This window comes from Mytilus edulis, chromosome 2 (genome assembly GCF_963676685.1).
Source record: "Mytilus edulis chromosome 2, xbMytEdul2.2, whole genome shotgun sequence".
In the NCBI taxonomy this organism is placed as follows: domain Eukaryota; kingdom Metazoa; phylum Mollusca; class Bivalvia; order Mytilida; family Mytilidae; genus Mytilus; species Mytilus edulis.
In genome coordinates, this window is record NC_092345.1 from 57,889,239 (window position 1) to 58,033,417 (window position 144,179).

The 144,179-nt window shown below is 31.7% G+C and overlaps 1 protein-coding gene and 3 long non-coding RNA genes across 8 annotated transcripts; 2 read left to right on the plus strand and 2 right to left on the minus strand.

The window, feature by feature from the left end:
* Positions 1-7,440: 7,440 nt before the first annotated feature.
* LOC139512502 (uncharacterized) lies at positions 7,441-12,227 on the minus strand. Its single transcript, XR_011662288.1, has 3 exons — positions 12,032-12,227; positions 8,815-8,902; positions 7,441-7,940 (listed from the first exon to the last, which is right to left on the minus strand). It is a non-coding gene; the product is annotated as an uncharacterized lncRNA (long non-coding RNA).
* A 5,826-nt stretch (positions 12,228-18,053) lies between these two features.
* On the plus strand, positions 18,054-24,174 carry LOC139512501 (uncharacterized). Its single transcript, XR_011662287.1, has 3 exons — positions 18,054-18,171; positions 20,167-20,365; positions 23,915-24,174. It is a non-coding gene; the product is annotated as an uncharacterized lncRNA (long non-coding RNA).
* Positions 24,175-54,029: 29,855 nt separating this feature from the next.
* On the plus strand, positions 54,030-54,772 carry LOC139512503 (uncharacterized). The gene is made up of 2 exons (XR_011662289.1): positions 54,030-54,158; positions 54,639-54,772. It is a non-coding gene; the product is annotated as an uncharacterized lncRNA (long non-coding RNA).
* Positions 54,773-55,876: 1,104 nt separating this feature from the next.
* On the minus strand, positions 55,877-118,808 carry LOC139512512 (protein slit-like). Of its 5 annotated transcripts, none has more exons than XM_071300166.1 (10): positions 118,647-118,756; positions 100,507-100,713; positions 81,289-81,360; positions 80,201-80,272; positions 79,088-79,159; positions 78,458-78,529; positions 71,021-71,181; positions 69,626-69,793; positions 56,672-56,811; positions 55,877-56,244 (listed from the first exon to the last, which is right to left on the minus strand). In XM_071300166.1, exons 2-10 carry the CDS (start codon positions 100,671-100,673, stop codon positions 56,218-56,220), a joined length of 951 nt encoding a protein of 316 aa, XP_071156267.1. In that variant the 5' UTR covers positions 100,674-100,713; positions 118,647-118,756; the 3' UTR covers positions 55,877-56,217. The 5 variants fall into 5 exon arrangements, with proteins under 5 accessions (XP_071156267.1, XP_071156270.1, XP_071156269.1 ...); XM_071300169.1 differs by having other exon boundaries at positions 55,928-56,244; positions 118,710-118,808; XM_071300168.1 differs by lacking the exon at positions 118,647-118,756 and adding an exon at positions 116,898-116,987 and having other exon boundaries at positions 56,092-56,244.
* Positions 118,809-144,179: the final 25,371 nt, after the last annotated feature.

A 144,179-nucleotide genomic window follows, 5' to 3' on the forward strand; every position in this document is an offset into this window, starting at 1 on the left:
AATCTTCATTGTCATCGAAATTAATCATGTGTTGAGAGAACATCGTCTATATAGCGACACGCGAACTTGATAGTAGAACTTTTAGGTAACCGACTACTAGTATGTCTTCTTTACAACGACACCGACTAGTAAAAGAGTTTCAGAAATTAAAAGTAAGTTTACAAAAAATATCGATCTTCAATATGAAAATTCACAACGGAAAGCCACTAACAAAATGGCTGAAAAAAACCAATATAATCAGGCGAAAAGTTTTATATTCCTGACTAGAGACAAGCAGTTTTATATGTTGAAAATGGTTGATTAAAGGTTCGTTTCAAAAACAGTGATATTCGTATATGAATATTAAAGTAGTAGTTTTAAAACAGTATGCCTGTAAAGAATTTCGGTTAGATATTTCTTGATTTTTTTGGTGAAGCATTCACTTTTATTTTTGAATAAAGTATTTAGAACAGGAATGCTTTTTATATTCCATGTAATCTTTTAAGATAATGAGTTTCTAGTTTCCTTGATGAAATTGAAAAACAAATATGGACAACCGGCAAGTGACAACTTAAAACTCACTCTCAATAGAACACTTTTAAAAAGGTTAGACAAAGATTTTTTCTGTATCAATAAAACAAAAAATATAAATTCGATTAATTGACGTAACCGCATTTATATGTATATAAACATTCTTTCGTTATATTTTAATGTTATGACTTACTCGCCAGCAGATTACAAAATAACAAAATAAATAAGATACGGTTTTCTTTAAAATACATGTAAATCAATTATAAGGATATGACGAGATTTTACTCTGATCAGTGATTTTGTTGTGAAAAATCGTTTTTTCTGTGTGATAAAATACCAAACAAAGCCGAGATTTTGTGTTTTATTACAAATCGTGCACAAATATTATACATGCAAATTTTGCACCAGTCTCTCCGCAGGCAAGCGACTATCTTTTCACCAAAAATCGTTATTCGTAAGTGTTTTTGGAAAGGAAACAGTGATATTCAACTGGTTTTACTTTTGCCAAGATGAATAAGCTAGTATGACGTCATATTTCCGCATACTCTCTTAAAAAAATGTAAAAAATCATTTTGGAAAAGACTAAAACTAACTGAATGGCGACTTTCTATGCTACCAAATTTACAGTTTGGCATTTTACTTTCCAATATACGACAACTTTGCTATCAATATTTAACATTATCCCATAGTTTCTGCAAACAGTGATTGGACTCTAAGTACCTAAATATCATATTGTATTAAAAAATACAATGTGCCTTCAGTGATTTGAACACCTACAAATAATCCTAATAGTTCTATAGCAAAATAAAACAAATACTTCATGTCAATATTTTATCTATACTCAGCAAATTAAAAAATCACTTATCACCAAACTTTGGAATGTTTTTTTTTAACATTTATATTACAATGTATAAGTAAATATTACTGACTTGTTAATATTATGTGTTAAGGAAAATAAACTAATATTTTTAAAACACAAGCTGTTTTCATTTAAACTATTTTTACATAATTTATGAATACAGTGTTCAGCTGTAAATTTTTCAAAATTGTGTTGCAGATTAGAATTTTTTTTTATTACAATTACAAAAAGAAGAAAAACTATGCATGGCATCGTTTATAAATCAAAGTATGGCCAATAATTGATAGGGGTCTGAAAGACAAGAAGAGTACACACAAGTCAGACCTAAGCTGTTGAAGTATATATGAAGTGATAGTGTCAGAAGTGTTGCAATTTATGAAGTTTAAGTTCTTAATAAAATAATTATGTGCAAACATGGAATACGTATCTGACATGTAAAAAGTGTTCAAATCATACCCCTTATCATTGTCAAGGTGCTGAATATTCTGAGCATTAATTTAAAAAAAAAGTTATGACAAACATATTTGTTAAAAGGGCAGACGGACAAGAATTTTTAATGTAACCTCGCATGTATAGTTGGCTTATAATAAAAGTGTTTCATTGAATTCGGGCATAGTTAAGCCCAGTAGTCAGCACGTCCGTGTTGACATGAATATCAATTATATGGTCATTTTTATAAATTTCCTGTTTACAAAACTTTGAAACTTTGTAAAAACTAAGGATTTTCTTATCCTAGGAGTAGATTACCTTAGCTGTATCTGGCACAACTTTTTGGAATTTTCGGTCCTCAATGCTCTACAACTTTGTACTAGTTTGGCTATTTATTAATTGTTTTGATCTGAGCGTCACTGATTAGTCTTATGTAGACGAAACGCGCGTCTGGCGTATTAAATTATAATCCTGGTACCTTTGGAAATTGATTTGAGGTTTTACTTCTAATAAACAAAATAAAAAAAAAATCAAAGCATTATTATTGCAAGAAATTGATTTTAATGATATTTAGTGCATGTTCTCATCTTTATTGGGTTGAGCGCAGTATTTGTCTTTTAAATGTACATTTTTGTATCTCTATATATATATTCAACTGTTGGTCATTCTAAATCTTAATACATGCATTGTACATGTTGTAGATACATACACTTATAGCTTACAAAAATATGATGCAACTTCAGGTCTAGAAACTTTTTGATTAATAAACAAATTATTTATAATGGGAGATAATGATAAAATCAATTTCCTAGAAAAAAAAGTACACAAAAAAGATTTGTAATGTAGCAAATTATACAGAAAGAAGACATTTTTTCTATCTTCTCATCGTTAAAGCTGTTGTCACACAGTCACGATTTTTACTGCCGTCCTTGCACTGACTATTCCCGATTAAAGTTAATCGAAAGTCTTGGCTATATTCGGGATGATTAGGTACTGTCGGAACACCATCCTATTACAGTTTTCTGTAACGCATTGTACATGGCTATGCCTGGACTCAGTGGTATGTGTTCTGTAATTGTCGGGACTCGACTTGGTATCATTGCCAAATTTTTAACTGGACTTTTCTATAACGGTTTCAGCTGAATGTTACGGACACACCTTAGGTAGCAATACACAGTTAGGAGTTTAGTTTCGCATTTTGGCCACGGTGGATTCTTCAAATATGAAAGTTATTGTGTAATAAAATTCAATTTTAGACAGTACTAATTTAACCTTCAAAAATGGTTTATAAGATCATCAAGATGATTTTTTAAATGTTTTATTGTCTACTTTCTGTTTGACTCTCCGTACTTTCATAGCTAGACCAGCCATCGGTCCAGAAATTGATGTAATGTTTACAAACACTTCTTTTTCTACACGAAGTTTTTAACGCAATTTTACAAAAAAATGAGACGAAAGACATGATTTTCATTGGATTAACTGAAATATATATATAAACAGCTTTAGAAAAGGTATAACTTCAAGCGATTGAAATTTGAAAAAAAAATGTGACATCTTCTCCCCTCTTTTTGCAAGATTTTAGTGCAAATAAATGCAGATTGTTGCTATGGATACACTCGAAAGAAACTACATGCATATTTTACCATTTTATATACTGGATATAAATTCTATGGAAGATGCTGATTACATACATATGCACATATATGACACAAATAGTAAGCTTCATATTGCAGGAAAGCAATGAAAAGGGGATGGTAAAATTGATGAGGGCAAATTTTGATATTTTTCCCTAACTGTTTATTGCTACCTTATGGTCGGGATGCTTAGCCAACCTCCTCTGATCTGTAGTAATCTCTTGACAACGTAAACGACTTCCTTAAGATAATGCTGGGACATTCTAGATCAATAAGAATAGTTATCAAACTTTTTCAACTATTTTTGTCTTAATGCTGTCAGATCCCAAATGGGAACCAGAATCGGCATTGTGTCAACGCTGCATAAGGCTGATGTCATACATTCACGATTTTAACTGCTGTCCTTGATGGCACCATTCCCAATTAGAATCTGTCAATTATTTGATCAAGATCATGTGAATCGTGACTTTAAATTTATCATGTCTGTAAAAATATTTATTTAATCACGATAATAATTAGATTGTTCAGGAAGCGTCTAAATTCATCTGTTCCCATCCCACCCGCGTTCTCAATCCGATTATAATCCAAGTTGTATCTTTTGCATGGCAGAAATGACCAATCTGTCTCGACAGCGTCCTGATTCTACCGAATGTGACCCGACAGAGATCAGAGATTGACCTAATGCGGCGTTCATGCATTGCCGATTATTGCTCCTGTTTGAGATCAGACAGCGATAAGACACGAAAAGTGAAAAATCGGATTACTATCCTCAATTATCTGGAATGTCCTCTCATTGTCTGAACGCAGTCGTTTAAGTTCGTTACAGAATTCTACGGGTCGGGAATGGTCCTGGTAGTTCGGCAAAGCACCCCGACAAATAGATGCGTCCCGTAACTTTCGGGGAAACTCAGCCGATTTTGCCTAGTCGAATTACAACTGTGACTATGTCGTGACAGATTCTGCTGAATCGTAATCCTAACAGTGTTCTTTGTTTTCTGGACGGTGTCCTGTAGAACGGGAATGATCTGGAGAAATTTTTCACCGCTGTTTTTCTGCCGATTGAGTCCAGATTGCACCCAGATCTTGTCGATTGCGAACCGTCATTGTCGAAACCGTTACAAAATAGTCCCATTATTAATACGAAATTCGTCAATGATACCCACGTCAGAGTCCAGACAATTACAGAAAGTAATACGACTGAGACCAGACAAAGCTGTTTGTAATGCGATAGAGCGGACCATGACAGGATTACGTTCCGACAGTACCTTATTATCCCAAATATGCCGACAATTTTCTAACGGATAACTTCCGTCAGCGTCGGTTTACTGTCTGGTCACTGTCTAAACTCTGTCGGATTATTTTCGGTAGAATCGGAACGCAGTCGTGACAGACTTGGTCGAATTTTACCATGCGAAAGATACAATAGGATTAGAATCGGATTGAGACCGGGATTATCGGGACAAACTTGGAAACGGTTAAATATCGACGCTTCCTGAACAATATCTGATTGTTGTCGTGATAATTTTTTTTTTCACAAATTTTAATTAAAGTTTGAATTTCCATCCACGATTGAAAAGGATCTTGATCAGACTTTTGACAAATTTTAATCGGGACTGGACCTGTCAAGTACGGTAGTAAAAATTGGAAGTGTGTGTAAAGGGTTATTAAAATAATATATCGGACTATCGAAAATTCCCTCTGAAAATCACGATACAATAGTTGAAAGAAGCATAACCCGACACTAAGAATATATATATGATAATAAAATAAAAAAATAAAAAAACATATGAGTGTCCAAAGCTTTTACGACTCCATGTTGTGCATAAAAAGGAAATTTGTTTTCCGTCCTAGGATAGGAAGTAACACTGTTATATTTAAACCCTTCGTGTGAAAAACACAGCTGAATATGTGGCCTGCGCGGAAACGAAAGGATTTCAACCTCAAAACTTCTGATAACTGGTGCCGTCTTTTGGATAGAGTTATTATCAACATTATTATCTTTGTTGGGTACTTAATGGACAAAACAATAATATAAAAGAGCATAGAAACATCTTTACAAGAGTTAACACTTCCTCTCTCATACGCCTCGCTTGTACTAGATATCCAGTGACGATGAAACAGTTTGTTATTGAGTTGATGTGAATATGAATACTTAAAATTTCATGAAGACTCGGGTTAAATGTATCATGTTTATGTAACCCTCATAGACGATACGATATTGTATGACATAATATATTTTATCTATATTTATTAAAAAAAATGCAGTCTAAAAATAATTTTCATTGCATTCTTATTCATGCACAATTATATAAGTAATACATACCAATAAAGAAAAATAAGTTGATAAACAAAACACTAAAAAGTACTTCCATTATTTTGAAAGAAGTTTACTTTCCTTTGCAACTTTTTAAAGCGAGGCCTTCTTTATTGTTGATATTGACGTCAGACATTTGATGAATCTTTGTGCAAAGCCATGGAATGACAAACAACCCTACCAAGCACTGATATGGATGACAATTGATAAATGGATTATTTTTTTTTAGTTACATTGAACGCTTTCTTTAATATCTGTAGATCCTGGACTAATTATACAACGGAACAACAGATGCAATGAATGACTTGAATATTTGTCCAAGAAATTTGATTTATCGTTTTAGATATTTTCATAACTTTTGTTTGCCCAATGCATTGAAAGAAACTTTTGAAATGTTCAAGGCTCTTCATTAAACGCTCGTTGGTTTATATCTGACCATAACTATGAAGATTTATAACTTCCACGGTAAAATTCTCATACTGTTCATAATGTTATCAACATGTAGTGCACTAATGCTAACTCATTGACTTTGTCTTCTGGACATCCTATCTCTGCAGTGTACTCAAAAAATCTTTGGTTATTTGATGTTAAACAATATATTTGATTTGTATATTTCAATATATGACACTTTCTTTAAACGACTGCTTTTTTTTTATACATATCACAAAAAAGAGTCATTCTAATAGGAGAATACCTATTGAAACAAAAGTTAACATTTTTTTTATGACTGTTTATATTTTTGGACACTTGCAACTTTTGAATATTGAATAGAATGCGATATGCAGAATGAGTTGTTAACCATTTAGAGTTTGAAATGTTAATCATTGAACACTGGACACTTTTAATTTGCAAAACACTCATTTGCAAATCCGCCGCCGCCTCAAACAAGAGCTACAATATCATGTATATAACCAAAATGTGCGGAATTACATGGGATTCAATAATTTCATTGGTTTTATACTGTTACTTTCATATTTATTTTGCAATTTGAATTATAAAAACATGGGATTTTCAATATCCCATGGGACAGGGCAAAATCCCATGGGATTTACCATTATCCCATGGGATTTTGGTTAAATCCCATGGGATTTTTTTTGGTCCCATGGGATTATTGTAGTCCCATGGGATATTTGTTGTCCCATGGGACAAAAAAAATCCCATGGGACTATAATTATCCCATGGGATTTTTAATATCCCATGGGACAAAATAAAATCCTATGGAATTAAAATTATAAATATATATATATATATAAATATAAAGTTATGTGTATGTTACAATGAATGCTGTTTGGTAGTAAAATGTTTTAAATGTATACGAGTTTTTTATATATTTTTTATATATACATATATATAATTTTTTTTAAATTTTGTCACAAACATGTTTTTTATTTGTTTATATGACAATAAAGATTATTCTTATTTTGGAATGTATAATAATAATATTTTACAGTCAATTTCTAAATAAATGAAAAAATATTGTTTTGAAATCTTTGTCTTGTTTATTCTATTATGAAAATAGAACTGAAAAAATATTTCATATTCTGACTGAATAGTTCACTCTTTTCATGAGGTAAGATTTTCTTTGTTATAGGTTCATTGCAATACTTGTATAGGCAAACGATTTGAATTATAATATATAACTTTGTGGTGTACATAATAGTATGCTTATATTTGCAAATTTATAATATAAACACTTTTTGTTAAAGTTTTTGCTTTCTTTATTCACAACTTGCTATGTACAATTATTCAGTCCACTATATAAGAGTGAAGTCAATAAATAATTTCATTCACTAGAATATTCCTGCAATTCTTAGACAAAACATTTTTTCAATCTGTTCTTCAAAGATCTTCCTCTGTACATCTTTATTGAATCGAGAGATTCAAATGAGAAGACAAAGCAAGTTTATTTGGACAACAACATTCTAATATCTTGTTCATTCGTTCCATCTTTCAATTGATAATTACATTGTTGTATTTATATGATCAAGTTCTTGTGCATCAATGATCGTGATGATATGACTCCTTTTTGTTTATAGTCATCATGTTGAAATTTCCTCTTTTAAATAAATGTAGGAAAAAACATGTTCCATTTCAAATTAATAAAAAAGTCGCACTATGGAGAAAAATATCAGCTTTAAGTTTTCCGTTCAGTATTGATCTGTGAATGATGACCATGAAAATCCAGATTTCTGACCTACAAATACACAAACTCAAAAATTATCAGTGAAGAGATCAATAAAATGGCTATTTTATTATGTTTATGATTAATATGATAAACTTTCATTTAAATATTCAAGTACTAAATTACAGAAATCGCTTAAATTTTATAATAGTTTAGTTAAAGTACAGCTTATTTAAAATTATAATAAAAAATATAGGCCACCGTTGAGTTAAATAAGATATTACATTTTTAATGCCAAAAAATGGCATTTTTGCACCAAAGGGAGATAATTTGGAGCTTTTTCAATGATATATGCATTTTAAAAGTCATCTGGGGCCAAACCGAATTGATTGTTTTGAATGATTTGGTGTACCATATGATAAAGATATAAATAAATTGAGTTATGAAAAAAAAATATTAAAACATTTTTCTGAAATTGTTATACCCTAGAGCCTCCTTAAATGTCATTTGATCTCTATTGGAGAAATGTCTCATTGGAAATCAGACTGCTAAGTGTTTCTTATTTTTATATCAACCTAGCCATATTATACCTGTCTAATATCAGGAGCTTGTACATAGTTCAGTGGTTGATGTTGGTTCATACCCGTCATTTTTATTTTTCATAATTTTTTGTTTTTATAAATTAGTCTGGTATATTTGACGTTTGAATTGATGCTCTGTTTCAAATTTGGTTAGTGTTGACTTTTATAGATTACTATAACATGTATAGGGTATGGGTTTTCTCATTACTTACAGGTCATCAATGGCCTCTAATAAGTAATGACAATGCTTACATCCACTAAATTGAACTCTGATGGATAGTTTTCTCTTTAATCATACCACATCTTATTTTAATAAATATTTAATTATTATTCAAGGACAAAATTTTTTATAACAGTGGACTTACCATTTAGGCTTTGTTGACCTCTGTAAATCTTATTTTGTTGATAATTTCTTCTGTTTATAGTTTCCCCTTTATCTTTCATGTTCTTGCCCTACACATAAAAGGGTAAACATCATTTAATGACAACAATAACTACTACATGTATTACATAATTAGTAGGCAACTGAAAATTTTGTCTTATTTGTATATAACATCAACTTACTCATCATTCTTGCTGTTCAATATCATGAATATTATCATTATTCTATGAATATGAGGTCACAGTAAAATTAACCTTGGCAGGCAGACATCTTTTTTTATTTGATACCTTGTAGTCATTCCATACAACAAGTAGACCTATGCTTAAAAAATCTAAGGCCAAAATTAAAAATATGTTTGTTTCCCCTCCCCCCACACGGGTCAAAAATAAGCGCCAGGGTCAAAAAATTATTTTCCACAAAAAAATCGAAATTATTTTTTTCCTGAAAATAATTTGTTTCCATTTTTGGAAAGTGCTTGAAAGCAGAAGGATTGATAATCTAAATAAATACACTCAAATTGAGCACAAACAACTGATAAGTGGCCTGGACTGGACAAGTCAAACCATTCATGTGACCATGCTATGACAATCACATCCAGTTAAAAAAAACTAGAGGCTCTCAAGAGCCTGTGTCGCTCACCTGTTAATGTTTTTACTGATGTCGGCCATCTTCGTTGGTAGGCGGGGTCATTAGACATTTTTTTTTAAATAGATACCCTAGTATTATGATTGTGGCCAAGTTTGGTTAAATTTGGCCAAGTAGTTTTAGAAATGATTTTTATACAAGTTACAAAAATGACGAAAAGTTGTTCAATATTGACTATAAAGGGCAATAACTCCTTAAGGGGTCCTCTAACAATTTTGATCATGCTGACTTATTTGTAGATCTTACTTTGCTGAACATTAATGCTGTCTACAGTTTATCTCTATCTATAATAGTATTCAAGATAATAACCAAAAACTGCAAAATTACCTTAAAATCACCAATTTTAGGGCAGCAACCCAACAACAGGTTGTCCAATTCAACTGAAAATTTGTGAGGGGATATATCTTATTCTGATGGACATTTAAATCTTGAAAGATTTGCCCTAAATGTCTTAGTTTCAAAGATATAAAGCAAAACCTGCATTTTACCACTATGTTCTAATTTTAGCCATGTCGGCCATTTTGTTTGGTAGGCTGGGTCAGCGGACACATTTTTTAAACTACAAACCACAATGATAATTGTGGCCAAGTTTGGTTAAATTTGGCAAAGTAGTTTCAGAGAAGAAGATTTTTAAAAAAGTTACAAAAAATTATGAAAAGTTGTTAAAAATTGACTATAAAGGGCAATAACTCCTTAAGGGGTCGACTGACAATTTTGGTCATGTTGACTTATTTGTAGGTCTTACTTTGCTGAACATTATTGCTTTTACAGTTTTAATATCTCTATCTATAATAGTATTCAAGATAATAACCAAAAACTGCAAAATTTCCTTAAAATAACCATTTCACAGGCAGCAACCCATCAACAGGTTGTCCGATTCGTCTGAAAATTTCAGGGCAGATAGATCTTGACCTGATCAACAACTTTACCCCAATTTGCTCTAAATGCTTTGGTTTTTGAGTTATAAGCCAAAAACTGCATTTTACCCCTATGTTCTATTTTTAGCCATGGCGGCCATCTTGGTTGGTTTGACAGGTCACGCCACACATTTTTAAAACTAGATACCCCAAGGATGATTGTGGCCAAGTTTGGTAGAATTTGGCCAAGTAGTTTCAGAGGAGAAGATTTTTGTAAAAGTTTACGGACGACGGACGCAGGACATCAGACGACGAACGCCAAGTGATGAGAAAAGCTCACTTGACCTTTCAGGTCAGGTGAGCTAAAAAAAACCTGCCTTCCTGGTCTGTTTACAAAGGGTAGACCCGGGGGAGGGGAAACAGACATTCTTTTAAATGTGGCCTGATAAAATGACAAAACCAAGAAAACTTATCATTGACCAAAGAACAATAAAATGCGGTCATGGTTTATATATGAATCTGCCATTCAGACATGCACACCTTACAATTGTTTCATATCTACCAAATATAATCTACCTGTAACTTTAAACATATATGATAAACTGACAAAACAATGCAGTGTTTCATTGACCAATGAACCATGCATGAAAATGAGGTCAAGTTCATATAAAATATGACACACAGCTAAGTGCATCTTACAATTATTTCATTCACTAAATAAAGGGGCCTTATTGCTTACAGTATCCGGAAAATAGACCAAACCACAAAAACTAAATATTTTCAAAGTTCCTTATACCCTGCCAATTTGTTATGGTTGTGCCTGTTCCAAGTCAGGATCCGATAATTCAGTGATTGTCATTTGTTTATGTGTAACATATCTGTTTTTCAATTTTTTTGTACATAAATTAAAGCACAATACATTTGTACATGAAACACAAAGCTCATCACTGAGATAGTAGTCTCAGATAGAGGGAGGCGGGGTCAACCAAACTCCCCTATTCAATCTGAATGCAGGACAGAAAGTCACAGTCAAAAAGTCACACACTGTCACAGGACAAAAAGTCACAATTTAGTTTTGAGATTATTTTTCTTTGAACAAGAAAACACTCTTTTTGTATTTTTCTTGAAGTTTTATACATGAACATGATGTAGCAACTTTTAAATTAAAATTTATTAAAAACAAATAAATCAGTGCATTAGGTTTGTGCACATTACCATTACATTTGCACACAAAAATCATTACGTTTGTGTGCAGCTTTTGATTACATTTGCACGCATTTTTTAACATGTAAATATAAAAAAAAAAGATATACATGATATAGTATGATTGCCTTTTACAGCTGACTATGCGGTATGGGCTTTACCTCGGGCTTTGCTCATTGTTGAAGGCTGTTTGGTGACCTATGGTTGTTAATGTCTGTGTCATTTTGGTCTCTTGTGGACAGTTGTCTCATTGGCAATCATACCACATCTTCTTTTTTATATTATGAACAATTTTCTAAAATTAAAAATGAATATATGTAATAAAAAGAAGATATTTCAAAATCTTTTTTCATTTATATTCAATCAATTGTCAACAAATTGTTTGTGACTTTTTGTCCTATCAACTTTGTTACTCTATGCCTGAGTTTGACATGTGTTTGACTTTTTGTCCTGTGACTTTTTGTCGGAATGTCCTGTGACTTTCTGTTCGTTTACCTTCCATCTAAATCAGTGAACTGAATAATTGTTTTTTGCAGAAGTCCGGGGAGTGTTAAAAAATCACATGACTGTGCAAGTTGAGAGTCAACACTTACACAGGGACTACACAATACTTTTTCAGAATGTCAGCAAAAAAGAATCACTGGTGACAGGGGAGTGTAACCGATGAATTGATCCTGAATCAGATAAGATTTTCCCGGTACGTCTAAACACCGCTCAGGAGGACCTCCTGGTGCACACATGCAGGACATACAAAGTGCACTCATGGCAGACCCTATATAGTCGCCGTCGTATCTGCACACATGATGGATGCATATATTCGTTATAGATCGTCATACACTTCTCATTTTAGAGTTAAATTTGCAAGCAACCTCTTAAGATTTTAAAATAATAATGCTACTAAAAATATATTATTTCCCCCAATTTTCGCAATTTTTTCGCCATATAAAATATTTAGGCGACTGTGCTTTTAGTGAATATAAACGATTACGAGGCCTCACGAATAAATATAAATATGAAATATACTGGAACATCGATTAGCATAGATCGAGCAGCAGAGAAAACTTCCACATAAATCTCGAAGTTATTTACGCCGGAGAATAGAACTTGAGTCTCTGTAAAAAGGCAGTCAATCCTAACAGAACTGTATTAACTTAACGATACATGTACATCAAGTTCCAGCACCTCACCAAGCACACCAAGCACCCTTGCCTTGCATACTGAGATGGCAAACTGGTGTGTGTCAGTATTTTAATATAAAACTGCGTAGGTTCATATCGTTTGATTCAACGTTTGTTTGGTTATTTTTTAAGGATCGTTGTAAAATTATATCTAAATCTTTGTTAAAATACGATTTTAAATTGTTCAATTCTTTCTATTTCATAATTTTGTCAAAGTCTACTTTTTAAAGTTTTAAATTTTACAGAAAAAATGAATATTCCATTTTGATTTGAAGAAAATCTTTTTGAACTGTCATGACATGGTGTTGCAAAGCTGATTACAGGTAACTATAACATACAGTAATTTTCCATTTCGACAGTGCGTGTATTCTCGGGTGTGTATAACGTATAGTTTTCTAGAGAACATCCTGTCTACGTGTAATACAGATTGATGACATTATACAACATTTCTTTGGTTAAATGTGATAAGGTATCTGTGTCCATTCCCTATTTCAACACCACTAATTTTTCGAAGAAAAAAAAAAAAAAAAAAAATTTATATGAAATTGAGAAGAAAAGTAGCAAATATAAACTTCAGTAATTGCGCATTGAGTAAACATAATTCCAATATTGCATGAACAAATCCGTGAGAAAACGTATATATACATGTATGAATAAAGATGTGTTTTAAAAGACCTATTGGCATTATTTCACACTAGGACCTAAGATAACTAGAACCAAGGACGTATATTATATTATATATATACGTCCTTGCTAGAACTAAGCAATGGTTGATCCAGAAATTTTCATAAGTGGGGACTCATTGACTGCCTTAGAGTGTTCACGTCCAGTCATGCTTCCGTGATTCCCTATATAATCTACCATTTGTTTCCAAAGATTTAGGAGGGGGGCTGGTACACACATATATATATAAATATACCTCTGCGGCGGAGCCAGCCATTTGAAAAGGAGGGGGTCTCAACCCAGGACAAAAGGGGGAGGGGGTGGTTCCAACCATATGTCCCCATTCAAATGCATTGATCGTTCAAAAAAAGGGGAGGTTCCAACCCCCGAAACCCTCCCCCTGGATCCGCCACTGATACCTAGTATGCATATAATTAAGAACAGCTTTGAATATATGCATATAAAATAATGGTACGTTTAAAAACCGTTCAGGATCTCCTGGTTGCACACAGGACATTAAGTAACTTGGGACATATATATATAATAGTAAGAGTTCAGGGTATACATTCGATAACTAGCATATTTTATAATTTTGTTATTTTTGTTTTGATAAAATCAGAGACATATAATACATGTATTGAGACATATATATATGTGTGTCTCTGAAAAAATCAAACCATCTTTAAAGAAGTTATTTCAGTTTGAATCGACTGTCTTTTGCATTAGAATTCCAAAACGTTAATGTTATTTACAAATGCCAAAACCTGCAAGAAAGAAACATTTATATTCGGTGATTTTTACACTAAACGTTTTCGTAATTTGTTTTAAAAAATATTAAAAAGTACATGTACATCGTTTTTTCAAGATTTGTATAGTAACTGGTTTAATTAAGTCCCCTTGATGAAATTTTAATTGCGAGACGCTAATTAATAAACTATGATCTATCTATCGGCATGCGTCGTTATTTGGGATACGTCACGGATGACCGATGATCATATTCAATACGATATACCAATCGTCATTTGAATTTGGTCAATTGATCTTTAATAATTAGGACTAATTGGTGATGGCAGAGAATAAGTCGCTGGTGATGGTTAAAAACACATAGAAGTAAACTTTGCAAAAAAAAAGGTTTCCTCGGAAAAAATTATGAAAATATATGAATATGCTAAATATTTTTTTTTTCCGAAATAATAATTAAAGACGTTTAGAAATAACAAATTTTCACAGTTGGGAAATTTTCAATTCAAGTTATTTCATTTTGAAAACGTTGAGAAATATAGATCTTATTATATGTTAAATGTGGGCCGCTTGGAGATCAACTTGTGAAACCCTGAATAATTAGGGTTTGTCTACTTTCGTCTTTTTCAATTGCCAAACATTTTATAATCAAGGATTTGTACAAGGCCTTGTTATAATGAATATTATCGCCAATATCACCATAATTAAATAAAGAACAGATACAATATTCGCCTAAAGAGTTTGCCATCTAACAATTCAAAATGAAATGTTGAGTCGAAACTGAGGTACCAAATCTATAAAAAGAATCACTATTTTAGTCGAAATTAAACTGTATATATTCTTTTTTTCAAAACTCCTGAAATAATTTAACATTATCTATAGAGAGCTTACATATGCAAATCTGTTTAGAAGTATGTGAGCGTAAATAAAATTTGTTTATTACCCCCCCCCCCCTTTTTCCTTCTATAAAATTTAATTGTAAACGGTTTTCGTTCTTAATTTGTGTTTGCTCATTAACTGGGGTTCATGCTGTCAAAAAACAAAAATGTCTCCTTGTGTAAAAGTTATTGATAAAAAAAAAATTGAAGCTTCCAGAAGAATAATGGTACGTCTAAACACCGCTTGAAGGACCTCCTGATTGCACTCATGACATACGAAGTGCACTCAGGACCCTTTATAGTCATCGCACACAGGATGGATGCATATATTCTTTATACGCTTCTTATTTTAGAGTTAAATTTGGTAGAATTTGAAATCGAACTTAGATAGATATGTTACATTTGTAATTCTTACAATAATAAGGGCACGTGTCACTGATTACACAACTACTGAGCCATGAATTATCCAATCAACAAAATTAATTGGATTATCTTTATTGTTGTTTTATACATTGTGTTGTTAGTACAGTGTGACCATGCGGGAAGTAATATTGTGACGTCTAGAATGAATATCACGATGTTTTAAGATTTTCGTCTTTTATTAAGATTTCGTTCCATAAATTTTTAAGTTTTATTCTTAATTTTATTATCATGTCCTGGACCAGTAATTAATTCTTTGCACGAGTTTGAAAAGGGAAATAAATGTTCATACTTTAAAAGAATTTATATTAATTAAAGTTTTGTATATGGAATCCGTTCTAAACGGTAAAAGCCGTACTTTTCAAACAATCAAACTCATATACATGTAGTTAGATGTTATTTCTCATTTTTATCGAACTTGTCCAGGAATTTTATTTTTGAGTTATACGAATATTTTAAGAAATCCGTTTTTATTAAGTTTTTTTTTCTCTAATTAAAGTCGTTTTGTCCAGTTTCACAAGCCTGAAACGAATTTCAATGCGAAAATAAATTCTGAAAATGAACTTGTCTCCGTTTTCGTCTCCGTTTTTTAAAAATTATGATATTTTGGGTATAATTATTTCTAAAAAAATATGTAAGTTAGATTGTAGTAGCGAGAAATTATAAAAAAGAAGATGTGGTATGATTGCTAATGAGACAACTATCCACAAAAGACCAAAATGACACAAACATTAACAAAGAAAGACTATTTCGAAGACAGTTTATTGACACGAAATCCGTTCAAACCACGACTAAGTCTTCGTGCACAGATTTCCGTTAAGGTTAAACTGAATATTGTACATAATTGTCTTCTCTTGTATAATGGTTTGTTGAGAATAAAGATATACAAATGTAATAAAATTTGATATTCAGTCAACATTGTGTTTGTTTAAAAACTTGATTTAGATAGAGAGAGAGAAAAGAATCACACTGAAAAACAAAAATCGAACTTGTTACAGAAAAAAAAACTATAAAATAATTTTCTTTATTCGTGAACTGCAAAACACAACAAATTAATTTACCCGTCATCATGAAAAATAAACTGAAAAAGCACATCGAATGAGATATATATTTTATTTTTTCTATATGCAAATTCATGTTAAAGGTAAAACTGAACTAAACGATACAATTCCTAAAAAACAATAAAGATAATCCAATCAATTTTGTTGATTGGATAATTCATGGCTCAGTAGTTGTGTAATCAGTGACACGTGCCCTCATTATTTTATAAGAATTAACATATCTATTTAAGTTCGATTCAGGCGCGGATCCAGAGGGGGAGGGGGTTCCGGGGGCGTTGGAACCCCCCCTTTTTTTGGCCGATCAATGCATTTGAATGGGGACATGTAGTTGAACCCCCCTTTTTTTGCCCTGGGTTAGGCCCCCCCCCTTTTTAAAATGGCTGGATCCGCCCCTGCGATTTCAACTTCTACCAAAATTTAACTCTAAAATAAGAAGCGTATAACGAATATAAACATCCATCATGTGTGCAGATATGATTACGGTAATGGGTCCTGAGTGCACTTTGTATGTCCTGAGTGCACTCAGGAGGTCCTGAGCGGTTGTTTAGACGTACCCGAAGAATAAATCATTTCCTGAACCTAAAATACATTTATCTGTAATTAAAGAAAATTCGCCTAAAACATTCTCTCATATAAAAATTCGCCTAAAACATTCTCTCATATATTTAAACAATTAATTGTAAAATAATTAATTCAACGTCGGACTTTCTGTCTGTTTACTAATACTTTTCTTGTTCAGTTTAGTTTATACCCATAATAGATGAACGGAAATAAGTACTTTTTTTAGGAAAATTTACAACTAGATGAACGGAATTAAGTACTTTTTAGGAAAATTTACAACTCAAATTTTCAAAAACAAAATTCTACACTTTTTACCTGGATGTTTTTCTCTGTCTCGAAGCCGCAACCTTTGACCCCGTATCAAACGTAGCGACCAACACCTCACATGACGTATTCTCGATGTTGAGGTATTGACAATATACAATCACATTTATCAATATACAGCAAGTAAGTAATTTGGTGTTGAATGCCAGTAGATCAGAATTTGTTAATTGAACTTTACCTGTTTAAGGGGCACTAGCTGCCAAATTCATGTTCTTCATCGATTTTAATAAAATTCACATTAAACGTGTATATAGTGTTGAATTGTTTATTAAAATGTTAAATTGCGCACAATCTTGGCTGATATGCATAAAACCATTATATTTCATGACACTGCATGAAAAAGAAATTGACTTATCGTATAATACCAGAACCAGAGACATATATATTGTATCTAATATCTCTGCCAGAACTAAAAAAATAAACTACAGTAAGTCCACATACACATAAGAGGGTATGGATGTGAATTAACAGTATAGAGAAAAAAGGACAAAGAAAAAAAGGAATAAAGAATAGTGAAAGAAAGAGAATAATGGAAAAAAGTGTAAGTTATTAAAAATATAACTAAAAAAAGAAGACAGAAAAAAAGACACCCCTCCGAGACGAGCCTTACATGCACTGTTATTACCCAAGGTTAATTTTACGGCGGCTCATTTTATTTTGGCTTAGAAATATTATAAACATAATTGACAAGTTTCCTTCCCCTGCATTCTCGATCCCACATGTAAATAGCACGGTGATTTTCAAAAAGACATTGATACATCATTACAACACACACTTGCCGTCAGTATTTGAATATATTGATTAAGAAGGTATAGAAGATTAATGCACGCACACTATTATCCACCACTGGCCTAAATAGTTAGTCCGCAAACAACGAGGGTAATAAAAACCCAGCACTTTGAACACAGCCACCGGCATGGTGTGAATCTGAAAGCTTCCCACTATCCATTTCTACCCATAGAAAACTTTCGCCTTTCATTTATCAAAAATGAAATATGTTGATATTAATGGTATATAAGAATTATTGGGGAATTCAAACCATTCCTATTGTAAGTGATAAAACTAAATTTATATCAGGGTGATTGAAATGAGGAAAAAAAAGGGGGGATCAGGAGTTCAGGGCCCCCTGTTTGGGAAAAGAATTGGTTGATTATATATGGAATCACTGAGTCATGGCAGGAGCAGGCCCCTCTTAGGCAGTCGGTGGGCCCCACTTATGAAAAATTCTGGATCCACCACTGTGGTCAGGGTGGTCTTCAGTTGTATTATCTTTTTTAAAAAAAAATTACACCTGTATAGTGTATATTCTTTAGTGTAAATCAAGGGAAAATACTGTGAACTATCTGTGCATTGGGGCTTATTAAAAGGTATTTCGGGGGGAAGAAAGAAGGGAGGGTGAGTCCATGGGAGGTAATCCCCACCCCTTTCAATTTGAGAATATGCTATTATCTTGTAAACGGTCCAGATCCCCATCCCTAAACCATATATATTCTTGAATGGGACGATAAAACAAATCAAATGAAATTAAAAGGAGGTCTTTGGGGGTTTCACCACTCTGTTCAATTTGAGAATGTGCTATTATCTTGTGAACGATCCAGATCCCCACCCCTAAACCATATATATTCTTGTCGGGGACAATAAAATTAATAATGAAATAAAATAAAAGTGAAGTCCCACCCCCTCTAGTTTGAAAACTTGTAAACGGTCAAGATCCCCACCCCTAAACCATATTTATATATTCTTGTATAGAACAATAAAACAAATAAAAGGAAATATAGGGAGAGTCCATGGGGTTCACCCCCACCCCCACATGTTTGAGAAACTTTTAAATGGTTGAGATCCCCTGTCATCCAGTGGTTAGGTGAAAAAATTTCAGGATCCCTGATCCCCACCGTCAAACCATATATATTCTTGTATGAGACAATAAAACAAATCAAATGAATATAGGATCATCCCCTTTGTCTTGGGTTGGGAACCCCCCTTTTTAAAATGGCTGGATCCGCCCCGGCATACCATCTAGCTAGCTATAAAGGCTTTAAAAATATGAAATCAAACAAGGAAATTAACAGTTTAGGCAACTGTTTTGAATTTAAAAAAAAGTCTTTTACATATATAACAATGTTAAATTTTTTGTGCATTTATTTTTGCTTATCGTATTTTCAATAATGGACAAAATTGCATGATTGAATATTGTAATTTAAGAAAAATCAGCATACATGATATAAAATGGGAAGTGGAAACTGGGAATTTGACAAAGAGACAACAACCCAATCAAAGAGCAGACAACGGCCGAAGGTCACCTATGGGTCTTCAATGCAGTGAGAAAAATTCGGCACTGGTCTTCAGCTCATAAATATGTATCAGAAATGAAAACGAGATACAGCTTTCAGTTGTATTAATAAAAACCTCATAATAAGTTCTGAATATCAGAATATACAGTATTGCAAGATTCTCTCAAAATGTACACATAGAGCTGAAAAACTGTCAGTGACTGTAAAATTAATCATGCTAACATTAAAGTCCATGGAGTCCATCTTAATATGCATACTCTCGTACAAAAGAATATAAGTATGCAATAGACATCAAGTTTTCAAAAATAAGAGTATCTATGCCATTAATTTACGACAAGATCTTAATCAAGTAATAATTTCGGTTTTTTTAAATATTTCGGAGGTTAGTATGACCTCCTCTTTGGTGATGATGTTTTCGTTTTAAAGTTGGGAAAATTGTTTGTACATGTACCAACAAAAATAAAAACACAAAGTCAATCTAGAATTATGTTTTTATCATTTTTTTATGTTTAGGTTGTCAGCAAGATGAAAAGGACAAGTATGCAGTTCAAAATTCAAAATGTGGATAAGTTGAGGTTCTAGGTCTTACCTTTGCAGATTTTCATATTTTGCATGAATGAAATCAAAGGTTATATGATGGACAGCAGAGAAAGAAAAAAACAACTTTTCAATTATCCTGCTCCTGGATAAATGTAAAACATCTTGTTTTTCGGTAAGTTTTATGCTCTGTTTTGATAGTGTTAGTGCATTCATCTTTCCAGTCTTTCCTCTAAATTGTAAGTTTTTGGTGAGTGTTCACCATGAATTTCAGTAAGTAACTTGTGGATTTACATGTATATACTCAAAATTTAGTACTAATATTAATGGGATTTTAGCATGACATCCTGCCAAATGCTTGTTAATCATGTTTATGTTCCAGAACAAACAAGTATTTGGACTGTACGCTTGCCCAATTTTAAGAAGTTGGTCAAGTTTATTACAAACAAATGTACAGTACAGATCAACATAACTGAAATCTTAAATAGATTAATACAAAAAGTTTAATTGCAGTTAAAATAAAAACACAGGTTTGGTCGAGCTGGTACCAGACAGTACAAATATACTTAAATGGTCTGACTGTACACATATGGTGGGACTGTAAGTTCTGGACCGTAAAAGTAACATCCGAATACTGATATGGTCTGGAACATTTATACATGTCTTAAAATTAATATCAAACACATTGGTGTTTGATAGAACTATAATGTTTTGGGATATCAAAATCAAAAATATCCCATTTTTACTTTTAATAAAGAAGAAGATTATTGATGTATGTTTAAATGTATATTAAAATGAGACAGCAAGCCAACAACACAAAAAATAAGGATAAAACATACATATTTTTTTTGTATCAATGTTATAATTTCCAATATGTTCAAGGTATTTTTTCATTGAAATAAAACACAAATTGAAATCTGTCTGAACTTCAAAAGCTTAATGCCCGCGTCACACTGTCCCGATTTTTACGCCGATGGCAACACGATTATGGAAATTTTCAAAATCGGGACTGATCGTATCCAGATCGGGCTATTCGTAGTGCCATCTTTAACCATCGTAGAACCATCGGCCACTTTTTCTAGCCTTCGGGGACAACTTCGGGAAGGGTTCTAAATTTTTTAACATGTTAAAAAATTCCCGAAGGTGCGTCCGATGTTGAGGGTTCGTATTCAGTTCGTATCACCATCCTCACCATCGTAATGTCACCGGGAATGCATCTTTGAACATCGTATTGCATTCGTGTTTCCATCGTTTCCATCGGGCAGTTTTGACGTTACGATGTCTACACGAATGAATCACGAAGCTACCCGAAGGTCTTACAATGGCAACACGACTTCGTAAAGACCTCGTAATCCCGTCGTGTTGCCATCGAATAAAAGTACGAAGGCGACAAGATGGAACTACGACGGCAATGAATTCAGCTAAATGTAAGTTAATTTTCGCACTAAAATACATTTAAAGTGCCATGCGCGATATGCACTGGTCAGTCTAATACGACAGTTAAGAAAGACGTTCATAAAACATGGAGCTCATATCATATGATTCTATGAGACCAAGAAAGGCGACAGCGTTGTTTCTATTTATTCAAATGGAACAAGAAGAGCAGCTATTACAGGCTCAGGATTTACTTTTACAAGTAAAATATTATTTTTTGTCAATTTTTCATATCAAGTAACATAATGAAAATCATAAACGCGCCTCGTACACCAACACTACAGGTACACGTATATAGGGAAACCAACTTTTTCTTCATTATTCTGATTTTTTATGTATCGTCTGAGTTGTCGTCACACGAATGTTTACTCCATAACCGTTTTGTTTTCTATATGTCATATTTTGCCGCATTTGTTGCTTTCTCCAACATCCTTCCTTTTGTCTATATTATTATGATATTCTCCTGGAAAGAGCTCTTTTTGAATAAAAGGGATCAACGAACCCATTACCTTACCTTTAAGATAGATCAGTAAATATGGGCATAATTATGGGTGATTATTCAGACTAGTGCACACATTTTACAGTTCAAACAAGGCAATGCCGAGCGTGGCACCCCCTCGTATGTAACATATTGGGGACAAATATGGACACTATATTTGTATATGACACATGCAGAAAATGGTAAATTGAATATGCATATTTGATACATAAACTATTTTTTTAGAAATCAACAAAAACATTCAGTAACTGGAAATACCTTTAATATTGTCTTTAGAACAAGCAGGTAAACAAATGAGCAACCAATTTCCTGTGTATTATGCTATTTCAAGGAGAAAAAAACAAGTCCATCTGCATGACCTTGACCTTTGGCCTTGAACGTAAAAAAGGTCAGATCATTACAAGGAGGAACAATATACCAAATTTGGTTAAAATCTTTTGAAGCATATTGGTTTTAGAGTGTCCACAAGAGTGATATTGCCTTGTATTACAACTGCCACTGTGACCTTGACCTTTGAACTTTAAAGTCAATAGCGCTTAAAACATTATTAACGAGTAGCACCATACCAAGTTTTGAGCATTTTGGTTCTAGAGTGTCCATAACAATTTTATCTACACGCAACTTACATGTAGTAGGCGAGGGGATAATAAACTAAGTTTTATAAGAATTAGACAAAAAGATCGATTTCCCGCCATGCATGGCAGACTTGTACAGAAACGATATGTTGTCGAAATTCTGTTTTACCCTTCAAGCCCACGATCTTCCGTCTTATGATTAAACCAGAAATGAAATGTACAATATAATATATATTCAATATTGATCAAACAATTTAAAACGCGTGATGCCTTCGGCATATAATTTAAATGCATCGTAAGCTGTACACGACGTCTTTTAGACATCGTAATCCATCGTGTAGCCTTCGTAACCCATCGTGTAGCCTTCGTGATCCATCGTGTAGGCTTCGGCTGAGATATGAAGCTTAAATACCCGTCTTCTGTTAACCTTCGTATGTCCATCTTTTGCTATCGTATATAATTTCGGCACCATCGTATAGACTTCGTTATTCATCGTACTTGCTTCGGTCACTTTTTTGTATTTTAACGAGATCGGGACCAACTTCGTACGAACTTACAATTTTCGCATTCGGGTGTCCATCGTATATAAAAATCGGGACAGTGTGACGCGGGCATAAAGAAATATTGTTTCTGTTGTCTGCATTTTGTATAATATATTGCAAATTCTTGTGAATAATAGAATGTTATTACAGTTGTCTAAAGTTTTAACATTGATCATAAATTCATAAATTATTACGTGCATTTATTATTGCGATTCTGTCATTTTAGACTAAAATGCAATTTTAAATTTTACGATTTTGAGAAAAATCCTGTTTAATCCATATAAAATATTTCATAATGCGAGTTTAAATTATTGCGTTTACAACTCCGTTGCATTTTTCGCAATAAAAAAAAACTCGCATTAATTCCGAATTTACAGTATATATATATATTATGTATATAACTTGGGAAAATACCCAAATGTTATAAAGAAGAATAAATTAATTGATTGTTATATGGTATTAGAATAGGAAGATGTGGTATATTGCTAATTTGACAACCCTCCATCAGAGACCAAAGGATGTAGGCCGTTAGCAACTGATGACACTGGACAACCTTTAACAATCAGTAAAATCCATATCGCATAGCTATTTTTATTGAAAATCATATTATTGCTACATGTATGAAAACAATTTTGTATAATCCATTACTTTAGATTTTATTGGTTCTTTTTCAGAAGGATTGAAATTCACCACCTAGAATAAATGGAGAAAACATAGAAACAAGACCAGAATAAATTCAAAGACAAAAGTTGGATCAGTTATTATTTTCATCACTCAGTCAATGATTTGAAGTTCTTTTAAATTCAAAAAAATATTGAAACCACAATAATGTCAAAGTTCTGTGCTGAATGTCCAAAAAGTGGACTATACCATCAAACAATGCTGGATGATAAGAAACTAGTAATGTTTTGTGTTGAGGGATATTGTGAAAAAAATAGATTAACTTAAATAGCTACTAGTATGTTAAGCCTAACAATAGAGTTTTTATTGATTTCAAATGGCAAATAATTGTGTTTCAAGAAAGTATTCTATAATCATGAATAAACATATATTGATACTTACATTATCTGCTTTGTTGTTTAAAAGTTTAGTTTTGAACAGTTAAAGAACAATATGCTAAATTAACATTTCCCAAGAAAAAAAGATATTCAATTAAAAAGATTCATCTTATAATAATTTACTACCAAATAGAAAACATTGTAACATACACATTACTGTTTATTTATATCTATATATTTACAATTAGAATCCCATAGGATTTTAATTTGTCCCATGGGATATTAAAAATCCCATGGGATAATAAAAATCCCATGGGATTTTTTTTGTCCCATGGGACAACAAATATCCCATGGGACTACAATAATCCCATGGGACCAAAAAAAATCCCATGGGATTTAACCAAAATCCCATGGGATAATGGTAAATCCCATGGGATTTTGCCCTGTCCCATGGGATATTGAAAATCCCATGTTTTTATAATTCAAATCGCAAAATAAATATGAAAGTAACTGTAGAAAACCAATGAAATTATTGAATCCCATGTAATTCTGCACATTTTGGTTATATACATGATATTGTAGCTCTTGTTTGAGGCGGCGGCGGATTTGCAAATGAGTGTTTTGCAAATTAAAAGTGTCCAGTGTTATTGGTTTAAACCAACACATAAACAAGATAACAATATGGGTATCTTGTAAAGATTGAAGACTGAATTGCGTATAAAAATCAAGAATTGTTTTTACTCTAGAATTAAAGTAAATATAATGGTCCTTTTTCATTAAATTAAAGTTAGACATGTCGCCAAGTGGACAAGTTAACAGGTCGATATCTTGACTTATCGACAGGTTAGCTGACCTACTAATATGTGGGATATGCGTTAAGGTAAGGTAAGGGTTACACTCACGGAATATTTAAGCGCTAAAATAATGACATGAGATAGGACATGGGTTATTAACTATATCGTTTACTTCAAAATGCATATTATCCGGCAGTAGCCGGCACAACTGCGTGGAGATGGATTATAATTGATATGGTCATATTAATGATAGATACAGTTTTTACCCAACTTTTAATTTTCAAAATACTACCCAAGATTAAGTAACCTTAACCGTTTTTGGCAAAACCTTTCGAAATTTTGAGTCCACAGTGCTTTTCAGCTTTAAACTTTATGTGGCGTTTAAAACTGTTTTGACTAGAGCGTCACGGATGAGTCTAATGTAGACGAAACGCACGTTTGGCGTCCAAATATTTTAATCCAGGTATCTTTGATGAATTCATGTTAAAGCTTTACTCCAAACATTTAAGTCACTCTAAGCAACAAAAAAACAGCAAGGCAACCGCCTTTCGGCTTTAAGAGTTTAAACGTTATGCCCAGCCTTTAACTGCAAAGAATGAGTGAATTTTTAGCCTTCAAATGTAGCATTTTGATTATTTAACTGTGTATTATTTCAATGCAAACCGATAGTTTGACGCATTTTATGCTTAGATTTTTTCATTTGAAGAAATGCGAACTATTTTTTTAAAATTCCCTTGTATTATAGAAAGTCATGTGACTTTATTCAAATAGTTATTCCCCCTATTCAACAAGGAATTGATTTAAGGCAATAGATTATAGCAAAAAAAAAACATACTTGTTTTCATCGATCATTTTCTGATAAATATTTAATCATTTCAGACCATTAAATAAAAAAATGGCAAAAACGGTACAACCAAAATGTTTTCATGGTCAACGTTGCTATCGGAAGTATATAACTATCACTTAAAATGCGAGCTATAAAATAAAAAGATGTGGTATGATTACCAATAACAATGAATAAGACAAATCTCCACCAGAGACTTAATGCTATGAAGGTCAACAACTATTGGTCAACGTACGAACTCAACAATAAGCAAAACCCTTTTATTTTTATTTTTTTATCAAAACACCTTAATATTTGTAGCACTTGCTATTTAGCGGGTGGTGGAGAAATTGTCAGACAGCAGCAAAGCATTGATTGTTCATGTATAGCATATGTATTCATGTAATGCAAATGATCGGTTATACCAATATTGTAAATTAAATGATACACTACGGGGTAATGAAACGCGATCTTCCGTTCGTTTATATATCAGGAAACACACGTGGGTCTGAAAACTTCAATCGATGATTCATTTAGTTTTGTAAACATTTAAAAGTTTCCAGAAAAAAGCCTCGAGCTCTCAACTTTAAATCGTTTTGTTATTTCTCACAATGAGAAATGGGGTTTCAATAATATAAAACAATATTGACGCATATTTGAAACACAGTAGGAAGAAATCAATGCATGTGGGTAGCTGGGGAAACAGTTCGATAAAAGAGTTACATCAAACTACGGCAATTCCAATAGTCCATTTGCCAATTACCGATTTGATTCTGTTATTACACACTTTTTAAACAAATTACTTCCCTTTGTCAATTGTAGGCTACTTCCATACCGGACACAATTGCCCTTTGATCTTGCAAAGCATAATGAATTGAAAGTCATGTGATGTATCGGCTGTTTAACTAATTTTTCATAAAAAATAATTTGTGATGTCAAAAGTATTTAGCTAAACAACAAATTAATGTAATAAGAAGATTTTAAAACCTTACTCACATTACGCACAGCTAAATTTGCTCTTTCTGCTGGCTTTCCATTGTAAATGAAAATGAATGCCCCTCATAAGGGAGACTAAAAAGGGGGCATTTAATTATAGGGTCAATAACGGGAATTGACAAATAGCCTATTTAGAAAGATTCAACGCTGAAAAAATTAAATTATTTCACCAAAAAGTCAGGAGAATATAAAGTACTAGGACCAAATGGATAAACATACAGGGTATATAAAGAGACAACATAGACTTTGGAATAACCTTTAGATTCTAATTGTAGACACAAGATATAAGTTCAGATATCATGCTAAGGGTTATTGAATGAATGGCCGAATGCTAAAATAAGAAAGTTCAAATGAGCTAAGCAGTTTATAACAATATATTTTCCCCTGTGCTGGCACAAAGAATGAAAACATATATTGTTAAGAGTACATAGTTATAACGATAAACGAAGGAGAGATTGCAGGATTTTCTAAACGCCTGGAGTATATTCAAACAATCACCATGATATCTAAAGACAAGGAAACCAAAGGGAAGCTTACAGTAGTATATTTGGAGCTTAGATATGGCAGTATACCACACAAATTGATAAGGAAGACCTTACAAACCTAATGCTTTTCACAGCAAGGTCATTTGGATCCTAGCAATTATTTTACACGTGAAAACTACGTCACAGCATGTTTGGCAGTGACAGGAGAAAGAAATAGCCAACAGTAGTTTACCGAACTGGAATATATGTGTCAAATTGACCACAGATATTTTCCAACTGTCGTACCTATAATATTGCCCGAGTTTGACTTCCTATTACATATGCCAATTAAGCGAACTAAATACACTTGGATATTATATTCATTATCCAAAAAATGAGCATGACAAACTTTGTCCTTAATAATAGAAAGAAATATGGAGGCCGTACGGGAAAAAAAACTTCTCAACATAAATGAATCTACAGTGCGTTAGTAATCAGCTCCTAAACAAATCAGCTAATAACTAATAACTAATGTTATTTCAAACCTTGGACATCAAAAACATATTTACCCCTAGGTTAACTAGAAAAAGGGGGGACGGCGGGCATCACATTATATATTAATTTTTATGTTTTTACACGGTCTTTTGCTGTATGGTTATTTCAAGTACTCATGAATATTTATACAATTCCTCTATGTATCTATCAAAACTCTCAATATAATATGGCACCTGTCACATTATTTTTATCTTGTCAATCAATTTTCTTGACGAAATGGCTCAAATAATGAAACTGGTGTTACTTCTAAAATAACAAAGCATGTCCTGTAGATAGCATTTTTATAATATCTTATAGGCACACATTTGATCGAACTATGAGCCAATGATTGATGACACTATTTCCTGTATCGGATTCATAATCTAATTTAGTCGTATATTTAAGATTTGGAAATGTATAGAAGTACATATAATGTTAAGTTGGATAAACATTTCTACAAATTATAAGCGAGGTAGTCTATTTCATGGATCATATCCATGCATCAGAGAGCCAAATGAATGTGTTTGTAGATAGATGTTTTTGTCTTCTATTAAATTGTTCCTTTTAAAATTGTTATACGATGATGACTGATAGTGGAATTAACTATTTGTTATATATAAATTCTATATATACTTTTGGACTAGTTTCAATCTCGGTCTATTTCTGAAATTAATTCTTACATACTTTTGATTTTTCAACCCTATATGCTAACATTGCCTATGTAAATTTTAAAATTGTTTGTATACACATTGAACGACAAATTTATGTGACGTATAAAATTTTCTGACGTCAGACACACAAATCAATGAATGTGTTTGAAGATAGATGTTTTATGTGTTCTGTTAAATTGTTCCTTTTAAAATTGTTATACGATGATGACTGGTGTACCCATGTTTTGACTATTTTATTTATTGTGTCTGTTTAGTTAACGCATCAATGTAAATATAACGGAATTTGATGAGACTGTCTTCAAAGTGAGAGGTTAGCGCTATAAAACCAGGTTTAATCCACCATTTTCTACATTTGAAAATACCTGTACCAAGTCAGGAATATGACAGTTCTTGTCCATTCGTTTTTGATGCGTTTTGTTATTTGATTTTGCCATGTGATTATGGACTTTCCGAATTGATTTGCCTCTAAGTTCAGTATGTTTGTGATTCTACTTTTTAAACCTAGTTAATACATTCTTATGCTGATTTAAAATTGCATTCATACTATACAATCAGTCTTAATCACTTAAGTTCAGAAAAAGTAAAAAGAAAAACGTTCATAACGAACGATGGTTATTCAAAAAAAGATTACAAAATAGTCAATGTGTCTGTCCTATGTCAGGAACCTGTATTTCAGTGGTTATCGTTTGTTTCTGTGTTTCCGTTTTTGTTTGTCGTTCATTGTTTTGTACGTAACTCAAGCTGTTAGTTTTCTTGTTTTTTTTTTTTGTTATTTCGGCCTTTTACAGCTGACTATGCAGTATTGACAATCAGCCCACTTCTTCTATTATGAATAACATCATCGATTTGAAATTAAAATCGCAAACAGGTTATCGAGTTGGTTCAAGAAATTAAGTTGCTCTCTACCTACATTGTATCGCATTTTATTCAAAAAGAATAATAGGGAACGGGATAGATAGGTTTGGGGAATAAAAAAAAACAGACGACGCAATATTATGCAAATGTATTTCTCTGACACAAGTCTATTGTTTTAACTGTAGAAAGTTTTTTTTTTTAATTAACTGTCGAATGATGCTAACATACACTCTAACTGCTGAAATGTGACGGGGAATCATAATTACAATTTAGCTATGCAAATTTTAAAAAAGATTATTATATAGAAACACCAACGTATGAAGGGTATTATATGCCTTTCAAAAACAATTTGGTGAAATTTACATCAGATGTCACATTGCTGTTGCCTTCCGATGAGATTGTAGCTGAAAAACACTATCTCGTTTGAAAGAAAAAACCCATCGAAAGTCTATAAATATTGTATTATGTAAAAGTTGTTATTGTCATCAAGAAACTGGATCTTTCATCTATTCAAATACAGTAGTTTTGTCTGAATATGAAATGTATGTAATTAAATGATCTATAAAGGCAACAGTAGTATACAGCTGTTAATAATTCATAAATCAATTGAGAAAAAAAACAAATCTGGGTTAAAAACTAAAACTGAGGGAAACACATCAAATATACGAGGAGAACTACTTCATCTATGCGATATGCAAAACTGTTTAAAAAATTCAGAATACTTACGCAACCTGGTAATCTTAATTATTGTTGTTCTTCTTAGACAGATTATTTTCTGCTCTTATTCAGTCCCCATTTTATACTCTTATCCATTACATGAAATGCATTTATGTTGAAAGTGTCGATAACTTTGTGATTTTTTGTTTCAATTTTAGTTTAGTGATTATAATAATTACCAAACATTTCAATCGTAATAAATGGATTAAGTTGTTATTTCTGGAAATCGCATTCGACGAGGTCCTAAATGGGAAAAAAAGCTGAAATTCTGGCGACGATTAATATAATTGGCAATCGGGTTATTTGATATTTCAATCACCACAATGCATTTTGACAAGAAGATCTTAGAAATTTCTATTATTAATTTTTTTTTTACGAAGGAAAATATGAGCTTTTTTACAAACTGTTCAAACTTTGATTTTATTTGCAAAAGTATGTCGTACAAAACACTCAAATCGTACATAACAGTTTATATGTTACTTGATGATCAAAATAAACTATAATAAGATAAAATCAAACAACTATTATACAACGTTTGGTCTTCACAGTTGTAGAAATATGAGTACATGAAACCTCTTTTACTTTCTATTTTGATTTCACGATACATGAATTCATTGCACACATGGATATTTATTATTGGTAATTTAAAGCAAAATATTATTTTTTCTATCTAAAATTAACTCTCTATGAAAACTTGATATTCACTTTCATGATAAACAGTGCAAACTGACATGTAGTTTCTATCTTACACGTAGAAGTAAACTACTTCTTTTTTATAAGTTTTATTTTTGAACTGGTATCAAAGTACGACTTTTTAATGTTATAATTGTATCTAAGGTTTCTGTAATGAAAATTCATTAGAATGCATTCATGTAAATATTTACATCAACAACAACACGTTCGTTAAGTATCAATCTAAAGAGGAGTAGGGAATATCATCTATACAAAATTCCAACAAGTGGAAGATAAAGAGAAACTTCATTAGCCTTTTCAAATCGATGACTAAATTGTGTCGCATCTCTAATAAATTCACTGTATATATTATAAGGGATTTTTTATATAAATAAGTCGCCCTAAATGTTTTTCAGCGTTTTTGTGTGAAATCCTCTCTCTAACTGACCAATTTCTGAAGCAACTTGGGCAATTGCTAGTCCTTCAACTGATGTTGAATATATGTTAAATATTTTAAGGTAAACAAGCATTCAGTAACTGTAATTAGGTGGTTTCAAATTAAAATCGCATACTGGTTATCGAATTGGTTCAGGAAAATAACGCTGCTCTCTACCTACACTGCATTTTATTCAAAAAGAAAAATAGGGAATGAGATAGTTAGGTTTGAGAAATAAAGAAAACAGACGACACAATATCATGCAATTGTATTTCTCTGACGCAAGTATATTGGTCTAACTGTACAAATGTTCTCAAGAATTTACTGTAGGCTGATGCTAACATACACTCTAACTGCTGACATGTGACGGAGAATCATAATTACAATTTAGCTATACAAATTTAAAAAGTTATTATTATATAGAAACGCCAACGTATGAAGGGTATTATATGCCTTTTAAAAACAGTTGGGTGAAATTTTCACCACATGTCACATTGCTTTTGCCTTCCGATGAGATTGTATCTGTAAAACACTATCTCGTTTAAAAGAGAAAAAAAAACATCCAAAGTCTATAAATATTGTAATATGTAAAAGTTGTAATTGTCAATAAGATAACGGACCTTTCATCTATTCAAATACAGTAATGATGTCTGAATTTGAAATGTATTTAATTATATGATATATGCGACATGCAAAACTGTTAAAAAAAATCAGAATATTTACGCAACCTGATTACTTAATTATTGTTTTTGTTCTTAGACAGATTATTTTCTGCTCTTATTTAGTCCTCATTTTATACTCTTATCCATTTCTTGAAGTGCATTTATGTTGGAAGAGTCGATATTGTGATTTTTTTGTTTTTAATTATATTTTAGTGCTTATAATAATCATCAAACATGTCAACCGTAATAAGTAGATATCAGTTGTTTTAGTCTTGAAATCCCATTCGACGAGGTCCTACATGGGGGAAAAAGTTGAAATTCTGGACAATTGTCAATCGTGTCATTAGATATTTCAACAACCACATAGCACTTTGACATGAAGATCTTAAAATTTCTATCATTATCAAAATGTTTGATAACGAAGGAAAACATGATATTTATCAAAAACTGTTCAAACTTGAATTTGTTTTGCAAAAGTATGTCGGAAAAAAAACACTCAAGTCGTACTCAAGAGTTTATGAGCTTTATGTGTTATGTGTAATGCTACCTTATGTACAAAGTAAACTACAATAAGACGAAATCAAGCAACTATACAACGTTTGGTCTTCACAGTGGTAGGAATTTGAGTACATGAAACCTCTTTTACTTTCTATTTTGATTTCACGATACTTGAATTCATTGCACACATGCATAGTTATTATTGGTAATTCAAAGCAAAAAATTACATCAAATGTAATTTTTACTATCTAAAGTTAACTTTCTATGATACTGGTTATCGAATTGGTTCAGGAAAATAACGCTGCTCTCTACCTACACTGCATTTTATTCAAAAAGAAAAATAGGGAATGAGATAGTTAGGTTTGAGAAATAAAGAAAACAGACGACACAATATCATGCAATTGTATTTCTCTGACGCAAGTATATTGGTCTAACTGTACAAATGTTCTCAAGAATTTACTGTAGGCTGATGCTAACATACACTCTAACTGCTGACATGTGACGGAGAATCATAATTACAATTTAGCTATACAAATTTAAAAAGTTATTATTATATAGAAACGCCAACGTATGAAGGGTATTATATGCCTTTTAAAAACAGTTGGGTGAAATTTTCACCACATGTCACATTGCTTTTGCCTTCCGATGAGATTGTATCTGTAAAACACTATCTCGTTTAAAAGAGAAAAAAAAACATCCAAAGTCTATAAATATTGTAATATGTAAAAGTTGTAATTGTCAATAAGATAACGGACCTTTCATCTATTCAAATACAGTAATGATGTCTGAATTTGAAATGTATTTAATTATATGATATATGCGACATGCAAAACTGTTAAAAAAATCAGAATATTTACGCAACCTGATTACTTAATTATTGTTTTTGTTCTTAGACAGATTATTTTCTGCTCTTATTTAGTCCTCATTTTATACTCTTATCCATTTCTTGAAGTGCATTTATGTTGGAAGAGTCGATATTGTGATTTTTTTGTTTTTAATTATATTTTAGTGCTTATAATAATCATCAAACATGTCAACCGTAATAAGTAGATATCAGTTGTTTTAGTCTTGAAATCCCATTCGACGAGGTCCTACATGGGGGAAAAAGTTGAAATTCTGGACAATTGTCAATCGTGTCATTAGATATTTCAACAACCACATAGCACTTTGACATGAAGATCTTAAAATTTCTATCATTATCAAAATGTTTGATAACGAAGGAAAACATGATATTTATCAAAAAATGTTCAAACTTGAATTTGTTTTGCAAAAGTATGTCGGAAAAAAAACACTCAAGTCGTACTCAAGAGTTTATGAGCTTTATGTGTTATGTGTAATGCTACCTTATGTACAAAGTAAACTACAATAAGACGAAATCAAGCAACTATACAACGTTTGGTCTTCACAGTGGTAGGAATTTGAGTACATGAAACCTCTTTTACTTTCTATTTTGATTTCACGATACTTGAATTCATTGCACACATGCATAGTTATTATTGGTAATTCAAAGCAAAAAATTACATCAAATGTAATTTTTACTATCTAAAGTTAACTTTCTATGATACTGGTTATCGAATTGGTTCAGGAAAATAACGCTGCTCTCTACCTACACTGCATTTTATTCAAAAAGAAAAATAGGGAATGAGATAGTTAGGTTTGAGAAATAAAGAAAACAGACGACACAATATCATGCAATTGTATTTCTCTGACGCAAGTATATTGGTCTAACTGTACAAATGTTCTCAAGAATTTACTGTAGGCTGATGCTAACATACACTCTAACTGCTGACATGTGACGGAGAATCATAATTACAATTTAGCTATACAAATTTAAAAAGTTATTATTATATATAAACGCCAACGTATGAAGGGTATTATATGCCTTTTAAAAACAGTTGGGTGAAATTTTCACCACATGTCACATTGCTTTTGCCTTCCGATGAGATTGTATCTGTAAAACACTATCTCGTTTAAAAGAGAAAAAAAAACATCCAAAGTCTATAAATATTGTAATATGTAAAAGTTGTAATTGTCAATAAGATAACGGACCTTTCATCTATTCAAATACAGTAATGATGTCTGAATTTGAAATGTATTTAATTATATGATATATGCGACATGCAAAACTGTTAAAAAAATTCAGAATATTTACGCAACCTGATTACTTAATTATTGTTTTTGTTCTTAGACAGATTATTTTCTGCTCTTATTTAGTCCTCATTTTATACTCTTATCCATTTCTTGAAGTGCATTTATGTTGGAAGAGTCGATATTGTGATTTTTGTGTTTTTAATTATATTTTAGTGCTTATAATAATCATCAAACATGTCAACCGTAATAAGTAGATATCAGTTGTTTTAGTCTTGAAATCCCATTCGACGAGGTCCTACATGGGGGGAAAAAGTTGAAATTCTGGACAATTGTCAATCGTGTCATTAGATATTTCAACAACCACATAGCACTTTGACATGAAGATCTTAAAATTGCTATCATTATCAAAATGTTTGATAACGAAGGAAAACATGATATTTATCAAAAACTGTTCAAACTTGAATTTGTTTTGTAAAAGTATGTCGGAAAAAAAAACACTCAAGTCGTACTCAAGAGTTTATGAGCTTTATGTGTTATGTGTAATGCTACCTTATGTACAAAGTAAACTACAATAAGACGAAATCAAGCAACTATACAACGTTTGGTCTTCACAGTGGTAGGAATTTGAGTACATGAAACCTCTTTTACTTTCTATTTTGATTTCACGATACTTGAATTCATTGCACACATGCATAGTTATTATTGGTAATTCAAAGCAAAAAATTACATCAAATGTAATTTTAACTATCTAAAGTTAACTTTCTATGACAACTTGATATTCACCTTCATGGATAAATAATGCAAACTGACATTCATGTTCTATATATATCTAAAACGTAGAGGTAAACTAAGTCAAAGTTTTATTTTTGAACTGGTATTAAAGTACGACTTTTAAATATGTACTAAGGTTTCTGTGATATAAGTTCATTAGAATGCATTCATTTTTACGTTTAAATCAATACCATCATGTTCGTTAAGTATTTATCTAACACGTAGTAGAGAATGTCAATTATACGAAATTCTAACAAGTGGAAGATAAATTGAACCTTCATTAGCCTTTTTAAATCGTTGATTGAATTTTGTCGCATCATAACAATTTCTCTTTATATAGGCTTTGCATTTTTTGATAAACGAATTGGCCTAAATGTTTTTCCGGGTTTGTTTTTTTTTCTTAAATACTCTCTCTTATTGTAATGTGGTGTTTTTTTTTAATTATTAAACTGCAATTAATTCATATAAACAACCTACCACTAGCAAAGAGCTAAAATATCTTACCAGTAGACCTGTTGGAAGATGTGAAATCAGACAGAAACTTTAACATTAAAGCAAAATGTAGCAACGAAAAGAAACGTTATCTGAAAACGCTCATTACGAAATTTATATTTATACATAAACATTAGACATATTCTTGCATATCATAGTTCAATAAAATGTCCATAACAAAATTCACCAAGGTTTTATCATGATACCAAAATGTATATAAAGTGCTACGTTTTTCCGCTGAATAAAGATATATAATTAATAAATATGTATATTCAAAACCTCATATCAGTTAAAGTGAATTATTACAGGTCACCGTTTATGCCGTTATTCCTTTGAAATTAGACGAAATCCTAAATAAAGCTTGATTAAAAAAGTCCCAGTATGACAAAATGTTAAAAAATTCTATTATAAACTTCTCTGGACAAACATTGCTTTTAGAAATGCGCATTTGGTGCAGTATAATTAATACCGTGTAATACCATTTTCAATTTATCTGCAATGAAAACTGAAACTTAAGAATATGTAAGTTAAGTTAGGATTTGTAAAAAGTATTGACTGTATGTCAGACGATCACATATTACTGTAAAACTATATATACAATGAGCTGCACTATTATAGCAGTAGGTTAGTTTGTAGAATGTGTGTCATACAAATAAGTTCCCAATGAGACTACATAGTCAAAATGAGGTGGATTTAAGCAGCTACAGGCCAAGTGCAACTTTAACCATTTGCAAAACTGATACCTTCATTACATTACCCTTTAATTTACTAAAAAAACGATATGATGATAAAGATATTTTTGAAACAATTATTAGTAGTTCATATATTTAGATAAACTTTCTGGATGATGTTATTGTTTCTTTTTTAAAACAGAGTTACTGCCTCTTCCATACGACTGTTTTTTTTTCACTTTTTAGCTATACTGTGGTACTAGTGGATTTATCAAGACATTTTTTCTGCCTCTTAAAATTGAAAATATAAGCGTTCCAATAAATCATAAGACAATTTGAATATTTCAGTTCATTTTCAAATTTATAAGCTGTGGTTAGTTCCGCACTGTTCAAACAGTTCACCTGCAGTCAATTCATATCTATTCATTATATGACCAGACTGTACAGTAAATGCTATTCATTATATGACCAGACTGTACAGTAAATGCTATTCATTATATGACCAGACTGTACAGTAAATGCTATTCATTATATGACCAGACTGTACAGTAAATGCTATTCATTATATGACCAGACTGTACAGTAAATGCTATTCATTATATGACCAGACTGTACAGTAAATGCTTTTTAAATGTACAGATCAACATCATAATGAATGGTCTTAAAAGCTACTGAAATGTTCTGAATTAACTTTAAGAAATTTATCTGAACCATACTGAATCCACCACAATAGTTTTGTCTGAAAAATTACTAGAACGACTGACAATGACTGAATCTATTAATTGTTTAAAATTCTCCGTTTATAATAAGATCAAAATGACCGTTGAAGACCGAAATTCATGTACAAATGTTACATTCTATGTATAGTTCAATATAAAGATATTAGGCATTATTCATAAAGTAGACGAGAATATATGAGCGTAATTTATAGGTGACGAGATAGTCTTTAGAAGTGAATAATAAATTAAGTTTCTATACCATCTGTATTGATCTGGACAAGTAAAACAATATAACTTTAAGAGCCTGTCCATGAGAAAACCATGCAAAATAGTCCGGAATCAATATTTGCCAATCTTTATGAAATCTGGTTTGTAGGTTTACCTTACCATTACTACTGTAATTAAATATAATGTTTTGATCTGATTTATATATCTTGGCCGTAGGAGGCGCCACCTGTAATTTGGAAATGTTCGGATGAAAACCAATAGAAAATACACAAAATAAGCATATTTTGAAACAATATTTAATGTATTTATAAACATATCATCAACCAAAGTGGCATCAATTGTAAATCATAATACAAAGAACTTTTCGTAGCCATATCTGCTATAAACAAAATTTGAAGTTACCCAAGGGCAGATAACTCTGTAAATTTTGCAATTTTCCAAATTTCCTTTTTTCTAAAAAATGCCAAAGTTCATAGGGTTGTATATACTAAGATAACACTTTTATTTCTTTCTTTTTGCTTTTTTTACAATAATTCAAGTGTTACTTGCTGCCATATAACAGGTTTTGCTTTGCATTTGAATATTAAAAAAATATATTTTCAATCTACTATCCCCCTTTTTTTTAAACCTGAAAAATTGATCAAATTCAAGATTCAATAAAGCAAACAGTGAATTATTAAAAATGACCACTGGAAGTGGGGTTTTACTCAGATTATACAAAAGACTACATTAAATTAAATAATTCTTTTAAAATACCTCGGTGGGTATGGACAATTAAAAATCATGGTGTTATTGGTTGGCAACAAATTTGAGCAAGGGCAAAATAAATAAATGACATACTTTTTGCAAAATAATAATTCTACCAGATATTAAATTTGGTCTGCATAAAAATTTATTAAAATCAGACCACATAGAAATAATAAACACACAGTATTTAGAAAATGAAGTTTGGTTGCTTTAAGATGATTGGGGAGGGGGTGGCTAAACACCATTTTTTGCCTGTTAAAAACAAATATTTTCTGTGAACATAATTTATCAAATATTGCTGAATTATAAATAGAACATAAAAAGGTTGATATGATAAGATTCTAATACAAACCTATTGTGATAATTTATTTACAGATTTTAGAACAGTCCTATCAAAAAAGGGAGATAACTTATCATATGGAGGTTAAATAGAACAAATAAACAATTTCAGAAATAAAGTAACCCCCTTTGTTTCAAAATATTTGAAAAGAATTCATGAATAGTTAGTTTTTTCTTGCTTAAATATGTAGCCAACTCGTTTTTACTAAAGCAGAAAAAGCTGTTTTCTATAAAAAAAAATAACATTTATTAACAATACATGTCTATCTGATATCACTCGCCCCTCTTCTACAGAAAGTATGATTTGTTTTAACATGAACAACATAAGTGACCCCAAAATTGAATTGTAAGTTTTTGTATTTCCCTTAATGTAGCATTGGCACATTGACAGGTTAAATATTATACTCCCCAGTGCCTTTATGTAAAACTGTTTTCAGTTTACAATGCTTATTCAAAGTTAATAACTTCAACATCTAAACATATAAATAATATAGTGTTTGACATACATAAAATAACAACCTGCATGTAATCAAATAAAGATTTGTGAAGACAAAGAGATACTGTAATTCTTATTATCTCCCATGGTAATATTTACAACAGTTAAAATCAATAGAACAATGTAAGACTACTAACACTTATAACCTATTTACATGCTTTAGTTTGAGGATTGCAATTTTTTTTATCCAAACACAACATTTGTATGTACTTACTAAAGTCTATTAAACTGTTCTGAACACTTAAAAAATGATTCTATAAATTTTTTCATTACTTTTATGCTGTTTTTGTCCCTAGTTACTTTCCTTTTATTTCACATTATACTCATAGGTGTTCAATCAATTTAATTTGTGTTATTAAATTATCATTTGTTTGATATTTCATCAGTAGAGGAAAAGAAAAATGGGCAAAACCCAAATAATTAGTAATAACTCAAGTATTTCCAGCTTTTAGTGAGACAATATCAATTGGAGAATTAACATACCAGGAGAGGTGTCCAATTATCAATTATGCTAATTACATCTTTTATTTTTAGTTCTATACAATTACAATGGATAATTATGAACAACAATATCTGCGTCATAATAAAGCAATATAGTTTATGAAAGTCATTTATTTTCAGGTTCTAAATCACCATTGACCATGTCAGCATGATACTCCAACGCATCTATTTCAGCTAGGGCTTGATGAAGATCTTCATCATTCTTTCTTTTGTTCTGAGTACTAGTATGAATTTCAATAGACTGTGCATTCTTTCTCACAAAGTTTGAAAACAGACTTCTTATTTGTGATGGGCAAAGCCATTCTTCCTGCTTTAATACTTTGTTCCCATTATTATCCCTTTTAGTTTTTAATTCTTCAGCTATATCCTCAAAAATTGGTCGTTTACCTGTTGTGTTAAAATATTGATGTATTGAAGATATGTAGTCTTTGACTTTTGTTGATAAACGTTTGACAGATTTGGAAGTTTTCAATGCCCAACCTTCATTGTTAGAAACCAAAACAGTTGAAGGTGCTGTAGCTCGTACAGGCACTTTGTGTTCTCACTCCACTGCAACACACTGTGAAGCCCAAGCTTTTTTAATACAGTCAAATTGATTTTCTTTCTTATTATTGTACACATGATTACCAAAACATAGATGGTTTTCCAGATAACATAATTTTGTATACACTTTTGAGCAAGACATATCAGGACCTGGATACAGCAGGTCATTCGGTTCAGAAATTGACTGATCAGTTTCATGGCCATCATTCCTTGGTACTTCTTCCATAGTTTGCTCTTCAGGTCTTACAGAGAGGCTTGTCAAGGAATCTTTGTTGTTATGTAAGATTGGGAATGGCTCTTCAACCTACAAGAAGTGATATCCATATTAGAACATTACAAATACAAATATTATTACACATATTAAGCTAGCATTCTACTTACTTATTTTAAAATACCAATAAAAAATTGACCAACAAGAAACCAAATGTAAATTAAGGTGCATATGACCTTGATTTTGTATCATAGGCACATTTATTTTGACTTCATCTACAAGTATGTACATACCAATATCAGTTATCAAAGCCTGCTTGCTGTCTTGAGATACAGGATATTTTCTGATGCAAGAGTAACATATTCCTAAAAGAAAGAGAAATAATTTACAATGATGCATGTATATATGTATATTATAAATATTACACATAGTACCCAAAGATAAGTAGGTAGTGCAGACAAAGAATTCTTATAAAAACTGTAGTTAACTGTTTTTATATCAGGTCTAGAATTTTAATTCTAAAACAGATGTCCTCCATTTAGTACATGTAGTATCTCAAATATAAATTGTAGGCTTGAAAGATAAAATACAAACTTTGTCTCAAGTCATTTTTCAGTTTAAACAATTCATACCATAACAAAGCAGAAATTTTGACTTATCATGCAAGTGGAAAAAAGAGATCATGTACAGTGAATAAAAATCATTAGAACATTATTTTATGTAGGGACCTTAAGCTTGCACATGTATAAACTTTGTAGATCATGAACATATGCAGAAATTTTGATAATTAATGTGTATTTACATGTATGTAAATGTTTGTAGTTTAATAAGTGTCATATTTTGAAATTCAATATATCTTAAAGTGCCCTGTGGAAGTCAAATCATGCTTAATATGCTTAACATTTTGTAAACTTCTTTGTGATTGTTGACTAAATTATGACAGGAAAATTTTGATTCATTTAGATGATTTTTTTTCTATCAATATTATTCGATGGCTTAATTCATCAATTCACAGTTGTTGTGAGTTAGTTTTCAAATGATTCTGCTCTAACCAGTGCTCGGGCTATCTTACACCTGCAGTGAGGTGATAGTTTCTGTTGATCAGTGTTGATAGCCTAAACAATGACTATAAGATGAATAAAAGCACTGTTCCTGTACATTTTGATTTCTTTGCCATGCATATATACTGATTTTTTTCTGCCAACCAATTAAAGCTTAACTGTTAACATGTACATGTACGTTTGTACCAATCTGTGTTGACATATGCATAGTAAATGTAGCAGCCCCCCCCCCCCCCCAAAAAAAAAAAAAAAAAAAACTACCACCACCACCCCAAAAAATTGTCTCAGAATATGATATCTCCCAAATATTTTTTTTATGCATGACATTCAATGTTTTGTAAGAATTTTATTAAATTGAGTATTTCACATGAAGTGCATTTACATGTATAACCACCCCTCCCCTTTCCATACAAAGTTTTATCTCTTAAGAAATTTTATCACACTTATCATACTAGAAATTGGTACCTGACAGAGATATTCTCTTTGTCATCCATAGCTCTTTGCACACTGATGCTGGTATGCCTCTGCTTGGTTTTGCAACACTCTGGTCTGGATGTGTAGGTGACTGGCACTTTCTTTTTTGACGCCTCAAATATACTGATATATTCTAAAATCATCCCTGTGTTTCAGGCATATGTAAATGTCACATGACGAACAGTCTATTGAAAATATTCCACTTCTGTACAATATTAAAACCCCTTCTGGTAGTTCATAGTCCGTGGAGTTACACCCAAGACTACGTAAATGGTAGGCCAAATAATTATGACGTCTGGCAAGGCTACTTGTTGGTTTGTCACATTTGGTTATAGGGATACACAGGTCATTTGAATCACAATGCAATGATTGTCCACATTCAGATTTATAAGCAAATGTACATTTCATTTCATTCTTTTTCTCATACTGCATAGTTATGCATTAATTACATAATTACAGATTGTCCATGAAATAATACAACAGAAGATGTGGTTCCATTTTGTCTCCAATGTAAACATTAAAGAGTACAATCAGGGGCGGTAAATCAATTTTTTACTGGGGCACCACAGACAGAAATTTAAGATTAAGTTTGAAATTATTAAATCAAATATATCTACCAAATAAATATTTGAAATTATAACTGGTATGTCCTGATGAATATCATAATATATGAATATTGGATTAAGGTAGGAAAAATATTTTGATAATTAAATTTATCTAAAACCCTTGAATTTCTCAATTTTGATGTTAAAAATAGTACATTCTGCCTGAAATTCTTCTTTTTTATCGTTAAAATTTTAGATTTTTTACATGTTCAAAATGTCGTTAAAACTTATTTGCAAAGCAAAAGCTTACATATTCTGAAGATATCAACCTTATGAAATTCAGTACAATTCAAATCCATGGTTTACAGTAAACCAAGTATTGTATAGTAGCTGTTCAAACAAGTCAGTATGCTTCACTTTGTACAGTAAATAAGAACAACTATACAGTCTGAGCATAGCCTAGGTAGACAGTATGAAATTTACTGCATCATATACATGTATGTATGACGCTTTACTTAAAACCTGAACATGACTAAATAATTTATAGATTAGGGTTTTAAGATCAGTTATGATCAACATGACCATTTTAGCTCAAAATTTGTTTACTAATGTAATATTCTAGTCAGCTCTGGTCGTCTCCATATGTATGTAATGCAACTTTAACTAGATTTCTATTTTGAACTAGGAAACTAGGGAATAAAAAGACTAAGAAACAAAACGGCACATTTTTAAACTTATCTAAATAATACTTTTCAAAACATTCGCCTGTTCATTAATTAAATCAGTCTACTGCCACATTGATAGGCAATATAACCAAAGGGTCATGGTGGATAAGTCTTTGAAAAAAGGACACAACCTCAAGTGTACTTTCACGTTCGGAGATGGTGTGGGTATACTGATTATCTTTGTAAGATTTGTAATATACGTCAGCGTCCTTTAAATGCATATAATATAAACTGCAAGTATAATATGAATAAAAGATATTGGGTATACATACACAATAAACAAATGGTATCTAAAGGATAATCGACATTCTTTAGAAATAGACAGTTGTCGTTACAATATAGCAAGTACTTATTCAACCGTGTATGAATTGTCTGCATATACAGCAAAACCTGTAATATCAATAATGTCCGATATCTAGGTCACCGGAATTGATGATGAGATGCTGAAAAAATGCAAACGTATTTTTATTCTCGAAACAAAGTAATAGTACTCTTATATGTATAGCGGAAATTATTTTTTTATAATCGACTAAAACTGAAATAATACTTAAAACATTCAAATTGGATTTCTTTTCATTGTCAGTAATATTACTTTTAACGATAAGGAAGCACTTCAGAAGATCAAATTGAGAAAGGAAATGGGGAATGTGTCAAAGCGACAACAACCCGTCCATAGAGCAGACAACAGCCGAAGGCCACCAATGGGTCTTCGGTGTAGCGAGAAATTCCTGCACCAGTAGGCGTCCTTAAGATGGCCCCGTAAAAATAAGTATACTAGTATTGTGAAAATGGACGTCATACTAAACTCCGAATTATACACAAGAAGCTAGAATTAAAAATCATACAAGACTAACAAAGGCCAGAGGCTAATATTTCTTCTCTGTTCCGATTAGCACTTTCAAGTACATATATCCAGTCAAGGCTGTCTGTTTAAATCTTTTTTTTATAAACGCATTGATCTGTTTCATATGAACTGAGTTTCTATTAAAGATAATTACTAGTCTATGGTTAGAGTGAATAGCCGCAATGTGGAACTATCATCATGATCATTGTTGTTAATTAGCATCTACATCTACCGTAGCCTCAACACATATTTTTTCTATTATTCAATTTCAGTTAATGTATTGGCATACAGAGTGTTTCCATAGTTGGTTGGATTTATCTTGATTTTCTATTGTTTTACTGTTATGTAAGGCAATATAACTTATAAATTCATTTTGAACATAAAACTAAGGAGACTACATTTACATATTTTTAACAATTTTATCAAATATTTTATTCAATTATTTCGTAATATATAAACAACTTTGTTGCCAAGGTCGTATACTTAGTGACCCCTCTATTTGTAACAGTTTCACTTGACCAGGGAACAAATCAAATGAATGTAAACCCCCAATGTTTTCCATACATATACTTGAACAACCAATACCGTTGATTTTACCTGATATGCATCACTGTAACACGTAATCATAATCGTATTTCAGTTTCATTGACTACCATATTGTCGCTCGGTTTCAAAAATTTTGTAGATTACTAATTTCTCAACAACAACAAATACTCACTAACAGGCTTTAAAAATTTGATCGAAATGCATTCTTCCAAATGTCGTATGTGAACTTAAACATTTTTGTAAATGGTTGTGAAATAAAAACTTTGAAATTTCTGGATTACCTTAAAACTTAATTCATTTTACAGACATAAAGAAATGAACTAGTATTTGATTCTCAAAGCCACTATACAACAATTTTGAAGTTTAGATACAACATTTGGGATGCAAACTTTACAAACAACTGAGATTTGGCAATTCTGTAGCATATCTTATTTTAAATGTTTTGATTGGTGTAACTGTATGATATCTTCCGCTAAGACCATTTGTGTCCAAAAGTAGTCATTTACGACATTTTGTAAGCCCATCGACGATATTATGTTGATTTAGTCTTGAAAACTATATATTTGATTGAGATAAATGAGTTTTAGTTTGAGTTTCAGACTGCATATACTTACATTTTCTCCCAATTAATTTAGAGTCCTCAAATAGTCAAATCCATTTTGTACGGGAGGCAACTCTTAAAACTGATCTTATTATATAGAAAAAGAACGATTTCGGTATATTCAAATAGTTTTTGGAAGGATATCTACTAAATTGGGTTAAACTAAGAAATCCACCCCATGATCAAATGATTTTAGGAGTGAGCCTATTTGGTTTTATACACCTTTAACAATTGAAAATAAAACTATTTGTTTATTAAAAAGGGTGTGAGCCAGGAATATTTCTTTTCAATGATTTATTGAATAAGAACAATGACTTTTCCTCTTTAAATCAACTGCAAGAAATATTTGATATTGACACGATTTTTGGTTTGAATTCTATAGTATCAACGATGTGACCCCAAGTAGCTATAAGAATGACATCAACAACTGTGAAAATAAAAACAACATTTATTACTTTTGATAATTTAGTTTTTGAAAAAAAAAAAAATCATGCCCATATTTTCATATATTATTTTTGTCTTTTCATAGTGAAAGTTAAATGAAATCACAAAATAGGACGGATATCAAAATGTGAAAGAGACAACAAGACAAAATATGACCCTGTTTTTATGTTGACTACCTTTTCAATTGTGTTGCTGAAATGTCCAAACGAAAGCATTGTATCACATGATCACCTTTGTTCACCTAGTGTGTTGCTTTAACTTGCAGATTATTATTGTTTACTCGTACAACTCTTTATTACTCAATCAACCACAACTGTGTTGATTCCCTGATATTTGAATTATTTGAAGTTATATATGGCATGACTATTTGTAAGCTGCATGAATCAGGCCTTAAATTTTCTCTCTCGAAATGTCATTTAGTGGCATTTTATAGCTTGGTTTTCGGTGTGGGTTTTGTTCATTGCTTAAGGCCGTATGATGATCTATAGTCGCTTATTTGTTCGTTGTTTAATACACGGTGGAGAATTGTCTGGTTGACAAATTCCTTTTATGAATTATAAATGTATATCCTATTAAAAGATGTGTTTGTTATTATTTTCTGACTTCATCATTTCTGATACCATATAGATGTGAAATATCTTTAACTTCCAGATTTAGGAATGTATGACCATTACTTTAAACATAAAAAACACCCATTCATTAAAAAAAAACAAGATTTACAACACAGAAGATTAATTTCTTAGTTTGTTACTTGTGGCATGAAGAATATCTTGACTGAGTTATTTCTTTTTAAACAGTAGGTGTTTGTTTTATTAACAAAAAGATATCGGTTGTCACTGTAAAATAATATCAATCTCTGCCATAAAAGGACATCAGAAATATTGTGAATAAAAGGTACTATAACTTTTTTACATTCCATTCGATTCCCGTTTTGCCAGCAGTATAAAACGGAAGTGATCATTAATCTTCCCAGACAATCGTAATTCAATAGTCACATTTATGTTAAGTTTTCAGAACACTAAAACAAGATCATGTTAGGAAACCTATCATTGTATGATGAGTAGAAAATTGTGTCCTTCTTATTGTAGATTCTAAAAGATATTTATATTCAGATCTACAAACATAAACAACACACCTTAAAACGCACATGATAGGACAATATGTAACATAAAATGTACTCAGCGACCTTATTTTAAGTAAGTCATATTTTAACCTTGTTATATTATAAAATTTTCTTGTTCAGGTAAGAGAGAAAGGAGAGAGAGATTTTTGAATTTTGTTGGTTTTGCTCAAATGGTAGAATATATGTATAAGAAATAATTATGTATAAGAAATAATTTTAAAAAAAAATAAGACATAATTATATAAAAATTGTGTTGAATATTCGATGCACAAGTCGTTTAGCAATTATTTCCGACATTGAAACGACTCTTTAATGAACTGTGTTGACTACTGCATAAATTCGCCTTCTGAGCTATGTTTCACTAAAATTAAGAGCCGTCTGCAGCAGACATGAAATAACATAATCATTGATTAGGTATTTGTACATTACATGTTCTATTCATATAATTTATCAATCTTTCGAAACATTAAGATTTTCACAGGTGGATTTTTTTTAAAAATATAATATAATAAGTATTGACATACTTCATAGATATAAAAATCAGGAATCCAAACAAACCGAGACCGGGTGGTTGGAAAGAATAAGCCTCTCCTGTTATTCATACATCACACATCATGTCTATTTACACGGGTCAATATCTCACTAAACGACAAATTACACAAAATCAGTTGCATACACCCGCTTAACCATTGTTTACAGCGCTAGTTGAATGCAGGTCATTACAAATAAGCTTTAAAAGCCATATTGTACTGTAAAATATTAAAAATGTTGCGAAGAGGAACAACGTTGACCATCCGGTATTATATCTTTCTAAATAAGTATGTGTCTGAAGTTTTTATATACACAGTATAACGAAGGGAGAGTTGCATAACGTTTTTTTATTATCTTAATACTAAAGTAGGGACTGATATTTGGTTCTTTTCTATAAAATCTCCTCTCACTTAAGCTTGTATGACAGTCGCAACAAATTTCGTTATATTTTCAACGAGGTGTGAACAAAACAAACAGCTAAGAATGTCAAAAATAGGGGTACCGCAGTCAACATTGTGTTATAATAGTTTTAATCACTATAGACAAAGCACATTGTAATTTAGCAAAAATGAAAGACAAGAATACATGATTTTCGCAAAAATATGAAACATTATCTCTTATTGTATGGTTTGCCTAGTTCTATGACTTACTTGCAATAATAAATAAACTATTTGTCTGCCGTTTAACTCCTATAATTTATCTGTTTTTTAATATTGAATAGACATTTTCAAATGAAATTTTTTTTGAAATGCAATTAAATAGAAGATTAAAATACTCTACATCAAGCAGCTGTGATTAACATTATCAAGACGAAATATGCAAATAAAGCATTTGCTTGATTAATCGTATTAAAAGCTATCAGAGTAGAAATAGTTCCAAGTCTCAATTTGTAAACACTGTAGGATTGATAGCACTCCATCCTTATCCGCTTGTCAATAAACCGGAAACGAAGCGATTCAATCGACGTCTTTTCAATTGATTACCCATGGTGTATGTAACATCTTCTTTTTGAATAAGTAGAGCATTATATTCTAATAAAGTATCTTAAAAAGTCGTATTAGATAGACAACAAACAAAGACGTACATCCAAATATATATTAAAAGGTAGCATAATGCAAGATGCAATTCATTGACATTTGCAATGTTCAAATACTAATATGTTTTCAAAAAAAAAACATGTAATGATTTAATTATTGAAATACCCATTGAGAGCATTCTTACTAATGACATTGCCCTACTAATCCAATGTAAATATTCGAATTGAAATTAATGATCTGGTAAGGTCATACAGTAAATGTTAGCTAAGTATAATATAGAAGTGGGCCAATTAAGACAACAAACAAAAAGACTTGGGAAATCATCTTAATTTAAGTACATACAAATGTACTGCTAGTACTTATATTTGTGACAACTGTTTAAAAAAAGGTGATGAGAAAATTGCGAAGAATTCGATACAAAATAATAAATATTTGATTAAATTACTTTCAGATGGAATATGATTAAAAAGTAATTAGAAAAAATGAAGAGAAAGAGTCCATACATACAAATTAAGCACGATTGGATACACTTTATACATTGATATATCATATTTAACAACGCAAATGCTGGACTGGAAATGTATACTATTATAATAGATCCCTTGGTTTTGAAGAATAATTCCTAGACTAATGAATGATTCTATTACTAATAAAAAAAAATATATGGTTTGCAGGTTTGTCTCTCTTTTTCGTTGATTGCGAAAATTGTTATTACGTGAATATTCAGGCCCACAATACAAATTTGAATAAATAAATGTCGTAGTATGTCTAAAGAAGACACAACTCTGCGACAGATCCATCCATTGGATCACCAGTTACGGTATATAACTTCAGTTGTCTCGTTGGCAATCATACCACATCTTCTTGTCTTATTTTTTTAAAATATATAACACATTATTAAGATGATCAAGAACGTTAGTATCCAGAATTCATACTTCAAGACCATCGTGTATCATTTGTGAAGTTGATACGGAATATTGTAAACAAGACAATAACAGACAATAACAATCAAACCCAATGAGTGAACAAAGACTCACAAAACCAAAGGACATTTACATCAACAGTTATAAATGATAAATAAGAAACAACAAGAACTCCACTAAAAACCGGGAGTAAAATCAGGTGCTACGGAGGAGTAGGCATTTCCTGCACCGTAAACAGCACCCGTATTGAGTTAATTAAGTTTATTTTTTCTATGATTTTTTTTTAACTTATTATGTCGCTTATTAAAGTTGATATTACAAATAAAAATGATGTGGTATAATTGCCGTTGAGATAACTCTCCACAAGAGACCAAACTTCAAAACTAAATCTTTATATCTTTGGAGGAATGTAGTAAAGGTTTTAAGTAATTTGTGATAACGAAATCATTGGCTAAATAATTTGCCAGTTATACATAGATTACGTTCGTTAAAATCAAAAACGTCACATCAGACACGGGTATAGCGAACGAGTTGTGAAATATTAACACCGTATGATGGTGCAAAAGGAACATCATCATTCAAAAAGGAAATATTAACAATAGGGAAAGAAAAATCGTCTCTATTGTCATTAATTTTAGTGTGCATTTTGCTGTGTAAAACCAAAATATTTAAATCTAGGAAAGGATAGCTTTTGTCGATTGAATTGGATTTATTCAAAGTAAAAATTGGGTAAATTTTGGCAGTATATTTAGAAAGTTCTTCTTTATTTCACTACACAATATTAGATAACGGTAGGTGTTGTTCAATGTATTCATTAAATGCAATTTAAAAGTGACTATTATACTCAGATTTTGGAAAACGTTTTTTTGGGGGAAAAGGGAGTATTCATAATTAAATATGTGCAATTAAAAAATGTCCACGACAAAAAGATGAACATAGGTACACACGAGAAAGAGAAGTATTTCCGGAACAGAAAGACATTAATAAAAAGACTGATGGCACTAGTCGATGTCTCTTTCACATTTGTAAATGATTACATACTTTAACTTCCATAGTCATTGAGCTTGATTAATTAACGCCCAGTGTTAAACATTGCATGCATAGCAGGTAGACCGGGAAGGATTTCCTTCGATTGCGACAGGAATTCTTCCAAGCAACAGACTATCTAATGACTCCGCAAAGAATTGTTGCAGTGGTTCTTTAACATGCTTAGCGGGTTGTAGACGTCTTTTAGAATGTATAGAATTTATACAATTTCATAATATCATGCTTTCGATCAGACATGGCTGTGTATTGATAATCCTACCCAGTAAATCAGGTACAAACCCTTAAGTAAAGTTTAACTTTTGGTCAGGAGGAGACAAGAGCAGATATGGGGTATACTTAAATGATTCAGCAACCTACATGTTGCCATTCTCAATTGCATGTAACAAAACAGAAAAAGCAAGTCAATAAACACATTTCAACAATAATTATTGACCAATATACCTGATTTCCTGCAGATTTATATCTCTGCGAACAAATAGTATAAGTAGTATTAATGTTATACTATGGTACATATTGATTTCAGTGTTTCTGAGTCAACTTGTATTGAACTTTGTTTATTTTAGGTCTTGAAACTACGATAACATTGGACTTTTTTGGTTGATTTTTGCACTTTTAAACAAAAGGAAAAAGGTTTAAATTCAGAACAAGCCCACTTTTTTATATAACAAAATACTAATCTTTGCCATGTGATGGCACATGTACCGCAATTCTAAACATTCTTTACATCAATTAAAATATAAAAAAAACCACCAATCTCTCATTTAATTTTGATTTTTACATTGCATTAAGCACATAAAACAAGTTGTATAAATTTTGTAAAAAAAAACAACTTGAGAGGTAAGCGATCTTTTCTTTAGATTACAAACAAATTCATTAAGTTTAGTTTTTCGTTGAGATTTTAGGTTATTACACAAGAACCTAATACAAGTATTTGTATATTAACAAATTTATTTGTTTAATATGTTTGAAAGACTGCAATGGCTTGTGTTATTTACAATTTGACTTATAATAAATAAGTACACGACACGGACGTTTTCCACTCCACAACATTCATCAGTGACGCAAAAACAAAACTATTTAGAAGTGGAAATCAATGCACACACTATTTCGCAGGTAATGTCGAGTAAACGTTTTGTTTAACTTTATTTAGATTCTGTATAAGTCTAACACTATTTTGACAAAAGCCCCATTAGTATATCACACAAAACAAGTCTCATTTTTTCATTTGTCATTTGTTTAAAATATTAAAATGAATATTAAATTTTGATCCTGTTATCTATGATGAGTTTATTTGTTATATTTTACAATACATTTCTATTTTACTTAGGAACTAATATTATTATGAAGTCATAGTATTAGCTTAAAAATAGTGTATAGTTTATATTGTGTTAAAAATTGTAAAAGAAACAATTTAGAAATGTCATTACAAGATATAAAAATGTGTCTATGGGGAAAGAGGAGTAATCACTATCGAGTTGGTGAAATAGACATAAAAACGACAAAAAGAAGAACAAGTGTACATTAGAGAAAGCAAAATATTTTTTCGGAACAAAAAGAAATTGATAATAGTTATCAAAGGTACTAGGATAATTGATTTAATATCTCAGTCGCGCGTTTGGTGTACATATAGACATTTCAAAATAGGAAAAAAAAATAAAAAAAAAAAAAAAATAAAAAAGAAGTAATGGAACTTGTCACTTGTACATTATTACATACTTTAACCTCTATCTTGATGGCATTGTGTTTTGATTACTTGAAAATATAAATAAAGGTATAGCGTGATTGATTATCGTCCAGTGGAAACAATGAATGCAGGGCAAGGAAACTGTGAAGGTTTCCTTTGGTTTTGACAGAAATTCTAACAAGCAACAGACCTTTTATTACCGATCCCTCAAAGAGTTGCTGGAGTTGTTCTTTAACGTGCTGAGTGTGTGGCAAACTCCCTACACGAGACATCAAATAGATACGATTTCATAATATCTCGGTTTCGACTAGAAGCGGTTGCGTATTTATACATACTACAAAGTCAACAGACACAATTCCTTTTGATAATTTTTACTATCGGCCTGGAGAAGACAAAGAGAAAATATGGGGAAATTTTAATGATAAAAAAAAAAACAGAATTGGCAAGACATATATAAGTCAATACCTTCTTTTCAACAATTGACAAAAATATACGACGAATAATTTTATAAAGTACATTATGTCCGAAAGTCAATTCATTAGCGTTTATTTTACACGATAATTTTAATATATTAATTCAATAAAGTTTCTGTATTTTACGCAACACAATGTGCATCTATTGTCTTTATACGGTTCAATTTATCTGATTATGTCGTGTAACTATAGAACTAAGACAATTTTAAGGTTGCTGGGGCATATAGTCCATAGATTCGTTTTAGTAATTTGTCAAAATGAAGTTTTTATCATTTTTTTCACGTTATGGGTTGTGCAAATATTTCAAGATTTTGTATAGATCATGCATGGAAAACCCAAATTTTGTGTCATAAAAAAAACCTACATGATAAAATTTTAAGATAAAATGTGAGAAGATAGCTCTTATAACATGCTCACAGATAAGAACAGAAAAAATTGGGTCATCGAACTTGTTTTCTTGCAACATATCAAAATAGGTTAAAATCACAACACTTTCTATTATAGAATTACTGTATCTCAGTTATATCATCTACTCTCTGAGTTATCTACCCTTATTTGGCAAAGTTGAAAAAATGAAGCTAACACAAATATGGTGATTTTTTTAGAAATTACAGTCGTCAGTATGATAAAACGCATTATTTTAAATATTTACATCAAAAGTAGAATAACATACTACTCTCAAAATTTGAACATGTCATTAAAGAACTAGACCAACTGTTACTCGCTTTTTCAAAATAGAAGATGGAGCAAGAAACCTGAGCAACTTTAGAGTAAGAGACAATGCAATTAGAAAAAAAAACCTAAAAAAAAAAACACGAAAAGACAAAAATTCTAGAAACAAAGACTGAGCAACGTGGGCCCAACAATAAACAGGTGGTGATCTAAGGTGTTCTGGAATGATAAGCAAGTCCTGTTGTACATGTTGTACCCGTTATGTAGCTCATGTAAACATACGCTCGTTGATTAGTCGCATCTGAGGATGTTAAATGTTGAGGATAAAATGAGGCATGATGTTTCGTCCTGTGACTGTTGTTTTTTTCGACTTAGAATTCTGAATGCCTCTTGAATTCGCGGCGCCTGTATATCATATACGGGTTCTTCCGATTAGTAAGCAATGTTATATTTAACGTGAACCTTCCCTTTTCACGGATGTGACCTACCGAATTAGACTATTTACTGGATGTGTAATAACTTAAGCAACACGACTGGTGTCACATGTGGATCAGGATCTGCTTACCCTTCCAAAGCACCTGAGATCACCCCTAATTTTTGGTGGGGTTCGTGTTGCTTAGTACTTAGTTTTCTATGTTGTGTATTCTGTACTATCGTTTGTCTGTTTGTCTTTTTATTTTAAGCATGAATTTGTCAGTTTTTTTGTCTTATAATGAGAATGTTCAACACATGCAGTTATACATAGATATAGGAAGATGTGGTGTGAGTGCCAATGAGACAACTCTCCATACAAATAACAATTTAAAAAGTAAACATGTACATTATAACTACAGAAAGAAAGCAAATTTGAAGTGTTAAAATTGATTTATACACGTTAATATCGGTCCTGTAATCTATATTTACAAATCTATCATACAAAGAATGAGCAAAATACACAAACATTCTATATCACAGTCTTATATATTGCAAAGCAGTATGTCATTTTTTTTCATTGAATAAAACATTCACAACATAGATATAAAATTAAACATTTAAATTATCCTGTATATTTTACAAAAAAAGACATCACTCTTTTAAGTTTAGATTCGTTCAACAGCATAATCATTAATTGTAAACGCATATCTATACCAATAATATGTACAAATACAAGTGGTGTATATAACTAAAATGTATATAATAAACAGTAATTACAATTTTTTTGTAAATAAAACTGTTTCAAACTAAATTTACGTACACATGTCACAAAAATGGTGAGAAAAGTGCTCGTATGGAGCTCATTTGAGCACTGTTTCATGTTCATAATGTACAATGAAATGAAATTTAGTTATGAACAACTAACTGTAATGTTCTATTTTTTTCAGTTTGCAGGTTACACGTCAAACATTGTAATACGTAATCTACAAGGTTAATTTTCCTGCAAATTTAAAACAGAATAATGAACTTTTACCATAATAGTGTTTTTTTTGTATTTCAATTAATGTGATCATGCACGTGCGTAACTTATATCTTACACGCGAAAAGACCAGGCAGAGGGAGTGTTTGATCACTAAACTCTTTTGTCATAAAAGAGGGACCAAAGATACCAGTGAGACAGTCAAACTCATAAATCGACAATTAATAGACAACGCCATGGCTAAAAATGATAAGGACAAACAGACAAACAATAGTTCACATGAAATAACATAGAAAACTAAAGAATAAACAATATGTACCACACCAAAAACTAGGGGTGATCTCAGGTGCTCCGGAAGGGTAAGCAGATCCTTCTCCACATGTGGCACCCGTCGTGTTGCTTATGAGATAAGAAATCCGGTAAATAGTCTAATTCGGGAAGTCACATTCATGAAAAGGAAGGGGACTGTAGTTACGACGTTTGGAACATATCCGATATCATTTGTGAAACGTTATTCCATAACGGTCAACCAACTCGTGATGGCGTCCGTAAAATTTACGAAGAGATGATTTAAACTTCACCATTTGGAATTCTTGATTTAATAGCCTCCTTGTGAGCAACAACCCTCTATCAAGAAAATCATGATAGGAAATGCAAGCACGGGAATATCGTATCAATTGAGAGATATATACACTGTATGCAGGTGATGCTGGAATGTTGCTACTTAGAAATGGAAAGTTCACAATTGAAAAGCTGAAATAATCTCTTTTGTCGTAAAGCTTTGTTTTCAATCGACCCTCGTTGTCAATTTCTAGATGTAAGTCAAGATATGAGGCCGACTTAACTGTATCTCTTGTATCCTTTATCTCTAGTTCAATAGGATAGATGCACATAGTCACCAAATTTTGAAGTATTTAGTGGAAGAACATCATCTTTATAGCGGAAAGTAGAGTTAAAGGATATTTCTTACTTCTTATATTTCTGCCTAAGAAGTTCCTGTATGAAAGTCAGCCTCATAATAATAATAAATAAGTCGGCAATAATTCGTTCCCATTGGAATGCCGATAGTCTTTTGAAAAACAGGTCCTCCGTACGTAACAAATATGTTGTCAATCAAGAAATCAAGCATCTTGATAATGTCAGTTTCAGATAACTTTTTGTTTGAATCAGAGTGATTCTTTACAAAGTAGGATTTATCCTTTCCTATGACAAGATACTTGTATCTTCGTTGGCCATTCTTTTTTATGAAACAAAGCAATACCAACTCTTTCAATTTGTCTTTTAGATTGGAATGTGGAATACTTGTATAAAGTGTAGAAAAGTCAAATGTTTTAATACTATTAGAAGATGAAAGAGAGTTAGATTGTATGTACTCTAAAAGATCTTTTGAATTTTCAAGTATCCACATGGATACATTATGTATATCCAATGTCATGTGTTTGTCTTTAGTAATGTGTTGTATATCTTACTTTCGTTGTTAACAATGATTGCTAATTCACATATTTGTATCTGTATCATTTCGGAATCGGTAAGGGCCATTCCGTATCCGGTTTGAACATTACTCTCTCTCTCTCTCTCTCTCTCTTTTTTTTTTGTAAATGCATGTAGTGGACATTATTTTTATTGAAATTTAAGCACACATTACTTCATTTATTAGAAGATTAGTATAGTTGGGTAAAGAGTTGTTTTACAAAAATCAAAGCGTTTATGAAAACAAATTAGTTAAAATAATAGTGCATCGGTGCAAATATTACATAAAGGAAGAGTTGAAATAACAATTGTAAAAAAAATTGATTCAGTGTTTTGATATTTTTGCTCTGATATCAGTTGGATTAATCCTCTTAATCAGCTGCCATGAATGCCCTTTACCATTAGTTGTATCACACACATTGAATTGTATGTAACGTAGTGTCCTAAGATTTTATCTATGTCCATGCTTTATGATGTTTCTTCTGTAAAAAAAATGGTGAATATGTAAATAAATTGATATTCGTACGTACTAAGTCGGATCTCGTCTTTTTCACAAAACTTTGCAATTTCTCGATAACTTTGCAATAGAAATGCTTTTTCAAAATATAATATATCAAAATAAATTTATGTTAAAAGTAACAGACAAACTGTACTTTTTTGTACTTTTAATGCAAATAAAAGAGATTGGAGTAATGTAAACGTGTTACAAATTGGAACCAACTTTATCATATTTGTAGAAATTACAGGTTAATTTCGTGATCAATACAAACAGATATGTTTAAGATAATATTTTCTCGTTATTTATTTGTATCAAAACATACGAAACCATACAAATTGAAAAATCAATATCAAAAAATTATCAAACTTCAATCACATTTAAAACATAAATCTTTAAAAAAATTTACTTACGACCGATGATATGTCATCCGTACTTTTATTTTTCACTTTTTTCAGCGAACTAATTTTTAGTGAGATTAATATGATGAAAATCGTAATTCCGACAGCAGCAGAAATTCCTAAGACAAGACTGATAACTAATGTTTTTAATTCTGAAAGTAAATAAATAATTTAACGTGTTAGTTACTCGTTGATAGATATACATCAACAAAGAATCTGTGGTTAGAAGGCAATGACATTTCGCTGATACATATGATGTACTTTTACATCTCGTCATATGCATTGTTTTATTGTAAAATAGTACATTGTTTTTAATTCTTGCCTTTCATTTGATCCTAATGCTTTGTCTATTTATACCTTTTGTGCTTCTTTGTTACATTTTATGGTCTTTATAGCGATAAATATAATAACATAATGTTCACTGTTATACCCCTATTTTTTACATTGTTGCCTATCAAGTCTGTTTGTTTTGTTCACACATAGTTGTCAATATATTAGAATTTGTAAATGATGTTAAAAAATATGTAAGATTACAAGTTGAACTGCTTATTCCAAGCTCTGTTGTGAGACATTGCAAATAATGGCTTTAACATATAAGGACTATATTATTGGAGGTTTTATCCACTGGCACAACAAATATTTGTCATGTGAAGATGTATAAGTACAGAGCCACGTCATATGTATCAAAGAAACACGAAAAGGCATACAGACAAAGCACATCAGCTAAATGAAAGACACGGATACAAAGTTATTCATAGAACAATAAAACAACGGAATCACCAAAAACATACCAAACAGTAAAAGTAATATATTCATTAAGACAAATAGAAGAATACTATAATTCATGTGTACGTAATTGATAATTATATCCAACGCCTCTGCAACTCAGTAATTGTTGTTGTCCATTTGTTTGATGTGTTTAATCATTTGAATTGCCTTTTGATTAGGGACTTTCTGTTTTGAATTTCCCTCGGAGTTCAGTATTTTTGTGATTTTGCCTTTTGTTTCTCGTTCTGCTAGTTATCGTTAACCTGTATGATTGTGGATAATGAATTGCAGTCGCTGTTGTGCCCCTTTAACTGATTTGTCCCTTTTTATATAAAATCTTGGCTACAGATGAATAATAGACTTCTTCGGTAAAATTCCTTTAAACCAATTAATTGCATCTCCGTACAGTTTTATATACTAGAATAACTATTTTTAGAAAAATGCAATAGTACTTCGTTTATCCGAAGATCAGATGATGTCAAGTTTTTCTTCATAAACAAGCTCTTGTTTTGTTTCATGATTCTTGAATACGAGTTATAAACATGATAAAGGCGATCGTTGATACATGTCAATATGACAATACTCAATAAAACGATAAGACATTTGAATTGTCAGATTATAAAATAATAAAGATATTATAACTTGCTGGTGCAAAGATCACATTATATGGATAACGCAATAATTTGTTTTCTCAAACTGTTTTGTTTCTTATACAACCTTTGTTTAAAGTATTCAGCTTTTTATAGCTTGCTGTTCGGTGTGATCCAAGACTCCGTGTTGAAGGCCGTACCTTGACCTATAATGGTTACTTTTATAAATTGTTACTTGGACGGAGAGTTGTCTCTTTGGCACTTATACTAATCTTCCTATATCTATTTAGTGTTCTTGTTGACTATTAACATAGAAAGGCGCTTCGAACGCACGTCCTTTATAAAGTGGTGTTTACGTTTATTGTATAAACAAGTGTTTATTCAAGACATAAGGTGTGTCATGCCTATCTTAAATGAGAAATTCTGCTTTCACGTGAATGTAATATGTTTTAAGTTGTGCGAATGCATAAATCATCAAAGTCACTGTTATTTTTATTTTGTTTCTTTACCATATATTCGTCAAACATTATCTAAGAAAACAATAAAACAAATAATATATCATCGAACAAAACGAATTGCACGAGCTTCAGGTTGAGTATGACTATAAAAGAGGAGTGACAGATACTAGAAGGACAGTCAAACTCATAAATCAAAAATAAACTGACAACGACATGGTTAAAAACAAAAAGGCAACCTGACAGAAAAAGTACAAAATACACAACTTAAAAAACTAAAGACTAATCAACACGAACCTCACCAAAAGTTTGGGTTGATCTCATGTGCTCCGGAAGGCTAAGCATATCATTCATCACATGTGGCACCCGTTATGTTGCTCATGTTATTGTAAATAGTCTAATTCGGTAGGTCACATTCGTGGTGAGAAGGGAAGTGAATTGTATTTACGACATAAGGAACATATCCAATATCATTTGTGAAACGGCTATTCCATAACGGTCAACCAACTCGTGATATCGTCCGTAAAATTTACGAAAGGATGACTTCAACTTCACCATTTGGAACTTTTGGTATACTAGCTTCCTTGTGTGCAGAAACCCTCTATCAAGAAAATCATGATAGAAAATACAAGCCCGGGAATATCGTATCAATATGGAGATATACACTCCAATGCTGGTGCTGTTTGAATGTTGCTACATTGAAATGGAAAGTTCATAATTGGGAAGCTGAAATCATCTCTTTTGTCGTAAATTTTTGTTTTCAACCGACCCTCATTGTCAATTTCTAGATATAAGTCAGAATATGAGGCAGACTTAATTGTATCTGTTGTATCCTTTATTTCTAGTTCGATAGGATAGATACATTCAACATAGTCACCAAATTTTGAAATATCTAGTGACAGAACATCATCTATGTAGCGGAAAGTAAAGTTAAAGGATATTGTTAGCTTCTTATCTTCCTTTCATAGAAGTTCCTGTATGAATGAAGCCTCATGATAATAAAGAAACAAGAAGATGGACACAATTGGTTCCCATTGGAATGCCGACAGTCTGTTGAAAAACACGTCCTCCAAACGTAGCAAATATGTTGTCAATCAGAAATTAAGCATCTTGGTAATCTCAATTTCAGAGAATTGTTTGTTTAAACAAAGTGATTCTTTACAAAGTAGGATTTATCCTTCCCGAAGACAAGATACTTGTATCTACGTCCGTCGTTCTTTTTTATTAAACAAAGCAAATACCAACTCTTTCAATTTGTCTTTTAAATCACGCCACCTCTAGAATATATAAAGTGACATACCTGGCCTTGATGTAGAACCTGGAAACGAAAAACATCACAATCAAACTTTCAATTATTATCTTATTTAAAAGAGGATGCACTTGCAACATAATAATGTATGGTACATATGAATGGTTCCTGAAATAACCCTTGTTTTTCAAAATATATGTTTTATTTGTAAAATTTGTAACTGGCTATATTGTAAAATGTTGGACACCTAAAAATCTATGTGGGAAAAGGAATCATTGCTTTAAATACAGCTCCCAAATCAATTTATACAAATTTATGAATTTGAAAATATTACTATTAGCAAGAAAATTACATTATTCTGTTTCTGAATGTAACTATCATCGGTGCATTTGTGAAAATAAATTCATCAATTTTTTACGCATTTTTTAATTCTAATTCTGAAGGGAAAAGAAGATAACTAATACAAATCGAAATTAGTGAGATCAACTACTAACTATTGTGAAATAAAAAAATACGTACAATAATAGAATTTCTTTATTAACCATTGTATAAAATAACGATAAAGACTTTATTTTCCGACAAATATGAATAACATATGTGGGAAAATACTTCACATTTGTTGGACGATTTGACGAAAAGAATACCAGAAACATTGAAAAATAAACATTTAATTATCGTGAACCGATGTACATTACCAGTTGCTAAGTTTGCAATAAACTAAGTATTTGAATAATGATAAAACTTGATAATCTGCAGTAAGCGAATGCCTGAAACATTCTAACGTAGAAATTGCTTTCGACATTTTCATTGCAATGGAATAAACACAAAATTCTGCACACCATCCGAAGGAATCTAATATATTAACGTGTTTTTCTTTAATTATTAATTTTTAATTGTAATTAAGGTAGATAAGGTGTCAGCAACTATCATGAATGATGTTATAGCAGAAACAACCGGTCTATATACGTAATGAAATATGCAAAGAGACGAATGAAAAAATAATTCACAAAAATTTGTTATATGTCTGTTTTAGCTCACCTGTCCCGACGGTCCAAGTGAGCTATTCATATCACTTGGCGTCCGTCATCAGTCGTCCGTCGTCGTCGTCCTTAGCTTTTTACATTTTGAACTTCTTCAAGAGAACCACTAAATGGAATAAAACCAAACATGGCATAAATGTCCCTTATGAAGTGCTGACCAAGTGTTGTTACTTTGTAACTGATCTATCATACAAGATCGCCGCTAGCGGGGGACTTCGTTTTTTCATAGAACCCTATGGAAAATACATACAAATGTCTTTTTTGAGAGAACCACTGAATGGAATAAAACCAAACGTGGCATAAATGTTCCTTATGAGGTGCCAACCAAGTGTTGCTACTTTGTAGTCGATCCATCATCATAGATGGCCGCCAGCGGGGGACTTAGTTTAAAATAGGACCCTATGTGAAATATATCCAAATGTCTTCTTTTAAAAGAACACTGAATGGAATGAAATCAAACATGGTATGATGGTATGAATGTTCCTGATGATGTACTGACGAAGTTTTGTTACTTTGTAGCCGATCCAGCATCCAAGATGGCCGCCAGGAGGGGCCTAGTTTAACATAGAACCCCATAAGAAATACATACAAATGTCGTCTTTTAGAGAACCAAAGAACGATATGCAATATTAAACCAAATTTGGCCCCAATCATTTTTTAAGTATCTGTTATGACTCGAATCTATTTTTGTATGATTTCAAAAACCCAAGTAAAGTCAGGTGAGCGACACAGGCTCTTGAGAGTCTCTAGTTTGTTATCATTAAGGTTTCACATATACAGACCTTTTTTTTTATAAACTCTATAAAGAGAGCTGATATATCTTATCTTAACCTATGTATTACTGGTAAATTTTTATGTCAGGAATTTTGTTGCGACAGATTACTTAAATTCGTTAAGAAATTATTCTACAGATATGAATAATTAATTTTGAAGTTAAGTTGTACTTATTTCAAACGGGAAACAACATCCTTATTTTTACGTAGACGTTGTTTACAACAACAGAGCTTGGAATAAATAAAACTACTGGTAAACCTACATATTCTTTAATATCATTTACCAAGGACGAAATTTTACAAAATCATAAATCTGTCCTTCTTTCTTTTGGCATCAACATCAAAGAAAACGAAGAAAATTTACCTTCCTTATACTGGATACCTAAATTACACAAAACTCCATATAAAGAACGATACATAGCTGGTTCTTCAAAATGTTCGACTAAACATCTTTCTAAAGTACTGATTACTATTCTTTCTACAGTTAAAGATGGGCTTCAAAAATATTGTGATGAGATATATTCTACCAGTGGTGTTGACCAGATATGGATTCTCAAAAATTCGAAAGATCTACTGCTTAATCTTCGATCACAATCTTTGCAATTTGCAGCAAGATAAAGACTTTTGATTTTTCTACGCTATACACTACTATATTTCCCATGCTTAGTTGAAAGATCGACTTCACCATCTCATAAAACAGAGCTTTTTCTATAAAAATGGGAATCGTAGATACAAATTTCTGGTTTTGGGTTACACTAATTCATATTTTGTGAAGAATCACACTGGATCTTCCAGAAAATATATTGAAGATGATATTATCAAAATGTTGGACTTTTTGATCGACAATATATGTGTTGAGTTTGGAGGATTTATATTTCAACAGACAGTCGGTATTCCAATGGGTACTACTTGTGCACCCCTACTGGCCGATTTGTTTTTGTACTCGTATGAAGCAGAATTCATTCAGAACCTTCTAAAAGACAAAAAGAAAAAACACCATGCGAAATTGTCAATTTTACTTTCCGATATATTGATGATGTTCTATCATTGAATAACCCATATTTCAGCCAATACTTACATCTCATATATCCCAGCGAACTTAAAATTAAGGATACTACTGATACTAGAAGGACTGATTCATACCTTGATCTTTTCCTCAATATTGACGCAGATGGACGACTTCACACGAAAATCTATGATAAACGGGACGATTTCAACTTCCCAATTATCAATTTCCCATTTCTCAGCAGTAACATACCTTCTGCCCCTTCGTATGGTGTTTACATATTACAATTGGTATGTTATTCTCGTGCATGTTCACACTATACGGACTTCATATACAGACTGTGCTTCTTACACAGAAACTGCTTCAACAAAGTTATGAGGAGGACAGATTAAAATTGACACTCCGTAAATTTTATGGACACCATCACGAATAAGTTGATCCATACGATGTGTCTTTGACCAAACTAGCTAAGAACATTTTTACCACATGGTAGATTGTGGTTTGTCATTACGTCGTCTAATCTTTTAATTACCGAACGTGACTTATTCCCGATTGTGACTGTTTTGCTGAGTGTGAATTCGCAATACTATAAGACGTGTTACGGTACTTATCTATCCCAAATTCATGTATTTAGTTTGATGTTATATTTGTAATTTTCATCGGATTTTGTCAAATTAGTTGACGTCTTTTCTATTATATTCATGTGTTATGGTAAAGAAAATTAATCACCGCCTTCATTTATTAGTTTTGATTTTGTTCAACGTAATCTGTACGATATTTTATATTTGAAGTTAGATTCAAAACAAACCGGACATATATATAATAAAGTTAATTGCTATTAATTAGTATTGCAATGTGCATTGTGTTTAAATGTAATATCAGTATTTAGTTCTATTATAATCTTAAATCAATCCTATTTCTATCTTATTTTTGAGATATCATTTTTCAAATTTGACGTCATTTTTGTGCTGTTTCAGAAATTCAAATTTCTGCATGACGTAATTTTTTTTGCCTTTTCACCACTTCGTATGTGACGTCATTTTTATGACTTTTTGCGTTGAGGCCTGAATTAAGTCGGGTGTGTCTATTTTCTGTGTTGGTCTTCAATGTATTATATATTTGGGTTTCGTTTTCTGTAATTAGTTAAGACGTCAGTTTTATCATGTAAATCTTTTATATTCATTTGATAAAATTTACTGTTTGCAATAGCATAAATTGTTCTAAATAATAAGGATATTCTTAGCACAAGCAGAAAACCCTAGCCGTATTTTGCAAAACCTTTTTCGACTTTTGATCCTCAGAGCTGTACAACTTTGTACCCTTTTTTTGACTTTTGAACTTTTATATCTGGCCGTCACTGGTAAGTCTTGTGTGGACGAGGCGCGTTTTGACGTAATGCATTTTAAACTTGATGCCTTTTGTTATCTATTATTCATGTGTTTCTTTGCCTAATACGTTCTACTATTTATTTGTATTGTAGTCCTGTATTATTATGTTGTCATTTTAATGTTATATTTAACAATGCCATTAAAGTGCGAGGTTTGGCATGTCACAAAACCAGGTTCAACCAACCATTTTTTTCTTTAAAAATGTCCTCTACCAAGTCAGGAAAATGGCCATTGTTATATCATAGTTTGTGTCTATGTGTGTAACATTTTCACGTTGTGTTTCCGTTGTGTCGTTTGTTTTCTCCTATATTTGAGTGTGAATTCACATTACTATAAGACGTGTCACGGTACTTTTCTATCCCAAATTCATGTATTTGGTTTTGATGTTATATTGGTTATTGTCATCGGATTTTGTCTCATGCTTAGTCCGTTGCTGTGAGAGTTTCATTTTAATATTTTGCGTAGTTCTCCTCTTATATTTAATGCGTTTCTCTCAGTTTTAGTTTGTTACCCCGATTTTGTTATTTGTCCATAGATTTACGAGTTTTAAACAGCGGTATACTACTGTTACCTTTATTTACCATACCCGGAAATTAAGAAGCAATCCTGATGAATTTATCGACCCTTAAAATAAACTTATTCTAAAAAGTTACAAATTCAATACTAGATGCTATTAGATCTTTGTATTAAAAAAATAATAATAAAAAAAAATAATTTTGTTATCAGTCAATTTAAAGCAAAATACATATATGTTTTATACATATGGACTTTATGGATCTACAACCTATCGATACCTGTTTCTTGGCATTGCATTAGATCGTGTTTTCTCTGACTTTTTATGACGGCTTTACACTTTATACATTGGATGTTAGATGTGTATGGATTGATAATTTAGTCTGAGATGCATGATTTTGTGTATTAGTTGTAATTGGCTTCGAAATAGCAGTCAGTTACTGCGAGTACTCTTAGATCTGTACTTATTGTCTTTTTGTTGTTATGGTGTACAAGGACCCGGCCACGTCCACTATGTGATTTGTTCTTGTTACATGTATTTTGATTTGTATTCATCTGATGAATAAAGCCTATATCAACTGATTTATATGGTTCGTTCTTTCGTTGCACTGTAACAAAATTGTCCAAAGAAAGAGGGAGGGCTGGGATTTCGCTAAAAATATTTAACCCCATTGCATTCTGTATGTATGTGCTTGTCTCAATTTAAATCAGAAGCCAGTAATTCAATGGTTATCGTAATTTGCTGTATTAAAACAATCAGGCCATTAGTTTTCTCATTTGAATTGTTTAAATTTGTCTTTCGGGGTCTTTAATAGCTAATTATGCGGTATGGGCTCATTCTTAAAGGCCGTATAATGAGCTATCGTTGTAAATTTCCGAGTCATTTTGTCTCTTGTGAAGTATTGTCTTATTGGCAATCATACCACATCCTCTTTTTTTAATTTATAAATGAATATGAATTTTTTTTTCTATTTTCGTTTGTGTTTTGTATCAAAATATCCCAATTATCTTCCTATTTGATGAAAGTAAATGATAAAGAGTTATTTTCTTATTTTATTACAAAAAAATACATTCTTTTAGGCCACACCCATTCAATTTCTTGTTCTACGGATTTTGTGGACTCCAAAAATTGGGACGAGCGAGCAATTTGAAAATTTTAATAAAAAAATATTTTGTTTGCAATTTTTTTAGGCGAAGCTTGAAAAGTAAAGGCGAGCGATTATAAATTTTTTTTGTAAACATAAAATAGTAAGTTATGACAATATTAGACTTGATTTATCACTTGTACTTTGGCTTTGCTTTAATTTATGAATTATTTTTCCCTGTTTTCCAAGAAATAATTGAATAATTAAATTTGGTCTATGTTTGTGTGACTGACAATGAGACAATTTTCCATACAACCCCTTAATGTTATAAATATCCCTTTCATTGGAAACATCAAAACGTACAAATCGATGAATTTTCCTTTGACAAGTTTGAATTGATTCACGTCTAATGACGTTGACAGTCTTAATTTCATTTTTTTATTCAGATTTTATTTAGACTTTTTAAGGAAATATGAATTTGTGTCAAAGATATTAAAGTAAAATGATAAATTTTTTAGGAAGAAATATAGAAAATAGCTCCTCTTTACGTCACTGATTTTTTGGTATCTTCTTATAATAAAACAAAGAAAGATAAAATTTACTACTCATTCATTGATTTACGTTATATTCTGAGTTATCTCCGTTTAAAATGCTAAGTTGAAAAAAAAACAGTAAAATAAAACTAAACAACACATATTTTATTTAATTAAAATGAAAAATGCAACAAATAAAATACATATTTCTCCAAAATATTTACCTTTTATTAAAAAATATATTGGCCGGTTCTTTTCTGCATTTTTATCATTTAAGTCATGCACCTTAATCATATTATTTAATTTAATTGCAAAAACATGTTTAATACATCACAATCCTTCTAGTATAGTGGAGAATCTGAGGTTTACCCTTAGCTATTCGTTCCATAACAAAAATTAAAAGATGTTTTTAATGTTTGGGCATTCACGTTCCCTTCATATATATTTTTTTATCATTATTTAAATACTACGTATACGTTTAGGTCATTTGACTTTGGGTTGTCTGCAACTCGTTTGATTCTTATGTTAAACATAAATAAATGTACATCCTTCATTATAAACATTTTCATAGACTAGTCACATATATTTCATACCGGCCATTTACGAGTTTGGTTCATTTTTGTATCATGAATTGCTGTGAAGTGGGGTGAGTGGACATATTCCTCTTGTTCAATGAGCTGAGGTAATGGATCATTAATATCCAGTGCAAGGAATTGTGATAATCCTGTTCCTTCAAATGGTGGTCCTGGTTGTATTTGATCCAATATTGATACAATACCTTGTAACTTAGGCCCATGTCCGGGTTAGATTGAATTTTGAATTACGTCTTGGTAATTTTGATGTGGGATCATATCATTAACGGTAAATAATCATGAACTTTGTTTCCGGTTCGTTTGGCGTTTGTCAAAGTAGTTTACATTTCAATATTGTTAAAAGAGCAGTCAATCTGAGAAATATAGCGGTTTTCGACTTAAAAATAATTTGTCAAAATGTTGTTTCAATCAGGTTTTTTTTAATTAAAAAAATATATGAGTGGCGCGTTTTTTCATCAAGCTACAAGTTGTTCAAAACAGACAGCTTGCATATAGATATCACATAGGGAAAAATGTGAATGAAAATAAATTCAGGTCACACCAATTTAATTCCTTGTTCGACGGACCCGCTCGCACCTATGTTTTTATAAAACAGATTAAAAAAAAAAATAATTATATTCCCGCTTCCGGAGATGTAATCATGTCTATTTCCCGCACCGTTTTTTTGTAAATATTATAAAAAGATGAAAATTTGTTTTTAAAATCACAGTCTAACCTGTGTAATATAAATATCTGGGAGAATATTTTTTTCAGCATGAAACCAATTTATCCCAAGTGGGAGTGCTTCGATATAAATATATAACAGCGGAAATATCTGTACAGAACAATACATTGGTTTCTTTTCCCCTTACTTATATTCCCTATCAAAAAAGGTTCGTTGTCAGAATAAAGTACAAAGAACATCTGAAGGATTTGCCTTAACTGCAATTATATTGTATGCTGGCGAATCAACACTATCCATAGCCGCTGCATGTTTATGCACCTTTCCTGATTGATTCAGGGGCCTGTCATACAGCAGTTATCGTTTGATGATGTGGTTCATTGGTATTTTCCCGTTTGGATTTATAAATTAGATCGTTGGTTTCACTGTTCGAATTGTGTACACTAATAACTTTGGGGTCCTTTATAGCTTGCGGTTTGGTCTGGATCGAAGCCCCATGTAAAAGACCGTACTTTGACCTATGTTGGTTATCATTAGGTTTGGAACAACCCTCCCTCAGTCAAGGGATCATTTTGTTGTTGTAAAAGAAAATAGAAATACCAAGGATTCGAATAGTGCTTCTATACAAAACCTTTGAAAACTTAGAATTGTTTACTTAAATAAAGGAGAAATACATCATATTTTAAACAAGAGGGGTTCACTTATTTTGAATAATATTAGATGTGTTAAGGAATATTACAAAATTCCTGGACATGTTTTGACCATTTAATACCTGATAGATATATAGTTCTTTGAGAAAATATGAGCCCTTTTGTATTAAAAAGTGTTTCTTTTACAAAACATATATTATAACTAAATATGAATCAGTCAGGGAGGTTGCATAAACACTGACAAATACAATATTTTACTGTCAATTTAACCGAAATTATCGGAAAGTGCTGCGTGGATTTCTGTTTTGTTAGGTTAGATTTTTATACTTGATTTGATTCACTTACGCCTTCATAATTTATGGTGTAAAATTGATCTTAATTTCAAAAGGGCAAACTTTCTTCATCTATTAAAGTACCGAATTGAATCAAGCGAGTTAACGCTATACATTTCCTCATCAGGTTTACAGGCGTCGAGTTAAAATTTGTTCAGGACATCATTTAGACGACCATTAATTTAATTTCAAAGTGTTTGTCTTCATTTTTCTTGGAGAGTAAATTAACAGCCATTTTGCATGTTATGATTATCCTTTCTGTATCTGTATTTAAACTCGTTTTCAAGAATTTTATCCTGCATGCGGACGGCAAACCCTGTGCAATTTTTAATATGGACGCCGTCAGCGTAGAAACAATTGTTATATTCCTCGGGGTACTAAATAAATATCCGAGAAATATAATAAGGATAGATTTATCAACACACACTAATCAAAGCATTAATAGCAGCAATAAAAAATAAATTAGCAAAATGAAATAATAATAATCCCTAATTTCAAATATTCTAATAATGGTTCTAAAATATGCAGCAAAATATTCATTGTGATATAAAATGTTAGCATTAGTATAAAGACATAAACATAGTATTTTAAAAATTATAAAAATGATAAAGTATCTAGAATGTTTAATTTCTTTCAAGATTTGTCGTGAAATGACTAGATAAAGATAAACCCAAACTTCTGAACTATATCCAAAAAAATGTCATGCATTACAAAGTTTTGCAATTACAGTTTGTTTATTCTTCTTATTACGACTGATTTACAAATACAGAAAACGTTTTATATAATTCTTGTTTTCCTGCTTCGTGTTATAAAGAGGGATAACTCGGATTATCTACCTTGTGAAGAATATTTACCAATCTTGTTTTATAAGAAGATGACGAAAATCAGTCCCGTGACCCCAAATATGTTTTCATTCAATGAAAGCAACTATAAGAGCTATCTTGCAATTTTATATCTTAAAATTCTATCCTATTAGTTTTCTCTCTTTTACACAATTTTTTCAATCTATAAATAATACAAAACATAAAAACTTTGAATAACCTATAGCTTGATTATAAACATATCCGACATTCATTTGTTGGGTTTTATTTTAAGAAAAAATAAATAATTCAAATAATATTTTGACAACTTGTTGAACAAATCTATTGATATATTTTTGGACCCTCTACAAACCTTAACCAAGACATTATAAAACTGTACAATGCCAGGAAAAACCTGACATTATTAAACTGTATAATACCAGGAAAAACCTGCGCTCAAATAACATGTAGTTTTGCATAAAATGAATTTGCAAACTTCAAAAACTTATTCACACCTAATGAAATCTTACCTTGACAAGGGTCTACGTTACACTGTACTGTTTCATTACTGGATCCAAAACAATCATCACCACCGTCTGAAGGCGCTGGATTATCGCAAGTTCTTGTTCGTGTAATTATTCCATCCCCACATGTCACTGAACAAGAGGAATTTATCCACATACTCCACTGTCCAGCAACTTATAACATAGAAGTAGATAAAACAGTTTCAAATGGCCGTACTTTAATAATGGTGACTTATCAATGTAAAATGTTTACAATATAGTTGTAATAATATGAAGGTTGTAAAAATTATTTATCATGAACAAATGTAGGCTACAAATTGCAAATAACCTCTAAGTCAAATGATATGTTTCACTCCTACCCTCGTACTCTAAATACAAATTAATCAATTTTGTAAACTAATCGTTACTTCGTACTCCTAACAATAAAGACAATAACAATCAAAACCAAGGAGTAAACAAAGACTCACAAAATCAAAGGACATTTACATCAACAGTTACAAATAATAATTAAGAAACAACACGAACTCCACTAAAAACCGGGAGTGAAATCAGGTGCTCAATTATTATATCTAAATTTAACTGTGTATGTTGTTTTAGTAACGCCGTTTTGTCCCAGGTAAATGTTGTCTTATCGACACCCTTTCTTCGTTTTTTTTATTACTATCTGTAACATCTAGACACCTACGTTTTATTGTTGTATTTATAGTGTGTCATAGATCAAACTTATTCGTTACATTTGTGTTTACTTGTTTTTGTTTAGATATCTTTTTGATCAAGGTCGGTCATTTTTTTGCTGTTTAATAGTGTGTCTTTTTATGTTGTAATGTTACCTAACTGTCTCAGGTTAGGTGACGAATTGTGCCCGTTAAAACTTCCCCCCCTTTTTGCATTTTATGCACCTGTCATAAGTAAGGAGCTTGATGTTTAGTGATTGTCGTGTGTTGGTGTTTCTCGTTTTATATAGATGAAACTGTTGCTTTTCCAGTTTGAATCGTTTTTCAATTAGTCATTTTGGGGCCCTTATAGACTTGCTGTTCGGTGTGAAAAAAATGACCATGATGAAGTCCGGACTTTAAGGAGATGTGGTACATGTATGATTGACGCACAGTTTAAGCATGTATTCAATTTTCCTGTAATAGTTGAGATCTTAGGAGGGATCGGTTACATAAATAGGATCCCTACTTTCCACCGCCAAACCTGTCCAAACGGGGTAATATTTTTACCTCAATACAAATCTGATTAAACTATTGTAATGACGTTTTGGTCTATTTTACCCTTTATACATGTATACAATGAACGCAATATTTCAAAAAACAAGTAAACAAAAGTATTAAAATATTTTCTCTGAATTGTTTTTGCGGGATCGGCGATAGGTTTGTGAGCGAGTTTGACTTTCCTCACCTATTGAACAAGTTGACGAATCAAATGAATGGATATCAGTCTCTGTATTAAAGTCATAACACATTGCTTTAAAGGTTCCGTCAGACAGACTTGATTGGTTGTGTTTCCAAATTAACAAATCTGTCATAGTGCAACATACAAGCAGATTTCCTGTCAGTTGCCTAAAATATGAAGAAAAATAAGCTTTTACTATTAACTATTTCTGTCTGGTACTTCTGTAAATTGTTAAAATCATACCGCATCTGTTTGTGATGCAATTTAGAAAGATATTTTTAGCTGCCTGCTAAACGTCTATCTATGAATTTTGCTATAACGATACTTAATGTTATAAAAGAGGGACGAAAGATACCAAAGGGACAGTCAAACTCATAAATCCAAAACAAACTAACAACGCCATGGCTAAAAATGAAAAAGACAAACAGAAAAACAATAGTACACACGACACAACATAGAAAACTAAAGAATAAACAACACGAACCCCACCAAAAACTAGGGGTGATCTCAGGTGCTCCGGAAGGGTAAGCAGATCCTGCTCCACATGTGGCACCCGTCGTGTTGCTTATGTGATTACAAATCCGGTAAATAGTCTAATTCGGTAGGTCATATTCATGAAAGGGAAGGGGATTGTAGTTACGACGTAAGGAACATATCCGATATCATTTGTGAAACGGTTATTCCATAACGGTCAACCAACTCGTGATGGCGTCCGTAGAATTTACGAAGGGATGATTTCAACTTCACCATTTGGAACTCTTGGTTTAATAGCTTCCTTGTGAGCAGCAAACCTCTATCAAGAAAATCATGATAGGAAATGCAAGCACGGGAATATCGTATCAATTGGGAGATATATACCCCGTATGCAGGTGCTGCTGGAATGTTGCTACTTAGAAATGGAAAGTTCACAATTGGAAAGCTGAAATCATCTCTTTTGTCGTAAAGTTTTGTTTTCAACCGACCCTCATTGTCAATTTCTAGATGTAAGTCAAGATATGAAGCCGACTTAACTGTATCTGTAGTATCCTTTATCTCTAGTTCGATTGGATAGATGCGTTCCACATAGTCACCAAATTTTGAATTGTTTAGTGAAAGAACATCATCTATATAGCGGAAAGTAGAGTTAAAGGATATTGCTAACTTCTTATCTTTCTTCCTAAGAAGTTCCTGCATGAAGTCAGCCTCATAATAATAAAGAAACAAGTCGACACGAAGAGGGGCACAGTTTGTTCCCATTGGAATGCCGACAGTCTGTTGAAAAACACGTCCTCCGAACGTAACAAATATGTTGTCAATCAAGAAATCAAGCATCTTGATAATATCAGTTTCAGAAAATTTTTTGTTTGAATCAGAGTGATTCTTTACAAAGTAGGATTTATCCCTCCCTAAGACAAGATACTTGTATCTACGTTGGCCATTCTTTTTTATGAAGCAAAGTAATACCAATTCTTTCAATTTGTCTTTTAGTTTGGAATGTGGAATACTTGTGTACAGAGTAGAAAAGTCAAATGTTTTAATACTGTTTCAAGATGAAAGAGAGTTAGATTGTATGTACTCTAAAAGATCTTTTGAATTTTTAAGTATCCACATCTGATTCACGCCACCTCTGTTATAAATTAGGCCCTTAGTTTTTTTAGATTGTTTTAATTCTAATTTCTTGACCTGTCCTTTTAAAGCTGGCTATAAGGTCTAAGTGGTTATCATTGTTGACGGGTGGACTGTAATCTATAATTACTCAATTCCACGTCATTTGAACTCTGATGGGTAGTCTTATTTAAATTTACAGCGGCGCTGTTCCTGCCTGTATGTTACGTTTTTGATTTTTGATTTATTAAATTAAATACCACATCACTTCATGTCCAACATGAATATGGACAACACACGGAAATATTTGAGATATGACGTATCACAAATATAGACGCATATATAGTGTTTTGTACTTCATAAATGTTTCTTTGAAACATTTTTTTCCCTAAGAAAACGCCATTTTTTAGAAAACATCCAAATTCGGAGACTGTAATCGATCCGTGTCTTATACGCTTCGCGCATGCTCAATCGATTTACTGACCGAAAATTTAACTTTATATATCAATATCATAAGACAATATTGAAGATTAAAAAATTTAACTTTTTCATGCACCTTTGTTTTCCAGATAATTAATTTTACCAATTAACAAGTTCCAGTTCGAATCCGATACAGATTCTTATAGTATATGACACACAATTATCTGATCCCTGTTACCTTATCTGTGGGTTTTGTCTCTGATAGGGACACAACCACATGAAGTATTTTAAAAGGACTTGCTGTAAACGTGGGTAACAATTACACCTCAACTTTGTCATTATACAGGGAATAAATGTGCACCTTTTAATCAGCTTGATTACTTAATAACAATACGAATTCTGAAGTGCAGACTAAAAATAAGTCAAAGGTTCTTTAATTCTGTATACGAATAAGTGTCAAACGATAAATTTGTTTAAGTCCCAGTCGCACAGACACGTTTTGGTTATCCCGTTTTGCTGCGTTTTCAAAACATAGCGAAACCGCAATACACATAGCGAATCGTAACGATCCGTACTTAAAACAGCTATTTACGTAGCTATTCGTGGATTGATACGTGATCGGTCCCGTTTGTAGTGATCTGCACAATACAAACGTGACTACAAATAATAACGTGGAATGAACATAGAAAAGCGCAGAAAAACGTAGAAGGAACGTAGATATACGTATTAGAAACGTACCCGATACGTAGTTAAACGTATTTGATTCTAATCACTAGGTGTTATTACGGTTTATTACGTATCTGCTACGTTTCATAAGGTTTTTGTACGGTATATAACGCTTCATGATACGCATTTTTAGGTTTCATGACGTTTTTGAAGGCATTTTACGTGTCTTTGCGTATTACTACATATGCTTCTCTTCTTTTACGTATAATCAAACCAGGTGTTTCTAAAAAGCCCAAGTCACACTGTCACGTTTTGACAGCTAGGTTATAGTACGTTTAGAAATGCTACGTTTCATGTATTTTTTGTCATTTTGTAACGGTCTGTACGTTTTTCTAGGTTAATGCCACGTTTTGGTCTGTTCTTCTACGTTTTGTTACGTTTTGTTACTTTTTTTCGCTTTCGATCTTTTTCATCTGGGCGGCACTGGTGAGTCTTGTGTGGACGAGGCGCGTTTTTGACGTATTGAATTTTAAACCTGATGCTTTTTGTTATTCATTAATCATGTGTTTCTTTGTCTAATACGTTCTGCTATTTATTTGTATTGTAGTCCTGTAATATTATGTTGTCATTTCAATGTTATATTTAACATTGCCATTAAAGTGCGAGGTTTGGCATGCCACAAAACCAGGTTCAACCCACCATTTTTTCCTTTAAAAATGTCCTGTACCAAGTCAGGAATATGGCCATTGTTATATTATTGTTCGTTTCTGTGTGTGTTACATTTTAACGTTCCGTCGTTTGTTTTCTCTTATTTTTGAGTGTAATTTCACATTGCGATAAGACGTGTCACGGTACTTGTCTATCTCAAATTCATGTATTTGGTTTTGATGTTATATTTGTGGGATTTTGTCTGATGCTTGGTCCGTTTCTGTGTGTGTTACATTTTAGTGTTGTGTCGTTGTTCTCCTCTTATATTTAATGCGTTTCCCTCGGTTTTAGTTTGTTACCCCGTTTTTGTTTTTTGTCCATGGATTTATGAGTTTTGAACAGCGGTATACTACTGTTGCCTTTATTTGTTAGGTGTTTCGATAAATACACAGGTCACATGTTCTACTAGGTTTTAATACGTTTCATGACGTATAAACTACGTTTTATAACGTTTCAGTACGTGTTACATGTGTACAGTACGTTCTTATTCGGTTAACTACGGTTGTAGTATGTTTTCCAACGTTTTTGCACGTTTGTTCTACGCTGTATCACGTGTCACTACGCTGCAATAATTGACCTATAAAACGCCGCCGTCATTAACTAATAAAATTCATAGAAAACAGAGATGCAGAGAGGCAGCAAAGTAACTCCAGAAAATCAAGAGACTTCAACAGAGGTTCACTTTATTAATATTAATACATCTGTCATTTCAATTAGCTTATTTTGTTCCTATCTGCATGGTCAAAAAATTTGATTTTATTTTGTACTCAAAGCAAGATGTCAAGAAAAAATTTCAAAGCCTTGGTGGGTACCTAGTCAATGCTTTCCCTTTTATGTTAGTTGCTCTTTTGAAATGTTTTACGCTGCATATTGTCGTTATGATTCCAATTTCCCTCCTACCGGTATATTATTTATCTTTTAAGTGTGTTTTAAACAAGACCGTTCTAATGAGGACCGGAGGTAGTGGAAGGGGTCATGGTGGGCGTGGCAGAGGCCGCAAAGTTAGTCCGTCGCCTGATTATTGATGTTTAATGATAAAATTTGAAAAAATACTTCAACTGTAGCTCTAATGAGAAATAGTTTATCACCTGAAATAACCAATCTGAAAATTTATGAAGTCTTAAGTTATTTTAAGGACTTTCCAACATAAACAGAAAATAACGAACCTCTATAGGTGTATTGGACGATGGCTTTTTAATTTACAACGAAGGTACCGATGATGAAATGCATTTCAGCACAATTTTTTTGAACATGCTAACAGGCACCATGCACTTCTATAAGTACATTCGAGAAAACTAAAATGCAGTTTTTTTATGTGTAACCTTTGATCATGAGTTGGTATTCAAAGGCCAAAAATTTAGAGAAACAGGAATCTTAAATCTCACGACATTTCGAAATAAAATGATAATTATCATTACTTAGAGAGATCCTCGTGCCATCCATCCTCTACTAGGCATAATTAAAAGAGGAATGCTTCGCGTTCAGAGATGTACGAACGATCCAGTAGATTTGCAAACACAATATGCGTTATTTTTCGAACGCCTTATCAAGAGGGGATATAAAAAAAATGAAATTAAAACTGTTATGCAGGAAGTGACTGCAAGACAAAAATTTGATATTGGTATTCTCCGTAGTGTTTTCAAGACAGAACACACACTTAAAGAACAATATTTAAAAACACAGAGATAAATTAAAAGATAACGAAGAGGCAAAACTTTTATTTGATAAAAGATTTCTTTTTGCTTACCGTAGGCATAAAAACTTGAAAGACAAAGTGGCATCTGCAACTCTGGGTAATTAACATGTTGCAAATTATGAAAAAAAATATCTATACTATGCTTGTTAAATTGATAAAAATGAAGAAGAAAAAAAGAAGAAAAAGAGTAAAGAAAAGTATCAGTCAAACATATCACGAGGTGTCGAGACCCTAATATAAATTACAGTATGTTTTAAATAAGTGTCACCATGCAATGACTTGGGCTCCTGACAATAGACATGGCCATGGTCAATTTGTTTATTCTAATTGGTCTTAATATATGTTCGAAACACCTTGTGATCTTACTGTTACTGGGATAGGATTTGACAATGAATTATTGAAATAACTGTGTAACAATAATCCATGATTTGTCAATTCCATCCGTTGTCTGTTAGACTGACAAAATATTGTAGCAAATGGCGGTAAATGTGGATACACGTGAGTTGATTATACGTAGAAGATAAACATGCGTAGTAATACGGATCGACACGTAATAATGCCTAAAATAACGAAATGAAACCTAGTAAACCGTACCCTGAAGCGTAATATACCGTACAAAAACCTAATGAAACGTGAAAGATACGTACCAAAATGTAATAACACCTAGTGATTAGAATCAAATACGTTTTTGTACGTATCAGGTACGTTTCTAATACGTATTCCTACGTTCCCTTCTACGTTTTAATACGCTTTTCTACGTTCATACTACGTTTTTCTTTTGTGTTGACCAATACAAACGGGACCGATTACGTATCAATCCATGTATATAGCCGTATTACGTACTGATTGATTCGATTCGCTACGTATTTTGCGGTTTCGCTACGTTTGAAAACGTAGCAACACGGGATAGCTGAAACGGGACAGTGTGTCTGTGGCTTAAAACCCATTAATTTCTAAAATAGTTCCCCAGTCTATGAGCAGTATGAAAGGATGGAATTGACAAATTGTCGATTATTGTTACACAGTTATTTCAATTAATCGTTGTCAAATCTATCCCAGCACCCCAACGCCATACATCACAAGGTGTTTCGAACATCTTTTTATACCAATTATAATAGACTTATTGAAAATGGCCATGTCAATCGCAAGGAGCCTAATCTATTACATGGTGACACTAATTTTTTAAAAAAAACCTGTATTTTTGTTTAGGGACTAGACACCTCGTGATTTGTTCGACTAATACTTTTCTATACTTTTCATTTTGTGTTTCATGTTTATAAAATTAACAAACACAGTACAGAATATGTTTTAATAGTTTGGAACCTGTTAATTGTTCAGAGTACTGACTCTTCCAAGTGTGCATTGTTGTGTATACCTAGAGAAAGCGAAAAGAGATATTTCTATCAAAAAAAAGTTTTGTTTCTTTTCGTCATCTTGTAATCTATCCAAGTGTTTTAAAATATTTTTCTTTATGTGTGTTTCCTTCGTGAAAATACTGTGGAGAATACTAAGGAAATAGACCGTAGTACAGATTTGGGTTTAACCATTAATGTGTAATATATTTGTTGTACAGTCGCTTCCTGCATAACAGTTTTAATTTCATTTTTTAATATCCTTTTTAATAAGGCGTTCAGAAATAACGCATATTGTGTTTGCAAATCTATTGGATCGTTCGTACAATTCTTAAAGTGAAGCTTTTCTCCTTGACTTTCTGGAGATACTTTGCTCCATTTCTGGATCTCTGACTTTCCTGAATTTTACAAATTAATGACGCCGTTGCATAGGTCAATGATTACATCGTAGTGATACTGCATAGAACAAACATACGAAACCGTAGGACAACGTGCGAAAACTACTTTAACCGTAGTGAACCGAATTAAAAACGTACTGACCCCTTGTAATACGTGCTGAAACGTAGTACAACGTTGTTTACACGTTATAAAACGTATTAAAACTTAGTAAAACATGCCCCTTGTAGTTATCGAAAAACCTAATAAAACGTAGCAATGCATAGACGAACTTATCAGAACATAGCTTAACCTAAAAAAACGTCAGACGGTCAAAAATTGTCAAAAAAATACATGAAACGTAGTATTTCTAAACGTACTACAACCTAGCTATCGAAAAGTGACAGTGTGACTGGGACTTAACTGTTGCAAAATACATGTAAATATGTACGTGAAGAGTGGAGACTGCATTATTTTTCTTCGTTCAAATTTTTTCGCAGCAACTATCAATGTATGGCATGATCAGATAAGTCAGCTGGATTTTCGATACCAACTGCAGGAAAACAGTTGCCGAATTAACGAAGGTGAAAAACTGTCACAATATGTGCAAATAAGGTACCCTTGTCGTATATATAAACTTACATTGTTGTTATAAGTGTTATCGCCTGAAATACATCAGCTGATACCGTGGTCAGATTATTGTCATATACATATCTGCAATTGAAAAATTGATTCTTTAAGATATCACAAATCCTTAAAGTTAACGTTAAAGAATATAACCTATTCGAGAATAGCATGGTAGTATGTACTATTTTACTATTTTACTTGTGTCTTTGTTTTATCGACGCCAATACAGAAACAACATAGTTAAATGAATTGTATGAGCTTGCTTTTAATTGTGTTTTTGTTATATACTTTTGTATAATGCTATTGACAAAAATAACGGGTCATGTTAGTGTTAAGGCTAAAATCAAACAAACATAATCGAGTACCTGAATTATTTACTAAAAAATAGGAATATTTCAACATTTTTTTTTTAAATTGATTTGAAAAAATATGATTCCTTATTAGGGGATTTAACTTCATTTCGTAGTAACTCTGCATATGCCAATATGCGCTTAAACACCTCACATATTTAATATTCAGTAATAATATAACTGCTGTAAAATAACACACAAATGTATGAAAGGTAAATAAACGATGTGTTCTTAATCTAGATGTGTGTAAAACGTAAAATAAAACAACCATAAGAAGGATATTCGTTTTACTTACACATTTTGAAGAATTACATTAGCAGAAAATAACCCTGACGGTAAACTTGTTATTTGGTTATCGTTTAGAAATCTACAAAAACAGAAGTATACAATTCATTCTTTCGTTATGTTTGAATCAAAGAGAAATGTATCGAATGTGATGCTTTCGATATGCTTATTGTTACACAGTTATTTCAATAAATCGTTGGATTACTTTGAAGAATCGATTGCGCACAGCATACATTCCGATATTAAACCAAAACAAACACGTTTACAGTATATATCAACTTATTACTTGACAAAATATATGTAATGCGTAAATGGTTTTATACTCAACCATTGATATTTTCTATTATCGCTATTTTACAAAATTGTCCTTTGATCTTGCTGACTGATAATGTCTTTTCTCAGCGGAGTCGAGTGATATGAAAAATCATCGCTAGAAACTAAGGGGGCACGTGGCGTTTCTAATGAAATTGACATGAAATTGACATGAAATTAACATGTAATTGACATAAAATTGACATCGTAGTCATAGGTAAGATAGCCATAAACAGATTATCATTGGTCATCTCAACTCGATTGCTTTTATCACTTTCGCAGTACCGGCTAAAGCAAGATCATGAATCCCGATGAGATGTTCAAACATAATCTATAAGTACTTAATCTGGAAATTTTATTCACATGAAAATAGTAACTTATGCTCAAAATAACCTGATTAGAAAGAATTACTTCGTGTTATTGTTAACAATTCTTTAGAAAAGAGTAAAATTACAAAAAATCCGACCTCCAAGGAAAAAGTAAAATCACAAAAATCCCTGAAATGTGTTTCAAAAGTACCTAATATGATAACAGACTAGAAGAATCAACTTAAGATTCGAGCTAGCACGAGGTCTGTTACGTATAATGCATTAATTTTGTAATGGTCGATAGAACATTTTTAAAATTGAGTTATCTCCTGTCAAGTAGAACGACTGAAATACATAACACATACATGAAAGATGTTAAATATCTTGGCTTTTAGACGACTTTTTGCTAATCATATAATTATGCATCACTAGAAATATGCAGTCGCTTCTTTACATTGATGCAGTGAATAAAATATAGTGGCTTTTTGAATCCATATACATACATGATTTTTAACGATATAAGATCTTGAAACGCATCTGCTGTAATACTGACAATCTCGTTATTATCTAATTCTCTGAAAAAATTGCAATATCATATACATGAAGAAAATTATATGTTAATCTTATTATTACTATTTTCTATCAAATAGAGAACACATTTTGTTTGATTCAATAATTTTCAACTTAGCAATATAAGGGGATATAACTCATATAATTTAACCTTTACAAAGGAAATTGAAGTAAAATTATTATAAGTAATACATCAATTGGATAAAACAGTCAATTCATCTTATTGTATAATTGACAATTGGGTATTTTGACACCAGTATGATGACCTTGTTGATGTGTTTGGAAATAAAATAACCTTTAAGTGATCTACTGATCAAACTAGAATTGAATTGTAACTAGCTTGGTTGGTCTCTCTTTAAGTCTGGTCCTGTGCAAAATGCATTCGTGAGATACAGAAATTCTAGCACCCTACAGAAAAACACCTACGTTGTCCTGTGGTGCAATCTTTTTTAAAAGAAACCTTACTACACATTCTATGTTCTGAGCAACACATATGTTTATTATATTATTCCGGGACAATATATTTAATTAAAGCAGCAATAGATGCTCAATGTATTACCAACTCATCTAATATTTGATTTATAACATACTTAAATGTATTTCAGATATGCAAAATGCAATGAAAGGAATCATGCTATTGATAGATATCAATAACGTGCGTTTATGAGAATGTACGACAATATTTCGATGGGATTGTGACCCCAAAACAAATATAAATTCAAATAGTCAGGTACAATGTAAGCATGTGTTACAGTAAATATGCCGATTTTCCTAGTTCTGTTTGAGTTTATAACTTTGATAAATGATGAACAAAATGTGAACCTTTAATTAACATGTAGCAAAATGATTTTTTGTGTCCGTCGAACACTACAGGCAATTGTTTTTTTCTCCTGGTATCCTTTGTGTTTTTCCATCTTGTATTTCTTTTTAAAACTGAACATCCTGAGCACATGGATAGTCTCTAACTGAGGTCACGTCATATATTGCAAAATGGTTCACATTGACTGTGCAATATACTTACAATCTTTCCAATTCTGTGAGTCCAGAAAAGTCGCTGCCATCAATTGCGATGAGACGATTACGCGATAACATCCTGCAAAAAAAACCACAAACAGATTACAGGTGCATGCATCGTCTTGATATTAAACAGGTTTGTAGAAACCAGCCCTCAACATCGAATGTGTAAAATTAGAGACATGAGAATCTATTCTTACAAATGTGTAATAATGGAAAAGAAGGGATGCGGGGAATTGATTCATGAATTTCTACACATACTTGACATGTTATGAGAAAAAAGTTTTTACGACTGTTCTTCGTCTCACAATCACAGTGAATATTTCAACATGGAACAAATGGTCACCAATTGCTGATCATATATTGTGTATAACTGGCTGATAAATATATCAAATCTGACAAAATATCAATTTGTTGCGGATCCACGTTTTAAAAAGAGGATTCGAAAGAGCCTAAAAAATTGTTTAAAAGTACACAACATTCACAAATCGGGGAAAGTTTGTTTCATGTATACACACATTTGTGTCTCAGAAGGAAGCCCTTGACATTTATTTGTCTTTTTAAGTTTTTAATAGAGTCTAAAATGATGATTGTTGAAACACATTCAATAAGTAAACATGTTTGTTTCTCTTCCGTATATTTTTGATCACTTTAAACACAATCATGTATACATGGTTTTTTTTTAATTGAAGTAAGTATAATTGGTGATTTATCATATTTTTGTATATCTTGTCACATAAAATTATATATGTTATACTGTTTACATCTTAGGTTACAAAAACTATTATCAATTCAATATAACCGTGGGTCAGCGTACCCTAATTTAAATTTTAAAACTTGTAGAACATCGAAAATAATTAGTTTTGATCGTATTAACTATTTTCTCTCGCTATAATTCTTTTCAATTCATCTCAATTAGTAGTATCTTTTCAATAAGGAGACATGATGGGGATCTTATTTTACGTCCGTAATAAAAGGTCAGATTGTTTTTCCAACTTCATTTACTTGACTTCTTTTGATATTTAAGATGCGATTAGTATCTCTAGGTGTGAAGTGCGAAATACTTGCACAAACAAAAACTTGTAAAAAATGTTTTTAGATCAAGGTCATCTACAAATATTTCTTTTGAGAATAAAACTTAAACTGAAAATTCGAGTATTAAGTTATCACTTACTTTAATGTAACAATTTATACAGTTAATGATATTTCAACTGTAGCTTAAAAATTATAAAATATTACAATTTCAAACTTATTTCTTTTACTGTAAGCAAGAAGAATGTATCAAATCCTAGATTAAGCTCTAAAAACAATGAAATGTAGTCAAGCAAATTGAATACTTGCTTAAGGCAACAACCATTTTCTTATCTGGGGGGAGGGGGGGCCTTGGATTTTTATTGTGTTCATAATTTCTTTTTCAGAACCTTCCTCCGATAATATATTTTTTCTTATGAGAAGGAAAGCAAAATTTCTTTCCTATTATGTGGAATACAGAAATACATTTTTTTTTCACAAACCTATGAAATTAACATAAAATTCATTTTAATTTTTTATTTGATGTAAAATGTAGAGTGCACGGCTCTGTCTATATCCTGTCATTTTCTGTTTTCTCTGTTGTTTTTTTTTTAGCCTACTTCCTACATTATGATATTCTCTGCGTCCGTCATACAGGTACCACAGTCCTTGAATTTTAATTTTTGATGTGGCCACCATTGCCATATGTAATGGCAAAGAGTGAGTAGCTCCAAATTATAAACATCCACTGTTTCAAACTATGATAATTGACATTCCATTGAAAAAAAGATGTATTAGGAATGATACACACAGAAAATACTACCGGTATACAAGTCATACACAATCAGGGCTACTTTAAAATGAAATAGAGAAAGGAAATGGGTAATGTGTCAAAGCGACAACAACCATAGCGACCATAGAGCAGACCACAGCCGAAGGCCACAAATTGGTCTTCAATGTACACAGTGTACAAGCGGACAGTGACACAAAACGGAAGTTGCTGATCTGTCCGACGGCGATCGGCTCGTTGTTTTTCAAAAAAATATAGAATATCAACACAAAGTGTCCCATAATGGATTGTTCAGCAGCTCAAGGTAAGTGAATAACTACAATGATGTATTTTTGACCATTTAAAGCTTATTTTATGCTTTTAGCATCAACCGTCTTTTTAAAATAACTCCTGATCATGAAGAGGGGTCAAAATTTAGCGATTTTTCGAGTCATAAATCTTAACAAAACTCCGAAAATTCAAACATTTTCAAGATTTTTAATCGATACATAGTTGAATAATCATATTCCGCATACACACACAAAAGTTTGGTTCATTTTTTTTTATTATATTGTCACAATTGAATCTTTTCTATTCAAAGTGTACTGTCCGCCTCGTTGCCACCGTATGTTTTCATACTGTCCGATTCGTTGGTCATATTCATGATCGATATCTTAAGCAAAAGTAAGATTGAAACATGCAATTTATCCACATCTATGACCGATTTCCTAGGAAATATCAACATTTATAAAATGTTACTGATTATTACATATAAAAAGCATTGTTAATGCATGCACATGAAAATTTAATATACGTTTCTCTAGTTTGTTTTAGGAAAATGGGGCACGTAGGTGATTTTTATGGTATATTTATTCATACATTCATGTGGAACATTGTTATTTTTATCACTTAAAAACATAAATAGGGGTAATAACTTTTCATGAAAAATACAACCATGCAACAAAAGTTATTTCTAGGCCTTTTATAGTATTGGCAGCAATTGCCGCATTTCTTCAATATCAGAGTCAATGTAATTGTCATCCGATATAGAAAGATCCAAAAGTTCTCTCGACAGATCTGCATCGATATCGAAAAATGATTTATTCTTGTCTCCTTCAGTTTCCATTTCCTCGTCTGTCTGTTCCTTGAGGTCATGAGAAATATCAGATTTGCGGGGTGTTGATGTGGAGATTTTTTGTCTTTTTGCAACTGGGCTTCCAATTTCATGCGAGTTATCATTTTCAATTTCAAAAAGAGTGCTTGCTGTTTCCAAAAGATCACATGTTTTTCCTATATTAAGAGTTTCCTTATAATTGTCACTATGTATGTAATAACCATCCTTTTGTAGTTGGTTTGGTTTAACACAAAAGTTTTTCGTCTGAAGAATGCATCTATTTTGAATATAAACCTTTATTTTAAGTGTTTGTTCCGGATGGCGATTTATATTGTGGTCTATTATTTCGGAAAATATTTTGCACGAAAACAAGCATGTTGTACAACTATAAGGATTACTAGTACTCATCATGTATATCTGAAAATATAAGCAAAACATTATTTAATTGATGTTCTTAAGTGCGCTGCATCACTCACTATCATATACTGTTGTTTTAAAATAACTTTTAAACAAGAATGTGACCATAGTACACGGATGGCCCACTCGCACTATCGTTTTCTATGTTCATTAGGCCGTAAAATTGGATCAAAACTCTAATTTTGCATTAAATTAGAATTCATGTCATAGGGAACATGTGTACTGAATTCACCATGCATTTATTAGAATATTATATCGGTAGAGAATCTAACAACAAGGTCCGCAAACGATGAATACGAGCAGCAGACATGAGTAAAGGTTCTGGAAGAGTGACCAATGTCCCCCTTTAATTGACACGAGATCCAAGCTGAATATATAATCTATAAATATTTTCCATATATAATCATAGACAGTATCTGTGTTGAATAAAGTTTAAATGTGGATAAATTGCATGTTTCAATCTTACTTTTGCTTAAGATATCGATCATGAATATGACCAACGAATCGGACAGTATGAAAACATACGGTGGCAACGAGGCGGACAGTACACTTTGAATAGAAAAGATTCAATTGTGACAATATAATAAAAAAAAATGAACCAAACTTTTGTGTGTGTATGCGGAATATGATTATTCAACTATGTATCGATTTAAAATCTTGAAAATGTTTGAATTTTCGGAGTTTTGTTAAGATTTATGACTCGAAAAATCGCTAAATTTTGACCCCTCTTCATGATCAGGAGTTATTTTAAAAAGACGGTTGATGCTAAAAGCATAAAATAAGCTTTAAATGGTCAAAAATACATCATTGTAGTTATTCACTTACCTTGAGCTGCTGAACAATCCATTATGGGACACTTTGTGTTGATATTCTATATTTTTTTGAAAAACAACGAGCCGATCGCCGTCGGACAGATCAGCAACTTCCGTTTTGTGTCACTGTCCGCTTGTACACTGTGATGTAGCGAGAAACTCCCGCACTTGAAGGCGGTCTTCAGCTGGCCCCTTAAAAATATATATACTAGTACAGTGATAATGGACGTCATACTAAACTCCGAATTATACAAAAGAAACTAAAATTAAATATCATACAAGACTAACAATGGACAGAGGCTCCTGACTTGGGACAGGCGCAAAATTTCTGCTTATGATACCGTATCTATTCCTGTTATAAAATGACTATTTCATGTTTATAATAGTTGCAGTTTTAAGTATGGTCTTAATGTAGTAACATTTATGCGGGAGATTTGGAATGCTTTTAAATATTTCTGGATCAAACACTAGTACAGGCATTACAGGCAGGAACATACAAACAGTGATAAGGTATAAATAGAAATCTAAGCTTAATCTGTAGACTGGACAGATGTTTATAATCTGCTGTTTCACTGCCTCATCTGTTTCACCATTCTAAAATTCAGCCGTGAATTTTTTTTCAAGCAGGTGACAGCAAAGGAATCTCAGCAACACACCCCCCCCCCTCCCACTCCCCGCCCCCATAAGAAAATGGTTGTTGCCTAAATTCAGTATATATTTTTGTTCCTATCAAACTTAAATAAATCTATTTTTTTTTTAAATATTCTATGTTTCTCAATATGAAAATGTTGTTATATATATTTTGACAGCATTGGTTATTTTACAAATCCTTGTTCACTTTCAATATTAAATCGTCTCTCTTTTGATAGACAGTTAATACATGCGGCTATCACAAACTTATAAAATTCTTAACGGTTATTAAATGACGGATATTAGTTTATTAAAACTTATTGTAACTGTTATAAATCTTAGAAAACATTTTAATTTAAGGATTGTATCTCCCAATTACAATCGCTAGTTCCTTCTCCGGATTTGATTAAAGATTTTGCTTCTTTTCGGTTTTATCAGCTCCCTAAAGATATTTAGATTTTTAAGATCTTTTCTAAATTGTTGAAAAGCGCATTGGGAGCAGTAACATGTGTACTGTTTATGTAAACACAGCCATTAACAATAAAACTTGGGAAGAATTTGCAGAATGACCAAAAAAACACAAAATGTGCTGAACTTTGGGCCGACGTTTACCTAGGCTCTTAATAATTTGCTAAGGCATGATTATGATCATATTAGTGTTATACATGTATGAATGTTTGGTTATATTAGTTTTATACATTTATAAATGTATTATCATATTAATTTTATACATGTTTAAATATCTGATCATAAACGTTTTATACATGTATACATTTGTATTGATTCGTGGAAATATAAAGAGATGTGGTATGATTGTCACTGAATCAACTATCCACTTAAGACCAAAGAACTAGAGAACGAAGAATTCGAAGTCAGGATACGGCATTCATTTATGCTCAATACAAAAGACACCGTACAGCATTCAACATTGCGCAAACCACATACAACATAAACTACAGTATTGAAAGTTATGCGATATGTCCTATCAGAATTTGATTAGTATATGGTTACTACTGTAGACAATAACTGTTCTTACTGCTTCGTTTGAGGTCACAGTTATAAAATTACACATAATTTTTAAATTAACATAAGCTCTTGAATGAAATTTGAATACTATTTCGGTACACATGTGCATAACATTAGGTGTCATTAAATGGAGGACACATATATATTTTTGGAAAATTTGAGATTTTTATTGCTAAATCTGGGTTAATATTTTGTGGACTTCATTTTTTCTCCAAGGTATTTTTGGATTTAGTTAATCTTCTCTGAGAAATTTAATAACTGAATATACTTTGATATATTTTTACTTCATCACCAAATGATTTGTATAAGTGAAGAAATCTGATTAATTGCATCGATTACTACAACAATTTTACTTTTATCCTCAAGCACTTTAAAAGGTTTGTTTATTATGGAGCTTATACATTATGGTTTTCGACTTGAAAACTGATTTTCACTTCTACAACATTTAATTTATATTGATAAATAAAGGAGACTTAAATTCATTAAATATAAGAAATATCCATATAATCTGTGTTTTAACGTTCGACTGTGTTCCTTCGTGTTCTCAAATCATTTGAAAAATTATGAACTTGATTTTTTACTGCCAACTTAAAGGTGTAATGCTTTTTAAATCGTATAGAAGTTTTATGTTTCTCCCAAAATAAATGCAATTTTTTAACCTATAAATTATGTATTGCACATTTAATTTTATGAAGGATGACATAGCAGGTATATTTGTAAGTCTTGTTTCCTATTGATAAACATTTTCCTTAGATGTTTCATTTCTATTGTTCGGTCATTCACCTGTACCAACTGCACCAATCCTAATATAAGTTTTTTCCCAAAAATTACGCAAAGTATGATTTTCTTCATAATAAATGTTTTCAAAGACATGACTAATATAATGGACAAATAACACTAATGTCGAAGAAGTGAGCGGTTTTGAAAAAAAAATAAAAATATTTATTTGTTTTAATCAATGATCAAAAACAAACTTTGATCCTGTTACAAAACTTCGAATTTTTCGAAAAACTTTGGATTTTCTTATCCCAGGAATAGATTACCTTAGCCTTATTTGGCACAACTTTTAGGAATTTTTAGTTCTCAATGCTGTTCAACTTAGTACTTTTTTGGCTTTATAACTCTTTTGATCTGAGCTTCACTGATGAGTCTTATGTAGAAGAAACGCGCGTCTGGCGTATAACATTATAATCCTGGTACCTGTGATAACTATTTGATTCAGTTGTTTTAACGAACAGTTTTTAAAGTCAATGTTAAGAACATGAGAGATTATAAAATAAAAGCTTGGAAGCAATAGTTGTGTAAATTTCACAAGTAGAAAACACATATGATTACTAAGATATCTCGGTTGTCCTCCTCCATCTTGGATTGTGAAGAAGCATATAAAAATCGGTCTAGATCTTTCATGAAATTTGCAAATTCAGGAGCAGTTTGTAATGTATGTGTAAGGCATTTCAAAATAGAACATTTTGTGTTTTATCATATTTTAGACTGTATTTTACAAAAATCAGATTATTCTTATTTTATTTTTATTTTTTTTAAATTTTGCCATACACGGGTACATAACTCAGATTTAAGAGGAGGTAACTCGATAATGTTATTTTTATAAAAGAATGTGTTGTGAATTTACCTATTTCATTATGTACCAAGAAAACGAGTACCGTGACCCCATTATTTTTTTATTCTCATCTAAAGCATATTTTGAGAGCGATATTCTTATCTTTTACCGTAAAAATCTATGGTGTAGTTTTCTTTTATCACCCAAATTTGGTTTTCCATGCACAACCTATACAAATCTGACAATTTTGCTCAACCTGTAGCATGAAAACAGGCACAGTGACACATACTTTTTATAATCATTTTGAAAAAATATGATATAAAATTATAAATTACATTTTGACAAATTATCCAAACATTCTATGGATTTGAATTAAGAACTTCCATCTTCCTTAACGAGATTATTCTAATTCAATTGGTCTTATGCATGGTCCTTAGTTTTATAACATTCGTAACTCTCCGGTAATATTTATGTTATTGATGTGATACAATTTCCCGAGCTTTATATATGCCTATCTTGTGCACTGGAATATTTCTCTAGACTTACCTTGTTGTATAAAAAAAATCTGAACGTTAAACTCAACGGCAACATTTCCAGTAAGTAAATATCGGATTCCGCCATGGAAATTAGTCAAGGATAATGTGAAGGCCAGAATTATTCAGTGCTATCACGATAAAAGGACAATTATAGTTGTTTCTTGAAAACATTTTATATGCCACATCTCGAATGTACGCGGTTGGAGGATTCAAAAGTTTGGACAAAAACACGGTGCCAATTTTAACGTCAAATGTCTTCGGGTGGGATAAATTGTACTTTTAAATTTACAAACAAAACCTTCTCTGTAATTCACATTATCAAGATGTTTGATTTCTAGATTGACAACATATTTATTATGTTTCCAGGATGTGATTTTCAACTTTTACTTTTACTCATATGAGGCTTCCTTCATACAGGAACTTCTTATAAAGAAAGAAAAGAAGTTAGCAGTATCCCGTCACTTCATTTTCCGCTATAAAGATGCGTTCTCTTACTAAATAATTCAAAAGGAGTAGGTCCGATAAGGACCGATTTTGGCCTCAAATTTCAAGTTCATCTGACGAAAGATTTTGACCACTTTTTAAACACTAAAGTGTCTATTTTATTTGAATTAATTAGTTTATGTGAAATATTTTAACAGATTTAGTCATTAAAAACGATCCGATTCAAGCTCAAATATGAAAAATCTACCAAATATGCCGAAAATGTCACTTTTCAGATGGTTTTTGGTAAAAATGAAAGTGGCCGCATCCGTGTTCATCCTCAACCTTTACATATGTTATGTATTATCATAAATTACAACTTACATTTCAATACTAAGGATGAACACGAATGCGGCCACTTTCGTTTTACACGAAAATCGTCTAATATTTAACTAAATTTTAGCATGATTTAATGGTGCTAGTACCGGATATATGTGCATTGTATTGTCAAAAACAGCCCATATTTATGTAGCAGAAGCATTCTACTGTCCAATAAATAACTAAAGGTTTACATTTTAACAATTTTGTAAAACTGCTATATTTTGGGGCCAAAAAGGGGTCTTACTGAACCTACTCCTTTGATAACTGTTTTGAACGCATCTATCCCATCGAACTTTAGAGGAAGGATACCTCAAATACAGACGCCATCACGAGTTTATTGACTGTTATGGAGTATCCATTTCACAGATGACAATGGATATGCTCCAATTGTCGTAACTTCAATCCCGTCCCCTTTTCCCCGAATGTGATCTACCGAATCAGACTTACCACCGGGTTTGTACTATAACGACGGTTGCAGGATCTGTTTACCCTTCCAGAACACATGAGATCACCCCCAGTGTTTACTCGGGTTTGTGTATCTTGGTCTTTGGGTTTAATGTTGTGTTGTGTGAACTGTTGTTTGTGTGTTTGTCTTTTTCTTTCTTAGCCATGGCGCTGTCAGTTTATTTTTGACTTATTAGTTTAAAGGTTCCTTTGGTATCCTTCAGCTTTAAAAAAAACAATGTTGCATAAGAAGACCGGTACGATTAGCATATTTAATTACATACATATTTTGATCACTCTTTAGTAAATATGGTTACTGATGTTCCCCAATACATGTAGGGAAACTTAACCATTTTATGCTTAATTAGATTTTCTTTTTATAAAATCGCACAGGAAAGTCTCACCATAGAATTGAAATGCACTTATAAAATGTATGTAATATGTACCTCGGTTAAAAATAGGCGCATGATTACCAAAAAGTTACATGAATGTACTATACTTTTTTTCATGCAATTAAGTGGATATTTTGAAAACTACCATGCTTTATAAATCACTTTAATAAATCATTTGGAACTTACAATTAAACAAATTTTCAAACATTTAATCATCCACTCGTATCCATCACAATTTGCAGTAAAAGAAATAAGTGCAATTTTATTAGTTAATTGAACATAACCATTTTTTATTACAATCGCGAGTAAAAAGAAAATAGTTATGTTTAAACTATAAGGAGACCAACTTACGTCACCATGATGATGCAACAAAATCAGAATAAAAAAACTTAGTTTGTATATGATTTTAAAGTCTATATTAAAAAATAACTCGCCTGATGAATGAATGAGAGAAAAATCAAAATTTCCACCAACAGCGTCCATGTGATATATCACATAAAACTACAATCAATGAAATTAAATTGTCGTAATTTGTCTTCAGTGTTTTCAATTATTATTATTAATTTTAGTCACATTCACTGGTCATAATTAGAAATTATACAGAATTTAATTTTTCAACTTTCGCATTGAAGTTTGCCTTATGTGTTAGATGAATTTAGCTACTCATTTGAGTCCTTTTCAGTCATAATAGCTTCAAACGTGGCAGTCCATCTTTAGTTTTCAAATCTTAAGTTGGAGCATTCCTAATGAAATAAAGGTAAATCCAGAAAAACGTTTGAGATGTATTAAATCTAAAGGAAATTGCAATTTTTTTAATCTGGTGAAGATTTACAGAAAATAGCATTTTTAACTGAAAATACGTAGAAAATATTAACGGCTTTAAATATTGAAGGGTATTGTCTGATATGTCTGTATTCCTGCAATTATGGTGGTTGGTGGTTTCAAGTTAGTAACTAATTGTTAGAATATCGCGTTTGCATTTCTATTTAAAATAAGTCAGATTGTATGTTAGCATTTATCGTTTAATTATATAAAATTAAGGCCATGTGAGGGGGAATATCCGAAAGATTCAACCCTAACGAAGGTTAGAGGGGAATAACTTTCAGGATAGTTGACAATTCTTAATATCTGCGAACTCAAAGAACCGTAACTGTTTTATTATACCATTGTACCAAGCAAATATTAGCCTCATCGGGGTAAATGATGGTGGTAATCACCAGACCGTACAATGTTGTTTCATCAGCGGTGAATAAAAGGGTTATTCCCTTGACAGAACAGTTTGTCGGTGTAATTCACCGGTCCATCCGATTTTGACAAAAATTAATTCAGACCACGTGATCTTTTATTAGTGAATAAATTTATTCAATTATACTGTGAGGTTTTTTAATATATATCATCCACACAAAAAAGCATCAAACTTATCAAATGATGCATAGAACAATATTTCAGATTAAAACAAACGGTATATGGACGCCGAAAGTTTCGTCCACTTCCATTGCTATTGCCGCCAAGGTATACGAAAAAGTGTGATTCCACTTGCATTTAGACAATAATGATATTCATTAAAACATGTAGGTCATAGTAAGATAAATTTAGTAATTGAGAACAATCGATATGATGATGTTTGTTTTAAAAGATAAAATGATAAGTGATTTGTTTGACATGTATAACTTCAATCTTTTTTTTTTGCACAACTTTTTGGAATTTTGGATCCTCAATGCTCTTCAACTTTGTTCTTGTTTGGCTTTATAACTATTTCGATATAAGCGTCACTGAAAGTCTTATGTAGACGAAACGCGCGTCTAGCGTACTAAATTATAAGCCTGGTACTTTTGATAACTATTTACATGTTTTGAGCTCTGTGGTTGTAATGTTCTCTCTATGACACGTTCCTCGTTTCAATTCTCAATTTTGTTATAAACAAGTCACATACTTAATACATAAGTAAAATCACAAAACATATTGATCCCCGAGGAAAATTCAAAACATAAAAACCCCTTATCAAATGGCAAAATCAAAAGCTCAAACACCTGACTTATGTAGAAAATGGTGAATAAAACTTTGTTTAATAGCAAGCTAAAAATCTATCACTTGTATGACAGTCGTATAAAATTCCATTATATTGACAACGATGATAAACAAAAATAAAAACAAACACGATAGGTTAAAATGTCAAAATAGGCGTACAGCAGTCAACATTGTGTTTTAATATTAACCACTACAAAAACAGACAACTATTTATCAAAAAGGCCAATTAAATAGCATATAGACAAAGCACATTAGAAACAAAGGTAACATCTTTTTCAAGCTGAGGAATTTTTAAATGAATCTTATTCACAAACTTTTAGATGCAAATGATATGGGACCGACAGCCGTGAAGTCTGTTTGTACTCCTAACTTGGTTAACTCAGTTAACTGATACATGTACAAATAGTCTAGTGTACCTGAAAATTAAACGATTACAAAACGAAAAAGTTTTCAAGCAGAAATATCACTTTTTTATAGGAAATAAGGAGGTTCTACTTTACAGAAAGAACCTTTCGGACTTTTAATTAACAAACAGCTGGTTTGATCTTTTTCTGATATGAACAATTTAGTAATAACATTGTTAATTTTCATATTTGAAAGAAACTGTCGTATTTATCTTTTATAAAGAGGTTTACGTTTTTTACTTTAGGTAACCAATGCACGATACATATAATAGATTACAATCATTAATCTTTTTTACCTATAATCTGCACTAGATATTAAAAGGTTTGAACGCATGGTGTGCCAATCTAAGTTCAGATCAACAAACTATAAAGATCGTTTCTACTTCAAATTTTACTTCAAACCAATTAACATATTAATATGTATATATACTATGATAAACGGTGCCACTCCCCCCACTATTGTCATACCATTCCTTATCATTGGTTTTCCTTTGTCTACAGTATATGTTTACGCAAGTTGTTGTATGCAGTTTGATTTAAGTTAACATATACATTAACATTAATAAATATGTTAACTAAGAAGAAATATGAAACAACAATGTTTTATTAATGTCGTCTTAATGGAATGTGCGTCTTAAGTCCCACCAAAAGTGTATCATTGACCAATAAACTATGAAAATGGGGTCAAGGTCAGGTAATACATGCGAGACAGATATCTTCACCTTACAATTATTTCATTCACCAAATGTAAGAATCTGAAAACAAGAGTGCACACAATGAAATGTCTCGCCTTCTTTACTAACCATTGATATTATGTTGATAGTCCCAGACTTTACTACAGCTATTACATAAACATGACCCAAGAAAATAAGAACAATGTCACATAAATCAAACGAGAAATTCATGTAGCCCTTACAATCATTCACTACACTAAATATAGTTCACCTATTGCCGATAGTTTCTAAGAAAAAGACTTAACCAAGAAATCCTAAACATTAACCAATGAGCCATGAAAATGAGAACAAGGTCATAGGAACCATGTCAGTCAGATACATACAGCTTTAATCATTCTATACAACTAATATTGACCTATTGCTTATAGTTTAAGTTTCAGGGGGGTCCAGGGGTTAGAAACCCCTTTTTTGACGATCAATGCATTTGAATGGGGACATTTAGTTATCCGTGGTTGGACCCCTCCTTTTTCTAAATGGCTAGATCCGCCCCTGAGGTAAAGGTCAAGCGAAACCAAAAAGACTGACATATATCATCAAATATTTCCATACATAATATATAGTATAATAATATAGTATGTATAGTTGCATATAATACTGTAAACGATTTTTTTTTTCGCGGATACTTTCTTTCGCGTTTTACTCTTTATAGACAACTTCACCAATTATAGTATACCTATTGCCTACAGTATACGAAAAACTGACCAAAACACAAAAACTTTACTTTAACCACTGAACCATAAAAATGAAGTCAGTTCAGATGACACCTTACAATTCTTCCATACGCTAAATCTAATAGACTTATTACTTGTATTATATATGATATTGACTTGACCATCAGAACCTAACCTTGTCTACTGATCCATGAAATGAGGTCAAAGTCAAGTGAATATAAAAAAGAAGATGTGGTATTATTGCCAATGAGACAACTATCCACAAAAGACCAAAATGAAACAGACATTAACAACTATAGGTCACCGTACGACCTTTAACAATGAGCAAAGCCCATACCGCATAGTCAGCTACAAAAGGCCCCGATAAGACAATGTAAAACAATCCAAACGAGAAAACTAACGGCCTTATTTATGTAAAAAAAAATAAACGAAAAACAAAATTGTAACAGTTAAACAACCGACAACCACTGAATTACAGGCTCCTGACTTGGGACCGGCACATACATAAATAGTGTGGCGGGGTTAAACATGTTAGCGGGATCCCAACCCTCCCCTAACCTGGGACAGTGATATAACAGTACAACATAAGAACGAACTATAAAAATCAGTTAAAAAAGGCTTAACTCATCAGATGGACAAAAAAATCATGCATCTAAGACAAAACTATCAATCCGTACATATTCAACATCCTATGGATTTAGTGTAAAGACGTCATAAACAGCCAGAGAAAAACATGACCTAGTGCAATTCCAAGTTACAGGTATCGACAGATTGTAGATCCATGAATATGTATATGTATATAACATACTAGTAATATTTAGTTGGCTTTTAATTTACTGATAACAAAATCAATGTTTATACCAATAAAAACAATATTCAATGATGTTATTACAGTGTTGAATAGGTAACCTTTTAGAATAAGTTTACTTAAAAGGAGCGACAAGTTAACATGGATCATTTTTAAATTTCCGGGCACAGTTTACAACATTTTCGTAAAAATGAGGATGTACTATCCCGTTTGAAATAAGTTTTTTACAGGTACAACCAAACTATGGAAAAATTTAGTAAAGGTTTTAAGTAATTTATGGTAGCGATATCCCTGGTTTAATAATTTACCAGTAATACATAGGTTGCGTTCGTTAAAATCAAAAACGTCACATCAGACACGGGCATAACGAACAAGTTGTGAAAACTGTCCGAAGGGCATGAGGACCTTGCAAGTTACTCACATACAAATATAGTGATCCTTTTTATTGAATCACAGTAAAGAAAATTGAAGTTTATACAAACGCATAGAAGTAAACATACAAGCTTACAAAATAATTAAGCATTAAGCATAATGGTACTAAGCAAAGGGAAAAACTTTAAAATACCATTACTAACTATTGCAACATATAATAGGGAAAATTTAATATTTGAAAAAGAGGGACGAAAGATACCAAAGGGACAGTCAAACTCATAAATCGAAAAATAAACTGAAAACGCCATGGCTAAAAATGAAAAAGACAAACAGACAAACAACAGTACATATGACACAACATAAAAAAATAAAGAAAAAACAACACGAACCCCATCAAAAACTAAGGGTGATCTCATGTTCTTCGGAAGGGTAAGGAGATCCTGCTCCACATATGGCACCCGTCATGCTGCCTATGTGATAACAAATCCGGTAAATAGTCTAATTCGGTAGGTCATATTCATGAAAAGGAAGGGGATTGTAGTTACAACGTAAGAAACATATCCGATAGCATTTGTGAAACGGTTATTCCATAACGGTCAATAATGTCATTATTTGTCCTTCTTGTTTTATCAAATATTCAAATATTTCATTTAAACAACTTTGACTTTTGTAAAAGTTTGCAGCTTAGGGTTATTTACCTTCTCCCAAAGCTTTTTATTTTTTAAAGAACCTGCTTTGTTTTTCCTTATAACTAAAATGTAAGGAAGCTGTATCACAAAATTATATTTTACATTCTTTACGCGAAAAGAAAATGTAGTATGAAAATCATTGTCGTTATGAAATATTGAAAACAACACGTTAAATAATGTCTTGCGTCAGAAGCGCTTTTCTGGATTTACCTTCATCAGGAACGCTCAAAGCCAAACATTTGAAGATGTATAAGTACCATGGGAATGGCTCTACGATAAAAAGGACAACATATGTTGGGTTTTTTCGGAACACGGACAATTATATTGGACAATCAGTTCGTGAGGACGATCATATAATTAAATTAAGGGAAAATATAAGTCATTGGACTCCCAACCCCTACTTAGCACTATCTAAAACGAATTTACAATGACAAAGTTCTATAGTAACTAGTATGTTGAATTATAAATTCCATACACAGGTATGTATTCCTTTAATGTTGATACATCTCCCCTTATTCAAGAAGCTAATACACCAACTTAAACAAGGTATCTTGATCTTTTCCTTCGACCATTGAAATCAATATGTGTTTACCCCTCCCAAAATTGAATATTTACATCGGGTAAGGTTAAGATCGTTTAAAAAAGTGTCGACTGTATTTACAAGTGTGATAAAAGAGGGACAGACAGTCCAGTAATAGTGTTTCAGAAATTCTCAGAAATTTTCAGAAAAACTTTTACAGATACACATTTATTCTTATTGGCATGCGGCATAATCTTAAAGTTGAAGAGAAAGCTGATCAGGATGCGGAATGATTGCAGTAATTTTTTAATCAATTCAACATGAAACGTGTAAATACATGTAATAAGAATATTGTATGATAGAAAAATATTTTTATTCAGTTTTATATTTTCTATATCTTCTGTAGCTATATATAACTGCAAAAACTGTTTTTTTTTGTAAATATTGTAAAACGATATTTGCACTTTGTTTTTATAATCACAATCTAACCTGTATTTATAACGATTTTAAAGACAGAAGCACACAAGTTCACTGTATCAATGTCTGTGATAATATTTGATTCAGCATGAAACCCTTTTATTCCAAATGGGAGTGCTCCTATATAAATATACAACAGAGGAAAATACCTGTACAGAACAAAACATTGGTTTCTTTCCCCCGTACTTATATTCCCTATCAAAATATGTTCGTTCAATGTTAGTAATAAACTTCAAAGAACTTCGGGAAGAAATGCCTTCAACTGCAATTATATTGTATGCTGGCGATACAAAACTATCCATACCCTCTGCATGTTTATGCACCTGTCCTGATCAATTCAGGGGCCTGTCGTTCAGCAGTTCGATACCGTTCGTTGATGTTCATAAATATTTGTTGGTATATTACCGTTTGTATATATATATATATATATATATATATAAATTAGATCGTTGGTTTTCCTGTTCGAATTGTGTACACTTATAATTTTGGGGTCCCTTATAGCTTGCTGTTTAGTCTGGGTCAAAGCCCTGCCGTTCGTTCTATCATGACCTGTATTTGTTATTATCAGGTTGGGAACAATCCTCCCTCAGACAGGGCACATATGGGGCCATTTTACTGTTGTAAAAAAGAAAAAAGAAATACCAAGGATTTGCATAGTGTAACTATACAAATCCTTTGAAAAACTTTAAAAAAATTTAATTAAAAAGAGGAGAAATACATCATATTTTAAACAACATTACTATTCTTAAAGAGGGGTCCACTTATTTTGAATAATATTTAAAAGTAAATGTGTTAACATGGCCTAAGTCCAGGAAAATTACAAAATTCTTGGGCATGTTTTGACCATTTAATACCAGATAGATATATAGTTCTTAGGGAAACTATGAGCTCCTTTGTACTTAAAAGTTTTATTTACAAAAAATATATTGTAACTTATATTGACTTATATGTTTAAAATTGAAGGGTTGTTCCCAACCTAATTATGACTTGGATGGAGAATTGTCTCATTAATTGGCACACATACATATACCAATTCTAATTATTCAATAATGTATTGGTGAACAGGGAAAAAACACTTTATAAATTAAAGAAATGTCAAAGTACAAGTGATAAATCAAGTTTTAATATTGTCAAAACCTACTATTTTATGTTTACAAAAAAAAATTATAATCGCTCGCCTTTACTTTTCAAGCTTTGCCTCAAAAATTTGCAAATAAATATTTTTTTATTAAAAATTTCAAATCGCTAGCTCGCCCCAATTTTTGGAGTCCAAAAATCCGTAGAACAAGAAATTAAATTGGTGTGGCCTAAAAAGTAAAATAACAAAAAAAACAAGACCCCTATGAAAGTTATAAACCGAAAGTTCCCTAGTAAATGGCAAAATCAAAAGCTCAAACACATCAAACGAATGGATAATAACTGTCCTGGAACAAGTATTTTTTATATAGAAAATGATGGATAAACCTAGCTGTATAGCTAGCGATACCTCTCACTTGTATGACAGTGACATCAAATTCTATTATATTGACACCGATGTGTGAATAAAAAAAAAAGACATGATAGGTAGGCATGTCAAAAATAAATGTGTAGCAGTTAACATTTTGTTTAAACCTTAATAACTTAAAAAAAAAAAAAAAAAAAAAAAAAATATGTCATCAATGAAATACAAAAAGACATATTTACAAAGCAAATTAGCTAAATCGGAAAACAGGAATGCCAAAAATAATCATAACACAATTACGGGAAGTACAAGTACAGAGTCACATCAATAAAGATGTTTTCGGGATTCCAAAGAGACCTGAATAACAAATCTATAATTGTCAACGTAAGGATTTTCAAGCAAAGTTTACATATATAATATTTGGTGGTATTTAAAAAAATTTTTTTTTTACAATTTATCATGTTTATATTCTGCATATAATCCCCCCCCCCCCCCCCCCCAAAAAAAAAAAACTGTGCCACTCAATCTTAGCTTTGAGACGTATCGTTTTTAATTGAATATGTTACGAAAAACTAAGGATTTTCTTATCCCAGGCATAGATTACCTTAGCCGTATTTGGCACAACTTTTTGAATTTTGGATCCTCTGCTCTTCAACTTTCTACTTGTTTGGCTTTATAAATATTTTGATATGAGCGTCACTGATGAGTCTTATGTAGACAAAACGCGCGTCTGGCGTACTAAATTATAATCCTGGTACCTTTGATAACTTTTTACTTCATAATCAGAATGGAATTTCGGTTGATTAATCAATATTAAATAATATTCCAACACCTTCTATTTATTTTTAATGTGCATCATTCCTGAGATAGCCACTGTAATTTTCAAACGTAGATTCCAAAAGGTTATATACATTTTAAAGATTTTGGAATGTTTCCTGGAGAAGTCAGATTCAAGCTGCTAGAAAAGCATGGTTAGTGTAGAATGTATCTATAATACTAAAATTACGAGGTCCAATTTATCAGCCGGCATCAGGTAAAAACGACATATCAAAGAATTCAACTTTATATATAGCTGATATAGGACAATTGTGTAGATTAAAAATTACACCACTCCAGACCCTTTTGTTTTCCACATAATTAATATTGCCAATAATTAACAAGTTCCGGGTCGAATCCGGTACCAATACCAATAGTATATTCACCTGTTACCTATTACCTTATCTGTACGTTCCGCATCTAACAGGCGCACTACCAAATATATACACGGGTCATAATCACAAAGTCGACACAACTAAATTCAATCATTGTTTAATTGTTCCCTATTGTAGTTTTTTTTTAATTAGTAAGACTTTCTAAGATAACAATACGAATACTAAAAATTTGGACTAAGGCGTAGAGGTACAGTTTTCAATTTGTTAGCGGGCATGACGTAAAACAGCGAATCAAAGATTTGAACTTTATTGGACAATGCTGTTGATTAAAAAATACTCAATTCCAGGACCTGAATATTACCAATAATTGAAAAGTTCCAGGTCGACGGGTCTTAAGTATAGTTTATCAATACTTACAGACGTGTAGCATTTGCTTCTATACCATCTGGTACTGACGTTAACTGTCTCCTGTTACAAATAACAGTTGTTCCTGAACAAATGCAGTTTGCAGTAGTGCAAGCATTTATACCATGATATGAAGTGATTACATAACTAATAATGGTTATGTACAAGGTTTTCGACATTTTGTTTCTTAGTTTTCCATATATATCACCACATTAATTTCTGAAAAAGAAAACAAAATATTGTATACTGCTTAAAATGATATATTTTTTTAATTCTTATCTTTTAAAAAAAAGTAAAATCACAAAAATACTGAACTCCGAGGAACATTCAAAACGGAAAGTCCCTAATCAAATTGCTAAATCAAAAGCTGAAACACAGCAAACGAATGATAACAATTGTCATATTCCTGACTTTGAACATGCATTTACTTATGTAGAAAATCGTGGATTAAACCTGGTTTGATAGCTAGCTAAATCTCTCACTTTTATGACAGTTGCATCATATTATATTATATTGACATCAATGTGTGACCAAATGAAACAGACATAATAGTTAAAAATGTTTTAAAAAAATACAGGAACAGCCGTCAAGATTGTATTATTATCTAAATCACTATAAAACAAACGCATTTATAACAAAGTCACATAAAAATGCATATAGAAAACGAACATTAGCAAACAAAAAGACAAAAATACAAAACATTACCACAGCACGATTACACAATGACGGCATGTGTAAATACAGAGATACGTTATATGTATTAAAGAAAAACAAAAAAGGCATATAGACAAAGCACTTTTGAAAAAATGCAAGACAAGAATTTGCAGAGCCACATCATGTGTATTAAAGAAACACAATGACGGGATGTCAGAACAGAGTCACGTCAAAGGGTATCCCCAAAAATAGATCAAACAGTAAAAGGTATGTTCATAAAGACAAATAAAAGAATACTATAACACGTTATTAAGATTTTAACAACGTCGGTAGTGAGTACGCATAATCTTTACCTCAAGACCATCGTGTATTTTGTGTGAAGTTGATACGGAATATTTATCAACAAGAACTGAGTACCTTCCGATAAACCTTTTTTTTCTACTCAGACACTGGTGACGTTTTACAAAGTCGGACTAAGAGAAGCAAGCTCTTAAATACAAAATAGAATGGGAAATGTATATCCAATATGTAGGTGAAGTTGGTATATTGCTACTAAGGTAATGGAAATTGATAATTTCAGAATTAAAATCGTCTTGTTTGTCATAGATTATGATACTGCGATGAGCGTGAATGTCAAATTCGATGTATAAGTCTAAAAATGAGGCAGGGCGGCCATGTTTGTTGTTTCTTTAGTATCTAGGTCTGTGGATATATTAAATGAACCCAATCAATAATGTTAACTACAGATCATTATCAATATATTTGAATGTGAAATTAATTGACCTGGCTCCTTTCATATTCTTGTTTTTGACAAGTGTCTGAAGGAACTCCGATTCATATGAAAACTAGTACAGGTCAGAAAGGAGAGGCATTTCGTTCCCATAGGAATGTCTACAGTTTGTTGAAAAAGTCTACCTCAAAATTCAACAAATATGTTGTCAACAAGAAACTCTAGCATACTGATCACGTTTTTCTCTGTATATCATGTTTTACCTTTTTGTTCACTATTAACAAAATATTCAGTTCACATAGTTTCCACTATTTAGAAAAAAAATCACATTTTAAATATCTCAAAATAAATTGTAACGAATATTGATAAACAAAGTTCATACTACACAGCTTAATCATGTTCCGGTGAATAATAGTTGTCTGCGCCCTTCTTAGATTTATTCTTAGAGGGCCATAAATCACAGTATGACCTTCAACAAAGAGACAACGAATACCGTATACCTTTAAAGAGGACTGGAATGGAAAAACGAAACAAACAAAGGTCTGGTTTGTGTATTTACAACAGACAGAAATTTAAAGTCACAAAAGACAATAATTTTGTATATATAAGTTCACGTGACAAGAGCCAATATGTGTACTCGACAACTTTAATGTTATATTTTTTCTTAAAATGCCCTGTACCAAGTCAGAAAAATGGCCATTGTTATATTATGATGAAAAATTAGGTCAGTTTTTGTATTGTCTATTAAAGTGTTTCTATATCATTTTCTTTACAAGGCATACATTGGTACAATGTAAATTAATAAAAGATTCAGACGAAAATCACAATAAAATACCGAAAAAGGTGCATGAAACAGGAAATTTGATTTGAAAAAATCTCTGAGATGACCGTAAATCATCATCAAAATATTTTCGAGATGACCGTAACATATAACAAGGATGACCGTAATTGGTAAAAAGATGACCGTAAAGGATGACTGTAATTTATAAAGGATAGCCGTCAAGTCTAAAACACATCCGTGATTGTATTCATAGCTTTTTATTGAGTTTGTCTTAATACGGGCTCGGCAAGCGGATATAAATATGTTTAATCAATTCCTTTATTTAACTATTTGCCGTATCATGACAATGATAGTAGATTGCATATTTCTCGTGAACAATGGAATATGTATTGATAACGACGTTAAATGTGTAATACAAATTGACAGTGATATAACGAAAAGCAATATTTTCAGTTGATATTCCGTTAGATATGGGTTTCAATACGGAAATGAAGTCTTTGTATCTCCCTATCTCTTTAGGTTTTGCTTCAATATTTGGCAACAGTTTATTAAGTTCACTGTTTAATTCCCTTTGACGCCCTCCTTCCACATAATCGTAACTGACTTTCAAAGGGGATAACATCTTTTGAATGACAGTTTGTTCTTCCAAAATTTATATTTGGCTTTTAGCATCTCCTAATTAGATATAGGAATATGTGGTATGAATTAAAGGAGAAGACCTCATTTTGTGTGTCGCTTCTCTTCTTCCACACTAAATTAATCATCATGCGTCTGTGTTCTTTCGGGAACATGCATAACCGCGCGCATTTGTCATCAATTCTTATGATTTTTCAGATTGAGCCATTTTGGGAGAAAAACGACAAAATAGGTGTTCAGATATTATTTCCGTTATCAGACTTACTTTTAGTCATAGATAAGACTTCCTGTTTTAAACATGCACATGAACAACCAATTGTATGATAGATTACAAAAATGAAAAATAAATAAGCCAATCAGAGCGTTCTCCATATCATGGTTTTTAGATCGCAAGAGCCACAACTATTATACCTCCTTAGAGACAATTATGTTTTCTGGTTTATCCACATGTAAACTACGATTATACTACAATAATATACCGTGAGACTCTCTGTATTTTGTCTACTTTTTTCTGAAGTATTTACTATCTAAAGGGTCATACCAGTTGCATATATATTGAAATAAGTAAAACACGTGGAAAAAAATGTGTCCATAGTATATGGATGCCACATCGGCACTATCATTTACTATGTTTAGCGGACCGTGAAATTGGGTAAAATCTCTAATTTGGCATTAAAATTATATCATAGGGAACATATTTACTAAGTTTCGAGTTCGTTGGACTTCAACTTCATCATAAACTACCTTGACAAAAACTTTGACCTGAAGCGGAACAGACGGACGGACGAACGAACGAACGGACGAACAGACTAGAAAACATAATTCCCATATATTGGGCATAAAAAATTATTGTTGAAAGTGAAAACTTTAACCTGAAGCCGGACAGTCGGGATATGAATTTGGTTAAAATACGCACTGTGGGATTTCATGTTTTTAATCCCGTGATTTGGGGATCAGGGCCCCTCAGACCACCCCTCAAATGAGCCATAGTCATTTATACGAGAAGCAAATCCTACCCTTGGTCTGTTAATAGAGCTCTCTAAAGAAAAGGCACTGATGGATTGTCCTACAAGCACATTTAAGTAGAATAATAATGGTCTATAAGCAGTTTCATTTATTTCATGTTTGAAGTGGTGCAAATTTTCATTTAATTTGACTTTTACCAAAAAATGCATTGTAGCAAAGGGGAAGAATAATTGTGGTATAAGGCCAGAAACACGAAAAATAATTGAATTTAACAGAAAGGAAACACATAAGGAACTTTAGAAAAAAGAGAGAGGGCTTTTGATACCTTATATGAAATTCTCCAGTCATAATATCTTGTACAAAAATTAAACCTATAACAGTTTACAAGCTGTATATGCCCGCGATTGTGCGGGTGTGTTCTAGTGAGGTAAGAAAGCCAATGAGACAACTCTCCATCCAAGTAATAATTTATAAAAGTAAACCATTATAGGTCAAGGTACGGCCTTCAACATGGAGCCTTTACTCACACCGAACAGCAGCGATAAAGGTCCCCCCAAAAAATACTAGTGTAAAACCATTCAAACGGGAAAACCAACGGTCTAATCTATAAAAAAAAAAACGAGAAACAAGAAACACTTATGAACAGACGACAACCACTCAACATCAAATTCCTGATTTTAAACAGATGCAATCAATTACCCATCACTTTAAGTTTTGTTACTTTAACTCCGAAATGTACGGACCAATAGGCAGAATGACCAGCGTTTTCATTCAAAACTTTCTTTCTAAATTTAACATGATTGTCTATAGTGTGTATCAAAATTCTGTCTACATTCGATGATGTAAATTTGCAGGTGGTATAATGATAACACATGTACTTTTTTTTGAAGATTTGCAATGGTATCTGAAACGATAGAATATGTACATGCATTGGCATTTTTAAAAAGGTGTATTTATTATATGTCTTTTTAAAGGAATCCCAGAATTAAAAAAAAACTTTTGGCTTGAAGTAGGAGGATGTGCACCACATTTTTCATTTTGCTTGCAAGGTTTCATTCAATCGCGCTTTGGTTGCATGATTTCATCATTTGTTCATATGCATGTCTTGTTGTATGTTCATTTCAAAAATTATATCCTCTACCATAAAAAAAACAAATATGGGGATTTCTGTATTTGAAGCACGTCTTATTTTCTTCTACCTATAGGATAACACTCTCTTATAAACAACTTTAATACCAACATGATTAATTATTTGATACAAACAAGCTACTAATTCAAATCCGATTTTTTTTAATAATTGACGGTCATCCTTTAAAAGTTACTGTCATCCTTTATAAATTACGGTCATCTTAGGTTTTTTTTTAAATCGAATTTCCTGTTTCATGCAAATTTCTCCGTAGTAATTTGTGTTTTCCGTGTGAATCTTTTTATATCGTACCAATATCCTTTGTAATAAAAATTATATAGAAATACTTTAACAGACAATACAGATACTGACCGAATTTTTCATCCGCCTTCTTGGGATGACCGTGAATCGAGTTACGGTCATCAGCTTTAGCCCAGTAGACTTTGTGGAACACTATGAAAATTGATGATATGAAAGATGTTTAGATTTTGTATGTTTTTTTTTTTTTTTTGTTTTTTTTTTTTTTATCAATATACGTGTACAGTACGAGCTTCATACACTTCTAAATCAATTATCCCTATAAATACTGAGCATATATACAATTAACACATTTTGACAAATAGTTTCTTGAAAACATACACCGAATTCGTTTTATGATTAATTGTCTCGACTTTTTCGTAAGATGAGTACATTTTCTTTGTTCTCGTTCACTAGATTTCCCACTATGACCAAGCCATCGAGTCATATATTGCATTATAGTTTTACGTGCAAATACAAGTCTACCTATTGATTTGAAGATTAAAAAAACACTTACCGAAATAATATCAAGCTTATAATTTAGTACACAAAAACTGAGTAACGGAAGAAAATGATAAACACTTCGGTGTTGACATGAATATCAATAATGTGGTCATTTTATAAATTTCTAATTTTACAAAACTTTGAATTTACCGAAAAACTAAGGATTTACTTATCCCAGGCATATATTACCTTAGCCGTACTTGGCACAACTTTTTGTCGAATTTTGGATCCTCAATGCTCTTCAACTTTTTACTTGTTTGGATTTATACATATTTTGATATGAGCGTCACCGATGAGTCTTATGTAGACAAAACGCGCGTCTGGCGTACTAAATTATAATCCTGGTACCTTTGATAACTATAAACATATTCAATTGTCAATTGAAATGGAGATATCAGTAAATTTTCCGATGAAAATTTATTGACGGTTCAATCAATTTCTTTTGCACAATTCTTGTTTATATTAAAAATTAAACAGATCAAATCTGAAGATATCTGAAGTCCATTGTTACATAAAATTACATCGGCTTTTCTTCAAATTATATTCATTTACCTATGGTTGTTGGCGTTTTTGTGTTTAATTATTCCAATCCTACTTCAACATCCTTACTTTTTTCAAACTAATCATGATGATGATGAGCAAGTTCTGATACATTTATTAGAACAACTAGTTTTTAAAGTCCTATCTTGAGTTAACTGAAATTATCAGAGCTTTTTTACATTATATCATATTTTCTGCGTAAATAACTGACTATAGAGGTGTACTGATGTTCAAATCCCATAACTCCGTTCAGAACATACAAATCAATATACAAACGCCTTTAGTTATGACATCACAGAAGATACCTTTTGAATTTACAGTTTAACTATAAGAAATTATTATAGATTGCACCTTGAAAATACACCTGTTTCCTAATATAATATTTATAGATAATTTGATTTGTTGACATTCTGGTTCCAAGATATGATCTCTTTGTTTCATTTCATAGAGACATAACTTAAAACTGTTAACAGTGTAACATATTATTGCGGTAATAAATGAATTCTGAAGTAGTCAAAAAGTAAAAGTTGGGGTAGTACACTCTTTTAGTATGAGTTTTGAATCTAACAAGTTCAGGGCATATACATGTTAAAAATATGCCGCACAGCCCTATATTTTGACTTTTGAATAAAATAGTAGTACATATCTATACTGTTTAACGAAAAGATCTCATTTTGTGTGTCGCTTCTCTTCTTTCTGCAATGAATTAATCATCATGCCTCTATGTCCTATAGGTACAATGCATAGTCGCATTTGTCATTCATTCTTATGATTATTCAGTTTGGGTTATTTTGGGTGAACAATGAAATAAAAGGCGTCCGGGTATTGTTTCCGTCATCTGACCGACTTTTAAGTCATAAACAAGACTTTTTTAAAGACTGGTTTTAAACTTTTAAACATAATTTTCATGATTACTGGGGGACAGGACAACTATGTTCGCGTTATTCTGCATGTATAATATGATTATACTCCTATATTATATAGAGACTGTTTATAATATAGCAGTAATCGCCATGGAGAAGCAATTAGAATTGGTAGTTAATAGTAAATTCACTTTATTTATAACATAACGATTTTCATAGGCATAGTATACAGAAACGCTAAAATCCTGGCATTTAATAGAAAACAAGGAAATAACGGTCTTTTGAAAACAGCGGGAGGGCTTAAAATAATTGTCCTGTCTCTAAGTACCTCTGACTTTTGATAACTTTTCTGAAATTCTTCAAACAAATTTTTTTTTACAACAGTTTAAATACTTTCAGCCAAGCTCTAAATGACCGCGATTTCATTGGTGTGTTCTAGCAAAGCAAGGTAACGAATACAAATTGAGGGAATCAAATTTATCTTGAGGACGATTGACTGGACGCGTTCACAGTGAAAACGTCTATATTTTGATAATGCAAAATGTATTACTTTATCTTATAAATACAAAAAGTGTTTGAAATTGTAAATACTTAGTTCTTACGGTAAAACTATTATTGTAGTGTCAATGACGGCGCAATTACTGACATCTACGTAGAAAAACCAAATAAACCAGGCGTGTTGCTAATGGGAAGTTTTACATTCGTGAATCAGTCGAATATTGCGATGTCAAATTCAAGTCCATACATTGAGCAGTTTTAACTGTCTCTTAAGTATCTTCTGGTTCAATTTTAATGGAATAGATTTTTTTTAAAGCAATAGAAGCAGCGAATATTCAACACTTTAAGAAAGTTAAACAAGGGTAAGCAGATTCTGATTCACTAATGGCACCCATTGTGTAACAAATTAGGTGATGCTTCTGCTTGGTAGATTTGTAACCGTAACAATTCCATTAAAAAAACATTCGTTAAAAGGGCAGGGGGTTGTAGTTACGACATAAGGAACATAAGGAACATATCCGATATCATCTATGAAACGGTTCTTCCATGAGGGTCAATCAACTCGTGATGGAGTCCGTAAAATTTAAGATGGGGTGATTTTAACTTCGCAATTTGGAACTCTCAGTTTAAAACCTTTCTTGAGAGCAGCTACCCTCTATCAAGGAAATACAAGCCTGGGAATATCGTATCAATTGGGAGATATATATTGTCCGTATGCAGGCGCTGCTGTAATGTTGCTATATAGAAATGGAAAAGTTCACAATTGGGAAGCTGGAGGTATTTATTGAATTGCTAAGGTAATTAATATCTAGCGAACATTCTTAAATTAAATTAGATAGATCTATATTTAGTCAAGTCTCAACATAAGTTAGCAAATTTATTGGTCTTCACGGAAAACTGACTGAAAAGCCAAAACAAGTCTTCGTAAGACTGTTTTAGAACAATGTTGACTTTATTGAACATCGGTAAACGAATGTTGCCTTGCTTTGATCAAAATAATCATTTTCAAATCCAGTTAATCGTGTCATTTTCCATGAAAGGAATTTTCGAAACACATCCAAATGATTCATTTCCACTTCATGAAATATTTAGAAACTCATCAAATGTGACCTTTACATCAAATTAAACAAATTTGTCTTTTTTTTTAATGTAAAAACACGTGTTTACGTATGACACACGTGAATGGTTATTTTAAACATTAGATATATCATTTTGATTTTAATACTAGTAGTTAAGGTAGCAATACACAGTTAGAAGTTTAGTTTCACATTATGGCCCCTGTGAATTTTTTAGATATGAAAGTTTTTGTACAATAAAATTGATTTTTAGATAATTGAAGAATAATATAGCCTTCTTAGTGGGTTTATATGAACATTTTGATTATTTTTAACATGTTTTATAGGCCATTTATATGATTGACAGTCCGTATTTTCCTATCCGTACCGTTCATAGGTCCATAAATTATTGTAGTGTTTATCAACAAAGATTTTGCGCTCGATCTTTTCAATTCAATTTTATGGAAAAACGAGCAGATAAGCATATGATTTTTTTTGGACCACTTGATAGATATAAACCTATGGATTCAGGAAAGGTATCACTGTAATTGATTGAAATTTTCCTTTAGACCAAATTTTGGAGACTTTTGTGACATGTTCACCCCCCTTTTTTGCTATATTTTGTATCTAAGAAATGCAGATTGTTGCCATGGTTACACCCAAGAGGGATTATATTTCACCCTTATGACCATGGAAGATTCTCTTTCTATAAGTATATACATGCATAACACACATATAAAGCCTTCTTTGTTAGACAGGAGGGGAAAGAGGATGTTTAAAAATTATGAGTGTCAATTTTAAGTTTTTTTCCTAACTGTGTATTGCTACCTTATGGCATTTGGCAAAGCAAAGAATTGCTTTTTTTAAGACAAATCATACCACAAATCTATTGATAATTATGTTATAGATACAATGCTGAGGGAGAAACAACCTTTAGAATGACAATATATGTTAGCTTTGTTGTTTATTGTCCTTAGCAACCAATATAGACATTTTGACACAAAGACTTGGTTCCGTCATAAATTGATACTTTATTGGCTCCCCCTTGGAAAAGAAGATTGCGCGTTATGTAGAAACCTTAGAAGGGAACGCTTTATATTTTTTCATGCGACTAAATCAAATTTATTATTTTAGCAAGTATAAAGTCACAATTTAGCATGAATTTAGCCTAAATTTTTTCCCGCAGTTATAAATGAATTCAGTATTTACTAAATTTTAACCAAGGCTTTGGTATGGTAATACACAACAAAATTGACATTCTAGAGCTTTAAAATAGCTTTAACTTGTATAATTTGTCTACTGTTAAGGTTAATTAAAGTTTTTAAACTAGAAAAGACAGGCTTAGAAGGTAAAGTTTTAGAAATTTGACTAAGAAAGGAGAAAATGCACTTTGACATGGCATGTTTCATAAAATCACTTTTTTGTTGCATTTCAGTGTCAACTGCTAACCTTCATAAAATATTTATTTCTGAACCGATTTTCAAAACTAGCAGGCCAATTTGCTCGTTTTAGCTAGTAGAAAACAGAAATCCATTTAAAGTGGAATTGGGAAAAAAATTGTTAATCCTTAAGGTAGCAATACACAGTTAGAAGTTTAGTTTCACATTATGGCCCCTGTGAATTTTTTAAATATGAAAGTTTTTGTACAATAAAATTGATTTTTAGATAATTGAAGAATAATATAGCCTTCTTAGTGGGTTTATATGAACATTTTGATTATTTTTAACATGTTTTATAGGCCATTTATATGATTGACAGTCCGTATTTTCCTATCCGTACCGTTCATAGGTCCATAAATTATTGTAGTGTTTATCAACAAAGATTTTGCGCTCGATCTTTTCAATTCAATTTTATGGAAAAACGAGCAGATAAGCATATGATTTTTTTTGGACCACTTGATAGATATAAACCTATGGATTCAGGAAAGGTATCACTGTAATTGATTGAAATTTTCCTTTAGACCAAATTTTGGAGACTTTTGTGACATGTTCACCCCCCTTTTTTGCTATATTTTGTATCTAAGAAATGCAGATTGTTGCCATGGTTACACCCAAGAGGGATTATATTTCACCCTTATGACCATTAGAAATGAAATCTATGGAAGATTCTCTTTCTATAAGTATATACATGCATAACACACATATAAAGCCTTCTGTGTTAGACAGGAGGGGAAAGAGGATGTTTAAAAATTATGAGTGTCAATTTTAATTTTTTTTCCTAACTGTGTATTGCTACCTAATGTATTATCATTTGAATTAATAGGTGTAAAATCAATAGAATACAGCGACTCAATGAATTTTTGTGTTTCTGTTATTTATAATGACGTGACTATTTTAAAAAGAAATACACAATAGGCATATAGACAAGCGGCAAGAAGGAACGGTAAACTTCTAATTACATTCTGCAAAGAATATGCCTAAAACAACTATAGACTATATTATGTTTATACTTTGAACGACAAAATTATATTATATCGTTACCTGTGTGACGTTTACATTCTGACGACGAACGCGCGATTCTACGTCAGAGTCAATGTTGATTTAATCATTCGGTCCAAGTACTTACAATATTTCAATCGTTTATGGGTGGATTTAACATACATAAGATTCAAAAATTTTAAAAAAGCAATGAATGAGGTTGTTAAATTTGATATATTCTTTTTTGTGATTCTTTGTTAAAAATTTGTTTGTTTTTATTGTAATTAAGATACTTGTGGTTCTTGTTCATCCTGGCATTATGTTATTATTTATGATATTCTCGTTTTCTTGTCTTTCAGATTTGTCTATGTGCTTTGTCTATATGCCTTTTGGTGTTACATCGATACATATAGCATGGCTCTGTACTTATACATTTCGTTATTGTGATATTGCTAAATATGTTAAATGTTGTATGCTTGTATTTCATTATGCTATGTGGTTTTTCTATACGCCTTTTTATGTTTCTTTGATACATACTGTAAACCAACTTATTTTCGCGGATACTTTATTTCGCGGTCTACCCTTTCTTGACCACTTCGCGGCTATTTTATTTCGCGATTTTCTTACTTACTTGAAGGAAAGATCTTAGTTTTACATGTTTGCGACGATTTATATTCGCGTTATTTTTCTACTCGCGAAAGTCGCGAAAATAAATCGATCGCTAAAATAAGTTGGTTTACAGTATATGACGTAGCTCTATACGCATACATCCCGTCATTGTGGCATTGTACTATGGTGTATTCTTTTCTTTATTTTTTGCTAATATGCTTAGTCTATGCCATATTGTGCTTCTTTGTTACATATTTGTTTTTTGGAGTTTGTTGTGCTTTGGGTTTTTTTTTTCTTAACATTATGACACAATGATAACTGCTGTACCCCTTTTTTGACAATTCTACTTATTATAAATTTGAGAATGGAAATGGGGAATGTGCCAAAGAGACAACAACCCGACCATAGAGCAGACAACAGCAGAAGGTCACCAACAGGTCTTCAATGCAACGAGAAATTCTCGCTACCGGAGGCGTCCTTCAGCGGGCCCCTAAACAAATATATACTAGTTCAGTGATAATCACCATACTAAACTCCAAATTTACACAAGAAACTAAAAGTTAAAATAATACAAGACTAACAAAGGCATGGCTCCTGACTTGGGACAGGCGCAAAAATGCGGCGGGGTTAAACATGTGTGTGAGATCTCAACCCTCCCCCTATACCTCTAACCAATGCAGAAAAGAAAACGCATAACAATACGCACATTAAAATTCAGTTCAAGAGAAGTCCGAGTCTGATGTCAGAAGATGTAACCAAATAAAATAAACAAAAGTATGTTTGGTTTGTTCACACATTGTTGTCAATATAATGGAATTTGATGTGACTGTCATACAATTGAGAGGTCTAGCTAGCTATAAAACCAGGTTCAATCCACCATTTTCTACATTAGAAAATTCCTGTTCCAAGTAAGGAATATGGCAATTGACAGGTGTTATCTATTCGTTTGATTTGTTTGAGCTTTTGATTTGGCCAATTGATTAGGGACTTCTCGTTTTGAATTTTTCTCGGAGTTCTGTATTTTTGTAATTTAACTTTTGGATAATTTTTATTGAAAAAAAGACAGACAATTGACAGTCATCTAGTGAATGAGATGAGCAAAATGAATAGCATATCTTTTAAGAGAAGTTCAATAAAGCCATGGTTTTTGTTTCGGTCATGTTACCCAATATGCAATGTTCCGTAATTTCAATTTCTTATCACTGTTTATTTTAATTGACCTCTACATTTATAGCCCAAACTTGTCTTATTGTGCCAGTAACTTATAAAACATTTAAACAAATTCCGATTTCAGATAATTACACTTGAGAAAGGTAATGCGTTTTAAACGCTTTTATCGATTATCTGTAATAGTATATGCTATCTGATGTGTGTGGTCTACATAATATGCCCAAATTAGTTGTATCATACCGTTAATATGTTAATTCAATGTGTTAAACGTCACGTTTAAATTTTCTTTATACAGCATATTCATATTTTACAATTAATGCATTATCTGTCATGTCAGCCACAAGTTTCTAATTTGTTAAACGTCAAACATACAAGAATGTTTGTTATAGTAAGGAGCTTGCAAGGCTCAGATTTCATAAAGTGATAAATTAACTGTTAGTGATTTTATTTCAAAATAATTATGCAAAGAATAATTATTGATTGTGTTTACAGTATTTAAAATCGAGATGTATAATAAACGTATTGCTTTTTACTCTCAAAACATGGGTTAAATAAAATAAAATTTTCATAATAAAGAAAGTAGAAATAGTCCAGTTGTAATGTTTTCAATATTTTATAGACAAAGAACACAATCGACACGTTGATTTAAGCCTTGCTTTATCCAGTTATTCATAAAAAAAAATAATATGATGTGGGTAATTAATTAAATATGTTGACACACTTCTCTGTTTCTCTGTTTTCCTCTCCCCCTTTGTTTACACATTATAACATGACCTAGATTCTAAGAATTTAAGATTAAAAAAAGTATATGTTCCAAAGATATTTGCATTGTTGTTTTGTGATATGAATCATAGAATGAGCCCTAAAAATTACATAATTTGGATTTCTTTAATGTTTAAATTTTATGCAAAAATATAACCTTTTATCAGATACATATTAATGAAAGTGATTATATATTATAAATTGCTTTTAAAGTTGTTATATTTATGATAAAGATGACATTGCTGAAGATAGTATCTACTAAATTTTATTTCAAGCTTAAAAACACCCATAATAAAAGAAGAAAATAAATGAACTTTGCGTTTTTCACTTGTTTTTAATAACACATTGCAAAATAGCTCTAACACTATACAGTGAAAACTAATAAATACTATAATGTTGTGCACGATGTTCCTACAACACGACGTTACACTATAAATGCGGTGTCAAAGATGGGTTTTGATATTAATTAATTTTTGCATGTTTTATTCGGTTTTTTATATTTGTTGTTGTTTGTTGATTCTGGTTCTGATCTTTTTGTGATGCTATTTTATCATAAATTACCTCAAGGTATGGAAATCGATTTAATAATGTTAACCCTTTAAGTTAATTCACCTAAAAATGCAGTACTGTCGCATGTAATGTAGGAAGGAAAAATGGGACGGAAGTACATGCATACGGTTTTCCATAAATATTTTTTTTAGATGTGCTTTAGGATGTTTAACTTTTATGGTGCATATCATCTGTCATTGTAGAATTTCTATATCTTAATTCAACCCCAATACAAATATATCTGACAATCTGCAAGCAAATCGAAACATTTTTACCCTTGGTTAATATGAATAGAATTGTATTTCCCCTGTCACATAATTTGTCGAAATACGCCCCTTCAATTACTTAAACCTTGGCTTGAGAATTTTTTCCTAAGTCATCGAAAGTTGCTTGCTTAAATTGTTTAACTTCTAATATACATTTTAAAATATAGTACTCTACTCCTGGATCGTCAGTAAAAACGGTTAATATAATCCCGGGTTTTATTAATTCAATTAAACGGGTTTTGTCGCTGTTTGGGATTAGTCTTTCAATTACCTCCATTTCATGCACAAGTTATAGATTGACAAACAATTCCGGCTTCGCTAGTACAGGAATTAATGTTATCACGACAGTTATAACATGAAAAGCAGGAAGTATTATTTTAATTTTAGTTTCTTTTGTACAATTTGGAGTTAAGTATGGTGTTCATTATCACTGAACTAGTATATATTGGTTTAGGGGCCAGCTGAAGGACGCCTCCGGTGCTCTGGAATTTCTCGCTACATTGAAGACCTGTTGGTGACCTTCTGCTGTTGTTTTTTCTATGGTCGGGTTGTTGTCTCTTTGACACATTTCCCTTTTCCATTCTCAATTTTACTATTCTCTCACACGTTACTATTCTCTCACACGATTTGTTTTGATTATCCTGAAATATATTTGAACCTTTAGCACATGTAACGTCAAAAATTAGCGTTTTTCCGAGTTTTCGACGTTTTAGACGTTTGGACGAATTGGCTACCGTTTTGAAATGTGTTGAAGCATTTTTATTCCTTTAAGACAAAATAAGTAACTGGAAATCTATTAAAAGAAAACGATCATTGTGATGGAAAAAGTATCATGTATACAAAATTCATGTATAACAAATACATTTGTTCAATCGAGAAAAAGAAAAAAAAATCAATTTTAACAAATTCCTATCTTATCATTCCATTCTATGTTGGTTTCTCTCCTTTTTTTTGTGTTATTATTTGTGTTGAAATAGTATTCAGAAAGCGAGTTTAATTATAAACAAGATTCCTAAAATTTTAAAGGCTTAAACTCTTCACCTTTTTAACTCTCTATCTTAAATTTTATCTGCTACATAAATCAGTTGAACACGATAAATGTCATAAAATGTAATAAGTCTTTAAAAATTAAATATTTTAATAAAAAAACGACGATATTTCAAATGGTAAATAGCAAGTGTTATATCATTAAATTAATCGTGTTCTCCTGCGAGACACTATTTAATTAACATCTTTATTTAATTTAGATTTCTTCCTAAATTAACAGCCATATTTTAACTTTGTTTTTCTAATTGTATTCCATTGGTCGTTTATTTAAGGAGAATTTGTGTGTTGGTTCTTAGTTTTTTCTGATATAATGTACAATATTGTTGGTAATTCCTGTTATAAATATCTTTCTCATTATGTTTTTATTATACATGTAAAATTAAATCCAATTGCATGTGACTGGTCTTATTTTAACCACAGACGAAATGTCCCTCCTTAAAGAGATGAATGTGCATTAAAATTTGAGAAACAAAACCTAGCAATTATAATGACTGTTATAATGTCTAAGCCTTCACATTAACTAGAAAATTAATCACTAATAAAAATGTGGCAAAAAATATACGTTGAGCTAAACAATGTTTAATTCGCATGACGCATCTAAGTAACATGTAGTTGTGGGTTAAATAAATACTGATAACAAGGACAAGCCTCATGACAATCCTAACAATATAAAAACGAACACTTGATCAGCATTACAACACAAAAAATATTTGAAAAAAACGAAAAAGAGGCATGCAGTTTTCCAGTTTTAAGTTGTACTGAACACACTTAGCAACAACTAACGCGGCTTCTGACTAAGGACATAAGTATTTGTTGAATACAGTAGTTTTAATTTTATCAATTAAACTTTTCTGTTTCATTTCCAATCAGTTTTCACAATTTTTTAAACATAAAATAAGGTATTCTTCTTGATTATATACTTGAAGAACTTACGTATATGTTAACCCGATTGTATTATACCATATCAAAGAATATTTGCAGTCTAACTTTGAAAGCGAGTGTTTAGAGTTGAATCTGCTGATCAAAAAATGTCCAAAAATAAAAATATCAGCTTCTTTATTCAGGCGTAAAATTTCATGTAAAAAATATATATTATTGTTTGCACTATAAATAAGTGAAATGATACCGGTTGCTATTTATCCCTTACAATCTTTATTCAACCCAAATAAGTAAATGGAGTCAACATTGCATTACTAATGTTCAAATTTCATAAATCTACCAAGAAGAAACTAATCAATATGAATGAAAACTCCAAAATGGAGCGGAAATAAGTGCCTCTACAAGGTAAGTATGTCATGCATCACTCTACATGATAAGTGATAAGTAAGTAAGAATTAATTTACTATATAAGTTTGATCGGTCAATTTAGATTAAAAGGGATAAATGGATGGATATAGAGAAGGATGGATGGATTTCAAAGTCAAAAAGGCAAACTCTTACTCATCTTGTTATGTTAAATAGATATAAGTACTCAGAACACACAAGTAGAATCTTACAATATTTGTTTTACCATGTATGTTGTGTTTCAATATTTATTTCATTATATTACAATCATATTTCACAAAATTTAATTTCAGTTTAATTACTGTAAATAATGAATTTAATTTAGGCTAACAAAATATACTACTCATTGTTATTGTTTCATCAACAATATGGCACTCTTTTGTAATTATTTTAAAAAATCATAATACATATATATTTTACAGTAACTGTTGTTTTCTAATTACAATGGTGTTTTGACCATCAGGAGAGAAAAAAGTCCTAGTTATGCTTGAATTCAGCACTATTACTCAAATCAAATATTCAAGTTATAAGTAGCATTTTAAAACAGTAACGAAAGAGAAGATGTGTATCTAATCACAATATTATTTATTTATTTCGTGGTGAATTTACAAGTCCTATTCATTAATGAATAAGGTGAAAATTATTCATATTTAGAAGGACAAATTATAAGTTCTTTGTAATGAAATAATGTATTCTGCACTTCAAATAAAGAATATACAACTATTTACAAAGCTATACATTATGGTTTCTGAAGTTAAATGCACTATAAAATTTATGTAACTTCATGATATGAGTGACAAAAGTAAATACAAAACTTTATGATGTGAATAGATAGAATAATAAGAGGTTCATTTAATAGCATATTTTGATGTTCATTTTCAATGACTATTTTGATATAGAACTATTCACTTGGTTAGCAATATCTGCCCGGTCATGACGTTTATTTGAGCCTCTTCGTGTGTTTTTTTAATTATATGATAACCAGACCAAATACTTCATGATTATTTGATTATTTGATAATCATGAAATTTATTTTTCATTATTTAATTATCTTGTTTAAAAATTAATTAATGATTATGACAAAATAAATGTGATTATGTGAATACTTGGACACCCCATGATGCAAATAATTTCAATCCGAGCTCTTGCGTACATTTTTCATATGATGTTTGCATATAATTCTATATTATTCTCCGTCCGAAACTAATACAAGCAACAGACATGCAAAACAAAACAAAAAAAGTAGTGGAAAGTGAAATTAATGAAAAGAAATATGAAGGCACGAATAATAAAATATATTCAAGACTAGAAATTGGGGAAGTCAGCTCTTCTGAAATAAAGTTCTAAACAGGAGACACATATAATGAATAAACAAATATTATCATTTAAATCCCTTACCTGTGTGCTGAAGTAAATAACTAATGATACTCATCAGATTATAAATTAAATTATAATTTATACCTGAGAAAATATGAATATTTACCATCCACTATACGCTTCAACACTTTATGTTAATTTTTTACGACATGCGTTGTTGCTCTTTCCGATGACTTCAGTGATAAAACATGGAATACAGCATACATCAATATATAAATGCAAAGTTGGATATGATATGATCATTTTTACAAAAATTGCTTTCACTTTTGTAGACCATTGAAATGTCGACTTCATTTTAAAACGCCTATGTTGTTTATCGCTGTGTTAATACACATTTATATGACTGGACACTGTCGCAACATTTATCTAGATACAGAAAAACTTTTAAAAAGGCAACAATGAGTGCCATGTACAATTAATGCTCACTTTTAGATTTTAACCACAAGCTTGAATTTAAATTATACAAAGAGAATATTAGGGTGTCCTATAACTTTTAAGGTCGATTGTATATCAGTCAAACAAGAACAAAATTATTTCGCTTACAAAACATAAAAGTGAAAGATTGATTCAGAAAAAAATGTTTCATTCTAGACTCTTGTGGATGGTTGTCTCATTGGCAATCATACCACATCTTCTTTTTTATATACACATGTTATCTGCTTTATCTTAACATTAAATCAGATGAGTTTATGTTTATATGCAATGCATGTTTGTTAGTAAATAATCGAACGCTTAAAAAAAAAAAAAAAAAAGGACGAAAAAATAAGATTTAGATTTTTGATTTATTTGTGTACTTGGTCCACAATTATTTCGTAGTGCATTTCTTTTAGAACATAAATGAAAATTTAAAAAATCCCACCTGCGCTTTCTCAATGAAATTTTTACAGTGTGTTGTACTACTTTCTGGACAAATTATATCAAAATTATAGAAAACTTCATCGGCTCTAACTCAAATATGGACAATTTTATGTTTAGGGGGTCTTGAAATCTTTTGACAGCTTCCGAAGTGCTAATTTTTAACCTTTTTCAGCTGGACCAAATCACTACTTTCCTTTAAAATTCTGGACCCAAATTATTTTACAGTGTAATTTCACCATCCTACTTGCAATTTAAGGCATTAAACATGGAGAAATAAATTTGGAAGGGGTATAAAATTAAATGGCAAGTAACCCACTGTCAACACTAGGGACTATATTTGTGAACAACGAAAATCAAGGAATGACATTTGTGGTCTCGGACCACTTAATGATCATCATATCTATATTTGTTAAGCACTTTCAGACTAAATTGACTTTGGATTGAAAAGAAATTTAAAAAAAAGAATCAAAGATATTTCATATTAGTAATTTAATAGATGACTTGTGCAGGTATGTTAAATAGTTGACGTACAGACGAAATGGCTACCTTTATTTTGTCTGATTTAACCAGTTTTTGATTTGTTATTTAGAAATTATTTAAGATGTTATCTCCTTATTTTCAATTATGATCAAAATACTTGCTCATTTGATAAATATCTATTTTACAAAGCGTTCTAATGTAAATGAAATGGAAAAAAAAGATAAAATGGAAATTTACATCTCACCTTCTGCAACAGTTTAGAGCTTGAGAAGATATCGACGCCCTTTTTTCACTTCAAATGATTACAAAATAAATCGTTTTTATGAGCCGTATAATTGTTTACTAAAATAGTCAGTTAAATCATAAAACTGAATACTGAAGATTGATTTCATATCTAATTCAATAAATGGAAATGTGGCGTTAAAGTAAATCAGATGGCAATCCAACACTTACAATCAATTCTGTAAAACCTCGACGAATCCCTGAATTATAGAATGGTTAATTTCTATTTTTTGAAGCGATCTAAATGAAATTGAAAAAAAAACAGATAAATTGGAAATTTACCTTTCATCTTCTGGAACAGTTTAAAATTGGAGATGACACCGTCGCCTTATTTTCACTTCGGTTTTATGAGATGTATTATTGTTCACAAGATGGCTTGTTACATGATAAAACAAAATACTTATACGGGGAAAGTGTCATAGAGACATCAACCCAACTAAAGAGTAGAACATAAACCAAAGGGTCTTCAATGTAGGCAGAATATCCCACATTTGGAGGCGGACTCTTGCTGGTCGCTAATCAATAATGTATTCTACTACATCAGAATGGACACCACACTAAACATAGAACACATACATGAAAGAAAAAAACATACAAGACTAACAAAGGCCAGGGGTTTTTCGGACTTGATAAAAGAGAAAAAACGCAAAAAAAATACATTAAGTCTAACATCTAATGTGACAAGGTCCTCTAATATAAAACGTGAATCACATATACATATCAGCTGTATTTGGCACAATTTTTAGGAATATTTGGTCCTCAATGCTCTTCAATTTTGAACTTTATTTGGCCTTTTAAACATTTTTTGGTTCAAGCGTAACTGATGAGTCTGGCGTAAGTGTAAAATTTTAGTCCTGGTATCTATGATGAGTTTGTATACATTAAAAATGAATATTTATTTACAACAAACCTCATAAACCTTTCTATCTATGTATATGGGTTCACAAGTTTACTTATTCATCTCCAGCCCAATAAAGAACGATTGAATATATGACTTTACTTGGGACGATATTACTGTGGTAAATTATACTGTTTTTATGTTCATTGATAATAAAACAAAAGAGCATATACATCACACGTACGACAAAGATAAACATTCAAACATTCAAACAACAAATGTAAATACCGTCGGTTTTTGTAAAAATACATAAAAAATACCAAGCATATAATTTGGTACACCTGCAGATTTTCAAAGAGTGGTAATACTGTAAAAATTTTGCTTTGCAGTTCTGGAATGTCGTAATCAAAATTGATCATGTTTGTTGGTCTATTCAAACGATATGGATATATGAATTTGCAATGACTGAAAAATAACTATCTTCATATACATGCAATCTGAGAGGATGTTTTTGTAGAAAGATATATGTTGTATATATTTCATAAAATACATGCTTTGTTGTCTTTTGGTTTTGTTTAGACCAGATAACTATAAGTATGTTCACTGATGTTTTCAGCAGTTCAGAAATAAATATTCTACACAGATAATTAACTTGTGAACAGCTTGATTGACTGTTTTGCAATTGTACGCCTGTTCTGCAAAGTGTTGCCTCCAGATCCACTAAGTCCGAGAGTCTTTGATAATACCCTCCGTACTGTCAGCAAGGTTTTGACCGACTGTTCTTTAAAACACAAATTAAACTTATGCACGTTTCATTCTATTCAGAAATACAATACAACTCCTTTACAGTGTTTCAAATGAGACTACATAGACCATAATTTACTGCGAGCGAAAGCTAAAATGTCACACCATAATTTATACCGAAATGTCTAGACTGTATACATCAAACAAAACTTCCCCAATCTTTTTAGATATCCCTTCGCTTACATTGAAATGGCAGTTTAGGTTTGGGAAAATGAATCTATCAATCATTTCAGATTACAAGTTGCATCAATTTGACGTCATTAAAATGAAATAGGATAATAGTATTTGACACTTTACAGATTTTATCATTTCCAATACTTTAATCAAGGTTTTCTGCATTTCTATTGACAAAAATTGTTCTTTGTCTGTAACATTTAAGTGAATCAATAAAGTTAACTTCTTTTTTCCCCTTCTTTTCTTCTTTTTATATGATTCATGCATACCATTTAATGGAGCAGATTTATATCCTACATACATATAAAACTAAGCAACATCATATCATTGAATACATAAAAAGAGACTATAGTGACACAACATATTCTTATTCTTCGACAAAATATGATTCCCACTGTTTCACCTTCATATTTTGTTAATTTTTACACAAACTTTGGATTATTTTACCTGCAACCGGTATACTACTTCGCTATCAGCTGTCAATTTGGTCCAATTTTGTCAAAATATGCTTATATTTATAGATTAACGTTGATCATCTCAACGAGATTGATTTTCACGCTTGAGCTGGTACAGCGAAAGTGAGAAAAGCAATCGAGTTGAGATGACCAATGATAATCCGTTAATCGATATTTTACATATGAAGACGTCAGCAACGCCACGTGGCCTTCTTAGTTTATAGCGATAATTTTTCGATCTCAAGCGAGAAGCATGATATGAAAATTATCACAAAAAAAGATCAAAAAAAAAAATACACAATAGCAATAAATATATATATATACATCGCAAAAAAATAATATTTTTTAATTGATTCGCCTACAAAAATCATTCATATCACATGGTAAAACGAAGTGTTTTTTTTTAATTATTGCTATTACACAGTTGTATGGTTTTATCGGTCTTTTTATATCACGTTTATGTTTATATACGGTCGTTAGAACATATGACTCATCTCGCTAGTTGTACTTTATAACTATTTCGATCTGAGCGTCACTGATGAGTCTTTTGTAGACGAAGACGCCTCTGCGTATTGAATTATAATCCTGGTACCCTTGATAACTAGTTAATTAGATTGCGTTAGTCTAACATAAACCAGAAATTTTGATACATTATAACAAAGTAATGCATTGGTTATCATTAGTTTTTTTGTTTACTTTTTCATTTGAATTTACGTTTTAGCATGTTATGTATCAAATCAATGATCATGAATATGACATAGAAAGCATAATATTATCGAATCTTCTGTTACTAAGTTGTGAAAATATGGAAAACGTCAATTGCATAATTTAGAAGAATCTTCTGTTTTTAGAAACATAATGTTAAAGAATCTTCTGTTTTTAGAAACATAATGTTAAAGAATTTTCTGTTTTTAGAAACATAATGTTAAAAAATCTTCTGTTTTTAGAAACATAATGTTAAAGAATCTTCTGTTTTTAGAAAAATAATGTTAAAGAATCTTCTGTTTTTAGAAACATAATGTTAAAGAATCTTCTGTTTTTAGAAATATAATGTTAAAGAATCTTCTGTCACAAAGTAATGTAAGCCTGGAAAATGTTTCTTGCATACTGTTATAAAATCCACTGATACTAAGAAGTGAAATATGAAAATCTCTTCTAGTATAATGTAAAGGAATCTGCTGTTACAAAGTAATGAGAGCTTGGAAAACGTTCGCCACTTTGTTTTATATAATATTCCTTTCACAGGGCCGTAACTAGGGTTTGAATTCAGGGGAGGCAGGGGTTTGGAGGCCGCCGATTGAGGCCCTCAAGATTAGGGGGTTGGGGCACAGCCCCGGCCGATTTTTTTCTCTCAGTAAAATGGCTATTTTTCATTACTTTAGGAAAAATCAGTATTGCTTGAAACTTGAAGCAATTTTTATGCAAAAAAAGGCTGAGGTTGCTGTTCAGGGTGAGTGAAGGCTCCATCCTGAAGGCCGTACTTTGGCCAATATTCATGCAATAACCCTATATTATTACTTCAAAAAAAAAAATGGTGTAGAAAATTCAGGGGAGGCAGTTGCCTCCCCTGCCTCATAGGTAGTTACGGCCCTGTTTCATAAGAAGTTAAAACACGGTAAATGTTCCTTGCATTATGTACTATCATACATGTATATTTCTAAGCAGTAAAATCATGCCAAACGTCTCTCGCATAATGTAATAAAATAATATGTTATTTAGTTTTGCAAACATGGGAAATGGCCTCGCATTGTGTAATAGAATCTTCGAAAAGGGGCAAAATAAATCTCAACAATAAACAAATATCAGTATGTTAATAGAAAAAGTTACTTGTAACGGATGACTTGTGAATATTCTGTTTTTTCCCTTAATATATTTGACGACACGTCATCTGGTAAATGTATTCCAAACATGTAATCGGCTCTCCCACAGAAAACAGTTGTTGTTGTTGACTTGGCTTTAATTCCATAGGAAAAAGATTTATGCGGAGGCTTCAAAATAGAATGAAAGCCTTTAATCCACTCTATAATTGATTCTTTGTAAAACAAAGTCTGGTGAGTGTTTATATCGTATCTATTCACATGCATTTGAAATTAAGGACACCACAGAAAAAGATAGTACTTCACACATTGTAAAGATTTTCTTATTCTTAAAACCGACAGTGAGATGACTTTTATGCAACGAGCAACAATTTCAACATTTTTCGTACATCTAAATATGGGTAAAAGAGATTATAACTAAACCATCGAATACTTTTTTTTTCAAAATAATTTTTATTTACAACGAATGACAATGCACATAAAACACAATTCAAACTTCAATATATTGTTTTATTGTCATTGGAATTTATACATACGAATATTAGCTTACTAAAACTTAACCGTTTTATTTACAGTTGATTTGATTTAAACTATATCCACGGCCGACACTCGGCTAACCGAGAGATTGGTCGGTTAATCTATATTGAGTATGCGGCTATATGGGAGATTGGTCTGTTAATCGGGTTGGTTATACGTCTGTTAAGAGTAAAACGCATAATTTAATGTTAAACTGTATCAAATATACAGATTTTTGGCATATTATAAGAACCAAATCAAAAAAAAGAAAAGTGTCTGACAAAATGATATCTATAATAGAACATTTTCCACTTGTAAAAACATTTCATAGTCTACGCAGTTTTCAGTAAAATTAAAAGGCGTCGCGCAAGTATGTAGTATTTATGCTTATACGCATAGGAATTTTTTAATAAAAGTCGAAACAAACAATTTTAGATATCATTTAAAGGACACAAAATAGTACTTTGGGTCTAAAAAATAAATTTGCATTGGTGAATATTTCATAATTGTAATATAACGTGAATATTACCACGTTTTAGTGAAAATTATGGGAATAAAGTCTGTAAATGGGTTGGACAATTGAAATTGTGTCAGTTAAGAGTTATTTAGCCACAGTTATTTTTGCTTCCTTTATATTTTCCCATAGAAAAAGTTAAGAATGAGATGTTCCTAAGTAATAAAAAAAATGATAATACGGTGCAACAGTATCCTACGGAAGCGAATTAGCGCCACACATTTTTTTAAAATTTTTCTTCCTATATTTTCGTTAAACGCAAACCTCAAATATCTTGATTGCAATTGTTCATTAAGTTTTGTAAAAAATGTCCGTCTGTCATTCATTTCGGTTGTGATTTACTAGTAAGAGCATTTTTATTTTGACTTTCTTTGCATTTTATTGAAGGGTGTCACTTCAATATAGCGTGATATAAATTGGCCGCTGGAATATGCATGAATTTATTATTAATGTTTTCAACCAGCCTCAATTTTTGTGTCTGTTCAAAGTAGCACGTTCTCAAATCCGACTGAAAGTGTCTTTCTAATACAACACAGGGTACCGGTAAAATAAATATAACTGTACATCCGTCCAGTGCATATAACGTGTTGTCATTCTCATATGCACATGATATTTGTCACTGGACGAAAAACCCTAATTCGTAAGCATCCTCCAATTGGTTCTTTATTTCTATTACTTAATCATATGTTGTTTACAAAAAAAAGTAAAATCACAAAAATAGTGAACTTAGAGGAAAATCAATTCGGAAAGTCCATAATCACATGGCAAAATCAAATAAAAAAACGTATCAAAAACGAATGGACAAGAACTGTCATATTTCTGACTTGGTACAGGCATTTTCAAATGTAGAAAATGGTGGATTAACCCTGGTTCTATAGCGCTAACCCTCTCACTTTAATGACAGTCTCATAAAATTCCGTTATATTTACATTGATGGCGTTAAATAAACAGACAAAATAAATAAAATAGTCAAAATATGGGTACATCAGTCATCATCGTATAACAATTTTAAAAGGAACAATTTAACAGAACACAAAAACATCTACTATCTACGAACACATTCATTGATTTGAGTGTCTGACATCAGAAAATTTTATACGTCACATAAATTTGTCGTTCAATGTGCATACAAACGATTTTAAAATTTTACATAGGCAATGTTAGTCATTCTCAAGAAGTAAATGGAAAGGAGCGAATGCAGCTACATTTGGTCATCTTAAGTTTTAATACATTTTATTCCGTTTAGTTCCTTTCTTCATAAGTGTAGAGGAGAACGGCAGTTGTTCGCATGTAAACTTCTAGCATTTGTCACCAATATGAGTACATCGCAATCCGTTACTGTTTCAACACCCAGGGGTGTTTCATGTGTGTATTCTTAAACAATTATTATTTTTTCTCTCTTTTTTAGCAATGCATCACTCTCTACTGTCCTTATCTATTATTCTATATTCTGCTACTCCATCCAGATTATCGTGTATACCATGAGGGTTCGGATTGGGGTGTTGTTTATTTCTGTATTATTTAAATTGTTATGTCACGTTTCTTCCGTGACGTTTTTTTCCTTTTACCTTTTATTTATCTTACTCATTATTCTTTCTCTATTCTTTATATTTTAGCACCCAAATATATTTTACTTACTGATGTTTAGTTACATTACGACGTTTATCTCTGATTTATATACTGGTTACCAATGTAGATGACAAGTTGGTGTCATGCATGACAATTAAACAGAATCCACATGACATATGCGACCATTCTTGGATGAAATTAACATTGTTTTAATATTACACTTTTTGAAACCGTTTTTATCAATTTTCTATTTCCATTGTTTAAACTGTTCATTGTTCACAGTGGCGGATCCAGCCATTTTAATTAAAAAGGGGGGGGGGGTTCCCACCCCAGAGTAAAAAAGGGGGGGTTCCAACTATATGCTCCCATTCAAATGCATTGATCGGCAAAAAAGGGGGGTTCCAACCCCCGGACCCCCCCCCCCCTGGATCCGCCACTGGTTCATGTGTTGTTTCCGTATATTTTATGTTTCATTGCTCATGTGTTGTTTCCGTATATTTTAGCCGCTCGTCTTGAGCCTACCCATTTGATCCGATAACATCCCATATAGCAATAAAATTATACTTTTATTGCCATTCATAACTCTTAACAGACCAATTAACAGACCGGGATTTATACATCCGACCCATTAACAGACCAGGTTTTAATTAAAGATTGATTTATGTCACCAAAATAAAGATTTTTCACACAATGATTTCAGTATGGTTAACAAACATAATGCCTGTCTTTTTTCGATGTTTAAAATATTGCATGCACGTAAATTCAACCAACGTGTCATTTTGTGTACAGTTTGTGTGTTTAAAATGTGTATAAATTTATTGATGAGTAACCCGCCTTTTAATTTTATAGATCGTACATTGAAGCTGGAAAAATAATAATTACACCACTGGATTCAGTACATTGAATTGTTTTGTTAGACATGAATATTTTTTATGATAAACATATATTTAAAAAGTTATATAGTGAAACATGCTGAACTTTCAATGATTTTCTCGATAATACCTGATTAACAGACTTTAGCCAACCCGATTAACAGACCAACCGCCGATATAGCCGCATACTCAATATAGATTAACCGACCAAACTCTCGGTTAGCCCGGCTAGTGTCGGCCGTGATATCATGATATATTATGTGTCCTAATTCTATGATAAGTTTTGTAGGTAATAGTAAGATATATATTTTTCTTCTTTTTTTCAAATCTGAATATATTATATATAGCATCAATTGTCATAATCTTTTTACATAAATGACATATCTACATTTTTAAATGAAATATATATTCTTATTTTTGTTATTTGACAATCTAATTAAATACAACAGAATAGGATTTTCATATTATTTACGATATACATCTATGAGATTTATGAATGAGTATCATTCTCACGAGTTTTAATCAAGGAAAGTCCACCGTGCCCATCTTAAAGGTTGGTAAAGATTACAGAAAATAACGATTTGATATCTGCACATTGAAAGCAACAAAACTATACGTGCAAATAGAAATAAATTTTATGACGTAAGCTTTATAAACATTACATTGACAAACGAACGAACTATCAGCAAAACAGATCCAAATTGAAATTTGAAAGCAATAAAACAATTCATTATATATGTCAGGTATAGCTATATTTTTTTATATGAAGACCAGGAGAAGGAAGATTTATAAAAGATTATGCAAAAGCAAATCAATTTATTTACATATATTGCGTATTGGAGATTTTTTCAATCTGTGAATTTTGCCATTTTCGTATTAATTAAGAATTAAATACTTCTTATAGGTAATTGTATGGGGCTTATAAATGTGCTTTAAAAACATAATTTGTAAGCAAGGTGAAATCACTTTAACCTAAAATTTTGCGCAAAATCATCGCTTCTCTAACCCCTTAAAAAAATCTTAAACATAAGTATAAACCATTACAATTTAAGTTTTAATCTATATACATGTAACCATGGTCTCAGACTTTCGTTTAATTTCTATATTATTGTTGCATTATTGTCATGACACACTTATGACCACAGCTGTACAAAACATGAACACTTTAAGTGATGCACAAACATACATATTGTCAGTTGTATTTAGTTCATATTTTTAAAATTATACTGACATAGAGCAGTTAAAACGTGTTCAACGTAACCAAAATAGGTCTGGAATGTGTAACTTAAACTCGTTATAGTGCTGTATCAGTGGAATTTTCCAAAAATTGCATTTGTATATATTTTATTTTATTTTTTTTTTAAATCACCAATGGGCAATGTTCACGTAAATAGTCAATATAAACGCTGTTCCTTTCATTTTTATGTGCATTACTAATTTTGTGCCATGGATGCATACTCCATATCCTTTGGGTTTTTTCTACTGATACAAGTATGAAGATCCAGGTGTAATGATTGCATATTTTCATTTAATTTTGAAACTAATAGCACTAGTCTATTTTTATTCACAGTTGTTTTCCATTCGTCTGGCGTGTTTAAGCTTTTAATTTTGCCATTTAATTCGGGACATTACGTTTTTAATTTTCTTCGAAGTTCAGTATTTTGTGATTTTACTTTTTTTTTTTTGCACATGTTACAAACTGGAATGCGGTTTTCGGTACGTAGGTGAAACTGGACGTAATTTCTTTCAAAACTAGCAAGAACACTTTTATCGTTTCTATGTAGCAATATTCCAGCAGCGCCTGCATACGGAGTATATATATCCCAATTGATACGATATTGCCGGACTTGTATTTCCTATCATGATTATATTGGTAGAGGGTTGCTGCTCACAAGGAAGCTATTAAACCAAGAGTTCCAAATGGTGAAGCTGAAATCATCCCTTCGTCAATTTTACGGACGTCATCAAGAGTTAGTTGACCGTTATGGAATAACCGTTTCACAGATGATATCGGATATATTCTTTATGTCGTAACTAAAATACCCTTCCCTTTTTCACGAATGTGATCTACCGAATTAGACTATTTAACGGATTTGTAATAACATAAGTAACACGACGGGTTCCACATATGGGACAGGATCTACTTACCCTTTCGGAGAACCTGAGAACAGCCCCGGTTTTTGATGGGGTTCGTGTTGCTTAGTCTTTAGTTTTCTATGTTGTGTCTCTGTTCTATTATTTGTCTGTTTGTCTTTTTGTTGTTTGGACATGGCGTTGTCAGTTTGTATCGACTGTCCCTCTGGTATATTTTGCCCCTCTTTTAAACGACCCCTATTAATTCAAAGGTATCATTTATCAACACCTTAAGACGCACAATCATCCTATTAGATATTTAACAGTTCAAACTTTAGAAGTAGCAAATAAGCAGCTTTGGGAATCTCATTCAAAGTTTGAACGATCACAGAAAATAATTGAATTTAATTGGATTAAAAAATTACAGACAATCTATCCTCTCCGTCTTAATGATAATATCAAGGAACATTGGTAATATATAAAGAACCGATTCTGTTAACAAATTGGATAGTGTTTCTAAAACTGTTCGTTTAAACCGTTCCCTTCGTCGTAGAATAAATTTCAATCAAAGAAAACAGCGTTCCAGCATTATTTCGGACCTTTTTATCTGTTAACCAATTTCTGTTTTTACTTGTTAATAAATTTTAGAAGATGATAATCAAATAATTTAATAAAAGAGAGGCTAAAGATACCAGAGGAACAGTCAAACTCATTAATCGAAGAAAAACTGACAACGCCATGGCTAAAAATGAAAAAGACGAAAATAAAAAAAGGTTTTGATTTTGAAAATATTGCCGATGTTTTAAAGAGAATTATTATTAAAGAACTGACTCCTTGCTATGTTTATAATACTAACATTCGTCTTATTAGTTATGTTTACAAATCATCTGCCTGGATATATGTGTTTCATTATAATAGCGAATTGTGAGAAGATGCAAATATCAATGACAATACTACTCATGAAAGTGCAATAATATAATTCCGAATACATTTATGGCCCCAGTTCAAATGTAATAACAGGAGACTCAACATCGTTTGTGACCGTGAGTTGAAATAATTTTTCAGTAAAGGATCTAAATATCGTTCCCCGTCAATTATTAATTGAAATGCGTGTTGTAACATCATTTACGACTCGTTCTGTACTTACTGTTCGAAATGAACAAAACGAGAAAAAGCTGACAAGAAATCTAAAGATTGTTTTTTAAATTCAGTAATTAACATATATATGCATAGTTGATATACGTGGACAACATTTTTAATATCATTTTCCTCCTAAATACAACCATAATAACCATATATTTCGTCACAAACATAAGCCAAAAAACCTGGCCAAGAAACTTGATTTAGTCCCGGCTGATAAGGCTATATAATCAAAACTAATGACCACCTTTTTTTAATTCATATAGGGTCCTTTGAAAAAGCGCACACAAATAAATTCACAATTGTACCAAGACAACATTTGAAAAAGAAGGATAGTTAATCATTCGATATCGTTTTAATATTTTAATTAGATAGTATGCATGTATAAGTCTGTTAATCCTATTGTTTTTTTCACATAATTATATTACTGAACATAAGATGTTTAAATTCAAATGATGACTTATTCTTATAAATATAGAAGACTTTTCCAAAGAAAAAACTATATGAAAACTTAGGACATTTTATAGCAATTCAAAATTACTACTTATCACCTTTAGCATGACAATTTCAAAGTTTTGTTAACAGTTAATTTATTATTATGAACATATCAATGATAACTCAAGTCACCACAGATGTGCTGACTACTGGGCTGGTGATACCCTCGGGGAAATAAATCTCCAACAGCAGTGGCATCGACCCAGTGGTTGAAAATAAACTCATCATAGATGCAAGGATTAAAATTTTATGTTTACGCCAGACGCGCGTTTCGTCTACAAAAGACTCATCCGTGACGCTCGAATCAAAAAAATGTTTAAAAGGCAAAATCAACTACGAAGTTGAAGAGCATTGAGGACCAAAAATTCCTAAAAGTTTGACCAAATACAGCTAAGGTAATCTATTCCTGAGGTAGAAAAGCCTTAGTATTTAAAACATACATCGACCTAGTGGTTGTAAATAAACGATTTTTACGTTCTATCAGTAGACAAATTATAGAAAAGGACCACAGCATTGGTCTTTGATATCACCACTCCAGTTCGGACTTAGAAACCCCGTCGGCCGAAGGACGCAGGGGTTTCTTATCCAGACACGCCGTATCCTGAGGTGTATAACTAACTTACACCCCATTCTAAATCTATATTTGTTAACATGAATATTAAATTAAAAAAAACGATAACATATTTATTGACAATATCAAACCATGATTTATAAGATTTATTTTTTGTTAAATGAAAACCCACTAGTAACCTTTCTTTTATTCAGATATCTTCGTTCAAACTTTGACAAGTGAGTATATTTTACAAATGTCAAAGTTGTTTTGCATATTCCTGTTAAATTTATGTGCTAATATGGATCAGCATGTCAAGGTTGACTCTCTCTTGTATTCTTATTACAAACAAAACAAAACATCATGCTCGTTGTATACAGTTGTCAATATGGAAGAGTATAAGACGGGCGACATTTTGAGTGAAGTATTGGATTTAGTAGAAGAGACTAAAGATAAAGGCAACATTATAACCCAAAGTGCTCACTTGTATCAGTCTAATAAAGGTAATCATAACTGTATTTTATATCTTATCGTTTTATAAACCCTCCCCTACTCTTCTCAAGAATAAACAAACATTCATATTCGGACATACTAAGGGATAGTTGTGTCTGCATTAGAAACCCGACTACCAGACATGCTCAACATACAAAGATACAGATTTGGTTTTTATGAACTCAATTTGTGGGGATAACCAAAGGCTGATCCAGCCTTGGGTTCATAACTCAAGACAAAAAGGGGGTCCAACCATTCAAATGCATTGCTCTTTTAAATAAAAGTTGGATCCAACCCGCGGAAATCCCAACTCCAGATCGCCCATGGGTAAATTGGGGGAGAGGGTTGAATCCCATTTTTAAAGATCAATGATTTAGAATAGAGACATATGTCTGGAATAAAAAAAATACCTTGAAGCAAAGGAGAATTAAAGGATTATTTTTGTATTCAAAATAGATGCTTATTTTTTTTCTGCTATTGCAATTTCCTAAAATGTGTTTTTTTAATATCTTGACACAATTTGCAGTGAACACTGTTAGTCATTTTTTATGCTCTTGCTATTTAAAGAATAATCAATTTCTATTGTTACGAATAACAATGGATTTTGCTTGCGGGATGGAAAAGCAGGGGTTTCCAGAAACCCCGCTCATCACACCCTGTGATCAAAATTTATTGTTATTCGTAGCAATAGATCTACTCAATTGACACTTGTTTCAGAAATAGAAACTAAGAAGTATAACAATAGAACTGGAGTGTAAATTTAATGTTATGTACCAGAAAGGCGTTTTGTCAAAACAAGATTCATCATTGATTTTCGTACGAAAAGGTTGAAATACGAAATCGATAATAAAAAGTTAAATAGAAATTGAGTACCAACACTCCCAATACAAAACCCGGTTAAAGGCATTTGTCATTTGAGATATGAAACATAAAAAATAACAGATTTGGCAAAAAAGAACCATTGCATCAAAATTATGTATAACAACGAATAAACCAGTATTTGCAATAGGTTCATCGGAAGAATATATGCCACAATATTTTATCACATCAACAATAGGGGGAGGGTTGAGATCTCATAAACATGTTTAACCCCGCCGCAATTTTGCGCCTGTCCCAAGTCAGAAGTCTCTGGTCTTTGTAAGTCTTGTATGATTTTTAATTTTAGTTTCTTGTGTATAATTCGGAGTTTAGTATGACGTCCATTACCACTGTACTAGTATACATATTTTAATGGGCCAGCTGAAGACCACCTCCGGGTGCGGGAGTTTAGCTACATTGAAGACCCATTGGTGGCCTTCGGCTGTTGTCTGCTCTATGGTCGGGTTGTTGTCGCTTTGACACATTGCCCATTTCCTTTCTCAATTTTAAGGTTTAGAAAAAATCATTTGCCAGTTAAGAATTTCCCAAACATTAATTTCATGTAAAATTTTATAAATTTGATAAATAAAGGAGGGGAGTTTTATTATTACGTACTGGTCCAATGAATATTTATTATTCAGTGAGACATTAACAAAATTAAAACAAAACATCAATAAAACATCTGACAAAGTTACATTAAAATTCAATAAACCTTAAATACAGATTAATTTTTCTGATACCTCTAAAACAAACACTTTTAAGACAAAAAAAATAACAAATGTAAGTTATGTTAGTAAAAAATGTGGAAATTAAGGTACTTGATCCTATATGATAATTTTGTATATGCATTATGTAATACTTACGTTCGGTAACTCTACATGTTACTGTTGTTGTTATTTATCATGGTAAATAATGACTTAGGAAAAACAAAATATATATGCATGTCATTACACATAAAATTAATTCCACGTTATGTTATATTTTTTTAACATTTTATCTAAATGTAGACAAAACTACTTGTATTGTTTGTCCATCTGATGAGTTAAGCCTTTTTCAACTGATTTTTATAGTTCGTTCTTATGTTGTACTGTTATATTACTGTCCCAGATTAGGGGGAGGGTTGGGATCCCGCTAACATGTTTAACATTTATTATTTATGTATGTGCCTGTCCCAAGTCAGGAGCCTGTAATTCAGTGGTTGTCGTTTGTTTATGTGTAACATTTTTGTTTTTAGTTCATTTTTTACATAAATAAGGCCGTTAGTTTTCTCGTTTGAATTGTTTTACATTGTCTTATCGGGGCCTTTTATAGCTGACTATGCGATATGGGCTTTGCTCATTGTTGAAGGCCGTACGGTGACCTATAGTTGTTAATGTCTGTGTCATTTTGGTCTTTTGTGGATAGTTGTCTCATTGGCAATCATACCCCATCTTCTTTTTTTATAATTTACATAAGTCTTGTCCTAACTTACACTGTGGTCTGGCGTGTCATATTTCAACGGTTATCTTTGATCCCATCGATGTTAAAACTTTATATTCAGTTACACTACAAACTGCTGCTCAGAGTCTGAAAAGATCATGTTTTGTGCTCGACCAGTAAAGTCGAGCAGAGAATTTACATGATAAGACTCGACATAATCGATGGATTGGTGTTTTAAGACCATTTACATATAACATGTACATGCATATTAAGAGGATAACATAATAGTATGATTAAAAAATGAAGTCTGATTAGCACTATATACTAGAACGACAAGCTATGTCGGGTGTTAACGGGATAGTAAACTTTGTCGGTCCGCAGAAAGACATTCACCTTACCCAGGGTAATTAATTACAAGTCATAGCCAATAAGTATTTGCTCTTGCCCTTGAATAATGTGTGGTCTGACGAAGAGCGTCAAATATCAAGTTGCATTATTTTAGTTTGACCCAGCAGGGATTTAAGACCAAATTTACTTGAGACGCTTTCGTGAAACAACAGGCATCGGAAAATACTTTACTTTCCATGCATTTCATTATTCAAAACGCATCAAAATGGCGTTTCTTGACGGCATTTACTACATTACCAAGACTTCTTCCTCTATTGAACCTTAAATCAATCATGCATATGTTTTATATAATATTTGTCAGTAAAACAAATCTTTGACAAAGTATATATCAAAACCAACATTACTTTTTTCCGCGGTTTGAAAAACGACTGATTCATGACAGAATTAAAAAGACATGAAAAATATATATTCAGAAATTAAATTCTACATTAATTTAGATATACAACTTTATTATGCTTTTACGTCTGTACTTCTTTTCAAATAATGTATATGTTCACTCAATTAAAGTCATAACACGTGTCTGGTAAATAAAAGTATTACTTGCTCAGATTTAAAGTACATCAATTTAGATATACAAAAAAGTCAATTACCTGCATATGGGACGGTAAGGACATCGCTTATGTTGGTGTTTGCTTTGATGTATTGTACATGAATTTAGGTATAAAAACGTCAATTACACAATGTACCTACTTTTTTTTTAAAACGAATCATTTCTGTTATACTGTTATACAAATATATATTATATGCGATTGTAGAGAAAATATTCTAAATGTTTTCGACAACACCCGATAGTGATATATATTTTGACTCCTTTCGATAGGACAGAAATATCCAAGAAACCGAAATAAATTGCATATTCGTTAAAAATCACCGTAAAATAAAAAATGTTTCGAATACCCTGAGTTTAAAAGGATGCATTGAAAACACGATTTGCTTGATCAATATACAGTGTAACCTGTGTAATCCGACACAATAGGAGACCGGGAAAAAAATGTTGGATTAAGCAGTGTGTCGGAAAACTCAGGTTTTTTCTGCTAGGATAGGTATATTATGGGACCATGTTTATGTGTCGGTTAAAGTAGGATGCTCATTTGACGGATCAGACAGGTTACACTGTATCGCTATACCTATTGAAAATGTTGTTACAGGTCTATTGCTATTGGTTTAAACCCTAACCACGAACAGTATGTAAGTTAATACTAAAAGTTCAGGACTGAAGCAGACAGAGCAATGTGTGCAATGTCATTATCTTCAGATGAAGAAACATGTGGTACTGATCCGTTGTACAACAGAATCACATGTCTTCTCGTTTCATGTAAAAGACGTGTTGGGATTCTGTAATTCCTTAACGAGGCATCCCTAAGTTAAGTAAATTTTGTACATCTTGTTTCTCTCTGATTATTTTTCGCTACATGTGTTCAATATGATGCATGCATGACAACATAGCTAGCCATGGTATAGTATCTTTTAGTCAAAGCATGATCATCAAAATATAACGATACAGTCATACCGTGTGAGCACCGTACATTTTATAATTCAGAGTGCTGTCAAGAATATTAAAAATCAACTTGCAGTCATGTGAAATCATCGATCTGTATGTTACACCGTCCCTTCTTAAATAAAGGTAACAGTAGTACACCGCTGTCAAAAATCGATTGAGAGAAAACAAATCAAGGTTATAAACTAAAACTAAGGGAAACACAACAAAAACTGATAAATTACCAAGATAATTTAATTATAGCAATAAGCCGTGTTTTTCTCTCTCCAAACACGAATTCGATTGTCAACTAGTCTGTTTTTTGTCCATGGATTTATGAGTTTTGAACAGCGGTATACTACTGTTGCCTTTATTTAACTAAACAAGAATCAAATCACGTCTGACCAATGAATTACTCCTCAATGGTGGTTTTTAACCCACTGTATTTGTTTATGAAGATGCTTAAACTACGGTTTCGTCGTCTGATTTGTCGATGAACAATACAGTTTTCATATTGTCATAAATCAGTAAAATTGTGATTCAATTTAAAAAAAAAACAGTTATAAACAATCTAAATTGATTCATTAAAACATTACCCCTACTTTCAGTTACCTTTTCTTGACAGTTTATGAAAATTCCTTCCACGAATTGTAAAGGTAAATAACAAGAAAGCCCAAATGCATTCTTCATTTTTTTTGTATTCTTTCAATCAAGTATTTTGATAAACAAAAAATGAAATTACATGTGCACGAATAAACATCAAATATCCAATTTAGAAGTATAATCATCGTTGTAGATTGTTTTGGAAGATACATGTTGTGCATGTAAGAATTTAAATAAAAATTGCAAACATAAAAAGTGATTTCCGTTTTTTATTTTGTATTTGCTTGTAAACAAGTGATGTCTTACTTTAATAAGACCTTCTATCAAATACATTCTGTTCCAGTTGGCGGCATGGATTTGATTAAGTGGAGAGAGAAAATTGTTTGTATCTATCGAATCAGGAGTTTTTAACATGAACGGAAAAGCAGCAAGTACTACAAGTAGATTATGTACTGTAAGCGTTGACGTATTACATATATACAGAGGCATTTTCAGGGACTTTTAATAGTTCTAATTACATTGTACTTTTAAATCATCGATTGATAGTTAAGGAAATTCGCTGCTCAGTTTCAAAATAAATAGCTTCCCATAACACTAGTATATATTGATAGGGTATTAATTGAGGAATCAAAAAAGCAAAAAATATATAGGGGTCAATGTGCTTGTTTTCGAGATATTAGCCATTGGAATTTTGGCGTTAAAATGTTCTCTCTTGATTTTTCTTATCTTTATCATTGACCAGTTAAAGTTCTCAAAAACTATTTAAAAAATAAATAAAATTTTATAAGACTTTTACAAATGACTTATAATTATACATGTAAAAGATTTATAAAAAGAAAAATGGGGGTCCATGGGCAAACTTTTTAAGGCATTCAAACGAATTAAACCAGAGGATTTCGAAAATCTGACAAAATTTCCAAAACATGTTTGTTAGCAATGGCTAAAGATTCGTGTCCTAAGTCGATCCTAAGTCCATCCTAAAATTGTTCTTATCTATGACTTAGGACGAATCTTACGATACTTTCGGGAACACCACCCCTGGAGTGTAAATTTAATGTTATGTACCAGAAAGGCGTTTTGTCAAAACAAGATTTATCATTGATTTTCGTACGAAAAGGTTGAAATACGAAATCGATAATAATAAGTTAAATAGCAATTGAGTACCAACACTCCCAATACAAAACCCGGCTAAGGGCATTTGTCATTTGAGATATGAAAAATAAAAAATTTGGCAAAAAAGAACCATTGCATCAAAATTATGTATAACAACGAATAAACCAGTATTTGCAATAGGTTCATCGGAAGAATATATGCCACAATATTTTATCACATCAACAATAGGGGGAGGGTTGAGATCTCATAAACATGTTTAACCCCGCCGCAATTTTGCGCCTGTCCCAAGTCAGAAGTCTCTGGTCTTTGTAAGTCTTGTATGATTTTTAATTTTAGTTTCTTGTGTATAATTCGGAGTTTAGTATGACGTCCATTACCACTGTACTAGTATACATATTTTAATGGGCCAGCTGAAGACCACCTCCGGGTGCGGGAGTTTAGCTACATTGAAGACCCATTGGTGGCCTTCGGCTGTTGTCTGCTCTATGGTCGGGTTGTTGTCGCTTTGACACATTGCCCATTTCCTTTCTCAATTTTAAGGTTTAGAAAAAATCATTTGCCAGTTAAGAATTTCCCAAACATTAATTTCATGTAAAATTTTATAAATTTGATAAATAAAGGAGGGGCGTTTTATTATTACGTACTGGTCCAATGAATATTTATTATTCAGTGAGACATTAACAAAATTAAAAAAAAACATCAATAAAACATCTGACAAAGTTACATTAAAATTCAATAAACCTTAAGTACAGATTAATTTTTCTGATACCCCTAAAACACTCTCACCACATCTTCCTATATCTACTTTTAAGACAAAAACAAAATAACAAATGTTAGTAATGTAAGTCAAAAATGTGGAAATTAACTTACTTGACCCTATATGATAATTTTGTATATGCATTATGTAATACTTACGTTCGGTAACTTTACATGTTACTGGTGATGTTATTTATCATGGTAAATAATGACTTAGGAAAAACAAAATATGTATGCATGTCATTACACATAAAATTAATTCCACGTTATGTTATATTTTTTTAACATTTTTTCTAAATGTAGACAAAACTACTTGTATATTTTTGTCCATCTGATGAGTTAAGCCTTTTTCAACTGATTTTATAGTTCGTTCTTATGTTGTACTGTTATACCACTGTCCCTGGTTAGGGGAGGGTTGAGATCCCGCTAACATGTTTAACATTTATTATTTATGTATGTGCCTGTCCCAAGTCAGGAGCCTGTAATTCAGTGTTTGTCGTTTGTTTATGTGTTACATATTTGTTTTTCGTTCATTTTTTTACATAAATAAGGCCGTTAGTTTTCTCGTTTGAATTGTTTTACATTGTCTTATCGGGCCTTTTATAGCTGACTATGCGGTATGGGCTTTACTCATTGTTGAAGGCCGTACGGTGACCTATAGTTGTTAATGTCTGTGATATTTTGGTCTTTTGTGGATAGTTATCTCATTGGCAATCATACCACATCTTCTTTTATATAATTTACATAAGTCTTGTCCTAACTTTCACTGTGGTCTGGCGTGTCATATTTCAACGGTTATCTTTGATCCCATCGATGTTAAAGCTTTATATTCATTTACACTACAAACTGCTCAGAGTCTGAAAAGATCATATTTCACAGAATTTACTTGATAAGACTCGACATAATCGATGATGGATTGATGTTTAAAGACCATTTACATATAACATGTACATGCATATTAAGAGGATAACATAATAGTATGATTAAAAAATGAAGTCTGATTAGCACTATATACTAGAACGACAAGCTATGTCGGTTGTTAACGGGATAGTAAACTTTGTCGGTCCACAGAAAAACATTCACCTTACCCAGGGTAATAAATTACACGTCATAGCCAACAAGTATTTGCTCTTGCCCTTGAATAATGTGTGGTCTGAAGTAGAGCGTCAAATATCAAGTTGCATTACTTTAAATTGACCCAGCAGGGATTTAGGACCAAATTTACTTCAGACGCTTTCATGAGACAACAGGCATCGGAAAATAATTTACTTTCCATGCATTTCATTATTCAAACGCATCAAAATGGCGTTTCTTGACGGCATTTACTACATTACCAAGACTTCTTCCTCTATTGAACCTTAAATCAATCATGGATATGTTTTATATAATATTAGTCAGTAAAAAAAATCTTTGAAAAAGTATATATCAAAACCAACATTACTTCCGTGGTTTGAAAAACGACTGATTCATGACAGAATTAAAAAGATATGAACAATATATATTCAGAAATTAATTTCTACATTAATTTAGATAAACAACTTTATTATGCTTTTACGTCTGTACTTCTTTTCAAATATGTATATGTATATGTTCACTCAATTAAAGTCATAACACGTGTCTGGTAAATAAAAGTCTTACTTGCTCGGATGTAAAGTACATGAATTTAGGTATACAAAAAAGTTAATTACCTGCATATGGGACGGTAAAGACATCGCTTATGTAAAATGTTGTTTGCTTGGATGTAAAGTACATGAATTTAGGTATAAAAATGACAATTACAAAATGTACCTACTTTTTTTTAAAACGAATCATTTCCAAAGAACTGCTCTACAAATATATTTGCGTTTGTAGAGAAAATATTCTAAATGTTTTCTACCAAAACCCGATAGGGCCTATTGCTATTGCGTGTAAACCCTAACCACGAACAGTATGTAAGTTAATACTTAAAGTACAAGACTGGAGCATTAAGAAAAATGTGTACAATGTCATTATCTTCAAATGCAGAAACATGTGGTACTGATCCATTGTACAACAGAATCACAATCTCCTCGTTTGTGTAAAAGACGACTAGGGATTCTGTAATTCCTTGACGAGGCATCCCTAAGTTCAGCAAGTTTTGTACATCTTGTTTCTCTCTGATTAATTTTCACATCATGTGTTCAATAGGATCAATGCATGATATCATAGCTGGCCATGTTATAGTGTCTTTCAGCCAAAGCATGATCATCAAAATGTTACGATATAGTCATACCATGTCAGCACCGTACATTTTATAATTCAGAGTGCCGTCAAGAATATTTAAATTCAACTTGCAGTCATCAGTGTGAAAGCATCTGTATATTGATACACCGCACCTTCTTAAATAAAGGCAACAGTAGTAAACCGCTGTTCGAAAGTCATCAATCGATTGAGAGAAAACAAATCCAGGCATATACAAATGGAAGTGTTTAACGACCTTGACTGGCTATCCAGGCATATGGCAAAATCAAAGGTACTTTATTCAAATGATTTGCACCACGTGACTTTGATCAAATTACTTCCCCTAGCTTAAGATTGAAAATATTATTTATTTTAGATTTGCGGATAATGTAGTCCTTTTCCGTCATGTATCTAAAACTAATGTATCTTTAAAAACTTCCTTTGGCGGATATTTTCCAATATTGTGTGTAATTCTAAGGAAAAATGCTTATAAATTGACTTTTTACGAAATGAGAAGGTTGAAATCATCATGTTTTTAAAAGAATTTGGCCGAAAACTTAAGAAAGCAGGAAAGTTAAAAGTTATTTAACTTTAAAGTTCAACCTACAAGGTGTTTCCCTATATACGAACAAATCATGAACACTATCTTCTTGCATTTGTATTTTTGTTTTGAATCTTGCTATTTTACGATTTTTCGACATTTTAGATGATCTTATATAGCAATTATACACGATTAAAAACTATGTAATGGTTACGCTTTCGATTTTTAAACTTAAAAGACCGAAAGATTTCAAAGTAGACAATGTCCATTTGTACACGGACAGAAGCCTAAAAACATGTACAATATATATATATATATGCGAACAAATTGTTCATTCGACATATGTATTGGCATGTTGGCATTTTTATTTAAGGGGCTTATATAATCCTTTTGTAATAGCTGCCGTCAAGATAAGGCAAAATGTCCGCTATGCAAATTATCCAAAATTTTGCCATATGGGTTACAAAATAAACTTAGGGAAACACAACAAAAACTGAAATTACCAAAATAAATATTTTTTTGACACTATAAGCCTTGTTTTTCTCACTTCAAACACGAATTTGACTGTCAAATAGTCTAAACAAGAATCGAATCACGTCTGCCCAATCGATTATTACCCAATGGTGGGTTTCAACCCATTGTATTTGTTTACGAAGATGATTAAGCTACGGTTTCGTTGTCTGATTTGTCGATAAACAATACAGTTTTCATATTGTCATAAATCAGTAAAATTGTAATTCACTTGTTTCAAAAACCAGTTAATAAACAATCAAAAACATTACCCCTACTGTCAGTTACCTTTTCTTAATTAACAGTTTATGAAAATTCATTTCACTAATTGTAAAGGTATATAACAAAAAAAGCCCAAATGCATTCTTCATTTTTTTGTATTCTTTCAGTCAATTATTTTGATAAACAAAAATTGAATTACATGTGCACGAATAAACATCAAATATCCAATTTAGAAGTATAATCAACGTTGTAGATTGTTTTGGAAGATACATGTTGTGCATGTAAGAATTTAAATAAAAATTGCAAACATAAAAAGTGATTTCCGTTTTTTATTTTGTATTTGCTTGTAAACAGGTGATGTCTTACTTTGATTTTAATAAGACCTTCTATCAAATACATTCTGTTCCAGTTGGCGGCATGGATTTGATTAAGTTGAGAGAGAAAATTGTTTGTATCTGTCGAATCAGGAGTTTTTAACATGAACGGAAAAGCAGCAAGTACTACAAGTAGATTATGTACTGTAAGCGTTGACGTATTACATATATACAGAGGCATTTTCAGGGACTTTTACATTTGTAATAGTTCTAATTACATTGTACTTTTAAATCATCGATTGAACACCAGTTAAGGAAATTCGCTGCTCAGTTTCAAAATAAATAGCTTCCCATAACACTAGTATATATTGATAGGGTATTAATTGAGGAATCAAAAAAGCAAAAAAAAATATAGGGGTCAATGTGCTTGTTTTCGATATATTAGCCATTGGAATTTTGGCGGGAAAAAGTTCTCTCTTGGTTTTTCTTATCTTTATCATTGACCAGTTAAAGTTCTCAAAAACTATTTAAAACATTAATAAAAGTTTATAAGACTTTTACAAATGACTTATAATTATACATGTAAAAGATTTATAAAAAGAAAAATGGGGGTCCATGGACAAACTTTTTAAGGCATTCAAACGGATTAAACCAGAGGATTTCGAAAATCTGACAAAATTTCCAAAACATGACAAGCAAACATCCTTAATGACTTTTTGTTAGCAATGGCTAAAGATTCGTGTCTTGATATACTGATATTATATAAATGTGTTTTCAAAGACCAAGCCTATATTTTAATTATAAACTCTTATTTGGATATATCACGATATAAAACAAGGATGATGTTTCATTCGCGTTTTGATTCGAAACTTGTTTTTATTTGGTTTCTTGACAGCAAAATGCTACATTCAACCTTGAATCAATCATGCAATATCAGTGTTCACTTAATTGGAATCGTGACATCTAGATATAGAAAGATGTGGTATGCGTGCAAATTAGACAACTCTCCTTTCAAGTCACAATTTTAAAAATTAAACCATTAAAGGTCAAGGTATCTGCATGTTAAACTATAGTAATAGTATAGGTTTATTAGTTATAAATTACACGAATTAAGATAAATATAAACCATCACACCCTTCATGAAAGAGAATATCATTAAAACACGATTTGATTTCAATTTTTCTTAAATGTGTTCTTTCAATTTG

Excerpts from the sequence above, each read along its gene's own strand:
- LOC139512512 (XM_071300166.1), bottom strand. The coding sequence starts at position 100,673 with ATGTCGAAAACCTTGTACATAACCATTATTAGTTATGTAATCACTTCA. Across the intron at positions 78,530-79,087 it reads AATGTAATTCTTCAAAATGT|ATATGTATATGACAATAATC; the intron begins GTAAGTAAAACG and ends TTTCAATTGCAG. Across the intron at positions 56,245-56,671 it reads CGGATGACATATCATCGGTC|AAGAAACATCATAAAGCATG; the intron begins GTAAGTAAATTT and ends TTTTTTTTACAG.